Source organism: Hyla sarda, chromosome 2, assembly GCF_029499605.1.
Source record: "Hyla sarda isolate aHylSar1 chromosome 2, aHylSar1.hap1, whole genome shotgun sequence".
NCBI lineage: Eukaryota > Metazoa > Chordata > Amphibia > Anura > Hylidae > Hyla > Hyla sarda.
The window spans coordinates 322,963,757-323,087,094 of record NC_079190.1 but is presented as its reverse complement, the minus strand read 5'-3'; the positions used below and the strand labels follow the sequence as shown (position 1 = coordinate 323,087,094).

At 43.7% G+C, this 123,338-nt stretch overlaps 2 protein-coding genes across 7 annotated transcripts; one reads left to right on the top strand and one right to left on the bottom strand.

The window, feature by feature from the left end:
- The first annotated feature begins 16,102 nt into the window (after nucleotides 1-16,102).
- AMIGO1 (adhesion molecule with Ig like domain 1) lies at nucleotides 16,103-38,419 on the top strand. Its single transcript, XM_056557875.1, has 2 exons — nucleotides 16,103-16,382; nucleotides 31,418-38,419. Exon 2 carries the CDS (start codon nucleotides 31,714-31,716, stop codon nucleotides 33,232-33,234), a length of 1,521 nt encoding a protein of 506 aa, XP_056413850.1. The 5' UTR covers nucleotides 16,103-16,382; nucleotides 31,418-31,713; the 3' UTR covers nucleotides 33,235-38,419.
- An 18,249-nt stretch (nucleotides 38,420-56,668) lies between these two features.
- On the bottom strand, nucleotides 56,669-112,935 carry LOC130356387 (probable transmembrane reductase CYB561D1). 6 transcript variants are annotated; one of them, XM_056557872.1, is made up of 6 exons: nucleotides 112,722-112,933; nucleotides 105,323-105,488; nucleotides 99,974-100,011; nucleotides 72,234-72,366; nucleotides 57,580-57,806; nucleotides 56,669-56,995 (listed from the first exon to the last, which is right to left on the bottom strand). In XM_056557872.1, the coding sequence occupies exons 2-5, from the start codon at nucleotides 105,483-105,485 to the stop codon at nucleotides 57,682-57,684; spliced, it is 459 nt and encodes a 152-aa protein (XP_056413847.1). In that variant the 5' UTR covers nucleotides 105,486-105,488; nucleotides 112,722-112,933; the 3' UTR covers nucleotides 56,669-56,995; nucleotides 57,580-57,681. The 6 variants fall into 6 exon arrangements, with proteins under 6 accessions (XP_056413847.1, XP_056413846.1, XP_056413845.1 ...); XM_056557871.1 differs by having other exon boundaries at nucleotides 56,669-57,806; nucleotides 112,722-112,932; XM_056557870.1 differs by lacking the exon at nucleotides 56,669-56,995 and having other exon boundaries at nucleotides 57,692-57,806; nucleotides 70,988-72,366; nucleotides 112,714-112,934.
- Nucleotides 112,936-123,338: the final 10,403 nt, after the last annotated feature.

Genomic DNA, 123,338 nt, shown 5'->3' with positions numbered 1-123,338 from the left:
ACTTGATGGACTCTGGTCTTTTTTTCAACCTTATGAACTATGTTACTAGATGTGTGGTGTCCCAGCACAAGTGGCTGTCCGTGGATGAGGACTGACTCGGGCAGCCTGGCAGCACAGAGTGTGGGCCCACTGACGTTCTTTGATATATTAATTATGTATATATTGTAAAATGAAAATAATATATTCTCTTTAAATTAATGTTTGTGGCACATTAGTATATGGGAGGGGGGAAACTTTTCAAGATGAGTGGTGACCATGGTGGCCATTTTGAAGTCGGACATTTTGAATCCAACTTTTGTTTTTTCAATAGGAAGAGGGTCATGTGACATCAAACTTTTTGGGAATTTCACAAGAAAAACAATGATGTGCTTGGTTTAATGTAACTTTATTCTTTCATGAGTTATTTACAAATGTGCTGTTCAATGTGCTGCCCATTGTGTTGGATTGTCAATGCAACCCTCTTCTCCCACTCTTCACACACTGATAGCAACACCGCAGGAGAAATGCTAACACAGGCTTCCAGTATCCGTAGTTTCAGGTGCTGCACATCTCGTATAGACAATTGCCTTCAGATCACCCCAAAGATAAAAGTCTAAGGGGGTCAGATCAGGAGACCTTGGGGGCCATTCAACTGGCCCACAACAACCAATCCACTTTTCAGGAAACTGTTCATCTAGTAATGCTCGGACCTGACACCCATAATGTGGTGGTGCACCATCTTGCTGGAAAAACTCAGGGAACGTGCCAGCTTCAGTGCATAAAGAGGGAAACACATCATCATGTAGCAATTTCGCATATCCAGTGGCCTTGAGGTTTCCATTGATGAAGAATGGCCCCACTATCTTTGTACCCCATGTACCACACCATACAATAAATTTTTGTGTTCCAACAGTCTTGTAGGCATCTATCCAATGTGGGTTAGTGTCAGACCAATAGCAGTGGTTTTGTTTGTTAATTTCACCATTCACATAAAAGTTTGCCTCATCACTGAACAAATTCCAATTTTTGTTTTGCCCATTCTGCAGCACCTGAAACTACGGATACTGGAAGCCTGTGCTAGCATTTCTCCTGTGGTGTTACTATCAGTGTGTGAAGAGTGGGAGAAGAGGGTTGCATTGACAATCCAACACAATGGGCAGCGCATGGAACACATTTTATAAGTGGTCAGAAACTTGTAAATAACTCATGAAAGAATAAAGTTACGGTTCTTGTGAAATTCCCAATAAGTTTGATGTGTCACATGACCCTCTTCCTATTGAAAAAACAAAAGTTGGATTCAAAATGGCCGACTTCAAAATGGCCATCATGGTCACCACACATCTTGAAAAGTTTCCCCCCTCCCATATACTAATGTGCCACAAACAGGAAGTTAATATCACCAACCATTCCCATTTTATTAAGGTGTATCCATATAAATGGCCCACAATGTGCATTAATATACAATAATAATACCGTACCTTTAAAATATAATAATATAATAATACTAAATAAGTGGAAACAGCTTACCTCCGGACTGTTAGCACCCGTGCTCGGATAGGCCGGTTCCGCCCCTGCCCACACAACGAAGGAACAGAGAAGAAATATCCAGCATCCAGGTAAGTTCCAAGGGTAAACTTTATTGGAGGTAGCAATTACACGTATATCTCTGACGCGTTTCGCGCGTTAGCGCTTATTCATAGAGTAATAGAATAGTGATACAATACACTTATAAATACTAAAACCATTTGATCACATGACCATGTTGAAAAAGAACACATAGAAGATCCGTACTGGATTCTTATAATTCTAAAACCAGAAATGGAATGACAGCTATACAATTCCTCAGTACCTGTTCACACCTGCAAATTTAAAATGACCAGAAATTGTTTACTATATCTGAGCACTTTTAAATTTGCAGGTGTGAACAGGTACTGAGGAATTGTATAGCTGTCATTCCATTTCTGGTTTTAGAATTATCAGAATCCAGTACGGATCTTCTATGTGTTCTTTTTCAACATGGTCATGTGATCAAATGGTTTTAGTATTTATAAGTGTATTGTATCACTGTTCTATTACTCTATGACTAAGCGATAACGCGCCAAACGCATCAGAGATATACATGTAATTACTACCTCCAATAAAGTTTACCCTTGGAACTTACCTGGATGCTGGATATTTCTTCTCAATATAATAATACTGTGCCTTTAAAATTGTGACCAGAAAACCCCATATGCCCATGTGAGCCAATGAGACCCCAAAAGTACCCTCTGTATTGTGAGGTACAGGGGATGAGTTAGTCAGTTCACTCTAGTGTCTAGTTCAGTCTAGTTCACCCAGTGTGTACTCCTGAGCTACAGCTAAGCTCAGGTGTGCTGTCGTGTGTCCTAAGTAGAGGCCTACTTCAGTTTAATACTGGTCATCCTACAAGTGTCACTCGATTCATGCCCCTAAAGAATAGTTTACAGTGCCTTGGAAGGACCCTTGCTACTAGAACCTCAAATTCTACAATTCCTTCGGTGAGAAGCACCACAAGTCTCAGAACGGCAACAAGGCTCGCAATTGGTATGCTGCACTCTCACACTAAGGCCAGCTGTTTGTGTTATACCAACTTCACAAGCTCAGTAAAAGCAGTTAACCGTAACCTTACGTCGGTGTGTTTACTGACTCATCGTGTCTAGCCCAGGAAGACTGCTTCCCACCTTCGGATTGTGGATCGGATAAACGGTGTCCTGGTGTCACAAAGTGAACAAGGTGCATCTTACTAAACACCCAGATGGGCCAAGTTATCTACAGGGGTGGGGTGGGAGCAACGATCTATAGAGGGTGGGCCTACCCACAGGGGGGACAAGCAACCTACGGAATAAAGGCAACTATCTGTAGGGCGGTCAGCTACCTACGGGGGGAGGGTGTTGGCTGTCTACAGGGAACCTACCTCCTATCTGTAGGGGACAACTATCAAAAGGGGACATTTACCTACAGAGGGAACATACCTACATGGGCCACCTATGTATTCTAAGAAACTATCTAAAGGGACCTGTATACCTACTGAAGCAACAAGACAAGATATGTCTAACAGAAGTTAGGAGAGCTGCTCTGTTGTTTGTGATGGGATTTAGCTATGTGGATTGATCTACGTGGGTGAACCACAATGGGGATAAAACATTGCATAGTGAAGAATAACATCACAATTTCAAAGAAAGGGGGCACACTCATCAGTTGGCTGAAGTTGAGAATGATCGATCGTGTGCTCCCCTTGAGAAGGGAGGGTGATCGCCAGTTATTCTTAAGAAAGCAGGAGCTCAAGTTGATCCATATTCTGGATAGCCTATACCCAAAGGGCTTAAACTTGGAGCTATCGATGCTTTTTAAATATATTCCTTAAGTAGGCATGTTCAACTCATCTTTCTTGGACAGAGATATTTAGACTTTAAAATTACACTAGATGGGTTGCTGCCAGATATTGGAGATAGAGATACTAGATTAAGCCATACTTTTAGATTCCTTTATTGTCTATGTTGTACTGTTTGACCTTTTCTTGGGTCACTTAAGTCTCCTGTACAGTTGAGTTAATGACCCAAAAACATTTGTATGGTTACCACGCCTACTCAGCGTGATTGGCAGCCAACATCACTGATCTACTACCTAAACAGACAGAACAGAGTGATGACGCGGGTCATGCTCGGGATGTCAATCACACTGAGTTGATGTGATTACAGCCAGAGCAGACGGGATTAGAAGAGTATGGCTCTCCGCCCAGGGAGCTATTTATGTGCTGGCAGGGGACACCTTTTAAAGTTCATATCCCACACCACTCTTTGCCATGCATTATATATGATAAGGTCTTTGGTTAGGCTTCCTTTAAGGCTATGTTCACACAGCAGATTGTCTGTGCAGAATTCTGCATGAATATTCTGCGCTGACATTTTGCAGCACCAGAGTCCCACGGATTTCAATTGGATTCTACTGCTCTGTTCACATGGCATCATTTCCATGGTAGCAACATCTGCTGCTGAAAACCTGATTCTGATGTCCGCAAAAGCATTGAACCAGTTCAATGTTTTTTGCGGATTCTGCTTGGAAATGCATTGCCGTGTATAGTACAACACATTTTTGAGCAGTCCGCCAAATTTTCTTCCTCCAGGGCTTATCAGCACTGTTAGGCTACTGTATGTTCATAAGGTGGAATATCCACACGGAAAATTTATGTATAAGATTTTGAAATGTATAAACTAACCAGTCTGGCAAAAAAGTGGTTGATCATGCTGAATTCTTTTAGCTGGTGCCAGCTAAAATAAGGTGTGTATGCCTAATTGTATGACACTTTGAATAGCACATTCTATTTTTTTACTTTATATATTAACAAGATTTTTTTTAAACTACTTGCATGATCCTCTATGTCAATCTGCCATATTAGTGGTTGGACCATTCATACGAAGAAATGACACTCACATTTTTGGGTATATTATTAAAATAAAATTGAATCACAATACTAGAATACCATACCAATGCTATGTACTCAACAAATTCAGTGTGTTCTGAAATTGTGATGCAGTTTACAGTCTACTACCAGAGTGAATATTTTTTGGCTGCAGTGTTTGCAGATGTATACGTACTGTAATTCCTGGGATGGTACCTTACAACATGTTTTTTTTTTCTTCACATTGATCCATGATTGCACCATGATATTAAACACCCCTCCGCAGCTCAGTCTTCCATTTTTCTCTTACTTAGGCTACAAATTTACCATAAGAAGAATGGAGGTAAAACACTGTATGATCTCCTTCTTCCAGGGATATAATGACAAGAATTATAGAGGTTTGGTTCAGAGTAGAAATAATAAGATCAATTTATTGTGTTCTCTCTGATCTGATGAAGTTGCAGGCATAGTCTTGAAATGTGCATAGTAAACACAATAACTTATTCATGCACACTGCCATGTACTTCTGACAGATAATGGTTATGAAATATTATAGACCAAAACTACAACCCCAAATAAAAAAGGTACAATGGCAAGCATCCTTTTACACATCACTTTACATTCTGACAATCAGAAAGGCAGTAAATAATACTGAAGGAATTATGGCATAACTGTTTTTATACTTCACTGAAAGCTTAAATCATGGAAGATGTGTGTACTGTCCGTTTTTCTGTGTTTTGGTATTTTCTTCTTTGGGGCCAGTTCAGACATGCTGTTAATGTCTGAAAAGTTTCTGTTGTAACTTCTCTCTGTTATTGTGAGAGCTAATGCTTTCAACCATTCAGCACTGGGTATATAAGGCCTCTTCAGGTGCTTCTCTAGGTTGGTAAGTTAAAGGGGTATTCCAGGAAAAAACTTTTTTATATATGTCAACTGGCTCCAGAAAGTTAAACAGATTTGTAAATTACTTCTATTAAAAAATCTTAATCCTTTCAGTACTAATGAGCTTCTGAAGTTAAGGTTGTTCTTTTCTGTCTAAGTCCTCTCTGATGACACCTGTCTCAGGAAACGCCCAGTTTAGAAGAGGTTTGCTATGGGGATTTGCTTCTAAACTGGGCGTTTCCCGAGACAGGTGTCATCAGAGAGGACTTAGACAGAAAAAAACAACCTTAACTTCAGAAGCTGAAGTACTGAAAGGATTAAGATTTTTTTAACCACTTAAGGACCAATGACGTCCTGGGACGTCATGGCACCCTGGGCCTTAAGGACCAATGACGTCCCAGGACGTCATGGTGTTTTCCGGTCCCTGCCACACGCCAGGCAGAGATCGGAACGGCATGCCTGCTGAAATCGTTCAGCAGGCATGCCGTGCAAATGCCTAGGGGGGTCCCGGGACCCCCGCATGTCGGCGATCGCAGAAAATCGCATGTCAATTCAGACATGCGATTTTCTCCTATTCCGGGCTGATCGGGTCTCTGGTGACCCGATCACCCGGAAAATAGGGATGCTCGAACCTGTCAGTGACAGGCCCCAGCATCCTGCAGGGTAGGAGTGAGGTCGCAATGCTGCGATCTCCTCCCATCCCCTGCCATTGGTCAGAACTGATTCTGACCAATGGCATAGCAGGACGGTGGGTTGTCATGGAAACCCCCACGTTCTGTCCACCCCTGGATGTCAGGCAGAACGGGGGGAGAACATGGAGGCCGGTACCTGGAGGAGAAGACTCGTGGGGCCCGGCAATCATTGCAGATATTCACCGGAGATCCCGGCTCAGGTAGGGAATCGACGGTGGGGGGGAGAAATGAAACTGAAAGTGAAGTGATTTTTACTGTGGCAACCACTAGGAAGGCCGAACTGCAACTCCCAGCATGCCCAGACAGCCAAAGGCTGTCTGGGCATGCTGGGAGTTGTAGTTTTGCAACATCTGGAGGGTCACAGTTTGGGGACCACTGTTACAGTGGTGCCCAAACTGTAGCCCTCCAGATGTTGCCAAACTACAACTCTCAGCATGCCTAGACTGCCCAGGCATGCTGGGAGTTGTAGTTCTGTAACGTCTGTCCCTTCAGATTTTGCAATTTTCATGAAATTTTTGAAAATTGCTGCTCTACTTTGAAGCCCTCTAATTTTTTCAAAAGTAAAAATATGTCCATTTTATGATGCCAACATAAATTGGACATATTGCATTTGTGAATAAAAATAGAATGTATTTGGAATATCCATTTTCCTTACAAGGTGTAAAATGGCCTGGTCCTTAAGGGGTTAATAGAAGTAATTTACAAATCTGTTTAACTTGCTGGAGCCAGTTGATATATATAAAAAAAAAAAGGTTTTCCTGGATAACCCCTTTAACCTGTTACTCTGACCATGTTTCTTTATGCACCTTTTTCTGTCGGAGCACATTTCCTGAGTTTGACCATGGTTATCTGTCCTGTCTATGTATTTAATATCTGGATTTTAGCCTGCTTTGTTTAGTAAATTGTTGGGTTTTAGTATTCTTGCATTGCATATATTTAATGTTCCTTGTTAAGACCAGTGTTCAGATTGTATTCTATTGCCTGAGTTTTGTGAATCATAGTCCGTGTTTACATTATGCCTTTGTATTATTCCTGTTTGACCTTGTTGGATCCTGGATCTCCTAGGATAGAATCCTGTTCAGCTATTCCTTCTATCTAGGAGTATGTTGGAGTCTGTGCCCGTGTTTCATGTATTTGTATTTATGGTTCCTCCTTGGCTGGTATCTGTTCCACACTGTTGAGTGTTCCGCCAGCAAGGAGTCCATCTTGAGTTATTATAGCTGTCAATTCCTTTTAGAGTGGGGTGTCTTTTTGTCTAGTGTGAATAGTGCTCTTGTATATCCTGATATGTTTAGTAGTCTGACATTCAGTTAACCTGTTCACCCCCTGCATCTCCTGGTTTTGTCTGCTTTATATTTATCCTTATTTCTAGTCTTGTTCATATTATCATATCTGCCTTTTATCTTGATCCTGGTTCCTGAACTGTATCTTAGTATGATATATCCTGCTTAGTATTATCTGTTTGTTTCTTTGTAACATTCATGTTATGTTCCTGACCTGTTTCCAGACATGTACTGTTCTGTTTGTTTTGTTTGACTTGACGCCTATGCACTTTAGCACAGTATAGGGACTGTCTTCGTGGTTATCGATCCATCGCATAGAGCAGATGGGCAATAAGAAGGGTCAGTGGTTTTAGGGGAGGTTAGGGCTCACTAACTCCCGGCTGCCCCCCTTCAGACAATTTGGTTAATATATTTTGCCAAAAGATTACCAGCTGCATTTAACAACAAGACTTAAATAAATTAAAGGGAACCTCCAAGAGCAATCAGACTAGGAATCAGGTGCCTCAATATAATAAAATATAAATGTATTCTCTGTCAGTCAGTGTATGCTAATGAGCTGTTTAAAGGCAAAGAGGTAGACACACTGGAGTCAGGATGTCAATGCCCTAATCCCACCCAGCCAGGCTTGAATGGCATCCCTGAGGACAGGCTACACCACATGCCTATCAAAAGGAGCATCAATAAAGCCTGTCTCTGTGTTATTATGGCATGGTTATTATGGCAAGTGTCTTCACCGCCTTGATTTTATACAGCCTGTTAACTTATTGTTTGGACAGGGACTAACCATCTTTTATTAACATATTGAGGCACCTCTTGTAGTAGGCACCTACTTGAGCACATCTTCTGACAGGTTCATCATTTCTCATCTATTGAATTATTAAAGCAAATACAAAAGCCGTATTACAGCCAAATACAAAAAAAATACTAATTTGAAAGTATGTTTAAAAATCTTATGACATTTTTTTAATGCCTCTTTAGGCTTTATTTTTTTTCTGCTGTCATCGTTTATGTACACAGCTCATCGCAGTGTTTCTAATATCAGGGGGTGGAGAGCTGACACATATGCCAGGGAGACAACTGTTGTTTGTGCCACTGCTGCTTTACTGACAGCATACAAATGGTCATCTCCGCACCAGAGGCGTATGTATCTTCAAGCTTTTTAAGCTCTTAAAATCTGTAACAGATTTACAAGACTGGTGACTACTTATGAGGTAAGCATTTTATGCACCAAATCCAGATGTGACTGCTTAGTCTGTACCACCTTTTGTTAGAACATTTCCCTGCACTGCAAAGTTATATGCAAGATTCAGTTCTTCATAACGAACTATCTAGAGACAACAGAATCTATTTTAATGTTAGAGAATTACTATGAAAATTTTTAGAAGTGTTTTTGGGGCTGCCATCTTGCCTTAGCTGTTTCTAACAGCATTTAGTGGTATGCTGTACAGCAGGACCCATGGACATAGGCAATTATAGGCAAGACCTGTCTAATTCAGATGAATTGGAGAAACTATTGAGCATTCGCTGTGATTTTTTCAGAGGTTATTCACCGGGGGTTGCTAAGCTCAGCTGTGAATGGTGGTGAATCCAGTGTTATCTCTCTACAGGTGTCACCTTTCACTGTGCTTCTTGTCTGCTATAAGAAAAAAAGGCATTACTGGGAAAAGATCAGTATGGAACATGGAAGTCTCCATTTAGTTTTAGAATGCAAACTTCAAGAAGTATTATCAAATATAGATATAAAAAGGAAAAATACACTGCTAAAAAAAAAATACAGGGAACACTAAGATAACACATCCTAGATCTGAATGAATGAACTAATCGTATGAAATGCTTTCATCTTTACATAATTGAATGTGCTGACAACAAAATCACACAAAAATGATCAATAGAAATCAAATTTATCAACCCATGGAGGTCTGAATAAGGAGTCACACTCAAAATCAAAGTGGAAAACCACACTACAGGCTGATCCAACTTTGATGTAATGTCCTTAAAACAAGTCAAAATGAGGCTCAGTAGTGTGTGTGGCCTCCACATGCCCGTATGACCTCCCTACAATGCCTGGGCATGCTCCTGATGAGGTGGCCAACTCCTGGACAGTCTGTGGTGCAACGTGGCATTGGTGGATGGAGCGAGAAATGATGTCCGAGATGTGCTCAATTGCATTCAGGTCTGGGGAACGGCGGACCAGTCCATAGCATCAATGCCTTCCTCTTCCAGGAACTGCTGACACACACACTCCAGCCACATGAGGTCTAGCATTGTTTTGCATTAGGAGGCACCCAGGTCCAATCGCACCAGCATATGGTCTCACAAGGGGTCTGAGGATCTCATCTCGGTACCTAATGGCAGTCAGGCTACTCCTGGAAAGCACATGGAGGGCTGTGCGGCCCCCAAAGAAATGCCACCCCACACCATTATTGACCCACCGCCAAACTGGTCATGCTGGAGGATGTTGCAGGCAGCAGAATGCTCTCCACGGCGTCTCCACACTCACATCACATGTGCTCAGTGTGAACCTGGATTCATCTTCGAAGAACACATGGCGCCAGTGTGGTGAATTTGCCAATCTTGGTGTTCTCTGGCAAATGCCAAACATCCTGCACAGTGTTGGGCTGTAGGCACAACCCCAACCTGTGGACATCGAGCCCTCATACCACCCTCATGGAGTCTGCTTCTGACCGCTTCAGTGGATACATGCACATTTTGTGCCTGCTGGAGGTCATTTGGCAGTGCTCCTCCTTGCATAAAGGCGGAGGTAGCGGTCCTGCTGCTGGATTGTTGCAGCCTCCTCCACGTCTTCTGATGTACTGGCCTGTCTCCTGGTAGCACCTCCATGCTCCGGACCTGTGATTCCAGACCGCGGTACCACGGCACAAGTGTGTGCAGTTTTGCACTGCCCTTGGCGCCGTGGGATTTTGCCGTGATTTTTTTTTTTTTATGTCCAGCCTCGGCCTGCGCGCTTATGACCGACAGCGCATGGGGGAAGGGAAGCCTGCGTGCGCACTGCGTACACAGCGTCCCCCTCCCCCTGCGTCCCCCTGCATCCGCTGTGAGCCGAAAATGGTGCCCTGGGGCAGAACGAGATGCATCTGCGCCGGACTCCTGTGCCTGCCGTGGAACTGCAAGCTGCGCGGGCCGGCTTGCTTAAGGTATCATACCATTTCCACCCCTCTGTTAACCCTTCTCAACCCTGTCCAAACCCCCCCCCCACCGTCACCCAGGTCAACCGTCTACCCCCCCCATTGCCCATGTCCACCCCCCGTCACCCATGTCTGCCTTGTCCACCTCCCTGTCACCCATGTCCACCCCCCGTCACCCATGTCCACCACCATGTCACCCATGTCCACCCCCGTCACCCATGTTCGCCTTGTCCACCCCCCCGTCACCCATGTCCACCCCCCGTCACCCATGTCCACCCCCCCTGTCACCCATGTCCGACTTGTCCACCTGTCACCCATGTCCACCCCCCTGTCACCCATGTCCGCCTTGTCCACCTGTCACCCATGTCCACCCCCACGTCACCCATGTCCACCCCCCCGTCACCCATGTCCACCCCCCCGTCGCCCATGTCCGCCTTGTCCACCTCCCTGTCCATCCATCACCCATGTCCACCCCACCTGTCATCCATGTCTGCCTTGTCCACTCCCCTGTCCATCCCTGTCACTCATGTTTACCCCCATCTACCCTGTCACCCATGTCCACTCTCCTGTTCACCCATCTGTCCCTTTGTCACCCCAGTCCATCCCTCACTGTCACTCCTGTCCCTCTTTTAACCCCTTGTCACCCTTGTCCACCCCTCTGACCCCGTCATCCATGTCCACCCCCCATCCAACCCTCTGTCACCCATGTTCACCCTCCATTGTCCACCCCTCTGACCACATCCTTGTCACCCATGTCCACACCCTATTCACCCCTCTGTCACCCCTGTTCACTCTTCTAAACCCATCTGTCACCCTTGTACACCTCCCTACACCACTCTGTACACACCTCTACACTCATCTATCACCCATGTACACTCCTCTACACCCCTCTGTCACCCATGTACACTCCTCTATACCCCTGTCACCCATGTACACTCCTCTACACCCCTCTGTCACCCATGTACACTCCTTTACATCCCTCTGTCACCCATGTACACTCCTCTACACCCCTCTGTCACCCATGTACACTCCTCTACACCCCTCTGTCACCCCATGTACACTCCTCTACACCCCTCTGTCACCCATGTACACTCCTCTACACCCCTCTGTCACCCATGTACACTCCTCTACATCCCTCTGTCACCCATGTACACTCCTCTACACCCCTCTGTACATCCCTTTGTAACCCATGCAGAGCTCAATAGGTTTGTTTTGCAGGTTTAATGGTGAAGAATTGTGTGTGGAAGAAATCGTGATGATGGCCCGGACCAGATGGAGAAGAGAAGGCAACAACGCAAATTAGAGAAGACGTCATTGGTAAGTTGCTGTATAAAGCAGCACTTTGAACTACATACCCACTGATAAATAGATATGGTGCATTGCGTTTTTTTCCCCCTTTTTTTTTTGCTCGTCAACCTCGTTAGCGGTGCCCCGCGAAAAAACATTTTTTTCCGAGGGGTGCCCTGACCCGAAAAAGGTTGCGAAACACTGCTCTGGACACTACGCTGACAGATACAGCAAACCTTCTTGCCACAGCTCGCATTGATGTGCCATCCTGGATGAGCTGCCCTACCTGAGCCACTGGGTTCCAGACTCTGTCTCATGCTACCACTACAGTGAAAGCCCCACCAGCATTCAAAAGTGACCAAAACATCAGCCAAGAAGCATAGGAACTGAGAAGTGGTCTGTGGTCACCACCTGCAGAACCACTCCTTTATTGGAGGGTGTCTTGCTAATTGCCTATAATTTCCACCTGTTGTCTGTTCCATTTGCACAACAGCATGTGAAATTGATTGTCAATCAGTGTTGCTTCCTGAGTGGACAGTGTGATTTCACAGAAGTGTGATGGACTTGGAGTTACATTGTATTGTTTAACCTCTTAAGGATGCAGGGCGTACGGATACGCCCTGCATTCCGAGTCCTTAAGGACGCAGGGCGTATCCATACGCCCGTGGGAATTACGGTCCCCGCCGCTAGCCGGTTGGGGACCGCAGCCGGATGCCTGCTGAAATCATTCAGCAGGCACCCTGGCACATCGCCCAGGGGGGTCCTGAGACCCCCCCATGTCGGCGATCGGAGAAAATCGCATGTCAATTCAGACATGCGATTTTCTCCAATTCCGGGCTGATCGGGTCTCTGGTGACCCGATCACCCGGAAAATAGGGCTGATCGGAGTTGTCAGCAACAACCCCGATCAGCCTAAAGGATTGGAGTGAGATCGCAAAGCTGCGATCTACTCCTATCCCCTGCCATTACTCAGAACGGAGTTCTGACCAATGGCAGCGCAGGACAGGGGGTTGCCATGGCAACACCCGTTCTGCCCGCCCCTGGATGTCGAGGGGCTCTGGGAAGAAGATGGAGGCCGTACCTGCAGGAGAAGATGCCTGGGGACCTGGGATCTTCGCTGGAGCATGCAGGATCCTGATCAGGTAGGGAATCGACAGTGGGGGGGGGAATTGAAAGTGAAAGTAAATCGATCTTTACTGTGGCAACCACTAGGGGGGCCAAACTGCAACTCCCAGCATGCCCAGAGAGCTGGGCATGCTGGGAGTTGTAGTTTTGCAACATCTGGAGGGTCACAGTTTGGAGACCACTGTTACAGTGGTGCCCAAACAGTAGCCCTCCAGATGTTGCCAAACTACAACTCTCAGCATGCCTCGACTGCCCAGGCATGCTGGGAGTTGTAGTTCTGTAACATCTGTCCCTTCAGATTTAGCAATTTTCATGACATTTTTTTCATGAAATTGCCGCTCTACTTTGAAGCCCTCTAATTTTTTCAAAAAGCAAAAATATGTCCATTTTATGATGCCAACATAAAGTGGACATATTGTATTTGTGAAGAAAAATAAAATTTATTTGGAATATCCATTTTCCTTACAAGTAGAGAGCTTCAAAGTTAGAAAAATGCAAAATTTTCAAAATTTTCATGAAATTTTGGGATTTTTCACCAAAAAAGGATGCAAGTAACGCCAAAAATTTACAACAAAAAAAAGTAGAATATGTCACGAAAAAACTATCTCAGAATCAGAATATTCGGTAAAAGCGTTTTCGCGTTATTAATTTGTAAAGTGACGGTGGTCAGAATTGCGAAAAAAGGGCTCAGTCCTTAAGGTGAAAAAGGGCTGCGTCCTTAAGGGGTTAAGTGTTCCCTTTATTTTTTTGAGCAGTGTATAACAAAACATCACCAAAATTGTACAAAATAATTTAAATAATAAATCATTTTCTAAGGACACATTCCTTTTAAATATGTTCTCCATATAAGACATATATATTAATTGAATTAATCTTTAGAAGAATCGATAGAGAAACATTTAGATGTGTTTGGTAACAACGATGAGACCGATCTCTAAAATCATTCCATATTACCATATGCCCTATAATATTATGGGACATTTGCTATTTGTCCTCTTCAAAGGATTGCCTCATGAAAAGACACCTAATAGGGCATATGGACAATCTAGAAGAGGTTTCCTGCTCAAAATGTACCTCTTTTGGTTGACTCAACCTGACTTTTTATTACATGGGTAGCCATTTATATGAATAATTGCCTGTAATTCTAAATTTCCCCTGCGGTGGCTGCTCATAAGATAAAACTTCCCCTGCAAAATCATCTGTTTGTCTTGTTCACTTGGAGGTGTAACCAGGGAAATCAGGTCCTAAAACTGCTTCTATGAAGGCCGCTCAGTCCTACTAACTTAAAGAATAGGGGATAAGGTGTCCAAGGGCGGAGTACCCATTTAACTTTACACTCCCATAAAGTGGAATCCCAGACTCCATAAGTCAGTAAGTTCCCTTTCAAGGGAAACTGACTGCAGCATCACCCTCACAAACCAGAATATGCAGGATAATAGTGCGGGTGATGCCGATTAAAATGCAGGTAACCTAATAAAAACTTGTTACCATTGTAATATGTAATAATTCAAATATGCTAATTGCCTTATCTAAGCAATGTGGGCGTTGTCCAGCCTCTTCGAGCAATGGTTATTCTGCCTGCTTCAGACAAAAAACTTCCCTCTTCATACCGCCTCCTTCTTCAGCAAGTCTGCATGACGTGCAAGATATTACCCATGTGACCCGCTCTGCATGGTTAATATGGAGGCCATGCGGCTAATGTCTTGCAAGTCATGCAGATGTGCTGAAGGAGGAAGAAATATTTATGAAGGGGAGGAATTACAGTATCATTTTTATTGCTATGCAAGTAGTTTTCCACGACAAGAGCTTCATAGTGAAGCTCTATCCTTCCACTTTACTTAGATTTCAATGTATGTACAGTGATTCCTCATGTTTCAATGGCTGCTCACTACTATTTTTTTTTTTTAACATGCAATGGTCTTACCTGGACCACTGTAACTTGAAACCATAGTCAACATACAAAGCTAGAAACAGTCTGATCCGTGGATCGTGTGACCAGTCAAAGTGCTTATTTCACTTGTAAAACTGTAACAGTATTAGCACCTTCTTACAGTATAGTGCAGTACTGTACTGCTCTTAACCTGTGCCAAGACTAGCTGCTCCTTTGCACACCAGGTGAGGGTAGCTTCATATTGTATCTCCAATACATGAGGTGTACTGTATTGACCCTGAAGATGTACCTACCCACTATGTTAAAAGTGATTTATAGCTTCTAGCTGCTATTAAGTGACTACTGCATCATGTTCACAGACCATTTATCAGTTTATACCTATGATGGTATAGAGTAGGTTCCTATGGATGCCACTGTGCATAGTATAGTACAATATAGTATAGAATGTGCAGTAGTTTATATTGTGATTTATCAATACAATTTTGGTGAAGCGATCGAAAACTGGCATACTTTTTCCGCAAGGAAGGTCCTTGCACGAAATGTTTTATTTAGGAGAGCACAGAAGACTCCATGTCTCTATAAACTTGTAAAAAGTATACCACCAGTTAAACAGATGCTAATAGGGCACTCTTTTGGAATCTGTTGGGTTATGAGGCCCTATGAAACCATTCTACATATACCCAGAGAGCTTTCCTCCAAACCTGTGAGAGAAGCGTGATGTGAACATATAACTTGAGTTTCTAGAACTACCTAAAAAAAGAATAGAAAGTAAACCAGGCACGGTGGTGCCATATGAATCCTGTGATTTGGAGAAGTGACCTATGAAGTACTATTAGCTGACCATTTATGATGGTCAAGAATAGTGCAAATGCAGAGAGGTATACAGTACAAACTACTGTCCATGTCCCTAGGGTACTGCAGGTTGGGAAGGTCGTTTTATTCATTAAAGATAACACATATTTAGGACACTTAGTTATTTCCCTCGTGCCTCAACAAAAGCAACATATAGCACAGCTGGGATCCCTTAGGCACAAGAAATGGAAATGAATGACGCAAAACAAACAGGGTGAGAGTCACAGAACATGGATGAGTGTGCAGGAAAGTATGGACCAATATAGAAGGTGAATGAAAGGAATGCAGAATTCAAGGACATGGCTGAAAGGTAATGAGAAGCAATGGGAATAGAAAAATGTCCAGGGTCAGAGACTGAGTAGATATATAATAAAAGGAGGAAGTAAAAATGAGAAGCAAGTGACATTTACTGCAGATCTACACCAAGTATCAATGAAATAGCAACAAAGCCAATCCAGACTAACAAGGGCAATGAGTCACTGGGCATCAAACAGGACGGCGTCATAACACGACCTCCTTCTCTGTTGCCTTCCTTTTCTTACTCTCTTCATCCCTCCCTTATCATCTATACCCCCCTAGTCTCCCTCCTCCTTTTGTCTTTTTCTCCCCCTTCATTTCTCCACCCTCTTCCCTCTATCTTTTTTGTCCTTTTCACTCTCTCTCATTCTCTCTCCTCCCCCAGCTCTTTGGCACCAATAACAAGAGGGAGATCAGCAGTGGTTGCAGCGGACGAAGCTTTCTGCATACGACGGACAGAGAAGAACTGCACCTTGCCTGCGACACAGGGAGCTATGGTACAGAAAGGAACTCAGAGGAACAGAAAGACAGGTACAGTGACATTCATATATTTACATTTTAAAAGCAAGTGCTGAGTGCACAAAGAAATAGGGACATACCAAGAGTGGTGCAGATGGGGTGGTCCAGAAGGCACTACTACATATAGATAGGATGCCTACATACATATGTCAATATATATATGACCAGACAACAGACATAGATATGGCGAAGCAGAAGTCATGCCATTAATTCATCCATACATGCAGGTAGAGTGATACACCAATGACATAGGATGAAGAAGAAGCAGAGCTCAAATCAAGGCACTGGTGTGTTTGGATTAGCTGAGTTATAAAGACTGATGAACCTGGGCTTACAGAGAGAGGACATAATACAAGGACTCAATGCAAAGGTCAGACTGGCCAAATACACTTCCTTGTACAAAGATGACTATATGTACCAACACACCTTCATTTCTCATCAGCAGCACAATGACATCCCTCCTGAGGACCTGCAGTTTATCTGCATCATCCTCGTAAACATACAACCCCCTCCCAACCAGTGCTGGGACTAAGAGCTCCATTTACTGTACACACTTACTCACCCACAGAATATGACAGGACTACAGGCAGCACTCCAGGTATGTCTGTATGCATTTGGACCACACGTAGAAGTAGAGATGTGTCGGGAAAGAATTTAAAAGCCTCATTATGGATGTGGAAAGGGTAAATGGAAGGAGGCAGGCTGAATTAATTGTTAGTGTATGTTCTGTCAGACAAATTAATGTATCACTAGCCAGCATGCAGCAATGTGAGGAAAGATTTACCATTGTAACCTTATTTTATGTTGAAGTACAGTATAAATTATGGGTTTAAAGGGGTACTCCGGTGAAAACCTTTTTTCTTTTAAATCAACTGGTGGCAGAAAGTTAAACATATTTGTAAATTACTTCTATTAAAAAATCTTAATCCTTCCAGTACTTATTAGCTGCTGAATGCTACAGAGGAAATTCCTTTCTTCTTGGAACACTGATGACATCACGAGCACAGTGTTCTCTGCTGACATCTCTGTCCATTTTAGCAACTATACATAGCAGATGCATAGCAGATGCACGCTAAGGGCAGCATGGTGGCTCAGTGGTTCAAATCCCACTAAGAACAACAATAAATAAAGCGTTATTATTATTATAATGTCAGCAGAGAGCACTGTGCTCGTGATGTTATCAGAGAGCATTCAAAAAAGAAAAGAATTTCCTCTGTAGTATTCAGCAGCTAATAAGTACAGGAAGGATTAAAAAAATTTAATAGAAGTAATTTACAAATATGTTTAACTTTCTGCCACCATTTGATTTAAAAGAAAAAAGGATTTCACCGGAGTACCCCTTTAATATAAACGAGAAGGCTTATAGACATCAATAAGTAAAAAATAGTGGCTGGTTTTACTGTGCTGTCAATAGTATGCTTTCAAAAATGATATTAAAAGAGTAGTCCGGCCCGCACTTTTTTCATTTTATCCCATCCGGGCTGCAAAATAAAAGAAAACAAACTTTCTCTTACCTGCCAACGAGCTCCCGGAGCTCCGGTACACTCCGGTACAGGTGTTCGGTCCCCGGGCTGTATTCTTCTTACTTCCTGTTAGCCTGGAACGTCACACGGAGCTTCAGCCTATCACCGGCCGAGGCGGGACATCGCTGCGGCTGGTGATAGGCTGAAGCTCCGTGTGACGTACCGGGCTAACAGGAAGTAAGAAGAATACAGCCCGGGGACCGAACACCTGTACCGGAATGTACCGGAGCTCCGGGAGCTCGTTGGCAGGTAAGAGAAAGTTTGTTTTCTTTTATTTTGCAGCCCGGACGTGATAAAATGAAAAAAGTGCGCGCCGGAGTACTCCTTTAAAAGTACCTAGATCATATGTACACAGTTATTCCTCTGCTAACACCTACTTGTGTTATTAGGCAAAAATAAAATAAAGATGTCAGCAGAGTGGAAAATATTAAAAAGCAAAAACTAAAACAAAGTTGCCAACAAAACTTTCTAGAACTTCATTGTGAAAAAGTGTAGCCAGATAATAGAGAAATACTCCATTCTTTTGTCATCAATATGTGTTTGTGGAGCCTACACTATTGATCATGCCTGTTTACTAAGGCTGGGTTCACATCACGTTTTTGCCATACTGTTTTCAATCCATTTTCTAAAGAAAACCGTATGGCAAAAAAAACTGATGGAACAGTATGGGAAAAAGTAAACCGTATGCGTTTTTAAACGGTATACTGTTTTTAAAACTGCATACAGTTCTGTCCGTTTTTATAAAAAAAAAAAAAAAAACATACGTTTGGGGACGTTAGGATGCAAATGCACATGTGCAAAATAAAAACCGTATACGGTTTCCCGAATGGAGCCGTATACATGTGCGTTTCCCATTGATGTCCATGTTAAAAGAAAACGTATGCGGTTGCTGTATGGTTTTGAGTATGGGAGAAAACCGTATTGCAAGCAAACCATACGCAAACGGATGCATCCGGTTTTCAATTATTTGTCTATGTATACGATTTTCTGGAAACGTACTTGAAAAACGTGGTGTGAACCCACCCTAACAAGTACACCAGAAGGTATTTTGTTTTTATTACTATAAAGAAATGCCTGTAACTACTCATTTTTATCAAAAACTATCACTTGAGTAAATGAGGAACTGGGGAAACATTACTAATGTGGCCCCACTACTTTCACAAAACTGACACGTTTTATCTGCTGTTATTGATCCCATATTCCCCTATATGCCTGCATTCCACAACAACAGCTTAGAAACCACATGTGGTACTCAGACCCCCTGCTTGTAGCTCCCCAGTTATTTGCAGGTCCAGATTCACAAGTGGCAATAGGCAGCATTACTTAAACACTGTACTACAAGAGTAATAGTGGCAGTTCACGGGAATGTCTCCAAATGCAGGTGCCACATCTATTAGCTGCTACATGAGAATTGTGGTATAACATGGCAGCTAGACAAAGGTTCATCCATGTAATACAAGGATGGCTCAAGTACATCAGGACCGGAACAGCTCTTGTAGATCAGCTCAACATTCTCACATATAGGGGACTTATGTGCTCCCCCTTATGACATCCTTATCACCTAATAGGGCATGCCAACAGAAGTTGTCGTCTGGCAACCCAGTGCCAAGGTTAAAGCTATATTAGTAATTCATATCTGTGGCAGGCTTTTTACTTTTTCTTATTAGTTTTTGAAACCTAAAAAAAAGGTTAAGACCACTGCTAACTGTTTCTACAGAATGTATTATTTTGTAGCACAAACATTTAAACTCCCTGATATCTCAGTAGTAGCTGGTACATGGCCCACCAAAAAGAAAACTAGAGGAGTCTCATTCTATGCAAAACAATAGACCCTATTCATATATGGAAGTTGGCTTGTTTTTATCTGGCACATTTGGTCTTTCCAGAATTAAAAGCATTTTAGTTTTCCCAAAAGCCCCTGTTCAAAAAAAAACAAAACTGGAGGGAAAAGTCCAAATGTGTAAAAGGCAGTGTAATCTCCAGACTCCATCAAATCCTCCCCATCAAAATGACTGACAAACCCATTATCATTACAGATAATAATGTTGGAACTGTCAGCCACTTCTGTTTCTACTAATCTAGAATATATGAATATTATATAATATAATATATATAGAATATATATATGGAAAATAAAACACTAGTAATAGATTTGCTTGCATCCTTTTTGGAAACACAGTTTAGTTATGTAATAGGATGTATTTATGTGGCTGGTTTAAAACTTAACACAAGTATCTGACAATCTTATATATTCTTATGAGACATCCAATTATCAATAAGAGTAGAATTGTTGAATACCATAGGAAATACATTCTTAAAGAGGTTTTCCAGTTTTATGTCATTAATGCTTGATCATTATAGCAATATAGCAGTGCAAAATAATTTATATTTGAAGCTAATGATGAAATTAGGCATCCCCTCGCATTAACTATATCCAACACAGTACTCTGGTCCTTTAGGCCACACCGACAGTACATGTTTACAGGATTTCCTTAGTAATTCACAAGTGATACAAATAGAGACAGGTATCAGGTAGTGTTGAGCGGCATAGGCCATATTCGAATTCGCGAATATTCGCGAATATATGGACGAATATTCGCCATATATTCGCGAATATTCGCATATTCGTTATCTCCTAGTTTTATTTTCGCATATGCGAAACTTCGCGTATGCGAAAATTAACATATGTGAAAATTTGCATATACAAAATTAGCATGTGCGAATTTTCGCATATGCGAATTTTCGCACGCCAGTCTCACACAGTAGTATTAGAGCCTTCTTTACACCACACAAGCTGGAAGCAGAGAGGGGAGATCACTGTGATGTGTACTGTGAAGAAAAAAAAAAAAAAAACAAAAAAAAAACGAATATTCGTAATTACGAATATATAGCGCTATATTCGCGAAATTCGCGAATATGCGATATTCGCGAATAATATTCTAATTGCGAATATTCGCGAGCAACACTAGTATCAGGCATTACATGTTCTCTATGTGGAATATCCCAAATCATGTGACCCTTGAGGGCTCAAGTTGAGAAATAATGATACTATCAATTTGTCTTAAAACATTACTGTCTGGTTTTGCCCACAGCAACCAAACACAGCTTAGCTTTTATTTTACCAGAACTCATTAAATGGGTTGTCCAGTGAAAAATTTGATTGAAAGAGGTATTCTGGGATCTTGGGTTCTTTGAATGTGACAGGGGCAGCAAAGTTAGACTAGTTACTAATATACTTCGCTTACTTGTGTTTGGTGGCTGGTATTGAATTTATTTGTCTTTCTTTAAAGCTAAGGTTCATTTTCTGCAGTTTACAAAATAAGTGTTGTCTCTGACCTTTCCCAGCTTGCTTTACGGCCCAAGACAATACATCACAGTTGAGGTGCTGAAAGAGGGCTTAGCTGCTTCATCTGTTGTAGTTGAAGCCAGCCCCCTGATGACGTTACCAGCACACATGTGCATGCATTCATCATCACACAGATCCACATCTTGTTTGTCAGGTGATGTCGGTCAAGTTATGTGATCAAATGGAGCATGGCTGTGCTGCAATGGGTTGAGCAATTGATGTTTGGGAGGGAAATAAGTCACCATTCACCTTGAAAAAAAAGGATCCTGGGGTTGTAGTCTGAGGGAGGCAACAGGAAGTAGCCAGTTCCAAAAACAAGCCAGCAGCGTGATGGGGGACACAGGACACAGCCATTTACCACCAACACAAGCATAGATCCTTGGTAAGTGTGGTAATGGCGGGGTGTGTGGTGCAAGGCAGATGTTGTTGCCCTAGGGGCAGATGGTATTAACTCCTTGTGTTTGTGACGCCAGGGTGTGGTTTAGACTTAACCACCCGAAGGTATACCGCTGGATCCTGGGCTAGGCACCGAGGCAATGAAGACACAGATGTCAGGTTACGGACAACGGTAGCTTTACTGAGGGTAGACAGTTGTTACAGTCTATGCAGTACAGCCAGGTCCCAATGAGGTGACCAGTGACACAGAGACCTTGCAGGTTTGCTGGGACTTGTAGTAGACAGGAGAATTTAGAGCAGGCCACGCTGGATAGACAGAAGACTTTACTTGACTGACAGGACTGTGACTTTAGCTTACTTTGCACTTGACTTGTGACTGCAGGACTTGACTTAAGGCCTCAAATGTTCTGGACACACACACTAAGACAACTTGACTGCACTGGACCTCAGGAACAAAAGCAGAGCTCAAAGAGAGAGTAGAGCTCACCGAGAGGTAGAGACTAGCAGGGAGCCAATAGGTCACCTTTGGGGTCAGCTGGTCACTAGAACCTCCTGGGTAACAATCACATGGTACATTTATTAAAGTCACAACACACAATAAAATGCATAACATATTTACATGGGGGAAAACAACTCCAGGGGGCCCTGGGGACACTGCCTGACAGGGCAGGAGAGTACGGGGAAACACCATCCCGTACTGGGCCACAAAATAAGCATGTCCATTACTATACAGTGGTCCCTCAACATACGATGGTAATTCGTTCCAAACGACCCATCGTTTGTCGAATCCATCGTATGTTGAGGGATTTGTGCAATGTAAAGTATAGGAAGTTATACTCACCTGTCCCCGCTGCTCCGGACCGCGTCCTCACCGCTCCTGATGCTGTCCCGCTGCTCCGGTGTCTTCTTCGGGATCCTCTGGCTTTTTCCGCATCTTCTCCGGTGTCCGGGCCTTGCTTTCTGGTGACGTTATTACGTTGCGGCGTGTGCAGCGACGTAATAACGACGCCGGAAGCAAGGCCCGGACCCCGGAGAAGATGCAGAAAACGCCGGAGGATCGCGAAGTGGACCCGGAGCAGGGGATAGGTAAGTGAACCTGTCCGGGATGCTTAAACTGCTATCCGACAGCAGCTTAAGCATTTTGCGCTGTCGGATAGCAGTTAATGCGATGGCCCTGACATATAAAAGCATTGTATGTCAATGCTGACAGCGACATGCGATGGCCTCTGAGAGGCCATCGTATGTCGATTTGATCATATGTCGGGGCCATCGCATGTCGGCGGGGTTACTGTATTACACTTAATTATGTTGGGTAACCCCTTTAACCTGTATGTCCAGACTACATAATAAAACAAAAAAAAAGCTTCTACTTACCTTCCTCGCATTCATAGCCTAGGTAGCTGCAGATGCTACGTCACATTCCCGATTACTAAATGGGGCAGGACATTGCTGCGCCCAGTGATTGGCTAAACGGCGATTTGACATGGGGACTGCAGCTCCAAAGTGTGGTACAGCGGAGATCAGGTCACGATACCCGAGGCTAATGAGGGAGCATGGGAGGTGAACAAATTATTATTTTTTATTTTTATGCGGTCTTGGCACATAGGTTAAATAACATTTTTCACTTGACAACCCCATTAAAATGTGAAAGTTGAGCTGTGAAAGCTGAGCTTTGATTTGGTTTTAGGCGGATTGCATATGGATCATATAGGTTAGAGTAGAGTTACTCAATGCTCCTCTATGGCTTAATAGTGTAATATAAAAAGACTGTACATAGAGCCTTGTATTCGGAGTCTTTCAGAAGTAAAAGTAGTTTATGAAATCACACTACAAATTATCCCTTTAGTTTAACTGAAAGGTACTTGCCCATATTTAAAAAGCCTTTTATGGCATTAAATGAAGCTTGACCACTGCATAACGGTAAGGCTCTAAAATTTTCTAACATACAGTCAGGGAGATAAAACTGCATGCACAAAAAAATCTGCTGTAATTTGTACCAAAAACTGGCTTACTGGCTTGCATCCCATTTTCAGTTTCAATGGGGGAATTTATCATTGGTTTTACAAGTAAACTATAGAAAATGGTGTACTGAAGTGAAATTTCTGAAAACATGTAACTGCAAAAAATTGATTAAATGTCTTGCGACCACACAAAACAAAGGTATGCAAAATAATTTATCTACACCAGCAATGATAGATTGCCGGATACAAAGAACAAAAGATGCTGGCAACTCACTGCTGCTTCTCTGTCTTTTTTTATTAGTGCAAAATACTCACATACAGGTCACTGACGGGGAAGGGACACATATCGGGGAGGTACGAAGGCTAATGATAGATTTCCCCCAATGTTTTTAGATACTTTTGAGCAAGCTTGAAAGGTGACATGAGTTTAACCCCTTAAGGACCGAGGGCGTATGGGTACGCCCTGGCTTCCTGGTAATAAAGGACGCAGGGCGTACCTGTAGCTATCAGCAGGCATCACGTGCAAATGCCCAGGGGGGTCCCCCCCCATGTCGGCGATCGCCGCAAATCGCCGGTCAATTCAGACCAGTGATTTGCGGCAATTTTGGGTCAATTGTGTCTCTGGTGACCCGGAAAAAAAGGGTGAATGGGGCTGTCCGAGACAGCCCCATTCACTCTTACCCAGCAGGAGTGAGGTGGCATGGGTGCCACCTCACGATCACGTGATTGATCGGTCGGAATGATCGGGGTAGAGATCGGGGCCAGCGGGGGTCTCCTACCTTTCCCTGGTCCGGCGGGGGGTCCCCTCAGGAGCGGCGGCGGTCCCGGTGGCAGCAGCAGCGGTAGTCCTGGCGGTGCAGGCAGCAGGATACAGCAGAAGGTGAGGCCTGTTCACCTCCTGCTGTTGCTTAGCAACAACTCTCAGCATGCACAGCCAAAGGGTTTTGCAACTGCTGGTGTTACAACTACAACTCCCAGCATGCCCTTTGGTAGTCTGTGCATGCTGGAGTTTGTAATTATGCAACAGCTGGAGGCACATTTTTTCTATGAAAAAGTGAGCATCCAGCTGTTGCATAACGACAACTCCCGGCATGCACAGACTACCAAACAGCATGCTGAGAGTTGTAGCAGTGTGCCCCCCGGCTGTCGCAAAACTACAACTCTCAGCATGCCCTTTGACTGTCAATGCATGTTGAGTGTTGCAGTTTTGCAACAGCTGGAGATACATTGGTTGTGAAACAGAGTTTGTGTCCTAACTCAGTGTTTCACAACCAGTGAGCCTCCAGCTGTGTCAAAAATACAACTCCCAGCATGCACTGAGAGACTGTACATGCTGGGAGTTCTAGTTTTGCAACAGCTGGAGTTCAGTAACAAACTCTCAGTGTTGCGCAACCAATGTGCCTCCAGCTGTAGCATAACTACAACTACAGGGTACATTCACACAGGCGGGTTTACAGCGAGTTTTCTACTGTAAGTTTGAGATGCGGCAAATTTCCCGCCACAGCTCAAACTCCCAGCTCAAACTCACTGTAAACCCGCCCGTGTGAGTGTACCCTAAAAATCTGTACACTACACAAAATAAAAAGTAAAACACTACATTTACATATTCCCCTACACAGTCCCCCCCCCCCCCCCCCCCACAATAAAAAAAACGTCTTTTACACCACTGTTTCAAAAACGGACTGTCAAGGCATGCTGGGAGTTTTGCAACAGCTGGAGACACCCTGTTTGGGAAACACTGCCGTAGGGTGTTTTGGTGGCGGATGCAAATCCCCAAAATAGGCCTCAAATGTGCATGGTGCTCTCTCGCTTTGGAGCCCTGTATTATTTCAAGGAAAAAGTTTAGGGCCACATATGGGGTATTTCCGTACTCGGGAGAAATTGCGTTACAAATTTTGGGGGTCTTTTTCTCCTTTTACCCCTTATGAAAAGGTAAAGTTGGGGTCTACACCAGCATGTTGGTGTAAAAAAAAAATGGTGTTGCCCTATACTTTTAATTTTCACAAGCGGTAAAAGGAAAAAAAAGACCCCCAAATTTTCTAAATTGGTGATTTGCACAGGGGTGGCTGATTTTACAGCGGTTCTGACATAAACGCAAAACAAACAATAAATACCCAAATGCGACCCCATTTTGGAAACAACACCCCTCACGGAATGTAACAAGGGGTATAGTGAGCCTTAACACCCCACAGGTGTTTGATGAATTTTCGTTAAATTTGGATGTGAAAATGAAAAAAAAAAGTCACTAAAAGGCTGGCGTTACCCTAAATTTTTCATTTTCACAAGGGAGAATAGGAAAAAAAAGCCCCCCAAAATTTGTAACCCCAAATTACATCCCATATGTGGATGTAAAGTGCTCTGCAGGCAAACTACAATGCTCAGAAGAGAAGGTACGCCATTGGGATTTTGGAGAGAGAAGGTGTCTGAAATTGAAGGCCATGTGTGTTTACAGAGCCCCCATAGTGCCAGAACAGTGCCCCAACATGTGACCCCATTTTGGAAACTACACCCCTCACAGAATTTAATAAGGGGTACAGTGAGCCTTTACACCCCACAGGTGTCTGACAGATCTTTGGAACAGTGGACTGTGCAAATGAAAAATGAAATTTTTCATTTTCACAGACCATTGTTCCAAAAATCTGTCAACGCCAGTGGGGTGAAAATGCTCACTGCACCCCTTATTAAATTCTGTGAGGGGTGTAGTTTCCAAATGGGGCCACGTGGGGGGGTCCACTGTTCTGGCACCATGGGGGGCTTTGTAAACGTACATGGCCCCTGACTTCTATTCCAATCAAATTCTCTCTCCAAAAGTTCAATGGCGCTCCTTCGCTGCTGAGCATTGTAGTTCGCTCGCAGAGCACTTTACATCCACATATGGGGTATTTCCATACTCAGAAGAAATGGTGTTACAAATTTTGGGAGGCTTTTTCTCCTATTATACCTTGAGAAAATGAAAAATTTGGGGTAACACCAGCATATTTCATTTTCACGTCCAACTTTAGCGGAAATTTGTCCAACACTTGTGGGGTGTTAACCCCTTAAGGACGCAGGACGTAAATGTACGTCCTGGTGCGGTGGTACTTAACGCACCAGGACGTACATTTACGTCCTGTGCATAACCGCGGGCATCGAAGCGATGCCCGTGTCATGCGCGGCTGATCCCGGCTGCTGAACGCAACCAGGGACCCGCCGGCAATGGCCGACGCCCGCGATCTCGCGGGCGTCCGCCATTAACCCCCCAGCATCTGCGGCAGTGCGCGATTTGAATGAATGACCCCCCAGCATCTGCGGCAGTGCGCGATTTGAATGAATGATCGGATCGCCCGCAGCGCTGCTGCGGGGATCCGATCATTCAAAACGCCGCACGGAGGTCCCCTCACCTTCCTCCTTCCGGCTCCTGGCGTCTCCTGCTCTGGTCTGAGATCGAGCAGACCAGAACAGAAGATAGCCGATAACACTGATCTGTTCTATGTCCTATACATAGAACAGATCAGTATTAGCAATCTTGGTATTGCTATGAATAGTCCCCTATGGGGACTATTCAAGTGTAAAAAAAAAATGTAAAAAAATGTAAAAGTTAAAGTTAAAAAAAAGGGAAAAATCCCCTCCCCCAATAAAAAAGTAAAACGTCCGTTTTTTCCTATTTTACCCCCAAAAAGCGTAAAAAATAAATTTTAGAGACATATTTGGTATCGCCGCGTGCGTAAATGTCCGAACTATTAAAATAAAATGTTAATGATCCCGTATGGTGAACGGCGTGAACGTTAAAAAAAAAAAAGTCCAAAATTGCTACTTTTTTAATACATTTTATTTTAAAAAAAATTATAAAAAATGTATTAAAAGTTTTTTATATGCAAATGTGGTATCAAAAAAAAGTACAGATCATGGCGCAAAAAATGAGCCCTCACACCACCGCTTATACGGAAAAATAAAAAAGTTATAGGTCATCAAAATAAAGGGATTATAAACGTACTAATTTGGTTAAAAAGTTTGTGATTTTTTTATCATTTTAATTGTATTGACCCTCAGAATAAAGAACACACATCATTTTTACCGTAAATTGTACGGCGTGAAAACGAAACCTTCCAAAATTAGCAAAATTGCGTTTTTCTTTTTAATTTCCCCACAAAAATAGTGTTTTTTGGTTGCGCCATACATTTTATGATATAATGAGTTATGTCATTACAAAGGACAACTGGTCGCGCAAAAAACAAGCCCTCATACTAGTCTGTGGATGAAAATATAAAAGAGTTATGATTTTTAGAAGGCGAGGAGGAAAAAATGAAAACTTCAAAATTAAATTGTCTGAGTCCTTAAGGCCAAAATGGGCTGAGTCCTTAAGGGGTTAAGGCTCACTGTACCCCTTGTTACGTTCCTTGAGGGGTGTAGTTTCCACAATAGTATGCCATGTGTTTTTTTTTTTTTGCGGTTCTTGCACCATAGGAGCTTCCTAAATGCGACATGCCCCCCATAAACCATTTCAGCTAAATTTGCTTTACAAAAGCCAAATGTGACACTTTCTCTTCTGAGCATTGTAGTGCCCCAGCAGAGCACTTGATGTCCACACATGGGGTATTTCCATACTCAGAAGAGATGGGGTTACAAATTTTGGGGGGGTATTTTCCCCTATTACCACTTGTAAAAATAAAAAAAATTGGAGGAAAACTAGCATTTTAGTGAAAAAAAAAATATATAATAATTTACATATCCAAAAAAAGTACACTAAATTTAAATCTAAGCCATCCAATAGATGGTAAAAATGTAGGCAAGACATTCTAAACATGCAAAAGATTTTTGAATAGTCTGAATATTTATCACAGTGGCTTATGCTGGTATGAGAAGTTTTATCATTTTTAGACACTGTGTCTTTCTTTATACCTCCTATTGTATGGTTAACATTGTGCCAATCAGGGGCATAGCTATAGAGGTAGCAGAGGTAGAAGTTGCCTAAGGGGGCCTCAAAGCACATCTGTTCCACAAGAGAACAGAATTATAACTGGCATATGGAGCCCTGTTGCAGATATTGCATCGGGCCCAGAAGCTACAAGCAACGCCTCTGATTTCAATATGTCTGCAAAAATTATGGTGCACTATATTCACAAATTAAAAAGTAGAGGTGCACCGAAATGGAAATTTCTGAACCGAAACAAAACCGAAATAAAAAAAAATGTCCGGCCGAAACCGATACCGATACCGAAAATGACTTCTCCCCGTCTTCTGGTAAAATGCAGCGCTCCGCTCATTAGATTAGATTAGATTCCCCCACATTAGATTGCCAGCTCCCCCACATTAGATTGCCAGCTCCCCCACATTAGATTGCCAGCTCCCCCGCATTAGTAGGCAGCTTCCCCGCAATAGTAGGCAGCTCCCCCGCAATAGTAGGCAGCTCCCCCGCAACAGTAGGCAGGTTCCCAAATTAGGTCAGCATTTCCCCCACAATAGTAGGCAGGTTCCCCACAATAGTAGGCAGCTCCCCTCAACAATAGTAGGCAGTTCCCACACAATATTAGGCAGCTCCCCCCAACAATATTAGGCAGCTCCCCCCACATTTTTAGGCAGCTCCCTCCCACATTAGGTCAGCAGTTCCCCCACAATAGTAGGCAGGTTCCCCACAATAGTAGGCAGTTCCCCCACAATATTAGGCAGCTCCCCCCACAATATTAGGCAGCTCCCCCCCCCACAATATTAAGGAGCTCCCCCCCCCACAATATTAAGGAGCTCCCCCCCCCCACAATATTAGGCAGCTCCCCCCAACAATATTAGGCAGCTCCCCCCAACAATATTAGACAGCTCCCCCCCAACAATATTAGGCAGCTCCCCCCACAATATTAGGCAGCTCCCCCCCCCACAATATTAGGCAGCTCCCCCCCCCCCACACACAATATTAGGCAGCTCCCCCCAACAATATCAGGCAGTTCCCCCCAACAATATTAGGCAGCTCCCCCCCCCCACAATATTAGGCAGCTCCCCCCCACAATAGTAGGCAGCTCCCCCCCCCCAATATTAGGCAGCTCCCCCCACATTTGTAGGCAGCTCCCCCCACCCCACAGACATACAGCTTACAGCCATATACAGTGTATGGCTGGAGGCTGTATGTCTGTACTGCTGCCCCCACAGTGATCCGGTCACCGCTCCTCCGGCCCGGGGTCACATCTACTGCTATGGCCTATGGACCATAGCAGTAGGTGCTGGGACCGGAGGAGCGGTGACCGGAACACTGAACAAGATGACGCGGTCACTTACCAGGCCCCGGCCGGCGTGCGTTCTCCCGCGACGATCCTGCGGTCCTCCTGCGCCTCTATGGTTGTACGCACGGGACGTCAGTGACGTCCCGTGCGTACGACCATAGAGGCGGAGAAGCGAAGGACCGAAGGAGGATCGCGGGAGGATCGCAGGAGGACGCCAGGGAATGGTGAGTGACCGCCGGACATCCTTATGTCCCGAAAAGATTTTTCGGGACACAGGGATGTCCGGGATAGGATTAGGAATACTTCTTTTTATGTGCCCGGGCCGGCTCCTGTGTGTGGCTGCAGGCGGGGGGGGGGGGCGGCCAGAGCATATAAAAACTAATACTGTGTACTAAAAACCAGGGGGCCTCCAGCTGTTGTGAAACTACAACTCCCAGCATGCCCGGACAGACTTTGCCAGTCCGGGCATGCTGGGAGTTGTAGTTTCACAACAGCTGGAGGCCCCCTGGTTTTTAGTACACAGTATTAGTTTTTATATGCTCTGGCCGGCCCCCGCCTGCAGCCACACACAGGAGCCGGCCCGGGCACATAAAAAGAAGTATTCCTAATCCTATCCCGGAGAGCGCAACCCCCCCCCCCCCCCGATGTTGCTGGCGGTGCGGCCGGCCCCACCTGCACCGCCCACGAGTGCCTCTGCCACTGGCAGTGTTTGTAACTTGTGCTGTGGGCGGGCAGGGGAGGTGGTCATTATCGGCACTTTTTTAGTTGTTTCGGCATTTTGCCGAAATAGCTATTTTCGGCCGATATGTATCGGCCGCCGATATATCGGTGCATCCCTATTAAAAAGTGTCTAAAACACATAATTAATGTGATTGAGTTGAGTTGCAAAGTGAGATGGAATTCTCTCACATTTGGAATAGGAAATCTGCTTTAAATGTATGGTATAAAGTTGCATAACTCTTCATTAAAGTTATACAACTTTCTAAATCTAGACACTTTCTAAATCTAAAAAGCGTCAAAGTGATATTCCAAGATCAAAAGTTATTTCCTAGCTGATCAGTGTAGTTCTGAATGCTTGTACCCCCCAAATCCCAACAAATTAGGTTATCTGTCCCCTGGATGAATTGAATGGCAGCAAGCAGCGCTCCATTCATTCACCAAGGGGCTTCTGTACATTGCAGAATATACCTCTTGGCACTATTTAGAAGCCCTGTAGAGAATGAATGGAGCACTAGCCGTGCATTACCATGGCTACTCGATTTAACCTCCTTGATATAAAGGGGTTTTCTTACACTAGAAAAACATGGCAGTTTTCTTCCAGCAGCACCAAAGCTGTTTTGAGTAGTGCCTGGTATTGCAGTTCGGCTACAGGATAGAGACCACACAATAACCTGTGAACATGTGTGGCACTGTTTTTGGTAGAAAGCAGCCATGTTTGTTTTTTTTTCAGGTTTCTTATTCTATTTTCTTTCATTTAATGTGTACAATAAACATTTTATTTTTAAAAGGTGAAAACACATTGAAGAAAATTGATGGTTGTCTGTACAATATGGAAGAGTTAAAGCTCAGAAATATGTAATATATTAAAATTTCTGTAATTTATGTATTTAATACAATGTATTTTGTTTTTCAGGGGATTGTTTTCGTCAAGTCATTACCCTTTAACCTCTTTAATGAATCTGTCTTTGGTCCCTAACATACTACAATGGAGCTGGACACAAAATTATTTTAAAAGCTGGTGGTTTCAAGACAAAGAGTATGGGCTAATTCAGTAACTTCTAAAGACTTACTTTCAACATAATAAGATAAAAGACACAAGAATGTGTGAAGTGTTTCTACTGTCCCGTGCCAGTAAATATTTACCATCCACCACAGTCTGGTACAATGCAACAGAATTAAGTGTCTGCTACCTGTGACCCATCTCTCACTATGTGGCTATCCTGTGTCTTCTGGCCACAACTGTTTTGGGCCTTCAGTCTCTGCTTTCTTGGAGAAATTATGACAGTGTTAGAAGCATCTCCACTAAACTGCCAAGATACCTGTGTTTGTGCAAGTGATGTGATTACTTGCTCCAAGAAAGAGCTGGCTGTGATCCCTAGTGGTCTACCAAAGTATATAGCAATGCTGGACCTCACTCACAACAACCTGGCACGTGTGCGTGCTGAATGGACGCCAGCTCCACTGAAGAGATTACACACTTTGTTGCTATCACACAATCATTTAACTTTTGTATCATCGGAGGCTTTCTATCTGACTCCAAACCTACGTCACCTAGACCTATCCTGTAATAAATTGTATGCACTTGATGAGAATGCATTTAGTGCTTTGGAAAACCTAGAGGTTCTTATTCTTTTCAAAAACTCAATTGTAGAAATTGACCGTAGTGCTTTTGATGATATGAAGCATTTGCAGAAGCTATATCTGAGCTACAATTTAGTGACACGCTTCCCTATTGAACTTGTGAAGGATGGGGAAAAATTGCCTGAGTTGTCATTACTTGATCTCTCTTTTAATCAAATAAAGATCCTGCCAGTGCCACAACTCCGCGTGCTGCCTGCCTGGCTCACCAACAGGCTTTACTTACATGGAAATCAACTGACCTGCAACTGTGAATTGTACGGACTGTTCTGGAATTGGCATGTTCGACAGCTGGCATCCACTGTGGACTTCCGAGAACAGTTACGCTGTTACCCACCCTCCCAGCAAAGAACTGTTACCATAAATGTATTTTCCCTCAATGATAGTGAATTCATCAACTGCAGTATTGTGCGAGAGAGTGGTTTGGAAGCATATCTGGACGATACCGTGATTTTAAACTGTGACACTAAACAAAGAGAAGTTAGCCAGATTTGGGTAACGCCTGGAAATGAGATACACAAACAAAATGATGGGGATGAAACAAATAGCAGCATATCTGTTCTAAATAATGGCAGTCTGCAAATACGACATATCCGTTTGGCAGACAGGGGCACATATACTTGTTATGCTCATGGTGAGGCACTAAATGAGACTCTATATGTGACACTCAGTGTTTTTAATTTGACAAGACACGTACACCCAGATACACTAAATACTGCATATACCACTCTAGTGGGCTGTGTGGCTAGTGTCATCCTAGTTCTTATCTACTTATATTTGACACCATGCCGCTGCTGGTGCAGGACAGGTGATAGAGATCAAGGAGAGGACAGGGACAGTATCCGTTCCTCAGTCCTCAGTGCAACACCCAACCATGAGACTACCAGTGACAAAGCAGCTCTCAGTCGTCATGTGGCTTTTCTGGAGCCCCCTGGAGACCTTCGAGGTCAAAATGGAAAACTTAAACCAAATGGCTCACAGGATGCACATGGGATAAAGAACAACTCACTACAACCTGCATCCCCACATAGAAAACTTTCAGATCCTGGATCAATAAGTTCTGTGTTTTCTGATACCCCTATTGTAGTGTGAGGGGTGAATGCAGAAATGATAAATTATGAAGGGTTGCAAAGAACTCATAAGTACTTCAACTCTAGAATTATTATCAAAAATCTCCTGAAAGCGCATGTGCATGTCAGGCTAGTAGTATTCATCATCCAGGAGAGAGAACCAAGAGGGTAAGAAAAGATTTAAAAACTGGATTGGGAATGTTACTATGGTAAGATTATTTAGAAAAACGTTGAAAAGTATCATACACTTAAAAGTAGGAAATACATAGAGATTACAAGGACCTTGAGGGGTGATAAAAACATGTATTAGACCTAGTCTAGCTGTAGGAAATCAAACAGATTGGAAGCATAGTATAACATGAAACTTATCAGTTTTCAGTCTAATAAGCAACTAGATCCAAAATATCATTTAGGAACAATTTTAAGATTTTTTTTTCTAAATCTTAACCTCATTTGCCATAGCAAAAAACACAAGTCAAACTACTTGCCATAGCCATTAGGTGCTGTTGACACAGAAAGAAACTCAAAGATATAGCACATGTTCAGGCTGGAGTCTGTACTGTGCATCAGTGTTAACTCGGAGTGCAGATAAGTCACTTTAGACTCAGGTTCGTGTCAGTTATGAAAAGCACATGCTTATAGAGTAGCTTGAAAGTAATACAAACAAACTGTTGACTTAATTGTTAGTATATTACTTAGCACAGGTTTTCATATGTATACAAATATCCTGAAACTGCCCTTTATGCTTCTTATTCCTTATAAGTGAACATCTGTAGTCCATTAGATTTGTAGTCTTGGGATTTTGATGTCAATGGTGTAAGATTGGCTGAAAACTGTTGACTGTTCTGTAAAGTGAAGCAGCTGCATAAGAACACTCAGCCATGTTCCATTACCTCTTTATGTGTGATACCTTCTTTTTTCCACAGGTGCTCACAGGTGCTGACTCTTTAGTACAACCTATATTCTGTTACTGTTTTTTATCATATTCCTCCCACTACAAATTTCAAAATCTGAAGGTGCCAAAAAGGTGGCTTGCTTGCTTACTTTATGAGATACATTGGGCTCAGAGCCACATTAAGTGTCCCATACACATTAAAGAGCTGAAGGCCAATTGTTCATTTAGCAATCTGCAACGCCTCCCGACTCGCCAAGAGTATGTGTTTTCAATAGTGCAAAAAGGAACAAGCTGCTGACAGACCTCTTTAGGAGTGCTTTGTCTCCTATAGAAATACAATGTTGGGGGTGTTGAAATCACTTAACACCAACACCCTGCTTTCCTGTTTTATGTAGAAGTCTGGTTACCCCATACACATTAGATGGCCAGTGATCCTGACAAAATTAGCAACTTCAGCCAACATTTACCTAATGTGCATGGGCAACCTTAGAAGCTCAATTCTGAATTGTAGAAGCTCAATTCTGAATTGTCAAATTAAGTCATTTATTTATTGATGTTTATCTGCTGCCTTATGCATACTTATAAACAGATATTAGCAAAAATCGATTTATTTTAGTTGTCTATCATGTACCAATTTAACCTAAATTGAGCATTCACATAAGATTACTGTGAGATGAGGATTTATCAGTCATCCTCCCCAACCTCCTCCTGAATATGCACAAACAGGGAACATTGGAAGACAGATATAAACTGTGAGACATTAATAGCAGATCTTATCTTTTGACTGAATAAAATCAAAATGCCAGATAGACAGTTAAGAGGCCCCATACCCATTAGATATTAAAGGAAATCTGTCACCAGTGTCACCTGCACTAACCTGTCGGTAACGACAGGTAGTGCAGGTCCCACTGATGACAACGGTACTCACGGTACTCCTGTAATCTTCTTCGGTATCTTCACTCCGGGCACAGGCGGAGCTTAATGACATAACCACTGCTGCCCGGGACACTGCAGAAAGCAGCAGTTTGTCAGCCCTTTTATTGGCCTTCACATTTAGAAATAAAACATCATCATTATGAGCTGAGGATTGTCAGATTCAGGCAATGACTGTTACACGTTTACTCACTTTTCATGTATGCCAAAATGAACTATGAGTAAATGGGAAACGGCTGTCTCCTGAATCTCACAATCCTCAGAGCGTGATGATGTTTAAGAGCTCAATGTGAAAGGCAATAAAAGGATTAAAGGATACTGTTAAGTGCCACGGTCTTTCTTACAATTCTCAGATCAAGTTTGTTAACACTGTCCTGTAGAAAATTGCTAGCAAGGTCCCTGGGGGTTGGGTTTTCACAAGAAATAAACACAAGTAGCAGTGCTGATTTAATTGATTGCCGGACTCAACAGAACAGTTGATTAATTCTTGGCAACAAACAGGTCATTTCCAGGTTACATGGCCAGCTTAAAGCTAGGGCAACCCTTTGAAGTGGGATTTCCAGTCTTTACTATTAGGACAGCTGCAGGCCACAGGCGTATACTATGTTGTACAACACTCAGTGGAGAGAATTTCCTATAACTGTCTAATTCTTAGACAGTGCAAACCTAGATTAACAGACTTTAAATGTGCCAGATTTAACACATTGGCTTAGGCTGATTGATAAATCTGACTGTCTAGTCTAAGTGCACTGTCAATTTTTAGTTTACACCAGTTATGAGTTGACTTACCTCAGGCAAAGGTAACAAAATGCGCTAAAAACTTTGATGCATTATTTTGGCACATGGCATGGTATTTTGGGCCGCACACACTTTCAGCCCATTCTACCCCCTTTCCCGATAGGCCATCCCCCTTTGTCAGTGATGCACATGTTCCTGTACTTTTTGGCACATAAAAGCATAATAAATGCCTAAATTACTGTGCACAGCAATTTTCGAGCATGTAGAGCCAACATTCTGGCAAAGCAAGCATAGTAAATGTGGGACAATGTATTTCTTTGGATAGCAACTGTAGCTCAATAGCTAAAATTGGCAAATCTCGCTACAAAAAGTATTACTTGGATGGCAGCAATAAGAAGCCTAGCTGATAGATCTTTTTTAATATTTACAATAATGAAATAGAACCTTTAAATGGTAAATAAATATTGTGAAATCAAAGTCATAAATATCTAGCCTTCTGCAAAAAGGAAAACGTTTGATAAAGTAAATGATCAGTCATAACATTGAAACCACTAACGGATGAAGTGAATAACGATGAGCAAGTCACCAATCATTTCTTGAAGATGGTCATGCCGAAAGATCTGAATGACAAGGACGAATTTGTTTTGGCTAGACCACTGGGATAGAACAACAGGTCTTGTGGGGTGTTCTCACTATACAGTAGTTCGTATCTACCAAAAGGTGGTCTAATAAAAAACAACTGATGAACCAGTCATGGGCGCTCAAGGCTCATCAGTGTGCATGAAAAGCTATTTCTAACCCATCAGTTTTGTGCCCACAGAGGAGCTCCAGTAGCACAAGTTGCTGAAAAGTTAATGTAGGCTAAAACAGAAAGGTGACAGCTTGCTTTATGTGTATGGGGCTATGTGGCTGTAGATTGGTCAGAATGCCTGTTCTGCCCCTTTTTCACCAACAAAAGTATCTACAATGTGCACATAAGCACAAAAACAGGATCATGAAACAATTAAAGAAAGTGGCCTAGTTTGATAAGTTACATTTTCTGAGTATCATAAGGCTGGCAGAGTGCCTAAGCATTGCTTACCTGGGGAAGAGATGGCATCAGGATGTACAATGGCAAGAGGTCATCAGCAACACTGTGATTCTCTGGGCAATTTTTTGCTGGGAATCTGTTGGTACTGGCATTCATGTAGATGTTAAGTTGACACACAGTGTACCACCTACCAACACATTGTGGCAACCCATTCTTACGTAAGCAGGGCCTGGAATTTATTACAATTTCCATGTTTTGGTTTGTCCGCTTGCTTTTTTTAAGATTGATCACAGGTCAATAGGATTGAGATCTGGGAAGTTTCCTGACCATGGACCCAAGTTCAATGTTTTGTTCACTGAATCAATTTGTTATCTTGCCTTGTGACATGGTACTCCATCATGCTGGAAATAAGTGTTGTTCATCACCAAATTGCTCCTGGATTGTTGGGGGATGTTGCTCTAGGAGGATGTTTAGATGCCAATATTTATTCATGGCAGTGCTTCTAGGCAAAATTGTGAGTGAGTCTACTACCTTGGATGAAAAGCAATCCCACACATGAATGGTCTCATGATGAGTCCTGGCATGACACATAACTCATGGTAGCATTCACTTTTCTTATCCGGACAATCATTCTTCCAATGTCCCAATGTCTAAAGGCAGCTTCATCTCAGAGAATAACTTTACCCTAGTCCTCTGCAGTCCCATCCCTGTACCACCTGCAGAATGTCAGTCTATCCTTGATGTTTTTCTTGGAAGAAATGGCCACTGTGCTTCTATACTCCAGGACAGCCTCTAAAATCCTTCACCTCACTGTGCGTGCAGATGTATTGACCCCTGTATGCTGTCATTCCTGAGCAAGCTCTGCACTAATGCTTAACCAATCCCAAAGCTGAATCGTCTTTAGGAGATAGCCTTGGCACTTGATGGACTTTCTTAGGTGCCCTGAAGCCGTCTTCATAGAATTTGAACCTTGCTGATTAAAGTTCTTGATCCAATAAATGGTTGATTTAAGGGCAATAGTAATAGCAGCAGCCAATAATTGCTTGTGTCACATGCAAATGACACATGTGGTAACCGGGCCAGTTGGTGCCATGTGTAAGAGAACCCTTAATCACCTTAAAAACTGCAAGCAAAACAATCAATTGTATTTATTTCAGACCACTGAGCAACCCGGATACATTACTGGAACATATTTCAAATGCCTCATGAGAGTTATTTCACAGATACTTAAATATGATTGCACTGGACATATAAAATTGTGTAGCTAAGATGACAGAAATAAGTCAATGAAAACTATACAGTATGATTTTATGTATTTTTTTACTGTCAGTTGTGGAAAAAACACAACTAGAAAATTCAGGCACTTTATCAGTGATATCTGTGTTTTAAATGTTCAGGATTGGAGAAATGCCATATACATTCTTTAATCAACAATCTGCCTTCTATGTTATTCCTTTCTTCTTCTATGTCTTACTGTATGTTTACCCCTGTAAGCAGCAAAGATCTGCTCCCTGTATTAAATATATATACATATATAAATAAATATATAAATATAGATTTTATTTATTTAAATCCAACACATGGCTGAATTGTTAGTCTGAATTCTGGAAATAAATATTTCAGTATATGATTACATTCTCTACAGTATATTTGTTTTTTATATTGTTTTTTATTTTAAAAAAAAAAAAGGACCCAAAAAAAGACAAATGTAGGCCCTATTCACAACATGTTTGGAATATCTTCAAAAGGGTTGTCCAATACTACAACATAATTGTGGTGGGTCTATTTATTTTATTAGAAGGAAAGTAGTCTACTAGTGTTTCCATTCAGTCTATGCCCTGAGCGTATACTTTAGTTTTTTTGGTGTGACTTAAAGGGGTACTCCAGTGAAAAACTTTATTTTTTTTTAAATCAACTGGTGCCAGAAGTTAAACAGATTTGTAAATTACTTCTATTAAAAATGTTTAATTCTTCCAGTACTTTTTAGGGGCTGTATACTACAGAGGAAATGCTTTTCTTTTTGGCTCTCTCTTCTGTCACGACCACAGTGCTCTCTGTTGACCTCTGCTGTCCATTTTAGGAACTGTCCGGAGCAGGAGAAAATCCCCATATCAAACATATGCTGCTCTGGACAGTTCCTAAAATGGACAGCAGAGGTCGGCAGAGAGCACTGTGGTCGTGACAGAAGAGAAATACTAAAAGAAAAGCATTTGCTCTGTAGTATACAGCCCCTAAAAGTACTGGAAGGATAAAGATTTTTTTTTTATAGAAGTAATTTACAAATCTAAAAATAGAAAAAAGGGGATTAACTGCAGCTCACAATAAATTAGCCGAGGTACAGTATGGTTGGACACCTACACCTTAGGTGTGATAAGTATTTGGAGAAAGGAAAGAAATGGTAACCATAACCTCAAGGCCAATATCAGACAGCCTGATGCACGATGAAAAATTAAATGAGAATTTTTTATAAAGAACCGTGCTTCAAGTGTATGATGAAAGCAATGAGCATTTATAAAAAAAAATAACAAGACAATAATATTTATAAAACCTCCTTACACAGAGCCCTTGTGGGGAGGTAAATGTGCAAATGAATATTAAAATATAAAACCGCACCACTGAATGCAATAATTGGAAGTAAGTCCGTTATTCCGGCATCTGGTCATTTGGAATATGAGCTTTCCACAGTCCGCAAATCAATTATTATCAGATATAGACTCTAGTCCATGTGTTTGGACCGAAAAATAGGGTATACAGTCGAGATCAAAAGTTTGGGCACCCCAGGTAAAAATTTGTATTAATGTGCATAAAGAAGCCAAGGAAAGATGGAAAATTCTCCAAAAGGCATCAAATCACAGATTAGACATTCTTATAATATGTCAACAAAAGTTAGATTTTATTTCCATAATTTACACTTTCAAAATAACAGAAAACAAAAAAATGGCATCTGCAAAAGTTTGGGCACCCTGCAGAATTTATAGCATGAACTGCCCCCTTTGCAAAGCTGAGACCTGCCAGTGTCATGGATTGTTCTCCATCATCTGGGAAGACCAGGTGATGTCAATCTCAAAGGTTTTAAATGCCCAGAATCATCTGACCTTGCCCCAACAATCAGCACCATGGGTTCTTCTAAGTAGTTGTCTAGAAATCTGAAACTGAAAATAGTTGACGCTCACAAAGCTGGAGAAGGCTATAAGAAGATAGCAAAACGTTTTTAGATATCAATATCCTCTGTTCGGAATGTAATTAAGAAATGGCAGTCATCAGGAACAGTAGAAGTTAAAGCAAGATCTGGAAGACCAGGAAAAATGTCAGACAGAACAGCTCACAGGATTGTGAGAAAAACAATTCAAAACCCACGTTTGACTGCACAATCCCTCCAGAAAGATCTGGCAGACACTGGAGTTGTGGTACACTATTCCACTATAAAGATGTACAAATATCGTCTTCATGGAAAAGTCATCAGAAGAAAACCTCTTCTACGTCCTCACCACAAAAATCAGCGTTTGAACTTTGCAACTGAACATATAGACAAGCCTGATGCATTTTGGAAACAAGTTCTGTGGACCGATGAGGTTAAAATTGAACTTTTTGGCCGAAATGAGCAAAGGTACGTTTGGAGAAGAAGGGGAACAGAATTTAATGAAAAGAACCTCTGTCCAACTGTTAAGCATGGGGGTGGATCAATCATGCTTTGGGGTTGCATTGCAGCCAGTGGCACAGGGAACATCTCACGAGTAGAAGTAAAAATGGATTCAATAAAATTTCAGCAAATTTTGGATGCTAACTTGATGTCATCTGTGAAAAAGAGAGGATGGCTTCTACAAATGGATAATGATCCTAAACACACCTCAAAATCCACAGGGGATTACATCAAGAGGCGTAAACTGAAGGTTTTACCATGGCCTTCACAATCTCCTGACCTCAACATAATTGAAAATCTATGGATAGACCTTAAAAAGAGCAGTGCGTGACAGACAGCCAAGAAATCTCAGAGAACTGGAAGACTTTTGTAAGGAAGAATGGGCAAAGATACCTCAAACAAGAATTGAAAGACTCTTGGCTGGCTACAAAAAGCGTTTACAAGCTGTGATACTTGTACAAGATATTAACTCTGCAGGGTGCCCAAACTTTTGCCATTTTTTTTTGTTTTCTGTTATTTTGAAAGTGTAAATGATGGAAATAAAATCTAACTTTTGTTGACATATTATAAGAATGTCTAATCTGTAATTTGATGCCTTTTGGAGAATTTTCCATCTTTCCTTGGCTTCTTTATGCACATTAATACAAATTTTTACCTGGGGTGCCCAAACTTTTGATCCCCACTGTAATTACCAGTCAGATGGAGTACTCTGATAAAGATTGCCAGAGGATTGGTGCTGGCAAGCACACGTCTAGAGCGGGGTCCGATCGTGTTGTATATGGGCACTGGCATGCGCTCCCGCAGCTGGTCTGCCTGCCACAGACCCGGTGGAAGCCGCTAATGGTAGTGGGATAAAACACTGCTTACGGTCATCTGATGGACGAACCTCATGGAGAGAGCAACTTGGCGTCTGACGTCAGCTTGGTCAGTAGGCTGGATGAGTGGAAGCTGCGGCCTTTGTATGGAAAGCGATGCTGTGGTTGCTGGAACGGTGCTGTTTGCTGATAGAGGTTTCGAATGCCAGTGGTGCGTTAATTTAGCCTTCTTAACGCGTTTCAGGGTACTTAGAATTAATGACCCTTTCTTCAGTAGAGGTATAACAAATACTAATACATCTACTGAAGAAAGGGTGATTAGTTCTAAATACCCTGAAACGCTTCTAGAAGGCTAAATTAACGCACCATTAACGCACCACTGGCATTCAGAACATCTATCAGCAAACAGCACCGTTCCAGCAACCACAGCATCGCTTTCCATACAATGGCCACAGCTTCCACTCATCCAGCCTACTGACCAAGCTGACGTCAGATGCCAAGTTGCTCTCTCCATGAGGTTCGTCCATCAGATGTCCGTAATCTGTGTTTTATCCTACTACCATTAGCGGCTTCCACCGGGTCTGTGGCAGGCAGACCAGCCGCGGGAGCGCACGCCAGCGCCCATATACAACACGCTCGAACCCCGCTCTGGAGGGGTGCTTGCCGGCACCAATCCTCTGGCAAGCTTTATCATAGTACTCCATCTGACTGGTAACTATACCCTATTTTTCTGTCCAAACACATGGACTAGAGTCTATATCTGATATTTGATTTGCGGACTGTGGAAAGCTCATATTCCAAACAACCAGATGCCGTAAAAACGGACTTACTTCCAATTATTGCATTCAGTGGTGCGGTTTTATATTTTAATATTCATTTGCACATTTACCTCCCCACAAGGGCCCTGTGTAAGGAGGTTTTATAAATATTATTGTCTTGTTATTTTTTAATAAATGTATATTGCTTACATCATACACTTGAAGCACGGTTCTTTATAATAAATTCTCATTTCATTTTTCATCATGTATCAGGCTATCTGATATTGGCCTTGAGGTTATGGTTACCATTTCTTTCCTAATTTACTAATCTGTTTAACTTTCTGGCATCAGTTGATTTAAAAAAAAAAAAAAAAAAAAAGTTTTCCCCCTTACCCCTTTAAAAAGACCAGAAGAAAACTATACTTTTGAATCAGGCAAACAAGAAAATAATACTTTTAGTAAATAAACAAAAGGTAGTTTACTAGTGACTATGTACAGTCTATTTCCTGTTTGTATACTTTCAACGTAAATGGATATGCTGCAGGTATGCCGTGGTATTATAGGCACATCTTTTTGAAGGTTTTCTAACATATACTTCTGACGTAGCACAGAAATATGATGTGAACGGGGAGTAGTCAGTCAATAAACTCGCCTTGCTGCCTCCTGAATTTCTCTAATTTGCTTCTATAAAAATTTTTAAATGCTTCTTTACAGTTTGGGTCGGTCAAGTGATGTTATAACCTGCCCAGCTTGCATATAGTCTATGGGGCATTGAAAGCCCCTCCCTGTACAAGAAATTTCACACCAATGATATTCTTTGTACAGGCTGTGGATCCCTGTATACGAAACATCAGTGCTGATGTTCTATTCAGTGCTTGACTAAAGACAGTGGGGATGGTGCAGGCAGGGAAGAAGTGGTACTGGGCTCCACTGCTCTGTGAAGACCTAGAAGTTAGACCATTGCCATCTACACAGACTGAGCGCTCTAAAGCTACAGGCACAACTGGGTGGCATCATGAAATGACAGCATACAAACTGCACAAACGAGAAGGCTCAACAGCTTTGCACAGAGAGACAGGGGGAGATTTATCAAAACCTGTGCAGAGGAAAATTTGCCCTTAGCAACCAGATTGCTTGATTTATTGTTCAGAGATCTTTTTAAAAATTAAACAAGCAATCTAATCAGTTGCTATGGGCAACTTTTCCTCTGCACAGGATATGAAAAATCTCCTCAACTATGCATATATATATATATATATATATGCAGACAAAGCAAGGCTGCTCACCACTCTCGCGTCCACTGCACGATCTCGTGCTACGGACACCGGTACCGCTCCCGGCTCAGTAGAAGTCAAACAAGAAAAACGTCCGGCACTCGAGAAGATGCAGGTAAAACTTGTCAATGGCTTTATTCACACGCTTAAGGCAGGACACAATCTGACGCGTTTTGCACACTCAGGTGCTTAGTCATAGATCTATGACTAAGCACCTGAGTGTGCGAAACGCGTCAGATTGTGTCCTGCCTTAAGCGTGTGAATACAGCCATTGACAAGTTTTACCTGCATCTTCCCGAGTGCCGGACGTTTTTCTTGTTTGATATATATATATATATATATATATATACATATATATACTCTGTTTGAGGGCTATATGTACACTCTAGGGGGAATTTATCATTGTTGGTGTATGTGAACAATTTTTCTACACCTTAAATTTGTGTGGTGGCAATGTGTACATGCGTTAAATTTATTTAATGGTAGCATGGCATGTGATAAATACGGTGCTCATACAGTTCCTCTTCTGTGACTTTTTAACCCATTTGCACCAAAATGTAGGACTTTAATACTTTTTTTTATGTCCCCAACCAGTTTTGTAAGCCAGGTCTAGGCTGGTGTGAATTTGCGACAAATTGTCGCACATGATAATTTTATGACCACTGCAAAAATTAAACCAGACTATGGCATAGCTACACAATTCTAGAAAAAGCTCCTAAAGCAGAAGTCCCAATGAAAAGTGTCTAAACAGCAACTGAAACAAATTGTGCAACAAATAAACACCACAAAAACAGGGCAAAACCAATTATAAATTCCCCTCTATGTGTGTGGGCTATATATACTGTGTGTTTGGGCTACATACACTAAGTGTGGAAGGGCGAGATATGTTTCTGGCACTATAGGGCTGATGTGGCTGCTTAGATGACCAATGGCAAATTTGCAGAAAAAAGGTAATAGGGACAAATTAGGGGGTATGATCAAGTGTCTGAGACAGGTGTCTAAGCAATGGTCTAGATTAAAGTACACAGCAGGGCCATGAGTGGGATGTGTCTGAATGACATGTCAAATGTTTCTCAGTACGGAGACCCCCATAAATTACTAGATATAGCTGGGTGAAGTTTGCAGCAGTGCAATTCACTTCATGGCTAAGAGCTCATTGTAGAAGAGCTTGTCATCAGCAAAGAGATTGATTGAGTGAATAGTAAAGCACACTGCCATGCTTCCCCCAGCTATATTTTGTGATTGGTGGGGGTCTCAAAAGTTTTTCTTTAATGTTATGGAAATGTAGAAAAAAAATTTGAACAAAAAAGGTGCAACACGGGTCATTATCTTTGGCTGTGTGGTTAATCTAACAATAGGTAATGCACTCACCTTTAGGTGTTTTGCCTTGGGTGCAACAACGATGTAGATCTTGTAAACAAATATATCTCCTGCCAGGAAAATGCCAGCATCAGACCCGTACATAACATCCAAGAAGATCCAGGAGCAAGTCCAACTGAAGAAATTACTACTCCGTCCGCGCTTACCCACAGGCACAATGTAAATAGTAACCAAATTTCCAGCCAAATTTATTGCAACTGCAAACGGACAACACATTTCAAAGGGATAGCACCCCTCTTCATAAGGACCTGACTAAGAGGGGTGCTATCCCTTTGAAACACGTTGTAGTAGTATAGACTTGTCCCTGACTATATGATTAAATGTTTGTGTGGTTTAGGTATTTTTAGGGCGTGGCGAGCATTGTGACCCAGTACAGCAAAATTCACCACAGTACACTTAGGCTATGTTCACACGACAGAATGTCCGCACAGACTGCGGGCGTCGGCATGACTTGCTGGCGCTAAGACCGCTCGGGAATGCGCCGTCTCAGATGGCAATGCAGAAAGAATAGACATGGCTAATCTTTCTGCGGACACCGGAATCTGAATTTCCGCGCCAGATGTTTTTGGCACGGAAATTTCGCTGTGTGCACATCAATTGGGAATCTCTGTACGGAATTTGCAATGTGGAATTCCACTCAGAAATTCTGCCATGTGACCATAGACTACGTTTGTTTGTATGTTTAGAGTGATATGCCATGAATAAGGGTTAATACCTGAAACGCGTTGGAGTTTGTGCTCTGCTGTTTTATTTACACAAATAAAGAAACCCGATCACTGCATCCCTGGATGCTGGATATCTTTTCTACATTTGAATGTGCATTCTAGTGTGGGAGAGGCTCATCTATCAGTGCACATGTGTGCTGGAAGAGTGATGAGCGGTTGATTCTCTTGTTACTAACATAGCCTTAGCGTGCTGCAATGTTTCTACTTTTTTTTCAAGCTGTGTAAGTGATGTGTGTAAGCAATCTGTGTGTGTGTTTGTGTGTGTGTAAGTGAAGTCTGCTTGTAGCATGTCTACTACTCCTGTCACCTCCAGAGCTGCAGTCACTATTCTGTTGTTACATCATGTCTTATCATTCAGTCACCTCTAGTGATGTAAAATTTCTATAACATTTTCAAGCCATGGGGAAAAAAAAGGTTTTAATTTTCTGGAAATAAAAAAAAATAAAAATTGGGGTAAAATTCAGGTAAAAATGCAGAGTGGAGTAGTTTTACAAAGTGAAAATGTTTTCAATGTTAGTCCATTTTACTGAGAGGAGGAAAAAGAAAAACAATTTACCAACAACAGAACTTGATGGACATGTGTCTTTTTTTTCAACTGAACAAACTATGTAACTAAATAACTAGTCATCCAGACCCAGAAAATAGACAAACATTATCTGAGCATTAATAGGAATAAATATTAACTAAGGCTGATCTGAGAGGACAGGAAATTCAACTACTGTAATACCAACCCAGCCCAGACACAACCAAAACAAAACCTTACCCTGTAGTGCTCCTAGAGACATAAATGCATATTGCTCTTCCCTAAAAAATCGCATTCTCAGTATTTGAATTCTATTCCAGGATTCGCTTGAGGATTCAGGTCAGACTGGAAACTTAAAAATCTTTCATGAAGGTCTAAATGTTATATAGTTTGAATACTATCTGTAAAACATATTTATCATTATAAAAGAACACATTCAATCCCCTATTTTTTATTTTTCTGGGAAAATAAAAAGAAGATAAATGGAAATGTAGAAGAAATCTGAAAAAAAAAAAAATTTTCAATTTTAAACTTTTTTCCAGGTCTTCCCATCTCTAGTCACCTCCAAAGCTGCAGTCACTATTCTGCTCTTATATCATGCACATTCAGCCTCTGCACAGTAGCAGATTCATTAGGGGGCCATAGCCTCTTAATATATCCACTGACATTATCAGCAGCAGGATTTTACTTGATCCTGTTTCTAACGCTTTCTACCACTTCAAAGTTTGTGCAGTCGTTCAGATTTTCATTTTTTTGCTGCTGTATGTGCAATGCTTTCTCCTGCTCACTACAGACAATAACTCCGCCCCTTCACACAATAACTCTGCGGAGAAATAGAGGATAAATATTTACGGAGGAGGCAAAAAGTTATCGTCCGAATGGGACGCGGTATCGATGGTGCCGGCGGGAAAAAACAATCCACATACAGCAGCATTGCAGTTAAGATTAAATTACCACACACTCATCTGTGTAGTTTCAGCGCTGCGGAATCTGTAGGCGCTATATAAATAAAATTATTATTATTATTTCGGCAGTGTAGTCGCTGTAGTGTGTGAATACAGCCTTCCTTCTTAATAAATATCTTTACATCAGAGAAAAATATTTTTCTGTACTATTCATTAGGGATGCACCGATATATCGGTGGCCGATACATATCGGACGAAAATAGCTATTTCGGCGAAATGCTGAAACAACAAAAAATGTGCCGATAATGACCCACCTCCCCTGCCCGCCCACAGCACAAGTTACAAACACTGCCAGTGGCAGAGACACTCGTGGGGGGTGCAGGGGGGGCCGGCTGCACCGGGCGCAACATCTGGGGGGGCGCGCTCTCCGGGATAGGAATACTTCTTTTTATGTGCCCGGGCCGGCTCCCGTGTGTGGCTGCAGACGGGGGCCGACCAGAGCATATAAAACCTAATACTGTATACTAGAAACCAGGGGCCCTCCAGCTGTTGTGAAACTACAACTCCCAGCATGCCCGGACTGGTAAAGTCTGTCCGGGCATGCTGGGAGTTGTAGTTTCACAACAGCTGGAGGCCCCCTGGTTTTATATGCTCTGGTCGGCCCCCGCCTGCAGCCACACATGGGAGCCGGCCCGGGCACATAAAAAGAAGTATTCCTATCCCCGACATCCCTGTGTCCCGAAAAATCTTTTCGGGACATAAGGATGTCCGCCTGTCACTCACCATTCCCCGGCGTCCTCCTGCGATCCTCCTTCGGTCCCTCGCTTCTCCGCCTCTATGGATGTACGCACGGGACGTCACTGACGTCCCTTGCGTACAACCATAGAGAGGCAGGAGGACCGAAGGATCGTTGCAGGAGAACGCGCGCTGGCCGGGGCCTGGTTAAGTGACCGCGTCATCTTCTTGAGTGTTTCGGTCACCGCTCCTCTGGCCCCGGCACCTACTGCTATGGTCCATAGGCCATAGCAGTAGATGTGACCCCGGGCCGGAGGAGCGGTGACCGGATCACTGTGGGGGCAGCAGTACAGCCATACAGCCTCCAGCCATACACTGTATATGGATTGAAGCTGTATGTCTGTGGGGTGGGGGGAGCTGCCTACTATTGTGGGGGAACTGCTGACCTAATGTGGGGGGAGCTGCCTACAAATGTGGGGGGAGCTTCCTAATATTGTTGGGGTGGAGCTGCCTAATATTGTGGGGGGGGAGCTGCCTACAAATGTGGGGGGAGCTGCCTAATATTGTTGGGGGGAGCTGCCTAATATTGTTGGGGGGAGCTGCCTACAAATGTGGGGGGAGCTGCCTAATATTGTTGGGGGGGGGGGGAGCTGCTTAATATTGTGGGGGGGGGAGCTGCCTAATATTGTTGGGGGGAAGCTGCCTAATATTGTTGGGGGGGAGCTGCCTAATATTGTGGGGGGGAGCTGCCTAATATTGTGGGGGGAGCTGCCTAATATTGTTAGGGGGAGTGCCTAATATTGTTGGGGGAACTGCCTACTATTGTGGGGAACCTGCCTACTATTGTGGGGGAACTGCTGACCTCATGTGGGGGGGAGCTGCCTACAAATGTGGGGGGAGCTGCCTAATATTTTTGGGGGGAGCTGCCTCATATTGTGGGGGAACTGCCTACTATTGTGGGGAACCTGCCTACTATTGTGGGGGAACTGCTGACCTAATGTGGGGGGGAGCTGCCTACAAATGTGGGGGGAGCTGCCTAATATTGTTGGGGGGAGCTGCCTAATATTGTGGGGGGGAGCTGCCTACAAATGTGGGGGGAGCTGCCTAATATTGTTGGGGGGGGAGCTGCTTAATATTGTGGGGGGGGGGGGGGAGCTGCCTAATATTGTTGGGGGGAAGCTGCCTAATATTGTTGGGGGGGGAGCTGCCTAATATTGTGGGGGGGGGAGCTGCCTACAAATGTGGGGGGAGCTGCCTAATATTGTTAGGGGGAGTGCCTAATATTGTTGGGGGAACTGCCTACTATTGTGGGGAACCTGCCTACTATTGTGGGGGAACTGCTGACCTAATGTGGGGGGGAGCTGCCTACAAATGTGGGGGGAGCTGCCTAATATTGTTGGGGGGAGCTGCCTAATATTGTGGGGGAACTGCCTACTATTGTGGGGAACCTGCCTACTATTGTGGGGGAACTGCTTACCTAATGTGGGGGGGAGCTGCCTACAAATGTGGGGGGAGCTGCCTAATATTGTTGGGGGAGCTGCCTAATATTGTGTGGGAACTGCCTACTATTGTTGGGGGGAGCTGCCTACTATTGTGGGGAACCTGCCTACTATTGTGGGGTAAATGCTGACCTAATGTGGGGGAGCTGCCTACTATTGTGGGGGAAATGCTGACCTAATGTGGGGGAGCTGCCTAATATTGTGGGGGAGCTGCCTACTATTGTGGGGGAGCTGCCTATTAATGTGGGGGAACTCCCGACCTAATGTGGGGGAGCTGGCAATCTAATGTGGGGGAGCTGGCAATCTAATGTGGGGGAATCTAATCTAATCTAATGAGCGGAGCGCTGCATTTTACCAGAAGACGGGGAGAAGTCATTTTCGGTATCGGTATCGGCCGGACATTTTTTTTTATTTCGGTTTCGTTTTGGTTCTGAAATTTCCATTTCGGTGCACCTCTACTATTGATATAATTGTTTGCTTCGACCTACTTTACTAAGTCTTTACTGATTATCAGCACACTAATCAGGTCTCATGTACTAAGCTATCAATATGGTATCACAATATTATCATTTCTTCACAGTCATAAAATGAGACTGGTGGAATTTAAAACCACGAGTCATTGGAAGGATGTCCTTGACTGACCTTTCTCTCCCTATACCCGAGCAGGGGAGGATCTGTTAATTAGTTCTGTTTGGGGGGGGGGGGGAGCCTACAGGGACTGCCCTGATGGCTTGAGTTCAGAGAATTCCCCGCAAGACTGTACAGAAGGAACAGGAGGCCCACCTGACAGGCTACCATTATTTGAAGCACAACTGTAACTTAAGATATGATAGAGAGAGAATTTATCAACTGGCTTGCACTTGCAAGGTTGCGTGCGCAGTGGTTTTCTTTTGCACATTGATTTGTGTCAAAAATTACCTTTTTTTCCCTACTGTTTTTATGTTGTCTATGCTGCCCTTTCTGGGTAAGCAAATGCACTGGTTGGTGCGCTGAATTTATCACTTAACCAAAATTATTTTAGCATCAATTTTGTGCAAATGGACTCCAATGACCACCTGGTGTAGGAATGTATGAGCTTGCCTTCTTTCCCCTCATATGATCGTGCAGAAAAACTACTGTAGCAGGTTTTTTTGTTTTCGTTTTTTTCGTTTTTTAAGGCTGCAGCTGAAAAAGTTGTTGTAGGTTATGATAGGAAAGTCAAAACACACGTAAATTGCTGCACAGACACAGACTGGTCAGAAAGCCCATGCTGACCCCTGTCTATTGCTGAAAAAGCCTACAATTGGCACATACACATCAGAACTGGGCTACAGAGAAAACAAAAGGTGGTAGCCTGGACTGATGAATTACATTTTCTTTACATAATGTAGATGGTTGAGTGCCTAAGCATTGTTTACCTGGAAAATAGATGACAGCAGGATGCCTTATCAAAAGAAAGAAAGCTAGCGGAGACAATATGACATTCAGGGCAATGTTCTGCTCGGAAACCAGGTTCTACCTAAACATTTCTGCAGACCAAATACACTTGTATGAGGAACACAACAAAGGATTTAAAGGGGTACTCCACTGCCCAAGCGAGACGTCACAGCCACGCCACCTCAGTGCAAGTCTATGGGTGTGGCAACCTCCCATAGACTTGCATTGAGGGGCGTAACGTGACATCACGAGGGGTGTGGCCATGACATCACGATGCCCACAGCCCGCATCCAGCATTCGGAACAAAATGTTCCAAATGCTGGGGCAGTGGAGAACCCCCTTTAACCCCTTAAGGACCCAAGGCGTATGGGTACGCCATGGCTTCCTGGTACTTAGTGACCCAGGGCATACCGGCACGCCGTGCCGGGAGGGGACCGGACCGGGATGACTGCTGTTATCTATGAGCAGGCATCCCGTGCAAATGCCCAGGGGGGTCAATTCAGACCGGCGATTTGTGACAATTCCAGGTCAATTGGGTCTCTGGTGACCCGGTGACCCAGAAAAAAAGGGTGAATGGGCTGTTCGAGACAGGAGTGCCGATGGCGGTCCCGGTGGCAGCAGCGGCGGTAGTCCCAGCGGTGCAGGCACCAGGATACAGCAGGAGGTGAGGCCTGTTCACCTCCTGCTGTTGCTTAGCACAGCCAAAGGGCATGCTGGGAGTTGTAGTTTTGCAACAGCTGGAGTTCCAACTACAACTCCCAGCATGCCCTTTGGTAGTCTGTGCATGCTGGGGGTTGTAGTTATGCAACAGCTGGAGGCACATTTTTTCTATGAAAAAGTGTGCATCCAGCTGTTGCATAACTACAACTCCCAGCATGCACAGACTACCAAAGGGCATGCTGGGAGTTGTAGCATTGTGCCTCCAGCTGTTGCAAAACTACAACTCTCAGCATGCCCTTTGACTGTCAATGCATGCTGAGTGTTGCAGTTTTGCAGCAGCTGGAGACACATTGGTTGTGAAACAGAGTTTGTGTCCTAACTCAGAGTTTCGCAACCAGTGTGCCTCCAGTTGTGTCAAAAATACAACTCCCAGCATGCACTGAGAGACTGTACATGCTAGGAGTTCTAGTTTGGCAAGAGCTGGAGGCACACTGGTTGCAAAACACTGAGTTAAGTACCAAACTCTCAGTGTTGCGCAACCAATGTGCCTCCAGCTGTTGCATAACTACAACTCCCAGCATGTATGGTCTGTCAGTGCATGCTGGGAGCTGTAGTTTTGCAACAGCTGGAGACACCCTGTTTGGAAAACACTGCTGTAGGGTATTTTGGCTCCCAAAAATTTGTAACACAATTTCTCCTGAGTACGGAAATACTCCATGTGGGTGTAAAGTGATCTGCGGGCACACAACAAGGCTCAGGAGTGAGACTGCACTATGTACCGTATATCCCGGCGTATAAGATGACTTTTTAACCCCTTCTGAAAAGTCGGGGGTCGTCTTATACGCCGGGTATTGAGGTCCGGCATAGGAAAACTTCTGATTATCTGCCCGGGCCGCCTCCCGTGTGTGGCTGCAGGCGGGGGCCGGCCAGAGCAAGTAAAAACTAATACTGTATACTAAAAACCAGGGTGCCTCCAGCTGTTGTGAAACTACAACTCCCAGCACGGCAAAGGCTGTCCGGGCATGCTGGGAGTTGTAGTTTTACAACAGCTGGAGGCCCCCTGGTTTTTAGTATACAGTATTAGTTTTCACTTGCTCTGGCCGGCCCCCGCCTGCAGCCACACACGGGAGCCGGCCCGGGCAGATAATCATAGGTATTCCTATCCCGGACATCCCTGTGTCCCGAAAAATCTTTTCGGGACATAAGGATGTCCGCCGGTCACTTACCATTCCCCGGCGGCGCGTGTCCTCCTGCGATCCTCCTTCGGTCCTCCTGCAGTCCGGTCCTCCGTCTCTATGGTTGTACGCACGGGACGTCAGTGACGTCACGTGCCTACAACCATAGAGGCAGAGGAGCGCAGGACCAGGAGGACCGCAGGAGGACGTGCCGACTGGGGCCTGGTGAGTGACCGGCCGTGCTATCTTAAGTGATCCGGTCACTGCTCCCCTGTCCTGGCACCTTCTGCTATGGTCCATAGGCCATAGTAGTAGATGGTGACCCGGGCCGGAGGAGCGGTGATCGGAGAACTGTGGGGGCAGACCAGTACAGACATACAGCCATACACTGTATATGGCTGGAAGCTGTAGGTCTGTTGGTGGGAGCTGTCAATCTAATGTGGGGGGAGCTGCCTACTATTGTGGGGGAACTGCTGACCTAATGTGGGGGGAGCTGCCTACAAATGTGGGGGGAGCTGCCTACAAATGTGGGGGGAGCTGCCTACTATTGTGGAGAATTGCCTAATATTGTGGGGGAAATGCTGACCTAATGTGGGGGAATTGCCTACAAATGTGGGGGGAGCTGCCTACTATTGTGGGGGAACTGCTGACCTAATGTGGGGGGAGCTGCCTACAAATGTGGGGGAGCTGCCTACAATTGTGGGGGAACTGCTACTAATGTGGGGGAGCTGCCTACAAATGTGGGGGAGCTGCCTACCCAACCTATTGTGGGGGAGCTGCCTACTATTGTGGGGGAACTGCCGACCTAATGTGGGGGATCTGCCTACTATTGTGGGGGAACTGCCGACCTATTGTGGGGGAACTGCCGACCTAATGTGGGGGAACTGCCGACCTAATGTGGGGGAACTGCCGACCTAATGTGGGGGAGCTGGCAATCTAATGTGGGGGAACTGGCAACCTAATGTGGGGGGGAACTATACTGCCTACCTAATGTGGGGGAACATGATGCCTACCTAATGTGGGGGAACTACAAGGTACCGTACATCGCAGTAGGAGGGGTAGTCTTATATGGAGAGTATATCCCAAACTCTATATTTTAACTGTAAAAGTTGGGGGTCGTCTTATACGCCAAGTCGTCATATACGCCGGCATATACGGTACATTTGAGGTCTAAATTGGTGATTTGCACAGGGGTGGCTGATTTTACAGGTGGTTCTGACATAAACACAAAACAATAAATACCCACATGTGACCCCATTTTTGAAACTACACCCCTCACGGAATGTAACAAGGGGTACAGTGAGCCTTAATGCCCCACAGGTGTTTGACAAATTTTCGTTAAAGTTGGATGTGAAAATGAAAAAAACAAAATTAATCAAAATGCTGGTGTTACCCTAAATTTTTCATTTTCACAAGGGGGAGTAGGAAAAAAGCCCACCAAAATTTTAATCCCATTTCTTCTGAGTAAGAACATACCCCATATGTGGATGTAAAGTGCTCTGCGGGTGCACTACAATGCTCAGAAGAGAAGGCGCGCCATTGGGATTTTGGAGAAAATATGTGTCCGAAATTGAAGGCCATGTGTGTTTACAAAGCCCCCATAGTGCCAGAACAGTGCCCCCCAACATATGACCCCAGTTTGGAAACTACACCCCTCACAGAATTTAATAAGGGGTACAGTGAGCCTTTACACGCCACAGGTGTCTGACAGATTTTTGGAACAGTGGTCCGTGAAAATGAAATGAAAAATGTAATTTTTCATTTGCACAGCCCACTGTTCCAAAGATCTGTCAAACGCCAGTGGGGTGTAAATGCTCACTGCACTCCTTATTAAATTATGTGAGGGGTGTAGTTTCCAAAATGGGGTCACATGTGGGGGCCACATGTACTGGTACCACGGGGGGGTTGTAAACGCACATGGCCCCCGACTTCTATTCCAATCAAATTCTCTCTCCAAAAGTTCAATGGCTCTCCTTCTCTTCTGAGCATTGTAGTTAGCCTGCAGAGCACTTTACATCCACATATGGGGTATTTACATACTCAGAAGAAATGGGGTTACAAATTTTGGGAGGCTTTTTCTCCTATTAACCCTTGTGAAAATGAAAAATTTGGGGTAACACCAGCATTTTAGTGAAAGAAATCAAATTTTTCATTTTCACGTCCAACTTTAGCAGAAATTTGTGGGGTGTTAAGGCATCCTCTTGTTACCCTTTGAGGGGTGTAGTTTACAAAATAGTATGCCATGTAGGTTTTTTTTTGCTGTTCTGGCACCATAGGGTCTTCCTAAATGCGACATTACCCCCAAAAACCATTTCAGAAAAATTTGCTTTCCAAAAGCCAAATGTGACTCCTTCTCTTCTGAGCATTGTAGTGCACCAGCAGAGCACTTGATTTCCACACATGGGGTATTTCCATACTCAAGAGAAATTGGGTTACAAATTTTAGGAAGATTTCTCTCCTTTTACCCCTTGTAAAAATTCAAAAACTGGATCTACAAGAACATGCCAGTGTAAAAAATGAAGATTTTGAATTTTCTTCTTCAATTTGCTGCTATTCCTGTGAAACACCTAAAGAGTTAAAAAACTTTTTGAATGTCATTTTGAATACTTTGAGGGGTGCAGTTTTTATAATGGGGCTATTTATGGGGTATTTCTAATAAGAAGGCCCTTCAAATCCACTTCAAAACTTAACTGGTCCCTGAAAAATTTTGTGAAAAATTTGAAAATTGCTGCTGAACTTTGGAGCCCTCTGATGTCTTCCAAAAGTAAAAACATGTCAACTTTATGATGTCAACATAAAGTAGACATATTATATATGTGAATCAATATATAATTTACTTGGGATATCCATTTTCCTTATAAGCAAAGAGCTTCAAAGTAAAAAAAAAAAAGCAAAATTTTCAATTTTTCACAAAATTTGGGAATTTTTCACGAAGAAATAATGCAAGTATCGATTACATTTTACCACTAACATAAAGTAGAATATGTCTCGAAAAAACAATCTCGGAATCAGAATGAAAGGTAAAAGTATCCCAGAGTTATTAATGCTTAAAGTGACAGTGGTCAGATGTGCAAAAAAATATGTGAAAATGGGCGAAAAAGGTGAAAATGGGCTGGGTCCTTAAGGGGTCAAGTTGTTCACTTATCACATTTCCCAAACTTCCATCTGATTCAGCATCTATAAAGTATACTAGAAAAAGTAGTTAATCTGGGGAGGCCCCACTTCAAAACTGACAGGACTTAAATGGGCACTGTCACCAACTCTTTTTTTTTTTTGATATGTTGTAGTACATATGTACTACAACATATCTCTAATATAGTTTCATTTTATTTTTATTTTTTATTATAAGGGTGCAATTTACATTTGAAAACCGGCCACTAGGGGTCTCCCTCCTAGTGGCCGGCTGCAACCTGGCGTGACGTCACGCCTGAAAAAGGACTGATTTTGGCCTGGCAATCAGTCCTTTTTCATTTAGGCTGCTCTCGCTCCCTGCCTGTCAATCAGACAGGCGGAAGCGAGCGCATTGGCTCCCCGGCCACTGGCTGGGAGGCCACTCCTCCCGCACATCGCCGCCGCTGTCCCTGCACGCCCGCTGCCGGTAAGTATAACGGAGGGAACGGGGTATGCGGGTGGGGGGGTTTGTGATGGAGGGAACGGGGTATGGCGGGGAGGGGGTTTGACGGAGGGAACAGGCTAGCGCCGTAGCACCGCATGGCACTAACTTATAGTTTATCTACACAGGGTGCCTCCAACTGTTTCACTACTACAACTCCCAGCATGCCCTGACAGCCAATAGATGTCAGGGCAAGCTGGGAGTTGTAGTGGTGAAACAGCTGGAGGCACCCTGTGTAGATAAACTAAGGGCGGAAGTCCCCCCCCAGCAGGCATCAGTGACGTGGTGCCTGCTGGGGAAGTCTGCCTGGTAGTTAGCACTCTACCAGGCAGAAAAAAAGTTATTTTTAATATAGTAAAAATAAAAATTAAAAGCAGGGAGGGGGTTAGGGATAAATTGGCAATAGGCAGGGACAGAAAAAAAAATAGGATGGTGGGAGCTACCCTTTAAAGGATCTTCTGCTAAAGACTAGGTGCCAGAAACCGCAGAACACATTCAGGGGTTGAGCAGAGTCCACGTCACATGATGATCATATAGCTGTGTCGCTCAGATGATTATACAGTAACAAGCCATGCACTTGTGTGTTCATCATATGACCGGGACAGAATTTCATCTTCAAACAATGAAAGTTCCTATTTAAAAATATCTTAGGGAACTAATACAGTAAATAACTTTTACACAAAATAAATAAGAGCACTGATCTGGTAAAAAAAAAAAACAGCAGAAATGTCTGTGTATTCATTATAATAATTTAATTTAAAGAAGGTACAAAGTTGATACAAATTTAATAAATATTATGTACCAGTGACAGGCAGAAAGTAAAGCCTTGCATTATCCGAACAGGAAAGCATCTACATACAATAAAAGACACCCGACACCAAAAGTTTATGAATTAAACAGCACAACAAAAAAAAAGTATTAAACACATACATATAAAAAGGGCACACTGAAGGCATAAAAGTGCATATCACTAAATGTTCCCTTAATACACTGCATAAATACATTTAGAATCAGCATCTTGTCAGCATGGACATGCCCATTTTCTGCTCAAATTTGCATAGGCTCCATACTGCACATAAGAACATAAAATTAAAATATACATTGTATACATGTAGAACATACATAAAGAAACACTTTAACTTATCATATCAGTTAGATTTTATAGGCTACTCCGTTTTCTGCAGGGTATTAATAAAACCAACATAACATAGGGCTCTGTTGATTTATAGATAGAAGTTACGCCAAGTTTCAATAGGCCATTTAAATATTTTTCATGTGAAGAATAACAATGGAACCCCAAAAGACTCCATAACTGTTAATGCTGACCACTTAGGTCTCTTGGGCAATGGATCTGCTATGAACGGAAGCCATGACCCTAGTGTAAACATAGCATAGATTCAAAGAAAAATGACACATTAAAAAGAGAAGAAGAAGAGATGCAGACCATGCTGGCCCATTCGGTTGCCGAGGCAACTGTACAATGCCCAGTGAATTCCGTGAATGAGTCCAATTAATTAGATATTGACTTGTGCAGGAACTCGCTGGGCATTGTATGGTTGCCTTGGTTACTGTACCGCCCAGTATGGAACTAAAGAACGCATGTTAGTTCTACTTTAAAGGGGTTATCCAGCATAAGGTGATTTTAGTACTTACCTGACAGAAACTAGGCATTTCCTGCTGCAATTTGTTCTCTAAACTACACATCTCACAGTTCTATGCTTGCGAGTATGAGATCACTTTCCTTCCTCCCACACATCAGCCACCACACCCATTGAAACAGTGTTTTCTAACCAGGGGGCCTACAGCTTTTGCAAAATTGAAGCAGGATAGGCTCCTTCTGATCACCTGACTAGTGATGTCAGGTCTCGATGCACTGCAACCTGGGAAATCCAAGGACATGAGCAATTATGTATGCTGTTAAAATAAATATTGGGGCGAAAATCACATAAGAATTGTGAGATCACCAGCACACACAGGTACAGACACTATATTATTAACTACACTAACTTTACAGCCCCTGTAGCATAGTCAAATAAAAAGAAATCCTAGAATACCCCTTTAAAAAGGTACCCTTTAAGTAAACTAAACCCTAGCACAGAACTATTTAGTGCTGTTTTTGTGGCATGTTCGTATCCCCATTTATTTTGGTATCATTTTTTCATACTGACCTCAACTAGAATAAACTTTTGTAAGTTTTGGGAGGCAGTGTGTTGTAAAGTGCATCACCCAGTCTGCTGCTATGATCAAATAGACCTTACAGACTTCTGAAAACAGAGTCCCAAAATAAATAGTTCCTGCTGTCTGGTGTCAAATACACAAACACCAAAGGTTCTCCCCTTACCCCTACTAAACATAAGATATAATTTAATAGGACGTGGACATTTCAGGTCTGCTGTGTTACGAGAGATACCATGGAGCTTTGTAGAACCCAGAGTTCAAAACACTCTCTGATACAGAACACATATACATGATACATACACATTAATATATATATATATATATATATATATATATATATATATATACACACATACACACACACACACAGTCATAGCCGTAAATGTTGACACCCCTGAAATTTTTCTAGAAAATGAAGTATTTCTCACGGAAAAGGATTGCACGTTTTGCTATACACATGTTTATTCCCTTTGTGTGTATTGGAACTAAACCAAAAAAAGGGAGGAAAAAAAGCAAATTGGACATAATGGCCATGATTTACTAAGAGTGGAGTGTATGTTTCTCTGTGGGTTATAATTCCCTACAAATTTTCTTCCACGGTATTAACTAAGGTTTCCCTACATTTTCTACTTTCCCTACATTTTGCTTTTTTACACATGATCTGATCTGTCGGGTTTTCCTCAGCTCAAATCCACCACATTTTCTGTGGAAAACTTCGTAAATATGTTGGGTTTGTGTGATAGTCGGGAACACGCCCCTTTTCGGTGACCACACCCCTTTCCCCCCCAACGTCCAGGCCCCTTTTACGGATTGTCTCAGTAAAATGGAGCGTTCAATTTTTTTCAATTCTGGCACACATTCTGGCGCAAACAGAATTTCTGGTGCAATGTGCCATAATCTGGCGCACAACCCGAAAAACATGTCGGGTTTGCAATAGTAAAGGAGGGCCAATGTCACACCAAACTCCAAAAATGGGCTGGACAAAAATAATTGGCACCCTTTCAAAATTGGGGATAAATAAGATTGTTTCAAGCATGTGATGCTCCTTTAAACTCCCCTGGGGCAATTAACAGGTGTGGGAAATATAAAAATCACACCTGAAAGCAGACAAAAAGGAGAGAGGTTCCTTTAGTCTTTACATTGTAGTCTGTGTATGCCACACTAAGCATGGACAACAGAAAGAGGAGAAGAGAACTGTCGGAGGACTTGAGAACCAAAATTGTGGAAAAATATCAACAATCTCAAGGTTACAAATCCATCTCCAGAGATCTAGATTTGCCTTTGCCCACAGAGCACAACATTATCAAGAAGTTTGCAACCCATGGCATTGTAGCTAATCTCCTTGGGCGTGGACGGAAGAGAAAAGTCGATAAAAGGTATCAACCCAGGATAGTCCGGATAGTGGATAAGCAGCCTCAAACAAGTTCCAAAAGATATTTAAGCTGTCCTGCAGGCTCAGGGAGCATCAGTGTCAGCGCAAACTATCCATCGACATTTAAATGAAATGAAACGCTATGGCAGGAGACCCAGGAGGACCCCACTGCTGACACAGAGACATAAAAAAGCAAGACTACATTTTGCCAAAATGAACTTGAGTACCTACAGTGAAATATGGTGGAGGTTCAATGATGTTTTGGGGTTGTTTTGCTGCCTCTGGCACTGGGTGCCTTGAATGTGTGCAAGGCATCATGAAATCTGATGATTACCAACGGATTTTGGGTCGCACAGTACAGCCCAGTGTCGAAAAGCTGGATTTGCGTCCGAGATCTTGGGTCTTCCAGCAGGACAATGACCCCAAACATACGTCAAAAAGCACCCAGAAATGGATGGCAACAAAGAGCTGGAGAGTTCTGAAGTGGCCAGCAATGAGTCCAGATTTAAATCCCATTGAACACCTGTGGAGAGATCTTAAAATTGCTGTTGGGAAAAGGCACCTTTCCAATAAGAGAGACCTGGAGCAGTTTGCAAAGGAAGAGTGGTCCAACATTCTGGTTGAGAGGTGCAAGAAGCTTATTGATGGTTATAGGAAGCAACTGATTTCAGTATTTTTTTCCAAAGGGTGTGCAACCAAATATTAAGTTAAGGGTGCCAATAATTTTGTCCAGACCATTTTTAGAGTGACATTATGTCCAATTAGCTTTTTTTCCTCCTTTTTTGGTTTAGTTCCAATACATACACAAAGGGAATAAACATGTGTATAGAAAAACGTGTTACTGCAATCCTTTTATGTAAGAAATACTTCATTTTCTTGAAAAATTTCAGGGGTGCCAACATTTACGGCCATGACTGTATATAATATATATTATATATATACATATATATATATATATATATATATATATATATATATATATATATACATACATACATATACATACACACACACACACACACTATATATATATATATTATAACTATGTTCATACGCTGCCCAGATTTGTTTTGTCTGAATGCTTTCAGTCCTTCTGATAAGCAGATAACCAGATAGGTAAACCTCCCCAACAGAATGTTAAATATAAGCAATATGGATATAAGACCTGAATGTAATCCATTGTATTATTATACAGTAGCCCAATCAAGGGGTTTAAAAGTATCCTTAGGACCCATTCACACTACAGAATATCTGCCTGAAGAATTTCCAGGCAGATATGTGCAGCAGGGACCGCCAGAATCAATAGGTGGTAGGACAGCTAGGACATGTGCCGTCTCCACTGATGGAGCTGCTTCTGCTGAAAGAAAAGAACATGCTCTGCGGAGTCCTCAATTAGAATTTTAGAAATTCAGCAGTGTGCATGGTGTTTCCGAGCAGAGAAATTCTGATGCAGCAGCCTCCCATTGGGTTGTGCTGCATTCGAATTTCTGGACAGAATTTCTCTGCTTGGGAGGGTGTGTGGCCTGGATGCTGGAGTTAGCAGACGCGTGCTCTAGGAGCTCCCGCTGCCCCGCATATAACACCCTGATTTCTCACCCTGTTGCTGCTGGTCGGTGCTCACTTGACCCCCCTGAGTGCCAGAGAGTGCGGTGCACCTGGAGGTCCATGACCGGTGGCGTTGCATGGAGCGGGTGGCCACTGGAGACTGAGTCCCGGCAGAGCTGGTTGGAGGGTGCGGGCAGTGGCGGATCCCTCGCTGGAGCAGAGTAGTGCGGTGGTGAGCGGAGGGGTCTCTTGGACTTTCTGCCTTTCTGGACCTCAGCCATTCTGAAAGAGGGGCGCCATCATTAGCCTTCGTGGACGGGGCTTCTGTATGGCAACCATAGCTGCTCCCACTGGCGGGAAGGAGAGGCTGCTGACGTCACACGGTACACTGGATTGGAGCTTGCTACACCTCTCTGCCCTGGCTGACTACCGCTGCGGAGTGAGTACTTCTGGGCCCTGGGGGTGACCCTCCTGATCTGCCTCTGTCACTGTTTGAAGGGTCTCTGTCTCCCCAGCAGCCACGTTCCCCTGACAGACCTGTCTGATGCTACAGCTCTGGATCATCTGTTCTCTGAGCTTTTGGCTGCCTTTACTTCCTGCCAATCTGTTATGGTGACTAAAGTTGATGAGTTGTGGCAGGAGTTTGTTATCTTGAGACATGAGACCCAAAAGCTCCGTGAGCACAATGAGGAAGTGGAACACAGGGTTTCTATGGTGGAAGACACTCTACACCCTCTTCCGGAGTGAGTTGATTCCTTGCAACGTGAGGTCACGGGAGTCTTAAGGATGGATGGCATGGAGGGAGGGAGCTTTGCTAATCGTAGTTGTAGCTTTTCAGCATTCTTTTAACGCCCCTTAATAGTTGTATTTAGTGTCTAGGGCTGCACTGTGTTAGGGTATAGTAGTTTGCTATGTCCCGTTTAGTGTTAGGGTGTTCTTGGGGATGTTTTTACTATGCTTGGTTGCCTTTGTTTCTCTGTTCTATGTCTGTGCCCTGTTTGTCTTTCTGTTGGTTGTATGTGGTATGTATGGTCCTGGTGCCCTGACCTTCTCTGTCCTGGTCCTCCTGTGGGTTTTCCTGTGTGCATGCATTGCTAATTTTTATGATGGGGACCCTAAAGGTGGTTAGTTGGAAGGTACGGGGGCACAATTCTAAGTTTAAAAAGGGCCTTATGTCTGGACTTTGTGAAACGCCAGTCTCCTCACATTATTTGCTTACATGAGACTCATATTACGGGTCAAAAGGTTCTTGCTCTTAAAAGGGCATGGATAGCGAGGGGCTACCATTCATCTTATTCTATTTATGCTAAGGGTGTCTCTGTGTTAATCACCAAGTCTCTGCCGCTGGTGGTCTCACAGGCAGCCTGTGTCCATTTTGGGCGATATGTGATTTTACATTGTTCATTGGGTTCCTTCTCCTTTGTTCTTGTCTCTGTTTATGTGCCTCCTCCTTTTCAGCTCTCAGTACTGGAGCTAGTTACTAACAAACTGTTGTCTTTTCCCTCTGACCCTTTCCTTTTCATAGGTGATTTCAACGTAGCTCATGATCCACTGCTCAATCGCACCACCGCTGCTGACCCTGGTTCCTCATCCTTTAAGTACACGACTGCTTCTTCCTTTTCCTTCTACTCTGTGGTCCATAGGTCATTCTCTCGAATTGGTCTTGGCATCCGAGGACCTCCTTCCAGCGGTAAGAGATGTTTCCTACATCACTAGGAGGATCTCCGATCACTCCGCTGTATTGGTAGTTCTGTACTTAGGCCCTAGTCCCCCTTCCTGTACTCTGGTTGGCTGCAGGCAGGGGCAGTAGTGGAGGCGCTGGTAGTTGCGCATGATGATTATTGGGAGCCTAATGCCGATTATCCTGATCCCCTGGTTCAATGGTATGCACACAAGGCCAAGGTTAGAGGTGCCTTTATTGCGTGAGTGGCGGGCCAGAGGAAGCTTAGGTCAGAAACGGAGGGTAAGCTGTTGCAGGAGGTGGGAGTTTTGGAGGTGGAATATGTTAGGAACCCTCCCCTGTGAATGAGAGGGTGTGGGGCAAAGCTCAGAGATCCTTGTTGGTCATTCAGAAAGATAGGATCCAGTTGTGGTTAGCAGATAGGGAGGCTGCCCTCTTTGCATTCGGAGATAAAAATAGTAAACTTTTGGTGTATTTGTCGAGGGCTAGTCGCTTGGCTGCCTCTATTCCCTGTATTAAAGGTAGTGATGGTGTTGTGGTGGTAGACCCCCGGTTGGTCAACTCTGTCTTTCGGGATTTTTACTCCTCTTTGTATGCTGCCCCTTCTTTGCCCTGTCAGGGGAAGATTTTGTTCTTTTTGCGTGACTTGTCCGTTCCCACAATTAGTCGTGTCTAGTCGGAGGCATTAGATGCCCCTCTTACAGTTGAAAAGGTGCAACAGGCAATGCGTGCTCTTCCACATGGAAAGACCCCGGTTTAGATGGGATGATTGGTATAGGATGAATGAGGAGCGACTGGCCCCTGTACTCCTTAGATTGTTTCACTCGATAGCTGCTGCTGATGCTCTTCCAGACTATGAGGGAGGCGCTGATTGTTGTGCTACCTAAGCCTGGAAACGATCCGTTGCTGCCTGATTCTTATAGTCCTATTTCCCTTCTGAATGTTGATGTCAAGATCTTGGCTAAAGTGTTGGCTACTCAACTGTATGCAGTCATTGACGCTATCATTCATCCTGACCAAACTGGGTTTATCCAGGTAGGACCACTAATGTCAACGTGAAGCACTTGCAACTCAACATAGCAGCGGTTGGGGAAGACTTTCCTACTGGTGTGGTGGTTAGTCTGGATATTTACAAAGCCTTTGATTCAGTGTTGTGGCCTTATCTGTGGGAGGTCTTAGGTGCATTTGGGTTTGGTTCCCGATCCTGTGCTTGGGTTCGCTTGCTATATGATAGTCCTAGGGCCCGTATCCGCACTAAATTGGATGTTTCTGCTCCCTTTCTCCTGGGACGAGGCAGGGGTGCCCGCTATCTCCCTTCCTATTTGCACTGGCAAAGGAACCCTTGGCAGCGGCCATACGCAGGGACCCTGCTATTTATGGTATTCCTAGGGGGTCAATTGTAGAGAAGGTATCACACCCTGGTATATTTAGCGGACACTGGGGGCTCGCTACTGTCCCTTATTGTTCTACTTGACCGGTTTTGTTTGATTTCAGGCTTGCGGGTCAATTGGACTAAGTCATACCTAATGGCCCTTTCCTCTGGAGTCCCCCTCCCCGCCTCTCTCCCAGCAGGGGTACAGGTGGGTTCCTGTTTAAGATATTTAGGGGTGGAGGTCACTGGGTCCCTGATGGATTATCTGCCCTTAAACTTGGAACCGCTTTTACGTTCCACTGTGGAGTGGCTGACTTCCTGGTCCTAACTCCCTCTTTCCCTGGATGGCAGGATCAATATTTTTTAAATGATTTATCTCCCTAAATTCCTTTATCTGATTCATTTGGCTACCAAGATTCCCCCTAGGAAGTATTTTAACATACTAGGTGGTGCTCTGGGATCCTTCTACTGGAAGGGAAAACCTCCCAGACTTGGTCGGGCTCTTCTCCAGGCTCCTAAGCAGCATGGCGGCTTAGCTGCCCCTGATGTCTATAACAATTTTCTTGCCTCCCAACTAGTCTATGCAGCGTGGTGGATCGATCTGGATCTGTCAAACTCGGCGACGGCCTTGGCTGGAGCGATGAGGAGTTTCTATGAAGCTCTTTCTAACACACTCTACAGGCATCACTCTTGCTCTTCTTTTCCTATTCCTCTTCAGACTATAGCTGCAGTGTGGTCCGTAGTGTTGAGTAAATTCCCGCAGCCTCTGGTATCTCCTAGGGCACCCTTGCGGGGGAATGTACATTTACCTCACCTGCATGGGATACAGGAGGCCAGGTTCTGGGGTTCAAATTTGTGATCCACTTGTTGGGAGAGGATCAGATTTTCTTATCCTTTTCGGACATGAAGGAACATTTTGGCATACCTGGAAATGCCTTTTTCAGGTATCTTCAGCTTATGCATGCGGTTCAGGAACAGTTTGGCTCCCTGACATTTACTCCTGCTTCTCCTGGGCACCACGGACCTCTCTAAGCCCCTAACTCTGGCCTATGCTCTCCTCCAAACTCTTGAGCCTAGCCCGTTTGCTCAAGTTTTTCATTTCATAAATGGGTGGCTGATATTCCGGATTTGTCTGAGGATCAATGGAAGGAGGTTGAAGGCTCTTATTACTCCACAGTAGTCAGTAGTAGAGATATTCTGATCCAATCTAGGTATGTTTTGAGGTTGTATTATACCCCTGTTAAGCTGAAGCGCATTGTTCTTGTGAAGTTGGTACCTTTTTGCATGCTGTGTGGGAGTGTCCTGTCATTGCTCTCTTCTGGAGGGAGGTGATGGGTTTTCTGGCTGATAATTTAGACTACCCTTTCCTACTCCCCCCTACAGTGTGCCTGCTGGGAGTTATTAATGAGGTGGTCTCTAGTTCACATAGAAGCCTATTGATTCAATTTTTGCTGTTCTGTGCCCTCAAAGTGGTAGTAATGTCATGGAAGAATGCCTCCTCCCAACCGCTGTCTCGTTGGCTGACTCTAGTCAACAAGTATGTCCCGTTATACCAGGCTCTTTATGTGAGTCGTAAGTGCCCTAAGAAATTTGACAAGGTATGGACCCCCTGGCTTTTGCTGGATGTGTCGGCAGACCCCCTAGCTAGTCTGTCTCCATACTGAGTGCAAGTATGTCTGCCTGTGTTGGGATTTCGCCGGTTGGGTCTCAGACACTCCTTGCGGCTTAACAAGAGCAATTTTTCATATGTTGGTGCCGGTCTCTGGGACCTTCGGGGTTTGTTGTAGATGTTTTCTTTTGTTCCACCACTGGTGGCATTTGTTCATTATATTTCAAAATTTTAATAAATACTTAAAAAAAAAAAAATTCTCTGCTTGGGAATAATGTATTGGAAATGTACCCTTAGAGGTAAGTGCAATACAGACTCATGCCATACTATGAAAACAGCTATACCCGTATTGAAGATCTGTTATATTTGGAGCTTTTAAAAGATAAACTGACAGACGGTTTACCCACACTAAACCCAATACACAGGATTATAGGGAGGGTAAACCAGATTACAATGAGAATCACTTAACCGTGGTCTGGCTTGGGAGATCCGGCTTTGCGCAATGGAGGTGGGACCCAGCATACAGGGTACCACTCCATTGCCTAAAGCCAGCCATTTTCAGATTAACAAAATGCAAATACAACATGTATCTCTGGAACTGGACCGCAGTTCCAGGTAAGTTATGCCACACTATAATCTGGTTAACCCTTACTATAACCCTGTGTATTGGGTTTAGTGCGGGTAAACCTGCTGTCAGCTTTCTTTAAAATGATACAGACCATGCAAATAAAACATCAAAATCCAGCCAGCTCCTAACATCATGATAAAAGTGAACACTGTAAAGGATTCTCTATCTACTTGAGAAGATAGACCTTTGACTATACTGTGTAACAGACACACATTGTAAGAGGAAACGGTCATGTTGTCAAAATGCAGTCCCATATACAGGCATCATATTATAGAGCATGAGAAGCTGAGCAGATTTATGTATATAGTTCTGTGGGAAAAGTTCCAGGATAACAAGTAATTTTTTTATTCAAATCTCTGCTCATTCAAGGTTAAGAAGTCATGTAGGCAAACAGTGGTTTACAGCTATTTCTATATGCATACAAAGATGTTAGTCGCTCAATAGTACCATCCACACGACTACTTTGCCCAGAATAAACAGAGATTTATATGACTAAATGAAAAGTTACCTTGGAACTTTTCCTGCAAAACTCTTTCTGTTCTATAACATGATGCCTTCACAATGGACTGCATTTTCAATGTGACAGGTTCCCATTACAGGGGTACTCCAGGGAAGTTAAGGAAAAAAAATGCCCCAAAGCCACCACAATACCTGTTCTGTGTCCCCTGTAGTTATCTATGTGATTTTGCCAGCTCCTGTGGCCCCTTTTGTCTCCTGAATATATTTTTTTCTTGCTTGGAGCCCAGACTACAACTCCCAGCAGTCAGTGCAGCTATGTGTAATGGTTGCCAGCCAATTGCTTTTGCTATCTTTGTGCATGCTGTGTTGTTGTAAACACAATGTACATGTCTTTTCTTTCAAACTATCCTTCCCCCCCAGCAATAAATCATGATATTCTAGCAGTCAGTAATTAGATCTACAGCAGGGAAAGAGCAGCGTTATGTGCTGAGGAGACTGGGCTTCTCTGCAGGCAAGATCCTCACACAGGGAGGGGAGGAGGAGGGGTGGTGTGGCTGTGAAGCCAGAAATCACGTGGTGTTTTTCTTCCAGGAGGGTGGGGGCTAGTCTCATTGAGGGGTTCGCACAAAGACAAGGAGGATCTGAGAATGACGTCTTTCTCTCACTCCCTGCATGTAAGTGATAGCTTACTCCCTGCATGTAAGTGATAGTTAATGAATGATATTTAGACAAATACATAAGTTGGTGAGAGGGAAAGGATGGGCTATGGGTTTAGTCCCCTGGAGTACCCTTTAAATGCTTAGTTTTATTTTAAAAAAATACCTCTGATTATAAACATCTGTCCCTAAAACAACAGTACAAGTGAAAAAAAGAAACTGTTTGTCATCGCAAGGGGAAGTGTTATAGGTTAACATATTTATATGTATGTACATATCTATTAATTCTCCTGTAATATGCCTTACCCAATTTAGCATGTCATAAACACCGGCATGTCTGTGAGAAAAAGGGACAAGATAGTAAGCTTTCTTTCAAAATATTAATATAATTGAGGACACAGGCTATATCTTTTGTTCCTTTCTACCTCAGCCAGCAGCGGGCCACAAACTCTGACAGGTCACCTGGGACACAAGGATGAGCTTAAACAGTCAGCACCAAAGTGCAGGACAGTTCATTTCAGCTGATTCTAAAAATCCTGCAGTTCGGTTCAGCTGAGCACCGTGCTTCGGAATTCCGACACAAAACGGACTTGAGAAGTTTACTAACCAAGAAAAGGCTCCAAATAGCTACAACCATCTCCTTGTTTCTCTGACCAACTGAGAGAATGTATTTATTATACTGTACTGTTATTGCATATAAGCTCAATATATAAACAGGATACTGCTTTATTATAAGTAATAACATAGTAATAACATCCTTTGGATAGGGGATAAGATGTCTAGGGGCGGAGTACCCCTTTAAAGGGGTACTCCGGTGGAAAACTTTTTTTTAAATAAACTGGTGCCAAAAAAGTTAAACAGATTTGTAAATTACTTCTATAAAAAAATCTTAATACTTTTTGTACTTTTTAGCATCTGTATTCTACAGAGGAAATTCTTCACTTTTTGAATTTCTTTTTTGTGTTGTCCACAGTGCTCTCTGCTGACACCTCTGTCCGTGTCAGGAACTGTCCAGAGTAGCATAGGTTTGCTATGGGGATTTTCTCCTGCTCTGGACAGTTCCTGATACGGGCATCAGGTGTCAGCAGAGAGCACTGTGGAAAACACAAAAAAGAAATTAAAAAAATTAAAGATTTTCCTCTGTAGCAAACAGCTGCTAAAAAGTACTGAAAGGATTAAGATTTTTTAACCCCTTGCCGCAGAACGCCAGGTTTATACGGCGCTGCGGCACGGAAGGGTTATGAAGCGAGCTCAGGAGCTGAGCTCGCATCATACCCACACGGTCCCTGCTGCTATCAGCAGCCAGGACCCGTGGCTAATGCCGGACATCGCCGTTCCGGCAGATGTCTGGTATTAAAGGGATTATCCAGGAAAAAAACTTTTTTTTTATATATCAACTGGCTCCAGAAAGTTAAACAGATTTGTAAATTACTTCTATTAAAAAATCTTAATCCTTTCAGTGAGCTTCTGAAGTTAAGGTTGTTCTTTTCTGTCTAAGTGATCTCTGATGACACCTGTCTCGGGAAACGCCCAGTTTAGAAGCAAACCCCCATAGCAAACATATTCTAAACTGGGCGTTTCCCGAGACATGTGTCATCAGAGATCACTTAGACAGAAAAGAACAACCTTAACTTCAGAAGCTCATAAGTACTGAAAGGATTAAGATTTTTTAATAGAAGTAATTTACAAATCTTGAAGCAAAGAGGAATGGTAGAAAAAGTCGGCAGACTCACCATAAACTTCTTTTCCAGGGTAATTTCTTTATTTCATACTCACATATAAAAAGTAGTTTTGTATCTACTTTTTATATGTGAGTATGAAATAAAGAAATTACCCTGGAAAAGAAGTTTATGGTGAGTCTGCCGACTTTTTCTACCATTCCTCTTTGCTTCAAGATTTGTGATTCACCACTTACAGTCAGAGCACCACCAACACTTCGGGGAACACTCCTACACGTCCCATAGTCCAGTAACGTGAGAATATCAGCAGCAGTGCCGGACATTACACTCTTCTTTTTAATAATTTACAAATCTGTTTAAATTTCTGGAGCCAGTAGATATATAAATTTATTTTTTTTTCCTGGAATACTACTTTAACTCTTTAGACGCGGCAATCAAAGTTGATAGCCGCATCTAAAAGTGAAAGTAAAAGTACTTCGGAAGCTCTGTCGGGCTGATCGGGACATCGCAATAAAATCTCAGCTAGGACACAGCAGGAGGGTGCCTTACCTGCCTCCTGCACGTCCGAACGGCGATTGATTGCTGCAAGCCAGAAATCCAGGCTTGAGCAATCAACTGCCGATAACACTGATCAATGCAAAGCTATGGCTTTCCAGTGATCAGTGTAAAAGATCAGAGTGTGCAGTGTTATAGCCCCCTATGGGAGCTACAACACTGCAAAAAATAAAAAATAAAAAAAGTGAACAAAAAGTTAATAAAGATCATTTAACCCCTTCCCTAATAAAAGTTTGAAACACCCCCCTTTTCCCATAAAAAAAAACACTCTGTAAATAAAAATAAAATAAACATATGTGGTATCACCGCATGTGTAAATGTCCAAACTATAAAAATATATTGTTAAACTGCACGGTCAATGGCGTACGCGCAAAAAAATACCAAAGTCCAAAATAGCGTATTTTTGGTCACTTTTTATAACATAAAAAAAAGGAATAAAAAGCGATCAAAAAGTCAGATCAAAAGAAAAAAATTGTACCACTAAAAACTTCAGATCAGGGCGCAAAAAATTAGCCCTCATACCGCCCCGTACATGGGACAGTAAAAAATAAGTTATAGGGGTCAGAAGAGGACAATTTTAAACATATACATTTTCCTGCATGTAGTTATGATTTTTTTCCGAAGTAATAAAAAAAAATCAAATCTATATAAGTAGGGTATCATTTTAATCATATGGACCTACAGAATAAACATAAGGTGTCATTTGTAATGACAAATGTACTGCGTAGAAACAGAAGCCCCCAAAATTTACAAAATGGCATTTTTTTCTTCTATTTTGTCGCACAATGATTTTTTTTCCGTTTCGCCGTAGATTTTGGGGTAAAATGACTGATGTCATTACAAAGTAGAATTGGTGGTGCAAAAAATAAGCCATCATATGGATTTTTAGGTGCAAAATTGAAAGGGTTATGATTTTTAAAAGGTAAGGAGGAAAAAACGAAAGTGCAAAAACAGAAAAAACGCTATGTTAATAGGTTAATAGAAGTAATTTACAAATCTGTTTAACTTTCTGGCACCAGTTCAGTTAAAAAAAATATATTTTCCACCGGAGTACCCCCTCAGAATTCACCAAGAATTGTCAGCTTCACTGAGAGATTAGGTTCCCACTTCCCAAGGAAGTCTATGGAGAGGGGAGAAGAAGGAGGTTGATCTAGAGAGAGGCTATGAAACAAGTCTGCAAATTCTAGTAAGTGCTTTGTCTCACTTCAGAGCTGGACTCACAGCTAACTGCTTCTAACTGCAGTATAATGTCCTATGTAGACTTCACAGCAAATAGACTACTGCCTCTGCCCCCCCCCCCCCCCCCAGCATGCGGCATCAAAATTACCTGTCTAATCTCTGCTCTATGGATTCTAGTGAAGGTGGTAGTGCTAAGGAAGGCAGCGTGATAAGAAGGGTAATAAAAGGTAATGATATATTATACAAAGTTTCCTATCTAAGCTTGTACTATTGATGGATTTATGGAAAGTTGTTTATAAATCGGCAGTACACTTTTATCCTTGAGGACAGTGCAAACATTGTCAGAAAGCAACAAATCAAATAAATATGCAGCAGCACACAAAATGCAAATGTCAGCAGCACAGAACTCTTGTTCAGTAGTACTTAGAATGCAATCTATGAACATTCCACTTGCAGCTACCTCCCATTGATCTCATTGGGAGACTGCTGCTCAGTTCACATGTCGGAAGTCCCGAAGCGGAACTTCCAACGAGGAATTTGCTTCTGCTGAAAGAATGCACATGTTAATTATTTTGTAGGATCCGCCTGGAAAAGCACATTAGTCAATGGGACTTTGATTTCTGATGCTTCTTCCTCCAAAAAAATCAGAGCAAAGTAAATAATTCCAGAAGCTGTAGATTATGCAAGTAGTTTCAATGAGAAAATTCCTGGTGGAATTTCCTCAGTGAGTTTGGGCCCGTAGACTAAAGAACACTACTAGTGGTGCATAGCTTTATACACATGTAGTTCTTGTATGCATATGACGATTATAAAGGTATAGAAAAAATGTAGACAATGCTCCTTTTGATCTTATAGCTAAGTCTACAGTATTGGAATGTAAAACCAAAAACTTTAAACACAAAAGTAACATAGTGCAAGTAAAACTCAACAAAGCAATAAGACCTGTATATCTCATGTGCTGTCTTAAACTGCTCTGCTTTCAAAAGGAAATACAAGATGGTTGACCTTGAGAGTATTTGTAGTTCACATTAGACCCTTTTTCTTTGGTAAATATATGTCCAGTACTTGATTCATAATTACCAGTGCTGGATATAGAGGTAAGGCAATGCAAATATACCATACAGGTCCCTTGATCTGTGCTTGAAACCAGTCACTACACATTCCTAGAAAAATAGTGGCTGTAGAAAGAAGGTATACTAAAAGGCCACAAGTGGCATGATAAAGTTTAAGTCGTGATACTGCGGTGACTCGTGCCAAGCGCGGGAAAAGCAATGCAAGGCCACAAATGGCTTGACAGCATGTGGTTATCAAGGTAAGCACACCTAGCATGCTGTGCCAGGAAGTCAGATGGGATTGTTCACTGCGGTTTTTGCTGCATATAATAAAAGCTATACCTAGTCCAGCAAAAATCGGAACAAGGAGTTGCATAAGCCAGTGCAAACGGATCTTGGACTTGCGAGCCAGTGGGCAGAAAGGGGACGTTTCTGGAGACAATAGCAGCACAGCTTCTGTCATACATAAGCAATACTGCAAAGAAAAAGATGCAATTTCAGATGGTATTGGGGCTAAACATATATCTCAAACGGTAAACATAAAAAGTATTAACAATAAAAACAACAATAATTGCAGGTTGCCGTCACTTAGATCACATCTTTCTTAATCTGGTGTTCGCCTCAACAACAACTAAACACACTACACAACTGTCTGATTAAAAGTTTGCAATATGTTTCTAGGAGTGTCTGTACAAAAATGGCGGCTTACTGAAAATTGTCAGTTTTTATTAGTATTTTTTTGGCTGTATGGCTTTAACACTCCATGATCATCATTGCTTTGCATCTTCTCTTTAGTCACATTAACAAAGTAAAACTATAAGGCTATCTGCACACAAGCATTTAGCTCAGTTCGGAGGAGCTCCATTCGCTGAGCGTGTTGAAACTGTGGGGCTTGAGTGAGGAAAAAAAAACATACTGCAAGCAGCAATTTTTTCTCTCTGCTTAGAGCATGATAAACAACCGGCACTAGACAGAAAACCAGATGGACCTCTTTAACCCCTTAAGGACTGAGCCCTTTTTCACCTTAAGGACTGAGCCCTTTTGCAATTCTGACCACTGTCACTTTATGCATTAATAACTCTGGGATGCTTTTACCGATTATTCTGATTCAGAGATTGTTTTTTCGTGACATACTCTACTTTAACATGGTGGTAAATTTTAGTCGTTACTTGCATTCTTTCTTGGCGAAAAATCCCCAAATTTCATGAAAATTTTGCATTTTTCTTACTTTGAAGCTCCTTGCTTGTAAGGAAAATGGATATTCCAAATAAATGATATATTGATTCACATATACAATGTCTACTTTATATTGGCATCCTAAAGTTGCCATGTTTTTACTTTTGGAAAGTGTTGGGTGCGAATATTCGCATTTCAAATTCTTATCGCAAATATCGCAAATTCACAAATATTGCAAATATATTCGCTATATATTCGAAATTGCGAATATTCGCTTTTTTCCCCGCATATGTGAATATGCGCATATTTGCATGTGCGCATATTCGCATATGTGAATATTTGCATATTCCTTCTTTTCACTTGTGGGCCAATTAGAATGATGCAAATACTGATTTGCATAATGATTCGCGTATAGGACAAATATTTGTCTATATATTCGCAAAATATTGCGAATTCGAATATGGTCAATGCTGCTCATCACTACTTTTGGAAGACATTAGAGGGCGTCATAGTTCAGCAGCATTTTTCCAATTTTTCACGAAAATTTCAAAATCTGAATTTTTCAGGGACCAGTTCAGTTTTGAAGTGGATTTGAGGGACTTTCATGTTAGAAATACCCCATAAATTACCCCATTATAAAAACTGCAACCCTCAAAGTATTCAAAATGATATTCAGTAAGTGTGTTAACCCTTTAGGTGTTTCACAGGAATAGCAGCAAAGTGAAGGAGAAAATACAAAATCTTTATTTTTTACACTCGCATCTTCTTGTAGAGCCATTTTTGGAATTTCTACGAGGGGTAAAAGGAGAGAAAGCCCCACAAAATTTGTAACTCAATTTCTCTCGAGTAAGGAAATACCTCATATGTGGATGTAAAGTGCTCTGTGGGTGCACTAGAGGGCTCAGAAGGGAATGAGCGACAATAGGATTTTGGAGAGTGAATTTTGCTTAAAGGGGTATTCCAGGCCAAAACTTTTTTTTATATATCAACTGGCTCCGGAAAGTTAAACAGATTAGTAAATTACTTCTATTAAAAAATCTTAATTCTTCCAATACTTATTAGCTTCTGAAGTTGAGTTGTTGTTTTCTGTCTTACTGCTTTCTGATGACTCAAGTCCCGGGAGCTGTGTAGTTCCTATGGGGATATTCTCCCATCATGCACAGCTCCCGGGACGTGACATCATCATTGAGCAGTTAGACAGAAAACATCAGAAGCTAATAACTATTGGAAGGATTAAGATTTTTTAATAGAAGTAATTTACAAATCTATTTAACTTTCCGGAGCCAGCTGATCTATAAAAAAAAAAAAGTTTTGGCCTGGAATACCCCTTTAACGACGCAGGACGTATATTTACGTCCTGCGGCGGCTCCCGCGATATTAAGCGGGATCGCGCCGCGATCCCGCATCATATCGCGTCGGTCCCGGCGCTAATCAACGGCCGGGACCCGCGGCTAATACCACACATCGCCGATCGCGGCGATGTGCGGTATTAACCCTTTAGAAGCGGCGGTCAAAGCTGACCGCCGCTTCTAAAGTTAAAGTGACCCGGCTGCTCAGTCGGGCTGTTCGGGACCGCCGCGGTGAAATCGCGGCGTCCCGAACAGCTGATCGGACACCGGGAGGGCTCTTACCTGCCTCCCCGGTGTCCGATCGACGAATGACTGCTCCGTGCCTGAGATCCAGGCAGGAGCAGTCAAGCGCCGATAATGCTGATCACAGGCGTGTTAATGCACACCAGTGATCAGCATAGGAGATCAGTGTGTGCAGTGTTATAGGTCCCTATGGGACCTATAACACTGCAAAAAAAATGTAAAAAAAAAAGCGTTAATAAAGGTCATTTAACCCCTTCCCTAATAAAAGTTTGAATCACCCCCCTTTTCCCATAAAAAAAATAAAACAGTGTAAAAAAAATAAAAAATAAACATATGTGGTATCGCCGCATGCGTAAATGTCCGAACTCTAAAAATATATCATTAATTAAGCCGTACGGTCAATGGCGTCCGCGCAAAAAAATTCCAAAGTCCAAAAAAGCGTATTTTGGTCACTTTTTATACCATTAAAAAATGAATAAAAAGTGATCAAAAAGTCCGATCAAAACAAAAATCATACCGATAAAAACTTCAGATCACGGCGCAAAAAATGAGTCCTCATACCACCCCATACGTGGAAAAATAAAAAAGTTATAGGGGTCAGAAGATGACATTTTTAAACGTATAAATTTTCCTGCATGTAGTTATGATTTTTTCCAGAAGTGCGACAAAATCAAACCTATATAAGTAGGGTATCATTTTAACCGTATGGACCTACAGAATAATGATAAGGTGTAATTTTTACCGAAATATGCACTGCGTAGAAACGAAAGCCCCCAAAAGTTACAAAATGGCGTTTTTTTTTCGATTTTGTCGCACAATGATTTTTTTTTCCGTTTCGCCGTGCATTTTTGGGTAAAATGACTAATGTCACTGCAAAGTAGAATTGGCGACGCAAAAAATAAGCCATAATATGGATTTTTAGGTGGAAAATTGAAAGGGTTATGATTTTTAAAAGGTAAGGAGGAAAAAACGAAAGTGCAAAAACGGAAAAACCCTGAGTCCTTAAGGGGTTAAATGGTTTTTGGGGGCATGTCACATTTAGGAAGCCCCTATCGTGCCAGAACAGCAAAAAAAAAAAACCACATGGCATATTATTTTGGAAACTACACTCCTCAAGGAACGTAAAAAGGGGTCCGGTGAGCTTTAACACCCCACAGGTGTTTGATGACTTTTCGTTAAATTCGGATGTGTAAATGAAAAAATAAATTTTCTTCACTAAAACGCATTTTTTCCCCTCAAATTTCACATTTTTACAAGGTGTAATAGGAGAAAATGCCCCCCAAAATTTGTAACCCCATTTCTTTTGAGTATTGAAATACATGTGTGGACATCAAGTGCTCTGCTGGTGCACTACAATGCTCAGAAGAGAAGGAGAACAAATGGGCATTTGGAGAGATAATTTGTTTGGAATGGAAGTCGGAGGCCATGAGCATTTACAAAGCCCCCCCCCCGTGGTGCCAGAACAGTGGACCCCCCCCCCCCCCCCACGTGACCCCATTGTGGAAACTACACACCTCACAGAATTTAATAAGGGGTGCAGTGAGCATTTACACTCCATTGGTGCTTGACAGATCTTTGGAATAGTGGGCTGTGCAAATGAAAAATTAAATATTTAATTTTCACAGACCACTGTTCCAAAAATCTGTCAGACACCTGTGGGGCACAAATGCTCAATGCTCCTTATTACATTCCGTGAAGGGTGTAGTTTCCAAAATGGGGTCACATATGGGGGGGGGGGTCCATTGTTCTGGCACAATGGGGGCTTTGTGAATACACATGGCCTTCAATTTCGGACAAATTTTCTATCCAAAAGCCCAATGTCGCTCCTTCTCTTCTGAGCATTGTAGTTCACCCGCAGAGCACTTTACATCCACATATGAAGTATGTTCTGTATGGGGTTACAAATTTTGGGGGGCTTTTTCCTATTGTCCCTTGTGAAAATGAAAAATTTAGGGTAACACCAGCATTTAAAGGGGTTGTCCGCTGCCTTGACTTTCGGAGCTCCGCTCACAGCGTCCGGAAGTTCATTACTCCGAACGTTGTGTGCGGGCTTCCGTGTTTGCGGCCGCCGGGCATGACGCCCAGCCCCTCGTGATGTCTTGCCCGCCCCCTCTACCAAAGTCTATGGGAAGGGGGTGTGACATCACGAGGGGGCGGGCGAGACGTCACGAGGGGCCGGGCCTGACGTCACGCCCGGCGGCCGCGAACACGGAAGCCCGCACACAGCGTTCGGAGTAATGAACTTCCGGATGCTGTGAGCGGAGCTCCGAAAGTCAGGGGAGCGCACAACCCCTTTAAGTAAAAAAACATTTTTTTTCATTTTCCCATCCAACTTTAACAAAAATTCGTCAATCACCTGTGGGGTGTTAAGGCTCACTATACCCCATGTTATGTTCCGTGAGGGGTGTAGTTTCCAAAATGGGGTCACATGTGGGTATTTATTGTTTTGCATTTATGTCAGAACCGCTGTAAAATCAGTCACCCCTGTGCAAATCATCAATTTAGGCCTCAAATGTACATAGTGCGCTCTCACTCCTGAGCCTTGTTGTGTGCCTGCAGAGCATTTTGCGCCCACGTATGGGGTATTTCCGTACTCATGGGAAAATGCTTTACAAATTTTGGGGGTCTTTTTTCGCTTTTACCTCTTAAAATTTACCTGTAAAAATGTTTATTTTTTTTACACTAACAGGCTGGTGTAGTCCCCAACTTTTCTTTTTCATAAGGGGTAAAAGGAGAAATAGCCTCCCAAAATTTGTAGTGCAATTGCTCAAGAGTATGGAAATATTCCATATGTGGCCCTAAACTGTTTCCTTGAAATACGACAGGGCTCCGAAGTGAGAGAGCGCCATGCGCATTTGAGGACTAAATTAGGGATTGCATAGGGGTATTCTACACCAATGATTCCCAAACAGGGCGTCTTCAGCTGTTGCTAAACTCCCAGCATGCCTGGACAGTCAGTGGCTGTACGGAAATGCTGGGAGTTGGTGTTTTGCAACAGCTGGAGGCTCCATTTTGGAAACACTGCCGTACAATACGTTTTTCATTTTTATTGGGGGGGGGGCAGTGAAGGGGGTGTATATGTAGTGTTTTACCCTTTATTTTGTGTTAGTGTAGTGTAGTGTTTTTAGGGTGCATTCACAAGGGCGGGTTTACGGTGAGTTTCACAGAAAACTCACTGTAAACCCACCCGTGTGAATGTACCCTGTGCCTCCAGCTGTTGCAAAACAACAACTCCCAGAATGCACTGAAAGACTGTGCATGCCGGGAGTTGTACTTTTGTAACAGCTGGAGGCACACTGGTTGGAAAACCTTCAGTTAGGTTCTGTTACCAAACTCAGTATTTTCCAACCTGTGTGCCTCCAGCTGTTGCAAAACAACAACTCCCAGCATGTACTGATCGCCGAAGGGCATGCTGGGAGATGTAATTATACAACAGCTGGAGGTACACAACTACAACTCCCAGCATGGCGAGACAGCCGTTTGCTGTTCGTGCATGCTGGGAATTGTAGTTTTGCAAGATTTAGAGGGCCACGGTTTAAAAACCACTGCACAGATCTCCAAACTGCGGCACTCCAGATGTTGCAAAACTAACAAATCCCAGCATGCCCATACAGAAAAAAGAGCATGGGCATGCTGGGAGTTGTAGTTTTACAACATCTGGAGGGCTTCAGTTTGGAGACTACTGTGTAGTGGTCTCAAACTGTAGCCCTCCAGAAGTTGCTAGGCAACTCACCGACTTCCGTAGTCTGCAGCAGAGAGCCAGCCGCACGTCATCACGCCCGTCGATCACCGCCGCCGATCGTCACCCGCCGCCGATGGTAAGTGACCTTTGGTACCGGTCACCATCGGTTCCCCCGCTCTGTCTTGGACAGCCCCGATCCCCCTTATTTTCTGGGTCACCGGAGACCTTTTTGACCTGCAATCGCCGCAGATCGCCAGTCTCAGGACCCCCTGGGCATATGCACGGGATACCTGCTGATAGATCTCAGCAGTCATCCCGTTCCGGTCCCCAACCAGCTAGCGGCGAGTAACGAAATTCCGACGGGCGTACCCATACGCCCTCAGTCCTTAACCTCCTGAGCGGTAATCCCGAGCGTGACTCGGGGTTAATTTTCCCTGCCAGGATCGGTAACCCCAAGTCACGCTCGGGGTAGAATTGCTGAGTTCCCGGCCGGGCTGCACGATATATCGCAAAAGCAATGCGATATAGCGATGCGGCCCCCGGGAAAACATGCGATTATCTGCTCTGGTTGGCCCCCGCGGCCAGAGCAGGTAAATAAAAATACTAAAAGTCAGTGTTTCCCTACCAGAGGGCCTCCAGCTGTTGCAAAACTACAACTCTCAGCATGCCCGAACAGCCAAAGGCTGTCCGGGCATGCTGGGAGTAGTAGTTTCACAACAGCTGGAGGCACCCTGTTAGAAAAACACTGAGCTAAATGTAAAAGAAAAAAGTAGTAAAATAAAAAAAACTTTTGCTCACCTAGTCCCGGTCCCTGAAGATGTCGTTCCCCTCCGTGCGCTCTGGTCCCTGCTCTATTAATCTTACAGGACCTTTCACTTTTCAGCCAATCACAGGCCGCAGTGGTGTAAAGCCTGTGATTGGCTGAAGGGGAAAGGACTTGTTTTGCAGCAAATACACTGGGTTTGAAATCTGCCCGGCAAAACCAGTGTATACTGCTGCAGGACAAGGTGACAAGGGGGGGGGGGGAGAATGTGACAAAGGGAGGAATGTGACAAGGAGGGGAATGTGACAAGGGGGGGAATGTGACAAGGGGGGGAAGAATGTGACAAGGGGGGGGGGGGGAATGTGATGGGGGGATGTGACAAGGGAGAGGGGGAATGTGACAAGGGAGGGGGAATGTGATGGGGAAGATGTGAAATTCAGTGCAAAAAATTGTACCGCTTTTGGTACAAATTTCCAGAAAGAATCATACCGCCAGGGAGGTTAAGGACTCTAAAATGGGGGCATATGGATACGCCCAGCGTCCTTAAGGGGTTAAAGTCAATGGGATCCATTGGGACCTGTTGTGACACGCTCTGTTGTTTGTGTCTCCAATGAAGCTGAATCAGTCGGTGATAGGACAGCACAGGCCCCCATAGATGGCAATGTCTTTAGTGAGTATTCTGCCTAAAGAATGAGTGTGATTGTGATCTTTAGGCGGCAGATTCTGTATTGTGCACTGTGCAGTGGAATCCCATTACAAGCAATGGGATTCTGCTGCACCAGAATTTCTGACTGAAATTCCCAAGCAGAATTGAGTAGTGTGAACCTGGCCTTTTTAGAGATTATTTAGAGTTATATTCAGATTCTACCTGCCCCATGTAGCTTCAGCACAATTATCCATGGTCGTATTTAAAAAGTAGATCAGGATATATTGCACCCGGCCATTACAGAGATTGGTCTAACACTATCCTCCTGACCTAATCAGCTCCCTGTTACAAATAAAAGCTAAACTCAATACACAAAGTGAGCGTTTTGAAGAGCACTGAAACCCAAATGCTGGAAACATCATGTTCAAGTTGCCATAAAAAACACACAGGGGAGATCAGAACCTGTCCAGAGGAAAAGTTGCCCATAGCAACCAATCAGATTGCTTCTTTCATTTTTCAGAGACCTTCAAAAAAATAAAAGCAATCTGATTGGTTGCTATGTGCAACTCAGCAACTTTTCCTCCATGATAATGGCATCATGGGCCTCCAACTGTCACATGGGAGCATGTTGACATAATCTTGTCCTTATGTACAGCATTCCTAAAAGTGATCTGACGGCCAGCAGGAATCAGATCACTATTATCTATTATATGAACAGAGTTATTTCCTCTTCCCCCCCAGACACAGAAAAAAAACTGGAAGAAAAAAATACACTTGAATCGTCAGGAACCACCATTCATGACAAAGTTTATAAGGCTAAAAAAAAAAAATCCATCAAGTTTCACCTATATTCCTATTATGTCCCTACTGTGTTGATCCAGAGGAAGGCAAAAAAGCCTTATAAGGCTAATCTTAATTAACTTCCAATACGGCATCAGAATAAATCCCTGGATCAGCGTTATGTCCCTACAAATATAATATCTATAACCTGTAATGTTATGTACTATAACCTGTTATGTAATTACTCCCTAGAAATGCATTAAGGCCCCTTCTTGATTTCTCTCTGGCAGAGAGTTCTATAGTCTCACTGCTTTTACATTAAATAACCCGCATCAGTGCTGGTATAGAAACCTTCTTTCCTCTAGACGGGTCATTTTTGCTCCGTATCCAGTTTTCTGACAGGTCTGAAAACTGTGGTATGCTGCGGTTTTCAGTCCGGTCAGAAAACCGGATACGGGGCAAAAATGAGCCGACCGGAGTCAAACAGTGACTCCGGTCGGCTCATTTTTGCCCCGTATCTGGTCATTCAAATGAATAAGAAGGGGGCCGGTTCCCGTATAGCTAAAGCGTGGTGTGAATGCACCCTAATTCTGATAATCTTTCTGGGTACTGTAGTTTTCCCATTCCCATATTACTCTGGTTGCCAGACTTTAACTTATTGGGGACCAAGGGCGTACAGGTACAGCTTTTTCCGGCTTTTTTGACCCGATCACCTGAAAAATAAGGGTGATTGGTGTTGTCACTGGCAACACCAATCACTCTGAAGGATAGGAGTGAGGTGGCAGGGGTGCCACCTCCTCCTATCCCCTGAAATTGGCTGGTCATTACTGATCGGCCAATGGGAGATCAGGGACAGGAGGGGGAAGGTTACAGTTCCGATCCCCCGCTTTACCCACGTGTGGAAGCCCAGGGGGAAACACTGAGTTAGGGTCTGTTACCTAACTCTGTGTTTCCCAACCCGTGTGCCACCAGCTGTTGCAAAACTACAACTCTCAGCAAGCACTGACAGACCGAGCATGCTGGGAGTTGTAGTTTTGCAACAGTTGGAGACACAGTGGTGGAGAAAATCTGAGTTAGGTAACAGACACTAACTCACTGTTTCCCCACCAGCCTACAGCTGTTGCAAAACTTCAACTCACAGTATGCAAGGTCTGTCAGTGCATGCTGGGAGTTGTAGTTTTGCAACAGCTGGAGGTTTGCCAGTACATTCACACGGTCGGGTTTCCAGTGAGTTTCCCACTGCAAGTTTGAGATGCAGCAAATTTTCAACTGCAGCCCAAACTCCCAGCGGGAAACTCGCTGTAAACTCCCGCCCGTATGAATATATCCTAAAAATCACTGCACTACACTACGAAAAATAAAAAAGTAAAACACTACATATACACATGCTTACACAGTTATCCCCCCCCCCCCCAATAAATATAAAAAAAACGACTCTTAGGGCACTGTTTCCAGTGGGAGTTTTGCAACAGCAGGAGGCTCCCTGTTGGGGAAACACTGCCGTAGGGTATTTTGGTGGCAGAAGCAAGTGTAATGCTTGCATCCGGGTCCGTCCTTGTGCAAATCCATAATTTAGGCCTCAAATGTGCATGGTGCTCTCTCACTTTGGAACCCTGTCGTATTTCAAGGCAACAGTTTAGGGCCACATTTCCGTACTCGGGAGAAATTGCGTTACAAATTTTGGGGGGCTTTTTCTCCTTTTACACCCTTATTAAAAAGGTTTAGTTGGGGTCTACACCAGCATGTTAGTGTAAATTTGTTTTTAGTTTTTACACTAACATGCTGGTGTTGCCCCATACTCACTAATTTTCACAAGAGGTAAAAGGAAAAATAAGCCCCCCAAAATTTGTAACACAATTTCTCCTGAGTATGGAAATATCTCATGGACATATGTGGACATAAAGTGCTCTGCGGGTGCACAACAAGGCCTAAATTGGTGATTTACACAGGGGTGGCTGATAGCTACAGTGGTTCTAAGATAAAAGCAAAAAAGAAACCCACATGTGACCACATTTTGGAAACTACACCCCTCACGGAACGTAACAAGGGGTATAGTGAGCCTTAACACCACAAAGGTGATTGACAAATTTTCGCTAAAGTTGTACGTGAAAATGAAAAAAAAATTTTTTCACTGAAGTGCTGGTGTTACCCCAAATTTTTCATTTTCACAAGGGGTAATTGGAGAAAAAGCCCCCCCCCATAATTTGTAACCCCATTTCCTGTAAGGAAATACCTCATATGTGGATGTAAAGTGCTCTGTGCGCGCACTACAAGGCTCAGAAGAGAAGGAGCGCCATTGGGCTTTTGGAGAGAGAATTTGGCTGGAATTGAAGGCCATGTGCGTTTACAAAGCCCCTATGGTGCCAGAACAGTGCATCCCCCCCCCACACACACACACACACGTGACCCCATTTTTGAAACTACACCCCTTATGTAATGTAATAAGGGGTGCAGTGAGCATTTACACCCCACAGGTTTCTGACAGATTTTTTGAACAGTGGTCCATGAAAATGAAAAATTTTATTTTTCATTTGCACAGCCCATTGTTCCAAAGATCTGTCAAACGCCAGTGGGGTTTAAATGCTCACTACACCCCTTGTTACATTCTGTGAGGGGTGCAGTTTCCGTAATAGGGTCACATGTGGGGGGGGGGGGGCACTGTTCTGGTAGCAGAGGGGCTTTATGAATGCACATGGCCCCCGTCTTCTATTCCAACCAAGTTTTCTCTCCAAAAGCCCAATGGCGCTCCTTCTCTTCTGAGCCCTGTAGTGAGCCCGCAGAGCAGTTTACATCCACATATGGGGTATTTCCTTTAGGGCTGCAACGATTATTTGATCAAATTCGATAACGGGATTCGTTGACGACGAATTCAGTTATCGAATAATCGGCCGATTCGTTGGCGCTGGCGGTCATTAGGCTGCTGCGGGCGGGGTGGTCAGACGCTAGGCTGCACCGCCGCAACCTCTCTTCATCAAGTCCCTGTCCCATCCTCCGCTGAGCCATTGTTTACCAATCACATGTGCAGGGCCGGTTCTTCACTTTTCATAGGGGCAGCCATCCCCACCGCTGAACGCCACCACTCGGATGCGCAATCCCAACTCCCCCCCCCCCCCGGGCACGGAGCTCTCCAGCAGTGGCCACAGTGGTCCCCCCCAGTCCCACAGTGGAAGCAAATATCCCCCTCCCCCCCCCTGCACAGTCCCACAGTGTAAGTGGTGTGCAAACATTCCCTCCCTTGGGCTACAGTCTTAACGGCGCGCACAATCCCCATCCAAACCCCTTACCGCTCGCCATACTGTAAGCGGCGCACAGTAAACACTGTCCCGCCGCCTCCCTATAGTTCCGTCCCGCTACTGTGTTTCCATGCGCAAGGCTTCCTCCAGGCACTCGGCAAGACAGCTCCCTGTAAGTGCATCAGCGGCCCTGTATGTGAGGGGTTGAGGGAGGGGGGGGGGAATTAATTGTGTAAATATGTATAAACACCAGTGTATCTGCAGAGCATTACACCCTAGTGTTATCTACAGACACAAGGGTGCAATGCTCTGCACACACTGCTATACACGTAGGGGTATATGCAGAGCATTGCACCCTTGTGTCTGTACTACATACAATGGTGCAATGCTCTGCATATACCCCTATGTGTATAGCAGTATATGCAGAGCATTGTACCCTTGTGTCTGTAGTGCAGACACTAGGATGCAATGCTCTGCACATACTACCATTTGTATAGCAGTGAGTATGTAGTACACACACACATACTGATACATTGGGGTATGTGCAGAGCATTGCACCCTTGTGTCTGTACTACAGACACAAGGGTGCAATGCTCTGCACATACCCCCATGGGTATAGCGGTGTGTATGTAGTACATATACAATGCTATACACATGGGGGTGTGTGCAGAGCATTTGCACCCTAGTATTTGTAGTATTACAGAGTCTGTACTACAGACACAAGGGTGCAATGCTCTGAAGTCTGCACATACCCCCATGTGTATAGGAGTGATTATATATATATGAGTCAAGTAAAAAAAATTTTTAATTAACTTCTCCCCCAATAAAAATTTGCCCCCCTATTCTTATAGCTATACAAAAAATTTTTTTCATTTTCACGTCCCAATTTAACAAAAGTTTGTCAATCACCTGTAGGGTGTTAAGGCTCACTGTACCCCATGTTACGTTCCTTGAGGGGTGTAGTTTCCCAAATAATGTGCCATGTGTTTTTTTTTTTGTTTTTTTTTTCTTTTCTGGCACCATGGGGGCTTCCTAAATGCAAGATGCCCCCCAAAAAACATTTCAGCAAAATTCGCTCTCCAAAATCCCAATGTCGCTCCTTCCATTCTGAGCCCTGTAATTTGCTCTCAGAGCAGTTTATATCCACATACAGTGTCATGGCCGTAAATGTTGTCACCCCTGACATTTTTCAAGAAAATGAAGTATTTCTCACAGAAAAATATTGCAGTAACACATGTTTTTGCTATACACATGTTTATTCCCTTCGTGTGTATTGGATCTAAACCAAAAAAGGGAGGAAAAAAAGCAAATTGGACATAATGTCACATCAAACTCCAAAAATGGGCTGGACAAAATTATTGCCACCCTTTCTTAATTGTAGAAAAATAAGATTGTTAATAACCTGTGATGCTCCATTAAACTCACCTGGGGCAAGTAACAGGTGTGGGCAATATAAAAATCACACCTGAAAGCAGATAATAAAGGAGAGAAGTTCACATAGTCTTTGCATTGTGTGTCTGTGTGTGCAACACTAAGCATGGACAACAGAAAGAGAAGAAGAGAACTGTCTGAGGACTTGAGAACCAAAATTGTGGAAAAATATCAACAATCTTAAGGTTGCAAGTCCATCTCCAGTGATCTAGATCTGCCTTTGTCCACAGTGCACAACATTATCAAGAAGTGTTCAACTCATAGCACTGTAACTCATCTCCCTGGGTATGGATGGAAGAGAAAAACTGATGAAAAAGGGGTCAACGCAGGATAGTCCAGATGGTGGATAAGCAGCTCCAAACAAGTTCCAAAGATATTAAACCTGTCCTGCAGGCTCAGGGAGCATCAGTGTAAGCGCAAACTATCCATCAACATTTAAATTAAATGAAACACAATAGCAGGAGACCTAGGAGGACCCCACTTCTGACACAGACATAAAAAAGCAATACTACATTTTGCCAAAATGAACTTGAGTAAAATCTTTCTGGGAAAATGTTTAGTGGACAGATGAGGCCAAGATAGAGCTTTTTGGTAAAGCACATCATTCTACTGTTTACTGAAAACTGAATGAGGCCTACAAAGAAAAGTACACAGTACCTACAGTGAAATATGGTGGAGCTTCAATTATGTTTTGGGGTTGTTTTGCTGCCTCTGGCACTGGGGGCCTTGAATGTGTGCAAAGAGTCATGAAATCTGAGGATTACCAATGAATTTTGGTTCACACTGTACAGCCCAGTGTCGGAAAGCTGGGTTTGCGTACGAGATCTTGGGTCTTCGAGGAGGACAATGACCCTAAACATACGTCAAAAAGCACCCAGAAATGGATGGCAACAAAGTGCAGGAAAGTTCTTAAGTTGCCAGCAATGAGTCCAGATATAAATCCCATTGAACACCTGTGGAGAGATCTTAAAATTGCTGTTGGGAAAAGGCGTCCTTCCAATAAGAGAGACCTGGAGCAGTTTGCAAAGGAAAAGTGGTCCAACATTCTGGCAGAGAGGTTTAAGAAGCTTATTGATGGTTATAGGAAGCGACTGATGTCAGTTATTTTTTCCAAAGGGCATGCAACCAAATATAAAAGTTAAAGGTGCTAATAATTTTGTCCAGCCCATTTTTAGAGTTTGGTGTGATATTATGTCCAGTTTGCTTTTTTGGTTTAGTTCCAACAAAGGGAATAAACGTGTATAGCAAAACGTGTAACTGCAATCCTTTCTGTGAGAAATACTTAATTTTCTTGAAAAAAATTCAGGGGTGCCAACATTTACAGCCATAACTGTATGAGGTATTTCCTTACTCAAGAGAAATTAGGTTACACATTTTGGTGGCTTTTTCTCCTTTAAATGTGTCTACAAGAACATGGGGGGGAAGTGTAAAAAATAAAGATTTAGAATTTTCTCCTCCACCTTGCTGCTATTCCTTTGAAACGCCTAAAGGGTTAAACTTTCTGAATGTAATTTTGAAAACTTTGAGGGATGCAGTTTTCATAATGGGGTCCATTATGGGGTATTTCTAACATAAAGACCCTCAAATTCACTTCAAAACTGGGTCCCTAAAAAAAAAAATCAGATTTTGACATTTTTGTGAAAAATTGGAAAATTGCTGCTAAACTTTGAAGCCGCCTAATGTCTTCAAAAAGTAAAAACATGTCAACTTTATGATGGAACTATAAAAGTAGACATATTGTATATGTGAGTCAATATATAATTTATTTGGAATATCTATTTTCCTTACAAGCAGAGAGCTTCAAAGTTAGAAAAATGCTAATGCTATTTTGGAATATTTCACCAAGAAATGATGCAAGTATCAACAAAAATTTACCACTCACATAAAGTAGAATATGTCAAGAAAAAAAAACTAATCTCAGAATCAAATTCATAAGTTAAAGCATCCCAGAGATATTAATGCTTAAAGTAACAGTGGTCAGATTTGCAAAAAAATGCTCTGGTCCTTAGGGTCAAAATGGGATTGGTCCTTAAGAGGTTAAACACTTTCCAGCTCCACTATATCTTCCTTGTACACTTGTGCCCAGTACTGTACACAGTATTTCATGTGATTTGTACAGTAGTAAAACTATTTCCTTTGTATCTATGCAACCCTATATTTTGATGCACCCCATGATTGTATTTGCCTTGGGCAATCTTTACATACATACTTAGTGAAATCTACAGGCAGGAGGGACAATGGAAAAATAGAGACTTGTTTTCTCTGGCTTTAGTAATAATGTGGCTTGGGCAAATGAATTGTACATGGTATCATAAGATTGCAGTGGGTGTTGGGCTCCACAAGCATACAAGAAGTGATTATAGGTGAGAGGGTTATATCCCTAGCAGGCTGTCAATTCCCCTTATATTAACCCCTTCCCGACCTATGACATACCTGTACGTCATGAGTGGCAAGGTGTTCCCGACCCATGACATACCGGTACGTCAGGAACATCCCGCAGCACCCGGTAATCTGACTAGCTGATAGCAGCGCGGTGTGTGAGTCCCGATCAAGGGGATCGGGACACACACCGCCCTGCTAAGTGTCTGTTACCCGTCCCCCGGCGTCACTTACCCGGCCCGAGCGGCGTCCTCCAGGCGGTCCCGGCGGTGAGTTTGCAGCAGCAGGGCGGCATCTTCATTGGCAGCAGTGAGATCGCCGTAAAGCGATCTCACCGCTGCTCTGGGAGTTTCAAAACTGCAACTCCCAGCATGCCCAGACTGCCTTTGGCTTTCTGTGAATGCTGGGAGTTGTAGTTTTTCAACATTTGGAGGTCCACAAAACTACAAATCTCTGCATGCTCAGTCTGTCCAGGCATGCTGGGAGTTGTAGTTCTGTAACATCTGGAAGAGCACAGATTGGAGACCATTATACAGTGGTCTCCAAACTGTGGACCTCCAGATGTTGCAAAACTGCAACTCCCAGCATGCCCAGACTGCCTTTGGCTTTCTGTGAATGCTGGGAGTTGTAGTTTTTCAACATTTGGAGGTCCACAAAACTACAAATCTCCGCATGCTCAGTCTGTCCAGGCATGCTGGGAGTTGTAGTTCTGTAACATCTGGAAGAGCACAGATTGGAGACCATTATACAGTGGTCTCCAAACTGTGGACCTCCAGATGTTGCAAAACTACAACTCCCAGCATACCAGACTGCCGAAGCATGCTGGAAGTTGTAGTTCGGCAACATCTGATCCTTCAGATATTGCCGAAATACAACTTCCAGCATGCCTGGGCATGCTGGGAGTTGTAGTTTTGCTACTACTGGAGGCACACTAGTTGGGAAACATTGTCCGTTTCCGTTGCCTCCAGCTGTTGCAATTGTTGCAAAACTATAACTCCCAGCATGCACTGACAGACCATGCAGGCTGGGAGTTGTAGTTCTGCAACAGCTGGAGGCACACCGATTTGGAAACACTAAGTTAAGTAACCAGTGTGCCTTCAGCTGTGAGATAACTACAACCCCCAGCACGCACGGACAGCCAAAGGGCATGCTGGGAGTTGTAGCAGTATGCCTCTAGCTGTTGCATAACTACAAGTCCCAGCATGCCCTTCTGCTGTAACTGCATGCTGAGATTTGTAGTTTTTGCAACAGCTGAAGGCACACTGGTTGCGAAACACCAGTTTGTTATCTAACTCCGTGTTTCGCAACCAGTGTGCCTCCAGCTGTTGCAAAACTACAACTCCCAGCATGCACGGACAGCCAAAGGGCATGCTCGGAGTTGTAGTTTTGCAACAGCTGGATGTTTGCCCCCCCTCTCACTCCAATGTGAATGTACAGGGTACACTCACATGGGCGAAGGTTTACAGTGACTGCTGCAAGTTTGAGATGGCGCAAATTTTGCGCTGCAGCTCAAACTCCCAGCGGCAAACTTGCTGTGAACCTCTGCCCGTATGACTGTACCCTAAAAACACTACACTACACTTACACTAACCTAAAATAAAAAGTAAAAAACGCTACATATACACATACCCCTACACAGCCCCCCTCCCCAATAAAAATGAAAAATGTCTGGTACGCTACTGTTTCCAAAACGGAGCCTCCCGCTGTTGCAAAACAACAACTCCCAGTATTGCCGGACAGCCATTGACTGTCCAGGCATGCTGGGAGTTTTGCAACAGCTGGAGGCACCCTGTTTGGGAATCACTGGTGTAGAATACCCCTATGTCCACCCCTATGCAAATCCCTAATTTAGGCCTAAAATGCGCATGGCACTCTCTCACTTTGGAGCCTTGTCGTATTTCAGGGCAACAGTTTTGGGACACATATGGGGTATCTCCGTACTCGGGAGAAATTGCCTTACAAATTTTGGGGGGCTTTTTCTTTCTTTAACCCCTATGAAAAGGTGAAGTTGGGGTCTACACCAGCATGTTAGTGTATAAAAATAAAATTTTTTACACTTACATGTTGGTGTTGCCGCATACTTTTCATTTTCACAAGAGGTAAAATTTGTAATGCAATTTCTCCCGAGTATGGAGATACCCCATATGTGGGCTCTGGGGGCGCACAACAAGGCCCAGAAGGGAGAGTGCACCATGTACATTTGAGGTGATTTGCACAGGGGTGGCTGATTGTTACAGCAGTTCTGACATAAATGCAAAATGATAAATATCCATATGTGACCCCATTTTGGAAACTACACCCCTCACGGAATGTAATAAGGGGTGCAGTGAGCATTTACACCCCACTGGTGTATGACAGATTTTTGGAACAGTGGTCTGTGAAAATGAAAAATAAAATTTTTCATTTGCACAGTCAACTGTTTCAAATATCTGTCAACCGCCAGTGGGGTGTAAATGCTCACTGCACCCCTTATTAAATTCCATGAGGGGTGTAGTTTCCAAAATGGGGTCACATGTGGGGGGGTCCACTGTTCTGACACCATAGGGGCTTCCTAACATTTTGGGACATACACCCCAAAAACCCTTTCAGAAAAACTCACTCTCCAAAATCCCATTGTCGCTCCTTCCCTTCTGAGCCCTCTACTGCGCCCGCCGAACACTTTACATAGACATATGAGGTGTTTACTTACTTGAGAGAAATTGGGTTACAAATTTTAGGGTGATTTCTCTCCTTTTACCCCTTGTAAAAATTCAAAAATTGGGTCTACAAGAACATACGAGTGTAAAAAAATGAAGATTTTGAATTTTCTCCTTCACTTTGCTGCTATTCCTGTGAAACACCTAAAGGGTTAAAACACTTACTGAATGTCATTTTGAATACTTTGGGGGGTGCAGTTTTTATAATGGGGTCATTTATGGGGTATTTCTAATATGAAGACCCTTAAAATCCACTTCCAACCTGAACTGGTCCCTGAAAAAGTACGATTTTGAAACTCTTGAGAAAAATTGGAAAATTGGTGCTGAACTTTGAAGCCCTCTGGTGTCTTCCAAAAGTAAAAACATGTCAACTTTATGATGCAAACATAAAGTAGACATATTGTATATGTGAATCAATATGTAATTTATTTGGATTATCCATTTTCCTTACAAGCAGAGAGTTTCAAAGTTAGAAAAATGCAAAATTTTCATGGAAATTTTTTACCAAGAAAGGATGCAAATATCAGTGAAATTTTACCAATAACATAAAGTAGAATATGTCACGAAAGAACAATCTCGGAATCAGAATAAGTAAAAGCATCCCAGAGTTATTAATGTTTAAAGTAACAGTGGTCAGATGTTCGAAAAATGCCCAGGTCCTGAAGGTGAAAATGGCCTGGGTCATGAAGGGGTTAATGTGAAAAATATTGGTTTTGTACTACTACTCCAACAAAACCCTGCAGAGAAGATTTATCAAATTTCAGCAGAGGAAAAGTTCCCCAGTTGTCCATAGCAACTTCACAGAATGTATTGTCCGTCTATCAACCAAAGTATATCACAGAATAGTAGATTTATTCAAATATAATTTTTATTACATGCCCATAAAACCAGGGGTAACACAAATTGCTCCAAGAGCTCATAAAATCAATTGGTGGACGAGCACATCAACAGCTCTTCTGATACGTCTGATAAAGCACATAACAAAGCACGTATCAATCCACAACAAGACATATACAGATAATGCCAAAAAGAAAAAATATTAAATCAGATCATAAACATTATTAAAGCCAGTACATGTAATGATTTATCTATCATGCCCTAACCCCAGATGTCTCAGGAAAGGATAAGAGGAGGGACAACTGGGAAGGCCGGGACCCTATCACTCCCTACAGCTAATACTGTTAGCTGTAGGACAAGGACAGTCCCGCACCGGAACCTAGCTACTACTTGCTGTCCTTACCCTATGGTACACTAACTCACTTAGGGCATGTTCACTACGAAATTCCCGCGGAATTCCGCGGTGTGAACTTAACATTACTGTGAACGGGTCTCCGCGAGACATGCTCACACTGCGGAATTTCAGCGGCGGACAACTCCGCCGCTGAAATTGTTCCGCGCAAAGAAAGAACATGCTCATTCTTTGCGAGCACTGCATAGCAGTCAATGGTGACGGCACAGTGCCGCACGGTCCTACCGCCGCCGCCGGCTGCCAGTCTGAATCTCCGCTCGCTGAATTCAGCGAGCGGAGATTCCGTTCACACTCTGTAGTGTGAACATACCCTTACTAAGATAGATGCTAACCAACTAGCTGGGCCAATCCCTACGGCTGTGTGTGAAAAAATAAATGCCCTAATAATGTATACCAAGGGTCTTTACTAAATCCTAAGGAATATACAGGGGATATATACTGGTGAATAACTCACACAAGTGTGGATGCTACCACTATATTCCCAGGTAGTAGTGATAGGATATGGGTATGGTATTACATGTAGGAATAATATAGTACAGTGCCTCAATAACAGTATCGCACTAGAATAAATGTGAATAGGTACTGAAAGGAAACGTATATATAGTATCAGTCAGTCTGGAGAAAATTAGTCCCCCAAACTTTTTCCCCCTTCTGCAATACAGAACAATATGCATAGCTACACACATTTAAGCAACAAAACATATAGTAGCAATTATGTAGATGCAGACAAATAATGCAGACCACATATATTCAACGTACATGCTGGCCGCAGGATGAAAGCGTCACTATAGTGAGTACCATATACAATGCAACAAATACGAGAAATACATTAAGCATGCATATATCCCTTCCAGAAACCTATCCAAGGCAAACGCTGCGCAGGAGGATTAGGCCATTTCAGGAAATACCTGCACAAACCTATGTCACAGAAATATCAGAGCGGTATTGGATATGAAGAATTAAGAACGTATACTTATACAGGATGATGTCAATGATACCATAAAGCCTCTCAACACGTTTCTTCCATCACGGATCATCCGGAGAGAGATAAGATAGATAATTAGGCTCAAACCCTCGGCGTTCCCTTATACAGAGATCCCATCTCGAGTGGCGGCGATTCCTTTCCAATTCAGCCGCCCTTTTAAACGCCTTGGGGTTCCAGCATATCCGTCCACAACTCCGCCCCCACTTACTGATAGGATGGCCATGGAGCGCATCGCTCATTCTAGTTGCCGTGCGTCCCAACGACCGGACCTGATGTCACACATCACCTCCCTTATTGGAGAGAGCATTAGCGTATACATGGCAAACCGGAAGTGACTAGATCGCTCAATCCTGGTACCATACGAGAGGACAAAAAGCGTCCTCGCGTCCATGGCAACAAATCGGAAGTGATGTACTGTGCCACCTCCGTAATTATTTCAGGTATTATGCTATTGATACATAAAGTTGCATCCATCCTTATGCTGAAAATGGTTGTGAAAACAGAATTTTAAATCCCTTCATTAATGATGATTCCTTTATTTACGATAATTACATAAAAGCTGGCATAGTTCATACACACACATATATATACACACACACACACACACCTGCTAAAAGGATAGATGCACCTGCTAAAAGGTAGATGCATTAATTACATACAATAACTCTGCAAAGAAGTGGGAAATGGTAATGGGTCATATAGATACATAAAAGATAGAAATGGTGGCATATATCAATTCAAACCACCGTAGATACGACCTCAGTAATGGCACATGCCGATAATACAAGGTTGGATCTTATAGTTTGATAGGGTATTGCATCCTTAAATATATATAAAAAGGACATATTGTGAGACAAAGGGATATTTAAATGAAGCAGTTAAAGACCACTGCTTCATTTATGCCATGGAGTGCTTGTGATCTGATCCTATAGATCTATTGCAGTTCTTTTTGCAATAGGATCCTATCATAGTTACCCTTTCGAGGGGAAGGGTATACAATTTACAAAACGAAAAATTGTAAATTAGAGGCGTCACCTCCATGGCATTCATGTACACGTTTTGCGATCGAGGTGTTTCTACTGTGGCGAATATCGCCAAGGTGTTCCCCGACCCTTCTCCTTAGCTCCCTTATAGTCTTACCCACATAATCTTTGGGACAAGTACATTGACAAACAAAGATCAGGCCCCTTGATTTGCAATTGGCAAACTCCCATGAATAGAAGGTTTTTCCTGTGCTTGAACTCGTAACCCTATTTCTTTTGGGAACATGAGAGCAAGCTATACATGACCCACAGGGAAATGTACCCTTGGGTCTAAATGGTAACCAAGTGCTTGCAGGCTTTGGCTGAGTATAATGGCTGTGTACCAACCTATCTTTTAGGCTATGGCCTTTTCTGTAAGAAATGAGGAGTCTGTCCGAAATGACACGTTCAAGTAGAGGGTCTGCTTGCAACACACTCCAATGTGTAGCTAAAATCTTATATACTTGTGATCTATCGTCATAAGTCTCAATAATACGTGTGAGTCCATCCAAGGTCTTCTCATTTTTGGAGGACAGCAGAGTTTCACAATTAGCTTCCTTAGCAAAGGAATAAGCTGGACTCAAAGTGTCCGTGGGGTACCCCCTATCCAAAAACTGCTGACAGAGTTGTTCCGGTTTCTGCTTAAACTCTGAACCGCAGGTATTGCCCCTTGGGTATTCCTCTCTTCAGATTAATAAAGGAATCTTCATTAATGAAGGAATTTAAAATGCTGTTTTCTCACCCATTTTCAGCATAAGGATGGATACAACATTATGTATCAATAGCATGATACCTGAAATAATTACGGAGGTGGCACAGTACATTACTTCCGATTTGCTGCCATGGACGCGAGGACGCTTTTTGTCCTCGCGTATGGCACCAGGGGCGAGCGATCACGTTACTTCTGGTTTGCCATGGATACGCTAATGATCTCTCCCATAAGGGAGGTGATGTGTGACGTCAGGTCCGGTCGCTGGAACGCACAGCCGCCGCACCGCTGGGACGCACGGCAGCTGAGTGATGCGCTCCATGGCCATCCTATCAGTAAGTGGGGGCGGAGTTGTGGACGGATATGCTGGAACCCTTGAGGCATTTAAAAGGGCAGCTGAAATAGAAAGTAATCGCCGCCACTCGAGATGGGATCTCTGCATAGGGGAACGCCGAGAGTTTGAGTGTAATTATCTATCTTATCTCTCTCCTGATGATCCGTGATGGAAGAAACGCGTTGAGAGGCTTTATGGTATCATTGACTTAATGCTGTATAAGTATACGTTCTTAATTCTTCAGATCCAATACTGCTCTGATATTTCTGTGACATAGGTTTGTGCAGGTATTTCCTGAAATGACCTAATCCTCCTGCACAGCATTTGCCTTGGATAGTTTTCTGGAAGGGATATATCCATGCTTAATGTATTTCACTTTTTTGTTGCATTGTATATGGTACTCACTATAGTGACGCTTTCATCGGGCGGCCAGCATGTACATTGAATATATGCGGTCTGCATCTACATAATTGCTACTATATGTTTTGTTGCTTAAATGTGTGTCGCTATGCATATTGTCTGTCTGGTATCGCATGCTTACATTGCTGAGCTTTATTATCTATAACCTGCATGTTGGCGCACACACGGTTACGTTTGTTTTGTGTGCTGTATATTTTGTTGGTGTAGTGCTGCAGGTGTTCTGCTGGATAACCTATTGTCTGTGACATTGCATTAGGGGGAAAAAAGTTTGGGGGACTAATTTTCTCCAGACTGACTGATACTATATATACACACACGTTTCCTTTCAGAACCTCATTTATTCTAGTGCGATACTGCTATTGAGGCACTGTACTATATTATTCCTACATGTAATACCATACCCATATCCTATCACTACTACCTGTGGATGCGGCATGTGAATATAGTGGTAGCATCCACAGTTGTGCGAGGTATTCAGCAGTATATATCCCATGTATACTCCTTAGGATTTAGTAAAGACCCTTGCAAAAGTGTCCAGGATATGCAGCTAAACTCCCGCCTCTCAGACACACCTGTGCCACGAACCCGCCGACACCGCCCCGGCTTCCATGAACATATTGAGCCGAAGACAACTGCTGTCCAGCTCAAGGTGACCCAATCAAACTTGCTTTTATTGAAAATTCACATCATATTCCACAAGACATAGAAACAGGAAACTACTGACGCGTTTCACGCAATAGAGCGCTTAGTAATAGAATGATTTCAAATACACAAAATTCAATCACATGATTTAGTTAAAAAAACACGTCTGGAAACCCTGTTCTGAATTTCTACTTCATTACATTGGGTTTGGTTTCGACATTAATCATTACAGACCATGTTCACATTCAAAGTTACTTTGCAAATATATTCGGCTCGAAGTCAAAGGTTGGAGAAACACCTAAGGAATTAGATTTTCTAATATACTGTGACCATGTCTAGCCTTTGATTAAGTCCTAAAGGATAGACTGTTTTAAGTACAAACATCCAAAATTTTTCCCTATTTAATAATAACCTTTTTCTATCCCCTCCCCGAGGTTTATTATTAACTTTTTCAATACCCTTAACTTCGAGAAAATCTGTATTTCTATCATGCACTTCGATAAATTGGCGAGTCAGGGCAGAAACGCACACTTTCAGAACTTTCGTATCCGAAATGTGTCTCCTAATTCGTACCTTCAATTCGTTGCTAGTGGATCCTACATATTGTAAACGGCACTGTGTGCAAGACGCTAATTAGACTATGTATGTGGAGCAGCAATTAATTATGTTTTTTAAGTGATATGTTTGGCTCGTAGTATATGATATGAACTCTCCTGTTTTCACCATGTACTAAAAATTTGGCGTGTCCACATCCTACATTACAACCAGGGTGCGTATTTTCACTGAATCTGGTTGCTATTCAATTTGCTGCTTTACATACTAGGAGATAGTATTGATCCCAATAACGGACCCCTTCTAGGTACGACATTCACACCAGATGCGGTTATTTCTCTCAGTGTGGTATCCACCTGCAAAACTGGTAGGTATTTTTATAAAATTTGTTTTATAGCTGCAAATTGCGAGCTGTATGCTGTTACAAATGCTGTCTTCCTCCTTACATTTCCCCTAGTTGTTACTGCACTTTTTTGTACTCCTGTTTTTGTTTTTATTTTCATTGTGATTGGTTTTTACATTGATCTTTTATTCTGTTAGCAGCCCTGTCCAAATACTTCTTAGTGTACCCCCTTTTCCCTTAGCCTCTCATTTAATTGTCCTGATTCTGTTGAAAAAGTATCCTCCATTGTACAATTTCTCTTTAATCTACATAGTTCCCATATGGGATATTTTCGATAACATGTTTCGGATGGCAAGATGTTGCCTTTAGGATACAATTGGTAGATGTCTCCTTCCTATACGGGCTTGAAATCATTTTGTTTCCCTGAGTAGTCAAATATTATATCCAAAAATGTAATAGTTTTGGTGTTGAATTGTGATGTAAATCTGAGATTTTAATTATTACTATTGATGTACTGAATAAACTAGTCAAATTGTTTCCCCTCCAAATAACGAGTAGGTCATCTATGAAACGCCCTATCCATTGGATGCAATCAAAGAATGGGTTATTAGTAGTGAAAATAAATGTAATCTCCCAAAAAAATCATAAAAATATTTGCTAACAAAGGGGAATATTTGGCACCCATAGGAGCTCCCCTGGTCTGAAGGAAATATTCCTGAATAAACATGAAAAAATTGTGATGGAGTAAAAATTCCACTGCTAGCATAAGATACTCCCACAAAACAGGGGAGTATGTGCTATAGTTTTATAAACAAAAACACGCATCCAAACCTTCTTTCCAAGGGATTGAGGGGTACAAAGCAACAATGTCACACGTTGCCCACACAAAGTGGTCCTCCCATTTTTGATCCTTTAACATAGCAATAGTATGTCCAGTATCTCTAATGTACGTGGGGGTAATTTTGGTTAATGGCTGTAGGTACACATCCACCCATTCCCCCAATTTCTCCACAAGGGACCCTATGCCCGCCACAATAGGTCTCAAAGGGGGCGGGAAGAGGATTGTGGATTATAAATATAGGCGTTACTGGATTCTCCACACAGATAGTTCTCCAACCTTTCACTCAAGACACCCATTACTACTCCTTCCCTCAAAACTTTTTTTTAGTTTTGTTCTGACCCACTCAGTCGGATTTTCTGTTAAAGGTTTGTAAATCTGTTAGTTATTTAACATTTCCAAATTCAATTTTCTGTAGAGACCGGTGTCCAGAACAACAATGTTTCCGCCTTTATGACCATATGGGGATTTTTAGATACTTGTTTTAAAGCACCTTTTTCTGCTTTATTCAAATTACCCGAATTATTATTCTGTGCACCGGTCTCATACAGAGAAATAAGGTCTCACTCCACTAAATCCTGCTATCTTTGCAGATTCCATTTCTAAACTTTTTTACATTAGCAAGTTATTTTGATCTCCAAAATTCGTGCATAGTGCTAATTAATATCACTTTCTACACTTTGTTCTCCATAAATATCATCATTTTCGGAAAAAAAAATACTTGCGTAATGTTAAATCCCTTGCAAATTTATTTACATCCAAAATAGTTTTAAACAACTGGAAATTACAGGTAGGAACAAAATTCAACCCTTCAATCTCAATAAAGATACTTGTGAGTCGGTTATTGTACAAGCAGATACATTTAACACAGGACTTATCTTGGAGTCAGGAGTGATCGTAGAGGGTATCTTGTTTCTCCTTTTGTGTCTCTTTCCAGCCCTCCTCCTTCCCCGTTTGGGTACACCTTGGGTCTGGCTACTGTATTCCCCATCTTTCCTCGTGCAGGAGCTATCGACTCCATTGAGGAGGCGCTGGAAAGTCCATGTTGAAAATCCTCCTGCTAGACATCAGTATCAGAAACACTAACTCTCCTATTAAAGTCTTTCTGTTGTTTGTTCTCACTTCTTTTTTTATTCAAATTGCGTAGAATGGAATAAGGGATTTGCTCATCCTAATTTTTGTCCATAAACCATGTAAATATTCGATATTTATCATAATCTGTAGTGTCCCTCTTGAATTTATTATTTTTATATCCATGATATCTTTTTCCACTATATGCAATTTATTAAGGATTTTCTCTTCCAGGATTTAAAAGTCCTTACTTTCTTGATAAGATGCAACAATTGTTTTGGTGTCTTCCAATTCTTTTTGTAAGATGCGGAGTTACAGTTCCTCCTCTTCCACAATGCATTGCATTAATTTTTCTTAGAACATTCCAAAAGAGCATTGTTCCATTTAAATTCAAATTGTGCCGAGTATACCTTTTCCGGTCTTTTTTTTAAGTCAAAGACCTCGTGGTACTATATTGTCCTCCTGGTATGTGGATAATGCTGTGTGATCCCACCATAGGGATTGGCCCAGCTAGTTAGTTAGCATCTATCTTAGTGAGTTAGTGTACCATAGGGTAAGTACAGCAAGTGGTAGCTAGGTTCCGGTGCAGGACCGTTCCTTATTAGCATGACAATTCAGCCTAGGAATAGGGCCTAGAACAGTATTAGCTGTAGGGTGTGATAGGCTCCCGATCCCGGCATTCCCAGTTGTCCCTCCTTTTATCCTTTCCTGAGACATCTGGGGTTAGGGCATGATAGATAAATCATTACATGTACTGGCTTTAATAATGTTTATCATCTGATTTAATATTTTTTCTTTTTGGCATTATCTGTATATGTCTTTTTGTGGATTGATACGTGCTGTTTTATGTGCTTTATCAGACGTATCAGAAGAGCTGTTGATGTGCTCGTCCACCAATTGATTTTATGAGCTCTTGGAGCAATTTGTGTTAAAATTATATTTGAAAACATCTATTATTCTGTGATATAGTTGTCCATAGCAATCAGATTTTTTTTTCTTTAAAAAAAAAAAATTTAAAAAGAAGAAATCTGATTTGTTGCCATCGACAACACAAAAAAAGAACTGATGTAAAATACTGATTGAATAACGGTATAAATGAAGCCTTATTTATATCAGTTTTTTTTTTTTTGGGGGGGGGGGGTGTTGCTAGAACTACTTCTTATTTTAGGGTGGTGTGCACTTAAAGAGATATCAACATTAAAAGCAACTTCTGACATGTCAAATATGTCAAAAGTTGCTGATAACATGGTGTCTCACTATAGAGACCTACTGCGATCTTGATTTATAAGCCGGAAAAGCGAGCGGCACTGTGCTTCATTCCTCAGCTGGCCGTGAGAGCCGTCCAGTCCTCTGCATAGAAGTCTATGCAGGGGAATGTACAGATCTCTTTGCTAGCCGGGGAGTAGAGCATAATGCTGTTCCCTGGCTTATAACTAACTCACAAAACGTAGCGGGTCTCAGTAGTGGGGCACAGTGCGACATGTAAACTTTCAATGACAGTAATGCTTTAAAAAAAACTTAACTGTATGGTATACTTACTGCAGCAGCCATGAACACAGGATGCCATGAGAAGAGACCTGTACAAGGTAACAAAAAGGTTATTGGACATTTGTCTGCATCATTTATTTTCAACTGGTCCTCACAAATTTGGATTCTTTATTCGGCTGAGCTAAGTACATATTATTTTATTTAAAATTAATTACCATTCACTTTGTTTTCCTTCTAAGGTCAAGAGTTGTTAGGACCATGTTGCGCTACAGCATGCATGCCTACTCCCTCCTCCACCCCTTCATGTCCTGCATGATTTATATACAGGGTTTGGAATTTAGCACTAAGACAAACATCAATCATGTAGGCCAGGAAGGGATGCTGGAGGTAGGAAGCTTGCATGCTGGCGCACAACATGGCCTCTGCAACTCTTGGGCTTAGAAGGAAAACACTATTTTATAACTTTGAATGCAGCTATCATCTAAAAGACACATATCATTTGTTTTATCTCCTTATCAGCTATCTACCTATGTCTGCAGCTTTGGGCTTTATATACAGCTGACAGATTCCCTTTTAATGACAACCTTTTTTGTACGAATAGTAATTGTGCCCGATTGGCAATACAGGATATCAATTACATGAAGCATTAACCTCTTAAAGGGGGTTATACACCATTAGAAAAACAGAACTAATTTCTTCAAAAAAAACTGCTGCACATTTAGTCGAAGGTTTGTTGCAGTTTTGCAGCTCAGTTCCATTGAAATAAATGAAGCAAAGTTATAATCCCACACAAAACCTGCAGACTGGTATGGTGATGTTTTCAAATGAAATTAGCTCTGGTTTTCTTTTGCCGGATAACCTCTTTACGTCATGTGTATATATACGTCATGGGGCCATTAAGGGTTTATGGAGTGGCCTTCTGGGAGCAGATCTGTTATTAGGACAGCCCAAGGCCTTTGCTAGGCCTACGTGCATGCCTCATCTCTGCTATTGATAGAGCAAAGGTGTATTGGATCAATGTAGTACATATGTAACGTATACATTTTTTTTTAATAGAAACTAATCAGTAAGTTTTGTCTATGCCAAATCTGTATAGAAAAAGCTACATATCATGCCGCAAAAAAAAAATGAGCATCAACAGCTCCATAGGTGGAAGAATAAAAAAAGTTATAGGGGTCCCAACAAGGAACCTTTGTATGGGTTATCCAGCAATTGTAAAGCAGAGATAATTTCTTCTAAAAAAAAAAAAAAAAAAAAAAAACAGCACTACATCTGCCAAATGTTAGCTGAAAGTCAATAAGGATTTATGAAACGCCAAACCCCCTTGGCATTTTTTCCAGTTTTTTCTCTAGTCTTTGCCATTTTTCTACGGTTTTGGGCTCATTGCCAGTTTTCCAAAATTGTAGCATGGGGAGACTATGCCATTAGAATTTTTTTAAGACAAGTAAATTCTAGAAAAAAATATGTAATCTATATTAACTATAGTATTGTAATCAAAGTACACTGAAAAACCAAGATAACACATCAGTTTGACCCCACGGTGAACCGCGTAAAAAAATAAATAAATAAATAAATAAATAAATAAATAAAAGTACCGTATATACTCAAGTATAAGCCGAGTTTTTCAGCACGATTTTTCGTGCTGAAAACACCCCCCCTCGGCTTATACTCGAGTGAACTCCCCCACCCGCAGTGGTCTTCAACCTGCGGACCTCCAGAGGTTTCAAAACTACAACTCCCAGCAAGCCCGGGCAGCCATCGGCTGTCCGGGCTAGCTGGGAGTTGTAGTTTTGAAACCTCCGGAGGTCCGCAGGTTGAAGACCACTGCGGCCTTCGACATCATCCAGCCCCCTCTCACCCCCTTTAGTTCTGTACAGTACTCACCTCCGCTCGGCGCTGGTCCGGTGCTGCAGGACTGTCTGGAGAGGAGGTGGTCCGGTGGGATAGTGGTTCCGGGCTGCTATCTTCACCGGGGAGGCCTCTTCTAAGCGCTTAGGGCCCGGCCCCAGAATAGTCACGTTGCCTTGACAACGACGCAGAGGTACGTTCATTGCCAACATACTTCTGCGTCATTGTCAAGGCAACGCCTCTATTCCGGGCCGGAAGCGCGGAGAAGAGGCGCCCCCGGTGAAGATAGCAGCCCAGAACCACTATCCCACCGGACCACCTCCTCACCGGACAGTCCTGCAGGACCGGACCAGCGCCGAGCGGAGGTGAGTACTCAGAACTAAAGGGGGGTGAGAGGGGGCTGGATGATGTTGAAGGCCGCAGTGGTCTTCAACCTGCGGACCTCCGGAGGTTTCAAAACTACAACTCCCAGCAAGCCCGGACAGCCGAATGCTGCCCGGGCTTGCTGGGAGTTGTAGTTTTGAAACCTCTGGAGGTCCGCAGGTTGAAGACCACTGAGGGCGGATGATGAGAAGAGGATGATGAAGGGGGGGTGTGGGATGATGACAAGAGGATGATGACAGGTGATAATGATGAGGGTCTGGATGATGACAGGCGGTGATGATGATGAGGATGTTAATGACGGGTCTGGATGATGACAGGGGGGGGATGATGTATTTCCCACCCTAGGCTTATACTCGAGTCAATAACTTTTCCTGGGATTTTGGGTTGAAATTAGGGGTCTCGGCTTATACTCGGGTCGGCTTATACTCGAGTATATACGGTAAACTATGTGCTTTCCCCCTAAGTTACTTTTTTTTCTCTCTTCAATTCCACCTCACAATTAATTTTTCTGCAAATCTTAAGTAATGATGGCTCTTGAAAGGCAAGGAAGAAAAAACGAGAATGCAAAAGTTTACATTTCCTAGATCATTAAGGGGTTACTAAGGGGTTACCGTGATAAAAAAAAAAAAAGAAAAAAGTTTGACATGTCATAGAAACACCAGGATTGGGGGCACTGACAACCCTTCTGATCACTAGAATGAGCGGGGAGAAGTATTCAGCTTAGTTAGGAGAAGTATTCAGCTCCTCGCTGCTGGAGCCAGATTCTATAGAAAATCTATGGAGTCAGTTTCTCACAGCAAGGAGAGTTCTGGCAAGAAAAGCACTCAGTTGACCGTTTCTCCTTGCCCATTCTAGTGATCACTGGGGATCTCAACACCTAGACCCTAACTGATCAAAACTTTTGACTTGTCTCTCTGTTTTCTTTTTAAAGGGAAACTGACAGATTAATCAAACCCTACTAATCTAAATATACAAGTGGTTTCAATATGCTAATGAACTCTTAACGTCATTAGAGGAGAGTTTGAAGACTATCTGCACCTCTGATGCCATCCCATGGGCCCTGTGCACACCGCCCCACTCATCAATATTCATCTCCTTTTCCTTGATAAGAAGGGCAGTGCAAATGGATTCAAACCAGTCTCCAGTGCAGTTAAAGGTTCACTTAAATATTAGGAATGGCTGAACGAACTGGGGTAAGGAATACATTGTTTTACTCAGGATCACCCACACTAATCAACTGTAGGTCCAGGTTAGTGGGGTTAATTAATCTGTCAGTTTCCCTTTAAATGACAGGTACACTTTAAGATTGTCATAAACATTAATTGACCGCCATCTCTTCTTATTCCTCCACCTCTTCAAGGAGAACAAAGAATATGACATTTTTATTCAATATGTTGGGGAACGATCTGGCTGCCTCCAGGCTATTAGATTATCTACTTAACCTAAAATCATATTCACTCAAATATATCTTTAATATTAACCTAATCTCAGTATGCCATATGATTATGTCTATTCATCTTTGTGTTAGTAATAAATACACAATATACAGTATGTGGTATTTTCATAGCACACATATAAACCTGCTAGTGTCAACTGCCTTTTACATATTAGTCTCTCAGAAAAAGTAGAAAAAGATCAATATAGGCTTTATTTAAAGGAAACAGAGGTTAACTACATCCTAGGCTCATAGCAATCATCTCCCATCTGAATTCTTCCACCACTCCTAGTAATGAAAGTATTGATTTCTACAGGCTCATTACCTATCGCTGCACTCTTTCTGAGAGCTGAAAGATCTGGCCAAGAGCCCATTATCTACTTTACAGGAAGTCTGTCTGTAGATATATGCTGCCCGAACCACAGGCGGAACGAAATGCCTGACACTACCTGCTCTATTGTAACAGTTGAGGATGAGCAACACGCTGCTTCAGCAGGCGCTCTGCTCGGGGACAGGAGGGAGTGTTCAGTCATGTAGGGCTGAGTGGAAGCTGAATTCTCACACTGTGTTGTTGGGGGAGCAGAGAAGGATGTCCTGATCAGGCAGCTATCTCAGCAGGTATTGGGCTTGTCGTTTGCTACTTTTGCTGGTCTTCTTCATGATAGAGAGCGATGGCCCTTCTCAACTCATGATGTACATTTATGTCATGGGTTGGGTGTGGGAGTTTGATGCATGCCTGGGAGTCGGGCCTGCCTCATACCCGGCAGGTACTGGCTGTTATCTGCAGCTATCTGCCGGTAATCACAGGCATCGGAAATCACTTTGATGTCCGTCATTTAACTGTTTAAATGTAGAAATCAGGCCATTTTAACAGTTATGGCACACAAACCTAGTGGTCAAACATTTTGCAGGCCAGCCCAAGGCTTGTACTTGGCTTCGGTGCAGGTCAAGAGTAGGCAACTGATCCAGCTTGCCTATGCCAGGCTGAAGCAATAAAAAAACTGTTGTAACTGTTGTTGACTACCTACAGAAAGATCTTTATTAAAAGCTAACCTCTAGTCCCAAACAGTTACTAAGGTAAAATTCCTGATGATCATCAGAAATTCTGTCTTTCTAACTTGTGAATTTTGAAATTCCTTAAATTCTAGTTCAAATCTTTTTACATTTTAAATGACTTATGCCTTCTCTAAATTTGACAGTTAGATATAAAGATCACATGCAAAATATATAGATTTGTGATAAACCATAACCAGTGACTGAAAATCATAAAGTATTCTTGAAGGTTATCTGGATGAATAATGCTTATATATGGCTAAGGGTAGTGTGAAACAAAAAAGAAGGCATACTCACCTGCTCCTTTGCCCTGCAGGTGCAATACCTACTTTCTACTATCTGCTTATTTATGGTTCCTGAAATGTGTCAACCCCCACAGGAACTACCCCGCTCAGCCAATCACTGAGGTGGGTCACCGCTGAATCCACTGACTGGCTGAGCAGAGCAGTTTCTGTGCAGTGGATACATAACAGAAACCAGGATGAAGTAGGGATGGGTGGAGACCTCAAGCATCGGAGCGGCAACTGCAGGTGGATCAAATGGGGTAAAGTATGCCTTATTTTTATTTTCACACTGTCTCAAGAATATAAAAAAAAAAATTATTTCCAAACAACCCCTATAACTACAACAAGTATATACAGCCAGTACCATGTTTAAAAAAGGTTAAAATGTGTACTCACTAGTTCCAGGACGAGCAAGAATCACCAAGAAGATGGTGACGCCGAGTGCAAGTACATGTGCCACAAAGCCACTGAACCTCCGTAGACAACTGTAAAGCCAATAATCGGAAACTCTTGGAGATTCTGCCCCAGACAGGGCATACAAAACGGGTACTTGAGGCATTCCCTAAAAAGCATTTAAACATTCTTTAAATATAATGTAAAATTTTCCACAGTAGTACACATTGTACTGGGGAAAATCCCTCCAGTAAAACCCAGTATAAACTGAACATAAACCTTTTTCCTGCTTGTAAGCCCTGCACAATAATACAAAAATACAGTAAAATATTGAATATGGTATTTTATAGTGCCACTGCACAGACAGACCATTGGCTCCCCGGGGGAAGATGCTTCTCTTTACAATAAGAAATTCTCTAAAAACAGCTTGTGATTTTAGTTCTAAAGACTTGGTGTCCTTTTCCCTTCCACTGAATATGCAGCATTGTCTTCAGCATTTAGGAGATGCTTTATATGTGCCTCGAGAGGTTTTTTTTGCTTGTTCCTCCAGATAAGTACACACCTGCTGGGCTCTCAGCAGTGCATAGAATGTATTTAAGAAAAGATTTGTTGGCTTTTAAACAATGAAGCACTCTCTGCACCTTTCTGTGCAGCTTTGTACTGACAAATAACTTCACTGTATGGCGAAATGATTTCAGAGCACTAGGCGGCATAAAGAAATTGTGCTGCCTCAAGAGCGGGAACATGCTGTAAGTATTTATTTAGGCTGGCAGAGTCGTGACGTTGCGAACTTCCGTTCCCATTGTCGGAACCCAGACAACCCAGACCCTCCAGCGCTTCCGGAGCAGAAACAGGTGGGCACCGCATGCTATATTGCGGGGGTCCCCAGTGGCGGGACCCCCACGATCAGACATCTTATCCCCTATCCTTTGGATAGGGGATAAGATGTCTAGGGGTGGAGTACCCCTTTAATGCTGAGACTCTTATTAATCATTAGATTTAAGCAGGGGAAGCACACGGTGACATGTGAAATGTTTTTTGAAATGACAAGGACCCTTTACTGTGTTCTGTAGCAGAGTCTGTAGGTGCACCAGTACATTGGTTTTTGGCACAAACGCAGTGAGGTTTTGACCCCTGTCAGCTGGCCCGCTTGTCACAGTCATTAGAGCAGTGATTCCCAACCGCGGTGCCGCGGCACACGTGTGTCGTTCAGCACTGCCCGTGGTGCCGCGGGATTTTGCCATGATTTTTTTATTTTTTATTATTATTATTTTTTTTTTTTAAATGTCCCGCCCCGGCCTGACGGCGCAGGGGGGAAGGGAAGTCTGCGTGCGCACTGAGCACACAGCGTCCCCCTGCGTCTCCTGCGTCCCCTGTGTTCCCCTCCGTCCCCTGCGTCTCCCGCGTCCCCCCTCCTTCCTCCTCTGTTCCCTGTGTCCCCTCCTTCACCCTCCGTCTCCTGCGTCTCCCTCCGTCCCCCTCTCCTTTACGGCGCAGTGAGCCGAAAATGGGTCCCTGCCTGGGGCGGAACGAGCTGCACCTGCACTGGACTCCCGTGCCTGCTGTGGAACTGCAAGCTGCGCGGGCCGGCTTGCTTAAGGTACCGTACCCTTTCCACCCCTCTGTTCACCTTCTCAACCCTGTCTAAACCCCCCCCCCCAGATCCACCCTCTACCCCCCCCCGTCACTCATATCCACCCCCCCCTGTCAGCCGTGTCCGCCTTGTCCACCTCCCTGTCCATCTCTATCACCCATGTCCACCCACCCTGTCACCCATGTCCACCCCCTGTCACCCATGTCTACCCCTCCTGTCCACCCTCCCCCTGTCACCCATGTCCACCCTCCCCCTGTCACCCATGTCCACCCTCCCCCTGTCACCCATGTCCACACCCCCCGTCACCCATGTCCACACCCCCCGTCACCCATGTCACCTTCCTGTCACCCATGTCCACCCCCCCCCCCCGTCACTCATGTCCACCCCCTCTCACACATGTCCCCCCACCTATCATCCCCGTCACCCATGTCCACCCTCCTGTCATCCATGTCTGCCTTGTCCACTCCCCAGTCTACCCTGTCACCCACGTCCACCCCCCCAGTCGCCCACGTCCACCCCCCCCCCAGTCACCCACGTCCACCCCCCCCAGTCACCCACGTCCACCCCCCCCCCAGTCACCCATGTCCACCCCCCCTGTCACCCATGTCCACCCCCCCTGTCACCCATGTCCACCCTCCCTGTCACCCATGTCCACCCCCCGTCACTCATGTCCACCCTCTCTCACACATGTCCCCCACCTATCATCCCCGTCACCCATGTCCACCTCCCCTCTCACCCATGTCCACCCTCCTGTCTTCCATGTCTGCCTTGTCCACTCCCCTGTCCATCCCTGTCACTCATGTTTACCCCCCCCCCGTCTACCCCCGTAGTCTACCCTGTCACCCATGTCCACCCATCTGTCCCTTTGTCACCCTTGTCCACCCCTCTGACCCCCTGTCTCCCATGTCCACTCTCCTGTCATCCATGTCCACCCCCATCCAACCCTCTGTCACCCCTGCCCATCCCTGTCACCCATGTTCACCCTCCATTGTCCACCCCTCTGACCACATCCTTGTCACCCATGTCCACCCCCTATTCACCCCCCTGTCACCCATGTCCACCCCCCGTCACCCATGTCCACCCCCCCGTCACTCATGTCCACCCGCACTAACACATGTCCCCCCACCTATCATCCCCGTCACCCATGTCCACCCCCCCCCCTCTCACCCATGTCCACCCTCCTGTCATCCACGTCTGCCTTGTCCACTGCCCTGACCATCCCTGTCACTCATGTTTACCCCGTCTACCCCCGTAGTCTACTCTGTCACCCATGTCCACCCCCCGTCACTCGTGTCCACTCCTCTACACCCCTCTGTCACTCATGTTCACTCCTCTACACCCATCTGTCCACTCCTCTACACCCCTGTCACCCATGTACGCTCCTCTACACCCCTGTCACCCATGTACACTCTTCTGCACCCCTCTGTCACCCATGTACACTCCTCTATACCCCTAAGTCACTCATGTACACTCCTCTACACCCATCTGTCCACTCCTTTACACCCCTGTCACCCATGTACACTCCTCTACACCCATCTGTCCAGTCCTCTACACCCCTTTCACCCATGTATGCTCCTCTACACCCCTGTCACCCATGTACACTCTTCTGCACCCCTCTGTCACCCATGTACACTCCTCTATACCCCTCTGTCACTCATGTACACTCCTCTACACCCATCTGTCCACTCCTTTACACCCCTGTCACCCATGTACACTCCTCTACACCCATCTGTCCAGTCCTCTACACCCCTTTCACCCATGTATGCTCCTCTACACCCCTGTCACCCATGTACGCTCCTCTACACCCCTGTCACCCATGTACACTCTTCTGCACCCCTCTGTCACCCATGTACACTCTTCTGCACCCCTCTGTCACCCATGTACACTCCTCTACACACCTCTGTCACCCATGTACACTCCTCTATACCCCTCTGTCACTCATGTACAGTCCTCTATACCCCTCTGTCACCCATGTACACCCATCTGTCACCCATGTACACCCATCTGTCACCCATGTACACCCATCTGTCACCCATGTGTCACCCATGTACACTCCTCTACACCCCTCTGTCACCCATGTACACTCCTCTACACCCCTCTGTCACCCATGTACACCCATCTGTCACCCATGTACACTCCTCTACACTCCTGTCACTCATGTACACTCCTCTATACCCCCCTGTCACCCATGTACACTCCCCTACACCCATCTGTCACCCATGTACACTCCTCTACACTCCTGTCACTCATGTACACTCCTCTATACCCCCCTGTCACCCATGTACACTCCCCTACACCCCTCTGTCACCCATGTACACTCCTCTACACCCCTGTCACCCATGTACACTCCTCTACACCCATCTGTCCACTCCTCTACACCCCTTTCACCCATGTATGCTCCTCTACACCCGTCACCCATGTACACCCATCTGTCACTCATGTACAGTCCTCTATACCCCTCTGTCACCCATGTACACTCCTCTACACCCATCTGTCACCCATGTACACTCATCTGTCACCCATGTACATTCCTCGGCACCCATCTGTCACCCATGTACACCCATCTGTCACCCATGTACACTCCTCGACACCCATCTGTCACCCATGTACGCTCCTCTACACCCCTGTCACCCATGTACGCTCCTCTACACCCCTCTGAATGCTCCTCTACACCCCTATGTCACCCATGTACACTCCTCTACACCCCTCTAAACCCCTCTGTCACCCATGTCCACCCCTCTGTCACCCATGTCCACTCTTCTACACCCCTCTGTCACCCATGTAAAAAAAAAGAAAAAAAAGTTTGGCGCCTAATAGGTTTGTTTTGCAGGTTTAAAGGTGAAGAATTGTGTGTGGAAGAAATCGTGATGATGGCCCAGACCAGATGGAGAAGAGAAGGCAACGATGCAAATTAGAGAAGACGTCATTGGTGAGTTGCTGTATAAAGCAGCACTTTAAACTACATAAATAGATATAGTGCATTGCGTTTTTTACCGTTTTTCCTTTTTTTTTTTCTTGCTTGTCAACCTCTGTAGTGGTGCCCCGAGGAAAAAAAAATTTCCGAGGTGTGCCCCGACCCGAAAAAGGTTGGGAAACACTGCATTAGAGGTAGAGGGGCTTGTCCTAGTGACTGACTTCAGCAAGAAAAGCCTCCAAACCCCGCCTACAGGGGTCATAGCTTCACTGTGCGTGTGCCAGAAACCACAGTACTTACTGGTGCACACGCTGACAACACACAAAGGTTAACGATAATTGTACATACTTATATTAAAATATTATGGCCAGTAGTACTAGTAGTACTAAAAAAGGATTAGATAAGAAATCCTGTTTGGAGCAAAGAGAAATATACGCATACAGTTCCTGTGAAGAAATTATTCCAATAATATTGTGGTTCCTAGTAGGGAATTATGCACATGTATTTCTTTAAAATAAAGGTATGTTAAGACATAGCACAGAAGGGTGGAATTTTTCGGAAAATATATACAGCCCATGTTTGTTTATGTATGAATAGCATGAAAAGTATGGGAGAGATTTAGCAAGACCTGTGCAGAGGGAAAGTGGTGCAGTTGCCCATAGCAACCAGATTGTTTCATTTCATTTTTAACCCCTTAACGACCACGGACTTTAATGTACGTCCTGGTTTGGCAGGACTTCCCGCACCAGGACGTACATTTACATCCTGTGTATGACCGCGAGCATTGGAAGGGTGCTCGCGTCATACACGGCAGGTTCCGGCTGCTAGCAGCAGCCGGCGACCCGCCCGGATGTCGCCATTAACCCCTCCGATGCCGTGATCAATACAGATTGGATGATTGGATCGCCCGCAGCGCTGCCGCAGGGATCCAATCATCCAGCTTGACCCCTCACCTGGCTCCGGCCGTCTCCCGGGGTCTTCTGCTCTGGTCTGCGATCGAGCAGAAGATCACCGATAATACTGAGCAGTGCTGTGTCCTCTGCATAGCACTGCTCAGTATTAGCAATCAAAGGATTGCTATAGATAGTCCCCTATGGGGACATAAAAAGTGTTAAAAAAAAAAGTTGAAAAATGTAAAAATAAAAAGTAAAAAAAAAAGTGAAAAATCCCCTCCCCCCCAATAAAAATGAAAATTGTCCGTTTTTCCCATTTTACCCCCAAAATGCATAAAAATTTTCTTTAATAAACATATTTGGTATCGCCGCGTGCGTAAATGTCCGAACTATCAAAATATAATGTTAATGATCCTGTACAGTGAATGGCGTAAACATAAAAAATTTAAAAAGTCCAAAAATGCTGCTTTTTTGGCACATTTTATAAAAAAAAAAAGATTTATAAAAAATGATCTAAAAGTTTCATATATGCAAATGTGGTATCTAAAAAAAAAAAGTACAGATTACGCCGCAAAAGAATGAGCCCTCATACCGCCCTATATACAGAAAAATGAAAAAGTTATAGGTGGTCAAAATAGGGCGATTTTAGATTACTGATTTTGTACAAAAAGTTTTAGATTTTTTTTTTTTTAAGTGGTATCTAGCCATGGGTATCATTTTAATCGTATTGACCCACAGAATAAAGAACACATGTCATTTTTACCGTAAAGTGTACAGTGTGAAAACAAAACCCTCCAATATGCAAAATTTAGGTTTTCATTTCCCCCATAAAAAAAAAAATTTTGGGGGGTTTCCCCCAACATTTTATGCTAAAATGAGAGGTTTCATTACAAAGTACAATTGGTCACGCAAAAAACAAGCCCTCATATGGGTCTGTAGATGGAAATATAAAAGGAGTTATGGATTTTAGAAGGCGAGGAAGAAAAACCGAAAACGCAAAAATAATATTGGCCTGGTCCTTAAGGTGAAAACGGGCTTGGTCATTAAGGGGTTAAAGAGGCCTGTGAAAAATGGAAGAAGCATTCTGATTGGTTGCTATGGGCAACTGGTCAACTTTTCCTCTGGACAGGTTTGGCTAAATCTCCACCTATGTGCTTATGAGGGGTCAGTTTAGGCGACAGATGTTCACACGAAAATGTCCGCCTGGAAAACACGGGTGGACGTTTCGCAAATAGCGGACACCTGCAGGACATGGATTCCACTCGGAAATTCTGTAGTGTGAACAAGGCCTTAGGGTTCGTTCACACAAAGAAATCTCCGCGCGGAGATATTCCACTTGCAGCAGGCGCCACGGTGTGCTAGGACCATGCATACGTGCACCGTCAGGCTATGTTCACATGGAAAATCTCAAGGCGGACATTGCCCCTGACAGCGGAGCGCCGCCATAACATGCTGACGCTAGGACCGCTCGGGAATGTGCCGTCTCATAGACCATGGAAAGTCTGCAGTGTGCAAGGTGCGTCAGAATCCTATTGAAGACAATGGGAAGCTGCTGAGAATTTCCATAATGTATAATGCATGTGTTTTAATTGGAGAAAGTGCAAATATACTGCTGCCAGACACATTTGGTCTCCCCCTGGGAACAAAAGGATGAAGTATGTTGAAAAGGACCAGAGACATCCGCTTGTGAAGAGATACCTGTTGGATGGTCGGTCGGCCCTGCTGACAGGCACCTGTCCAGTCACTAACAAACACCCTGCCCACTGCTAACAATTCCCAAGTATTCCTGCTGGGCAGCTACAGGTTGGAGACCAATGTGAACAGTGTCTACAAATTGAGGAAAATCCACGTTCCTCATTTCTATAGGTTTATTATAGACCAGACAGCAGACTGAAAGCCGGTTACATGTGACGTCACAAGGCTCTGAGGGGCCGGTCATGTGATCCGGGTCACCTGCCCCTGGCGTATCCCCCTTCTCACCCGTCACACATACTTATATACCGTGTATAATCCCGGCTCCGGGGTTACTTCACCAGCTCCGATAAAGGTTTCCGGACCAACTTCCTACTTGTTACATTTCCTGCTTGCAGTGTATTAGATCAAAAGTACCGGTGGTCACAGCGCCACCCAGCGGTCCCATGAGCGTAACAGCATGACAGCGGCTCCTCGTAGTCACAGCGCCACCCAGCGGTCCCATAAGCTATACTGTAACAGCATGACAGCGGCTCCTCGTGTTTCCTTTGAATAGCTACAGCAGGTGCCTTCAGCTAATGCAAAACTACAACTCCCGGCATGCCCGGACAGCCTTCGGCTGTCCGGGCATGCCGGGAGTTGTAGTTTTGCAACAGCTAAAGGTGCCCCTGTTGGGAAAGTCAGCTTGTAACAATAACATCGTGGTAACAGGTGTGACGTACCGGGCGGGGCTATTGTATGAGTATTCTTCATCAAGGCTTCAGTCATGTCCGGTGTGAGGTGAGATTTTCACCTCACACCGGCTGTAGATAAGATGTCACCTCTCTGCTGGCCGACAACACCTGTGCATCCAAAAAGAGTGCCCACAGGGAGAGGAGCAGCCTGGTACATTATCCAGAAATATAAAAAACTAGGGGTACTCCAGCTATTAACCTATCCTCATCCACAGGATTGGAAATAACTTGCCTCTGAAAGGCTGCATGCACACCACGTTTTTGCTATACAGTTCCTGTATCAGGTTTTTGATGAGAAACGGATTCCTCGAAACCTGACTAAACTGTATCAAAACGTGTGTACAAATTTTAAACCGTATTTGGTTCAAAACCGTATACGGTTTGAAAAATGGTGTCTGGTTGCATCCGTTTTTTAAAGAAAAAAACGTATATGTTTTTAACTTTTCATTCCATTTTGAATAAAGTTTTGCTTGTTTGATTGAAATTCCAAGAAAAAAAACTGCAAAGTCAGAAACCGTATAGTGAAAACCGGATGGAACCATACGCACATACAGTTTGTGTACGGTTCCCATTGACTCCCATGTTAAAAAAAAAAAACGTATACGGTTTAGTTAAGTTTTTCACCCGGACCAAAAAACTTGGTAGACTACGGTTTTGGGTACGGGTAAAAAAACGGACAAAACCGTACAGGATGCAAAAGGACTAAACCGGCTGATGCGTTTGACATACGGTTTACAATGTTAAGTCAATGCATACGGTTTTCTATACAGTTCCATACGGTTTTTAACTTGAAACTGTATACAGGAACTGTATAGCAAAAACGAGGTGTGCATGCACCCAAACTTAGGCTGCATTCACATCATGTTTGGGGGGCATACCACAGCCGGATCCGGTGGAAGAAGTTGAAGACCCGGCTGCTGTTGTATCCCAGAGGAGCGCCGCACCGTATTCATTTCATGAAGCCAGATGGAGTCAGCTAGTCGCTCCGGTGGACTCATTTCCGGAGTAGAACCGCAGAAGGGTACGGCGGGATATACAACAGCAACCGGTTTTAAAATTCTCTTTCCGGATCAGGCAGCCGTACCCCTAATTCATAATGTTAATGCAGCTTAAAAGAGAGATGGATGCTTGGGACTGTATCCATTAACCCCTTTATTTTTATGCTTTACATTATATATGTTTTTTTCCTCCTCACCATCCAAGGCTGGGTTCACACCACGTTTTTGCCATACAGTTCCCGTATACGTTTTCAATTTGAAAACCGTATGGAACCGTATTTAAAACCATATGCCAAAAGGTGCATCAGTTTGTGTCCGTTTTGCATCCTGTACGGTTTTGTCACTTTTTTTGCCATACCCCCAAACCGTAGCATACCAAGGTTTTTGGTCCGGGTGAAAAAACGTATTGAAACGTGTGTATATATATATTTTTTTTAACATGGGAGTCAATGAGTATGTGCTTACGGTTCCATCATACATTATACTTGTACTGTGACATCACTGTGTATATTGTCCCTGTACTGTGACTTCACTGTGTACATTGTACTTGTACTGTGACATCACTGTGTATATTATCCCTGTACTGTGACATCACTGTGTACATTATACTTGTACCGTAACATCACTGTGTATATTATCACTGTACTGTGACTTCACTGTGTACATTATACTTGTATTGTGACATCACTGTGTACATTGTACTTGTATTGTGACATCACTGTGTATATTATCCCTGTACTGTGATATCACTGTGTGCATTATCCCTGTACTGTGACATCACTGTGTATATTATTCCTGTACTGTGACATCACTGTGTATATTATTCCTGTACTGTGACATCACTGTGTATATTATTCCTGCACTGTGACATCACTGTGTATATTATTCCTGTACTGTGACATCACTGTGTATATTATTCCTGTACTGTGACATCACTGTGTATAGTATGCCTGTACTACAACCTCACTGTGTGTATTATCCCCATACTGTGACATCTCTGTGAATATTAATCCTGTAATGTGAGAGATAATAAACACAGTGATGTCAGAGTACTGGGATAATACAAGTATAATGTACACAATGATGTCACAGTACAGGGATATTACACACAGTGATGTTCCAATACAAGTATAACGTACACAGTGATGTCACAGTACAGGAATAATACACACAGTGGTGCCACAGTACAGGGATAATATACACAGTGATGTCACAATACAAGTACAATGTACACAGTGATGTCACAATACAAGTATAATGTACACAGTGAAGTCACAGTACAGTGATAATATACACAGTGATGTTACGGTACAAGTATAATGTACACAGTGATGTCACAGTACAGGGATAATATACACAGTGATGTCACAGTACAAGTACAATGTACACAGTGAAGTCACAGTACAGGGACAATATACACAGTGATGTCACAGTACAAGTATAATGTGCACAGTGATGTCACAATACAAGTATAATGTACACAGTGATGTCACAATACAAGTATAATGTACACAGTGATGTCACAATACAAGTATAATGTACACAGTGATGTCACAATACAAGTATAATGTACACAGTGATGTCACAGTACAAGTAAAATGTACAGAGTGATGTCACAATACAAGTATAATGTACACAGTGATGTCACAGTACAGTGATAATATACACAGTGAAGTCACAGTACAGGAATAATATACACAGTGATCTCACAATACAAGTATAATGTACACAGTGAAGTCACAGTACAGGGATAATGTACACAGTGAAGTCACAGTACAGGAAAAATATACACAGTGATGTCACAGTACAGAGATAATATACACAGTGATGTCACAATACAGGGATAATACACACAGTGATGTCACAGTACAAGTGTAATGTACACAGTGATGTAACAGTACAGGGATAATGCACACAGGATGTCACAGTACAGGGGTAATATACAAAGTGATGTCACAATACAAGGATAATGTACACAGTGATGTAACAGTACAGGGATAATACACAGTGATGTCACAGTACAGGGGTAATATACACAGTGATGTCACAATACAAGTATAATGTACACAGTGAAGTAACAGTACAGGGATAATATACACAGTGATGTCACCATAAAAGTATAATGTACACAGTGATGTCACAGTACAGGGATAATATACACAGTGATGTCACCATAAAAGTATAATGTACACAGTGATGTCACAGTACAGGGATAATATACGATATAAGATTTACTGCCTCATAGCCTCTACCTCTCCCTCCCTGTGACTTGCAGCAGCCATTAGTGCTCAGCATGGCTTAATGGCTGCCTGTTGTCTTAGGTCAGGTGCTTTCCATTACTGTGTTCAGAACATGGCCCCAGTGCCTGGCTACCTGTGCCTGAGTGCCTCCTCCACTACTCGCTGGCGAACATTAAGGCTGGAATTCCACTTGTTTTTTTGTTTTTTTTTCGGGGGGGGGGACACGCCAATTTTTCGGCCAAAAAAACGCTGTGGCCAGATGTTAGCTGTAAATCAATGAGAAATCGCAAAATTCTTTTTCCACTTTCTCAGTTTGGCATTTTCCGTTTTTCAGTTTGGCATTTTTTTTTATCCTTTTGGCATTTTTTTTGCTCTTTTTTGGCGTTTTCAGCTTCTTTGCGGTTTTGCAAAATCACAGCATGTTGAGCATATGGCGTTTTTTTCCTTGGATTTGTGGCGTTTTTCTCCCATAGAAGTCTATGGGAGTGAAAAAACGCCAAGAAAAACGCCATGTGGGTTTTAACTTTGGCGTTTTTTCAAGAGGTTTTTATTCTCTTTTGGACTTTAGCGATCCAAAAAAGTGATGGAGATACCTTTTTTAATAACATTTCGTAGGGTTAAAAAAAAATAATAATAAAAATACATTAGTGATGGAAAAAAATTGTACTTAACAAAATGTATCTTTTATAACAAAATTTTTATTAATTTTTAAACAGGGATCAATTTATGTGTGCGGGCAGGGCACTAAAAATGTAGCTGACAATAATAAAAATTTAGTGTGTGTGTTTTTCACTTTTTTTCTTTAACTTTTTAGGTGGTACTACAACACCCAGCATGGAACACTGTTCCATGATGGGAGTATTAGTTTCTGGACTAATTGACAGATCGCCCGCGTTCCATTGTGATCCTTCTGTATAATGTATAGATGCAGTCGGCCGCTCTTCTATGGGCCCCTGTACTGCGGTATATATACACCTATTCATATTTCCTGCAGAGAGCTGTGATTAGCCAGATGGTTCCAGCCAATCACAGCTCTCTGTGGGAAATATGAATAGGTGTATATATACGGCAGTGCAGGGGCCCATAGAAGAGCGGCCGCCCGCATCTATACATTATACAGGAGGATCACAGCCGGTGTCAGGAGTGACATCCGCTGTGATCTTTCCTTAACTGCAGGTACTACTACTCCGAAAATGGAGCGCACTCTGCTCAATGCTGGGAGCTGTAGTACCTGCATTAATAGATAGATAGCGACAGGTGTCAGAAGTTACACTCGCTGCGATCTGTCTACTAATGCATGTACTACAGCTCCCAGCATGGAGCAGAGTGTGCTCCATGTTGAGAGTAGTAGTACCTGCAGTTAAGGATAGATTACAGCGGGTATCACTCCTGACATCCGCTGTGATCGTCCTATCTATTGCAGAGATGCGGAGCGGCTCTATACAGCGCTTCGCATCTCTGCTCTGTACTCCGGCCAGTGATATGAATAGAACATCACTCATTCATATTTCCCTCTGAGAGTGGTGATTGGCTGCCACCATCCTGCCAATCACCACTCTGGGCAGAAAATATGAATGAGTGATGTTCTATTCACATCACTGGCCGGAGCATAGTGCAGAGATGTTAGCTCCGCATCTCTGCTATATTATGGACGATCGCATCGGGAGTCAAGACTGACACCTGGGGCGATATGTCTATTAGTACAGGTACTACTACTTCCATCATGGAACAGTCTGTTCCATGCTGGGAGTAGTAGCACTACCTAACCTAAAAAATGTAAAAAAAAATAGTGAAACACACATACACAATTTATTAAAAATTTATTAAAAGTTCATTATAAAAAATAAAAATTTCCTTAAATACATTTTTTTTCCCCATCCCTACTGCATCCTTTTTTTGGTACCCAACACATTTAAAAAATAAATAAGGGGCGTGGCCTGACGCGCTGGCGACCGGCAGCATCTAGCGTGAGCTCCCGCCAGGGCCGACGAAAAAAAGGGCTATAATACTGCCGATGGGAGGCAGACAAAGGCGCAAACACAAGAGGACACCTCACCCGCAAGTGCCGGTCCCTGCTCCTCTCATTTCCTCCTTCTTCAAGCCGCGGTCTGCAGCGGAGGCGCCGGAGACCCGAAGGAGGCCTACGTCTCCTCACACAGCCTCACACCTGTCAGTCCCGCGGGCGCCTCTGCCTGAGAGAGAGCGCTGCGCCACGGCAGCGGGATCCTCACTGCTCCCCAGTGACTCATCGGAGGCTCCGTTGACCGGCCCTAAACAGAAGAGGAGCGAAGTAAGTGCTCGGCCCCCTGACCTAGGTCCCGATCTCCACACGGTGCCCGCACACGCATCGGAGCTCTCCCTACTAAATATGGCGGCATCCTCTCCCTCTCAGGGACCTGTCCCCTCCCTGCATGGGGCACCTGTGCCAACCGCTGCCACCAATGCCCAAGCTCTCCTGCAGTTAACCCCTACTCTGCCTGCAATACTCCCACACCCAACTGTCAACCCCTCGGCTGCTGCTGGAGCACTCCCTCCTCCTCACCGCCCCCACCCTGCTGCTCATCCCTCTGTGCTGCCTGAAATACTGGACCAGTCTCTGGTTCCCTCAGCTGCCTGTGACTCTCCACTCCTTGTATCTGCATCTCCTGCGACTGTCCCCTCTCACCATATGGACTCTGACTCACCCCACTCTGATAATGAGTCCCTACACACTAATGGCGATGTGCCTGATTACTGGGGAGACAGCCCCCCTGCGAAGAAGAAGTTGTTTAAAACACCATCAAAACAGCGCTCTCAGCAAAAACTCCACGCTGACAACTCCTCCTCTGATGACTCGAGACGGTCCCCTAGGGATAGGGGCCCACAGCCGCAACCACCCAAACCTGATAAGAGACTCTCTGATGGACCAACTGCGGCGCCTACACCGCGCCTCTTGCCTGCACCAGTACTTCCAAGCCCAGAGGCAGCTGCTGATACCCTCAAAAATCATCCTGAGCTACAGGCATTACTGGCCCTGCTGCCCCGCTGCCTCTGTCCTCGTTTCCTTGATTGTTTGACTTGTTGATATTAGTTTTCTGCCTCCCACACTGTATTGACCCATATGGTCCCTGACCGATTTTGTACATCCTTGCCCTTGTTGGTTTTCCGCTTCTCCCCCGCCCTATGGTGGGGGGAATCCCTTCCTGCACCAACTGGCCCTAGGCCCTAGCGCTACGAATTTTCTGACCTAGTTGATTGCTGGTGCTTCTACCTCGCTACCCCATTAGTCGAGCACTCAGACTGGCTCTGTTAGTGCTTTCTACGGCCCTTATGGCTCCTCTTCTTAGCCCCTCTGCACTTGTTCCCTTACGAGTGCTGTTTCCTTTATGTTTTCTACTTCTAATCTTCCCCTCTCTACTTCTCTTGTTTCTTTGTAGGTGGTGCACTTGTAGCTGTTACGCCGAGCGCTCCGGGTCCCCGCTCCTCCCCGGAGCGCTCGCTTCACTCTCCTCGCGGCAGCGCTCCGGTCACGTCCTCTTACCCGGGGCGCTGCGATTCCGCTGCCAGCCGGGATGCGATTCGCGATGCGGGTAGCGCCCGCTCGCGATGCGCACCCCGGCTCCCCTACCTGACTCGCTCTCCGTCTGTTCTGTCCCGGCGCGCGCGGCCCCGCTCCCTAGGGCGCGCGCGCGCCGGGTCTCTGCGATTTAAAGGGCCACTGCGCCGCTGATTGGCGCAGTGGTCCCAATTAGTGTGTTCACCTGTGCACTTCCCTATATCACCTCACTTCCCCTGCACTCCCTTGCCGGATCTTGTTGCCTTAGTGCCAGTGAAAGCGTTCCTTGTGTGTTCCTTGCCTGTGTTTCCAGACCTTCTGCCGTTGCCCCTGACTACGATCCTTGCTGCCTGCCCCGACCTTCTGCTACGTCCGACCTTGCTTTTGCCTACTCCCTTGTACCGCGCCTATCTTCAGCAGCCAGAGAGGTGAGCCGTTGCTAGTGGATACGACCTGGTCACTACCGCCGCAGCAAGACCATCCCGCTTTGCGGCGGGCTCTGGTGAAAACCAGTAGTGGCTTAGAACCGGTCCACTAGCACGGTCCACGCCAATCCCTCTCTGGCACAGAGGATCCACTACCTGCCAGCCGGCATCGTGACAGTAGATCCGGCCATGGATCCCGCTGAAGTTCCTCTGCCAGTTGTCGCTGACCTCACCACGGTGGTTGCCCAGCAGTCACAACAGATAGCGCAACAAGGCCAACAGCTGTCTCAACTGACCGTTATGCTACAACAATTACTACCACAGCTTCAGCAGTCATCTCCTCCGCCAGCTCCTGCACCTCCTCCGCAGCGAGTGGCCGCTCCTGGGATACGCTTATCCTTGCCGGATAAATTTGATGGGGACTCTAAGTTTTGCCGTGGCTTTCTTTCCCAATGTTCCCTGCATCTGGAGATGATGTCGGACCTGTTTCCCACAGAAAGGTCTAAGGTGGCTTTCGTAGTCAGCCTTCTGTCCGGAAAAGCCCTGTCATGGGCCACACCGCTCTGGGACCGCAATGACCCCGTCACTGCCTCTGTACACTCCTTCTTCTCGGAAATCCGAAGTGTCTTTGAGGAACCTGCCCGAGCCTCTTCTGCTGAGACTGCCCTGTTGAACCTGGTCCAGGGTAATTCTTCCGTTGGCGAGTATGCCGTACAATTCCGTACTCTTGCTTCAGAATTGTCCTGGAATAATGAGGCCCTCTGCGCGACCTTCAAAAAAGGCCTATCCAGCAACATTAAAGATGTTCTGGCCGCACGAGAAATTCCTGCTAATCTACATGAACTTATTCACCTAGCCACTCGCATTGACATGCGTTTTTCCGAAAGGCGTCAGGAACTCCGCCAAGATATGGACTCTGTTCGCACGAGGCGTTTCTCCTCCTCGGCTCCTCTCTCCTCTGGTCCCCTGCAATCTGTTCCTGTGCCTCCCGCCGTGGAGGCTATGCAGGTCGACCGGTCTCGCCTGACACCTCAAGAGAGGACACGACGCCGTATGGAGAACCTCTGCCTGTACTGTGCTAGTACCGAACACTTCCTAAGAGATTGTCCTATCCGTCCTCCCCGCCTGGAAAGACGTACGCTGACTCCGCACAAACGTGAGACAGTCCTTGATGTCTACTCTGCTTCTCCACGTCTTACTGTGCCTGTGCGGATGTCTGCCTCTGCCTTCTCCTTCTCTACAGTGGCCTTCTTGGACTCAGGATCTGCAGGAAATTTTATTTTGGCCTCTCTCGTCAACAGGTTCAACATCCCGGTGACCAGTCTCGCCAGACCCCTCTACATCAATTGTGTAAATAATGAAAGATTGGACTGTACCATACGTTTCCGCACGGAGCCCCTTCTTATGAGCATCGGATCTCATCATGAGAGGATTGAACTTTTGGTCCTCCCCAATTGCACCTCGGAAATTCTCCTTGGACTTCCCTGGCTTCAACTTCATTCCCCTACCCTGGATTGGTCCACTGGGGAGATCAAGAGTTGGGGGTCCTCTTGTTCCAAGAACTGTCTAAAACCGGTTCCCAGTAACCCTTGCCGTAACTCTGTGGTTCCTCCAGTAACCGGTCTCCCTAAGGCCTATATGGACTTCGCGGATGTTTTCTGCAAAAAACAAGCTGAGACTCTACCTCCTCACAGGCCTTATGATTGCCCTATCGACCTCCTCCCGGGCACTACTCCACCCCGGGGCAGAATTTATCCTCTCTCTGCCCCAGAGACTCTTGCCATGTCCGAATACGTCCAGGAGAATCTAAAAAAGGGCTTTATCCGTAAATCCTCCTCTCCTGCCGGAGCCGGATTTTTCTTTGTGTCCAAAAAAGATGGCTCCCTACGTCCTTGCATTGACTACCGCGGTCTTAATAAAATCACGGTTAAGAACCGCTACCCCTTACCCCTCATCTCTGAACTCTTTGATCGCCTCCAAGGTGCCCACATCTTCACTAAATTGGACTTAAGAGGCGCCTATAACCTCATCCGCATCAGAGAGGGGGACGAGTGGAAAACGGCATTTAACACCAGAGATGGACACTTTGAGTATCTGGTCATGCCCTTTGGACTGTGCAACGCCCCTGCCGTCTTCCAAGACTTTGTCAATGAAATTTTTCGTGATCTGTTATACTCCTGTGTTGTTGTATATCTGGACGATATCCTAATTTTTTCTGCCAATCTAGAAGAACACCGCCAGCATGTCCGTATGGTTCTTCAGAGACTTCGTGACAACCAACTCTATGCCAAAATTGAGAAATGTCTGTTTGAATGCCAATCTCTTCCTTTTCTAGGATATTTGGTCTCTGGCCAGGGACTACAGATGGATCCAGACAAACTCTCTGCCGTCTTAGATTGGCCACGCCCCTCCGGACTCCGTGCTATCCAACGCTTTTTGGGGTTCGCCAATTATTACAGGCAATTTATTCCACATTTTTCTACCATTGTGGCTCCTATCGTGGCTTTAACCAAAAAAAATGCTGATCCCAAGTCCTGGCCTCCTCAAGCAGAAGACGCCTTTAAACGACTCAAGTCTGCCTTTTCTTCGGCTCCCGTCCTCTCCAGACCTGACCCTTCCAAACCCTTCCTATTGGAGGTTGATGCCTCCTCAGTGGGAGCTGGAGCTGTTCTTCTACAAAAAAATTCTTCCGGGCATGCTGTCACTTGTGGTTTTTTCTCTAGGACCTTCTCTCCAGCGGAGAGGAACTACTCCATCGGGGATCGAGAGCTTCTAGCCATTAAATTAGCACTTGAGGAATGGAGGCATCTGCTGGAGGGATCAAGTTCTCCTGTTATTATCTACACCGACCACAAGAACCTCTCCTACCTCCAGTCTGCCCAACGGCTGAATCCTCGCCAGGCCCGGTGGTCTCTGTTCTTTGCCCGATTTAATTTTGAGATTCACTTTCGTCCTGCCGATAAGAACATTAGGGCCGATGCTCTCTCTCATTCC

Bases quoted from the DNA above. Each gene is read 5' to 3' on its own strand.
- AMIGO1 (XM_056557875.1), top strand. From the start codon at position 31,714: ATGTGGCTATCCTGTGTCTTCTGGCCACAACTGTTTTGGGCCTTCAGT.
- LOC130356387 (XM_056557870.1), bottom strand. From the start codon at position 105,485: ATGCCTCAAGTACCCGTTTTGTATGCCCTGTCTGGGGCAGAATCTCCA. The intron at 100,012-105,322 runs GTGAGTACACAT...TACCTTGTACAG, and splicing joins TCTTGCTCGTCCTGGAACTA to GTCTCTTCTCATGGCATCCT. The intron at 72,367-99,973 runs GTAAGTATACCA...TTTTCTTTGCAG, and splicing joins CTGTGTTCATGGCTGCTGCA to TATTGCTTATGTATGACAGA.